Source organism: Dipteris shenzhenensis, chromosome 9, assembly GCF_047967505.1.
Source record: "Dipteris shenzhenensis isolate YYH24624 ecotype China chromosome 9, Dip_SZ_1.0, whole genome shotgun sequence".
Lineage (NCBI taxonomy): Eukaryota > Viridiplantae > Streptophyta > Polypodiopsida > Gleicheniales > Dipteridaceae > Dipteris > Dipteris shenzhenensis.
This window is the reverse complement of record NC_141604.1, coordinates 5,539,301-5,683,479: the sequence shown is the minus strand read 5'-3', so window position 1 is coordinate 5,683,479 and position 144,179 is coordinate 5,539,301. Positions and strand designations below refer to the sequence as shown.

General features: G+C 44.7%; 1 protein-coding gene across 1 annotated transcript; it reads left to right on the top strand.

Moving 5' to 3' along the window:
* Positions 1–36,336: 36,336 nt before the first annotated feature.
* On the top strand, positions 36,337–132,625 carry LOC147898118 (2-dehydro-3-deoxyphosphooctonate aldolase-like). The gene is made up of 13 exons (XM_087378937.1): positions 36,337–36,450; positions 36,948–37,045; positions 37,312–37,408; positions 96,424–96,489; positions 108,261–108,320; positions 108,671–108,745; positions 114,297–114,381; positions 114,952–115,010; positions 115,938–115,982; positions 131,499–131,597; positions 131,689–131,736; positions 131,958–132,005; positions 132,370–132,625. Exons 1-13 carry the CDS (start codon positions 36,415–36,417, stop codon positions 132,430–132,432), a joined length of 879 nt encoding a protein of 292 aa, XP_087235063.1. The 5' UTR covers positions 36,337–36,414; the 3' UTR covers positions 132,433–132,625.
* Positions 132,626–144,179: the final 11,554 nt, after the last annotated feature.

The following is a 144,179-nucleotide window of genomic DNA, read 5'->3' as shown; positions in this document are numbered from 1 at the left end:
CAAGGCTTATTGGAAAACCTGCTTAGTACACTAGTCGCAAATCTAATGTCTGGCTGCATGTTGCACAAGTAAATTAAGTGGCCCACAAGTCTTCTGTACTTCGCTTCATCCACCACTGGTGATAAATCCTCATTTGAGAGCTTCACGTCAACCTCCATAGGGGTACCAACTGTCTTGCACTCAGCCATGCCAAATGCTTTCAGTATCTCTCCAGCATACTTCAGCTGTGAAATGAAGATCTATTTCGGCTCTCGCCAAACTTCAATCCCCAAACAGAAATGCATCAGTCCGAGGTCTGTCATTTCAAACTCTCTTCCTAGCAAATGCTTTGTCTGTGATATCTTCTCTTTATGGTTCCTTGTTATGACAAGGTCATCCACATAAAGGACCATGATCATACACCTACCTCCTTCTCTGAAGATATACAAGTTTGCATCAGATGGGCTCCTCCTGAACCCGTTTTGCAAAAAGTAGGCATCAATTCACTGGTACCACACTTGTGGGGCTTGTTTCATCCCATAAAGTGCTTTCTTCAGTTTGCAGACTTTACCTTCTAAACTGGGGATCTCAAAATCTGATGGTTCTTCCATGTATACCTCCTCCTTGAGATCTCCATTCAGAAAGGCAGATTTTACATCCATCTGAAACACGGGCCAACTTCCCTAGGTAGCTAAAGCCAAAACACTGCGAATTGTGGTTAGTTGAGCTATGGGAGCAAAAGTATCCTAATAATCAAAACCATGTACCTGTGCGAATCTTTTTGCCATGAGCTGAGCCTTGTACTTATCCAACGTGCCGTCAGATTTGTACTTGGTCTTGTACACCCACTTGGTTCCGATTACCTTGCATTTTGGTGGTCGATCCACAAGGTCCCAAGTGTTGTTCTTCATTATGGAGCCATACTCTGACTGGATAGCCTCCATCCACCTATCATCACCTTGTGTCTCTTCAAGACACGGGTTCTTTAGTACGGATCACCTCTGTCATCAACTATAGTTGACCAAGTGTTCCTGTGCCCTTCTTTGCTCCTCTAATCTCTTGGACCGGTGGTGTTTGGATGGTTCCTCGTTAATGGCTGGAGGTCCTCTACCATCCAAAAGCTACAATACCCACTTTGGGAATGGCCATTGCTGTTATGGTCCTATAGGCTCTTCTTCATCTTCTTTGTCTTGAATCCTCCCAAGCACCATTGGGGGTGGTCGGTCTAATGTTGGTGGCAGTACTGGATGGATATCCTACCCCTGGTTGTTTGGGAAGGAAGAATCCTCCTCCAATTGATGTGGCTATTCTAAGAAGACCACATCACGACTTATAATTACCTTCTTGGTAACAGGGTTATAGAGATGGCAAACCCTTTGCCTCTTCACTGTAGCCCAAGAAAATACACTTCTGGCTCTTTGGTTCCCCTTTGGTCCTGTTAGCATCAGGGACATGCACAAAAAAATCACATCCAAAAACTTTGAAATGTGCAGCTGAAGGTTTCTTACTAGAAAAGGCCTGTAGTGGAGTCATCCCATTCACAACCGTCGTGTAGCTATGATTCAGAATGTAAACTGCAATGTTATATGCCTCAGCCTAGAAAGTCTTTGGCAAATCTTTCCCTTTCATCATGCTCCAGCCCATTTCACAGATGACGTGCATCTTGCATTCTGCTACTCCATTTTCCTGTGATTTATGTGGCAGGGGCTTCTGCCTCTTGATCCCGTGACTTTTGCAGTAACTCTCAAATTTAGTTGAAGTGAACTCTCCACCTCTATCTGATCTCAACTTCTTCACCTTCTTCCCCATTTCTTTCTCAACCATTACATGCCATTCCTTGAATTTACTAAAAGCCTCGTCTTTAGTCTTCAGGCAGTATATCCATATCCTTCTACTGTAGTCATCAATCAGTGTCATGAAGTAGTAAGAACCACCCAAAGCTTCCATCTCCATCTTTCCGCAGAGGTCTGTGTGAACGAGCTCTAGAGGAGCTTTTGCCCTACTGGCCTCTTTAGGAAAGGGATGTCGATGCTGCTTGCCCATCATGCAAGCTTCACATACTCGAGCAGATCTACAATTTCTGGTAGGTCTGCAATCATTCCACTCTTCTTGTCCACGCGAGAATCTCATCCACAGTTGGTACTATCTGTTGTGCTGCATTGGCCGGATTTGGACTCAAAACCGGTTTTAGGTCCATCCTAGTAGCAGTATCCCAAAGCTCGTATGCACTTAGGATGGTCTTTATCTTAAACTTCAATACTTCTATTATGTTGACACCATATTAGAAAAAGTGGGAAAAACCCAAATCCCACTTTTTTGCCACTCACAATTTTGATCCTCTTTTGATCTTAAAAAATAGAAATTTTGAAGCAAACTTTTATCAAGATACGTGGCATGAATTTGTGAATAGCACTACACTCATAAGTAGATATTGAAGTTAGTATGATGAATAGGTACAACGATCAATGGAAGGTTTGGCTTTAAATCCTTTATTAGTGCACTTAAATTTTAATCTTAATATACTAAAATTCACCTATATTTACTTTTTATTTGTGCAAATTGCATTGTAGATATTTCTTGGATGCTTAGAGAAATATCTCTTTAAATCCTTGATTCCTTTAAATGAAGGCAATGGTAAAGGATATATCTTTAAGCATTCAAATTCTTTATTCTTTATCATTGCATTCATCGGCAAGCCTTCAAATCCTTTAGCATTGCATTCATTTTTAAAATTTTAATGCTAAAATTCACTTATATTTGCTTATTTTTTGCTTTTATTTTCTATATTTGTGCGAATGCATTTAATGTTTTTTACTCGCCATAAAATGAGAATGCTCTTTGATTTCAATGTTTTTTTTAATTCTCTATGGTTAAAGACTACTATAAAAAGTAGAATGACATCATGACTGGAAAATTGCAACAAGGCAACTATGCATCCTCTAGTAGACAGGGTGATGACAGAAATGAGCATCTATTTATGGTGGAGTACATGGCCAATTCTATGACAAGTGTAGAAGAAAGCAATGATGTGTGGTATGTTGACTCAAGTGCATCAAACCACATGACAGGTCATGCAGAATGGATGCAGGATGCAAGGAAAATGGAAAGACTAGGATTTGTGGAGACTGGTGATGACACTATACATCCTATTGTGCAGATTGGTAAAATTTCTTTGTCTATGCAGGATGGAAAAAAGAAATACTTATCTAATGTATTTCATGTCCCAAATATCACCAAGAACCTGGTTTTTGTTAGTCAAATGGTTGAGTAGGGCTTGCAGGTCAGATTTAATCCTCATGGATGCTTTGTTGAGGATATGAAAAGCTTGATAGCAAAAGGGAAGAAGAAGGGCAGGATGTTTATGTTGGATGCATGCATGCCTGAATTGAGTGCAGCAATGTTTGCACATGGGACCAGGTAGTTGTAAAATTAATGCAGGCCCAGAATATTCTTGCAGGATTGCCTAAGTTCAAGGTTGCAGAAATGCATAAGTTATGTGAAGCCTGTCAATTTGGAAAACAGGCAAGGAAACCATTTCCTAGACATGTTCAAGAGAGTAAGAGGTCATTAGAATTAATCCACTTTGATGTGTGCACTACTAAAGCTACATCTATTGGAGGCTATCATTATTTTGTCACTTTTATTGATGACTACAGTAGAAAAGTTTGGGTGTTTTTTATGAAAAAGAAAAGTGAAGTGTTTGGGCATTTCAAAGCTTTTAAAGCTATGGTTGAAAAAGAAACAAGCCTACAAATAAAATGCCTAAAGCTAGATGGAGGGGGAGAGTACCTCTCAAATGAGTTTGCAAGTTTGCTATAGGAGCATGGCATAAAGCAGCAATATTCATGTAGTCATACCCCACAACAAAATGGACTTGTAGAAAGGAAAAACAAGCATATTGGAGAGGTATCTTGTGCCAAGCTCAACGAAAAAGTCCTACCAGATTATTATTGGGCTGAAGTAGTTGCTATAGTAGTCTACATAATGAACAGGACTCCCACTACAACAATACATGGCATGACCCCAGAGGAGAGGTATACTGGTAGGAAACTAGATATTTCTCATTTGAAAGTTTTTGGTTGCATTGCCTATGTTCATGTGCTAGATGAGTTGAGATCCAAGTTGGATCCAAAAGCTGAAAAGTGCATCTTTATTGGTTATTCTCTGTAGCAAAAAGGGTATAGATGCTATAACCCTTCTACTCATAAGTTTACAATGAGTAGAGATGTTTTTAATGAGATGAGCATTTGGTATAAACTAGTAAATGTGATTGATGATGTAGATGCACAAAATGGTAATGCTACACAGAATTCACAGCAGCAATCATAAAATATTAGTGGACCTGTAGTGTCCTCTAGCAGTGGTTCACATACTTCGCCATGGACAGGCAAATTGAGATCAGGAGAATCTCCTCAAAGCAATGCAGGTAGTGGTATGCAAGTATCATGAAAAGGAAAAGAGAAAGTAGATCAGCCCATGGTTGATGTGAATGCAGATCACTCCTATGGAAACATTCAGTCCGATTGCAAGGATGGCAACCGTAAGAGCAATCATTGCTATGGCTACATCAAAGGGATTGTCTTTACATCAGATGGATGTAAAGAATTCTTTCTTGCATGGTGATTTGCAAGAAGAGGTCTATATGGTGCAACCACTAGGTTATGTCCATGTTGTTCATCCTGAGTTTGTTTGCAGGTTGAAGAAAGCCTTGTATGGCTTGAATAAGCACCCAGAGCATGGTCTGACAAGATAGGATAGTATCTTGTTAGTATTAACTTTCAAATTTCCAAGGCAGATTTCTCACTTTATGTGAGAAAAACATAGAAAGGTATTATGCTGCTTGTCATCTATGTTGATGATTTGATCATCATAGGTGATAGTGATAAATATATCCTTCATGTCAAAATGATATTGAAGCAGAAGTTTGAGATGAAGGATTTGGGAGAGCTGCGTTACTTCTTGGGCATTAAGATGATTAGATCCACAAGTGGGTTATGGCTCTTACAAAGGTAGGATGGATTGGACATGCTATCCAAATATGGGATGATAAGCTGTAAGCCTATTTCAGTTCCTTTGGAGTAGAATGTGAAGTTGAGCGTAGATGCAGGTGAGCTTTTGGAAGACCCTACTATGTACAGATGCATAGTAGAAAGTTTGATTTATATGACTATTACCAGGCCAGATTTGAGCTATGCTATTGGGTTGGTAAGTCAATTTATGCAGGCTCCAAGGAAACTGCATTTGGATGCAGCTAGACACATACTGATGTATGTGAAGTCCACATTGTAGTATGGACTATTTTATGAGACTGGGGTTCAGATATAATTGCATGGATATACTGATGCTGATTGGGTTGGTAGTATTTCTGATAGACGATCTACAAGTGGATATATGTTCTCTTTTGGGAGTGCTGCAGTCACTTGGAGTAGCAAGAAATAGCCTACAATTGCCTTGTCGAGCACAGCAGAGGTTGAGTATAGGGATGTAGCAATGGCTGCATGTGAGGTAGCTTGGTTCCATAAGCTATTTTATGATATGCATCAGTCTATAGATGGGCCAGTTGTCATTTATTGTGACAATATGAGCAATATACACTTGGCAAATAACCCAATCTATCATGCTAGAACAAAGCACATTGAGGTGCATTATCACTATGTGCAGGAGAAGGTTCTAGTAGGTTTTATTGATCTATTTTATGTCAGCACAGAGGATCAAGTAGCTAACATATTCACGAAGGCATTGGGTGCAGAGAAGCTGTACAAGTTTAGAGACCTGCTTCGTGTGCCGGAGCTCGAGGGGGAGTGTTGAGATATTGAGCTCCACTCATGATATGCCAGGGTGACCATTGTGCATTTATGTCACCCACTTGTTAGATGCAAATGCAGTTGGTACACCACCCATGAATAATAGCTGGATGATACCTATCTTTATGTATTCTAGTTAGTGGCTCAGTTAGTATGCCACCTTAGTTAGCTGAGTTTGATTTGAGACCCACATATAGGGTTCACCTATTCTTGTACTTAGAGTTCTTCTGGCTTTCACAACTAAGAAGAGGAAAACTATTTTCGGCCTCCACCTTTGTGTATATTCCCCCATTGTGTATGTGAGAAAGCTGCAAGTGAGACTCCTTCCTTCTCTCCCACTCTCTTCACAAGGGGAGACTGGGAGAAGGAGGGTAGAAGTAGCGACGAGCTAGCTTGGAGGTGCATACAAATTCTTTCATAGAAAATTGGCAGTCTGGTAATTGCCCTTAACACTGAAGTTCGAACTCCTGCACTTAACTTTGAAGAATTTGTGCATTGTTACTTGAGGAGGAGATGCAGTTGAAAAGTCGTGATGGTGAGCGATGCTACTTTCACTACTTTTACTAAAGGGATGTTAGATATCAACGCTCCACTCTCGTGTAACTATGCGGGGACCACCTAACTCTACTTGTAAGCCCCCCATATGAGGAGAAGGCATTTGAGTAGCTCGGTTATCCGGTAGGTCCTGGTTTTTGGACACCAGATGGGGGCCATGTGTGGCTTGATGGCTGGACAGCTTTAGATAGAGTTGGTACACTGCCAACTAGGCTACATGCAAGTGCAGTAAGGCATCCCATGACTGACCGCACTGAGGGTAAATGGAGCATTTTCTGGGACAGCCCACCCTCGGGTTACAGGGCCCGTTTGGAGCCCCAGATGATCTCGGATGGCTGTGGGCTGAACAGCGACGTAGGTTAGTTGCTCTATTCTGTGCCACGATTCTATCATGTGGTCGGTGGCCTATTTTGGAACCGAGACCTCCAGTCGGCCGGCTTGGGCAGTCCGGTCTCTGAATTAAGTCTAACTGACTACGACTAGTGGCTATATAAGAGCAACCCCATGAAGCCCATAATCATCACTGGCTATAGCAACCTTGATTCCTTAGCATCCAGCCTCCATCCTCTACTATTTCCAGCATGCCATCGAAGCTTCTCACACAGGAGCACACAGCTCGGAGGCAGCACCATCTATTGTATCAATTTTATAGTAATCAAATTTTTGATTCTCCATACTATCTACTTTTCTCTCTTGCATATGAGATCCTGTTATCTATTGAGCACAGACGTTGTATTATTTTCTTACATGGTATCAGAGATTGGGCTCTAGCAAGAAGATGAGGTAGTGTGTTTCTGTTTTGCGAGCAGATTCTGAGAGATGGCCCAGCCCGCAAGACTGTGAATCCCACCGTTTGGCAAAAGTAGAAAGTTGGATGGCACTAACTATCCACTCTGGAAGTTCAAGATGAAGACCATCCTAAGTGCATACGAGCTTTGGGATACTGATACTGGGGTGGACCTGAAGCCGGTTTGAGACCGAATCCAACCAATGTAGCACAACAGATGGTACCAACTACGGATGAGATTCTCGTGTGGACAAGAAGAAATGCACATGCACTGTGTTCTATTGTCTGCAGTGTAAGTGATTCTATCATGGCGTTAATTCAACATGTCACCACAGAGTTCGGAGGAGGCATGGATGGTCTTGAAAAATCAGTACGAGACCACGAATCAGACACAAATTCAGAATCTAGAGACTCAACTCACAAACAAGAAACTGTCTGAGTTTGAAGCGAAAGAGAAGTTCATCACTAGAGTGAAGAATCTGCGCGATCAAATGACTGCGATTGGCATCACCATCACCAGCGAGAATCTAGCACAAAGGTGCATATGGATTCTCCCACCAAAGTACAACAGTCTTGTTACAGCGCTAAATACAGAGAACAAAAATTTGCCCCTCAACTTTAAGGATTTTAGTGCAATGCATCTAGAAGAGGAGATGCGTTAAAAGATGAGGACTGGAGAAGATTCGGCTTTCTATGCTGGATCAAAGAAAGGTAAGGGTAAGAACTCTGGTAACCCATCTTCTTTTGATGATAAAAAGAGAAAGAAGAAGTCGATCAAGTGCTTCTATTGCAACAAGGTAGGGCACAAGCAGAATGAGTGCCGGAAGAAGATTGCAGATGAGAAGAACGGAGTAAAGAAAGAGTCCAACAATAGCATGCAAGCAGTACCAGTAGAGCTGTTCATAGAATTTAAGGAGATTTGCACAGAGGCAATTCATGTACCTACAAAAGAACCTTGGATTATTGACAGTGGTGCATCATGCCACATCACCAATCTGAAGGATTGGTATACCTCTCTACATCTGGAGGGGAACATTTTGACATCCTGGCAGCAGTTGGCAATGATGCAAAATGTCCAGCAAAAGGAAAAGGTACGATTTCTCTCAAGCCAGATGGAGTTGTAAAATAGTTGTCCGATGTTCTTTATGTGCCAGATATTAAGAGGAACTTGTTGTCCGTTTCTACGATCACGGATCGGGACCTCAAAGTTCAATTCGATAAGAATGGTGCACGAATTTTAGATCTTCAAGGGAAGGTCATTGGTAAAGGTACACGGTGCAACAACATCTACAACTCTCAGCTTTCAGTGCTTGAGCTGATGTGAGCAACACTAAGCTATGGCGTGAAAGTTTTGGTCATCTAAACCTTAGTTTTTTAAAGGAGATGCATAAAAGTGGAATGATTGCAGACCTACCAGAAATTACAGATTTGCCCGATGTATGTGAAGCTTGCATGATGGGCAAGTAGCATCAGCAGTCCTTTCCTAAAGAGGCTAGCAGGGCAAAGGCTCCTCTAGAGCTCGTTCACATGGGCCTCTACGAAAAGATGGAGACAGAAGCTTTGGGTGGTTCCTACTACTTCATGATGCTGATTGATGACTACAGTAGAAGGATATGATATACTTCCTGAAGACTAAAGATGAGGCTTTTAGTAAGTTCAAAGAATGGCATGTAATGGTCAAGAAAGAAACTGGGAAGAAGGTGAAGAAGTTGAGATCAGACAAAGGTGGAGAGTTCACATCATGTGAATTCAAAAGTGATTGCAAAAGTCACGGGATCAAGAGGCAGAAACCCCCACCACATACACCATAGCAAAATCGAGTAGCAGAGCGCAAGATGCACGTCATTTGTGAAATGGGCAGGAGTATGATGAAAGGGAAAGATTTGCCAAAGACTTTCTAGGCTGAAGCATGTAACATGGTAGTTTACATTCCAAATCATAGCTACATGAAGGCTGTGAATGGAATGACTCCACTATAGGCCTTTTCTAGTAAGAAACCTTCAGCTGCACATTTCAGAGTTTTTAGATGTGACTGTTTTGTGCATGTCCCTAATGCTAACAGGACTAAATGGGAACCGAAGAGCCAGAAGTGTATTTTCTTGGGCTACAGTGAAGAGGCAAAGGGTTACCATCTCTATAATCCTGTTACCAAGAAGGTAATAGTAAGTCGCGATGTGGTCTTCTCAGAATAGCCGCATCAATTGGAGGAGGATGCTTCCTTCCTAGACAACCAGGACCAGATATCCATCCAGTACAACCACCAACAGCAGGCCGAACTCCCCCAATGTTGCTTGGGAGGATTCAAGATAAAAAAGAGGAAGAAGAGCCTATGAAACCATAATGGCAATGGCCATTCCCGAAGTGGGTAAAGTAGCCTTTGGATGGCAGAGAACCTCCAGCCATTGAGGAGTAACCATCTGAACACCACCGATCCAAGAGATTAGAGGAGCAAAGAAGGGCATAGGAACACTTGGTCAACTATGCTTTGATGACAGAGGTGATCCATGCTAAAGAACCCAAGTGTCTTGAAGAGGCATAGGGTGATGATAGGTGGATGGAGGCTATGCAGTTGGAGTATGGCTCCATAATGAAGAACAACACTTGGGACCTTATGGATCAACCACAAAATGCAAGGTCATCGACACCAAGTGGGTGTACAAGACCAAGTACAAGTCCGATAGCACGTTGTATAAGTACAAGGCTCGGCTCATGGCAAAAGGATTCGCACAGGTACATGGTTTTGATTATCAGGATACTTTTGCTCCCACAGCTCGACTAACCACAATTTGCAGTGTTTTGGCTGTAGCAGCACAAGAAAGTTGGCCCATGTTTTAGATGGATGTAAAATCTACCTTTCTGAATGGAGATCTCAAGGAGGAGGTATCTGTGGAACAACCACTAGGTTTTGTGATCCTTGGTTCAGAAGGTAAAGATTGTATACTAAGAGAGAGGCGAAATGAGGCTTATCTATTGGCAAATAATGGAAAGAGGTAGCTTGAACTGAAAATCAGGTGAAGATACATCCACAAAGCACACATAGGCAGGGTAGGGTGTGATTGGTGTATTGTGAAATGCTATATGGCAAGAATCTTCAGCATAGAATAGCTCGTAGACAATCTTAAAAGGACCAACCCTTATTGTTCAAGGCATGATATTGCATCCATCTTTACAGGTGAGGGTTAGAGACATGGTGCTACATGAGGTTCATCAAGGAAAACAAGAATGCCATGACAAATGTCAACAGTTAGAGAGCTTGCACCACACCTTCAGCTTCTTCCAATTCTTGTAGCCGTCATGCTATTTCTTAAAGGGGTGTGTGGTTTGGCATCCTTCTTTTGAGCAATGTCCTTAAGGACCTTTTTGATGATCTTCTGAAGTCAATAAACTTGTATCAAATATGCCCAACAATTAGTTTCATGATGCCCACAACTTTTGCATTCCTTACAAATGATCACCCTCATTCGTGGCTTGCGGCTTTGTTGGGGTGGTGCTTTCACTCATTTCATGCGTGATTGAGGTACAAGCTTCACATGCCAAGAAATCAGCAACTAAATTTTGAGCTCAAGGGATATGCTGAATTTTTACCTCTTCAAATTGTTTGCAAAGTTCCAATGCTTATTGATGTCATGGAACCAAGCCTTCGCTCTGCACTTTCCACCTTCCGCTAACTTGTTCACACATGAGTTGAGAATCTCCTTGCACCTCAAGTTGCTTGATGTGATGTTCTTGCGCCTTTTGTAGCCCAAAAATGAGTGCTGAGTACTTAGCTTGATTGCAAGTACTTGCAAGTGCAGACTTGCTATAACAATATACCTCACCCCCTGGTGAAGTGAGCTTCACACCCACACCAGCAGCCTTGGTCAAAGGTTTGTATGCTCCATCAAATTGAAGGATCTAAGATGTCATTACACCAAGACTAAAATTCGAACATCCTAGGTTTCTCGGTAGTCTAAGATAGGTAGGAGGAGAGGGTGGGGAGAATTCAATACTTGAGCAAGACGTTCAGCGCCAAATAGACTTACAATCCTTTGTTGATAGTTTATCTTTTGACCAAAAAGAATTACAACTTGAAGCTCAAAATGTGGCACGAAGGGTTGATTAGGTACAAAGGGATTCCTTGGTCAATACATTACCAACCATAGCCGAGCCCTAGAAACCTTTGTAGTGAGATCAAGAAGAAATCATTCAAGACAAGCTTATTCATCGGGATTAATAAAAGTAGATGCGCCAAATCTCACCCCAAGCTTGTGGAACATCCCACCCTTGAAAGAATGTCACCCTTTTAATTACCTTTGATGCAACAAGTAGCTCGATCACTGTACAATGAGTAGAATTGGAATCAAAGCCCTCTTAGTGTATCACTAGGTCTTCACCTTGAATTCTCCATGGTGTATCATCCCACCCATCGTCTCCTCAAGCAATGCATTATATAATCAGTTGTTGAAGATCGACATGAAGATCAAGGAAGAGATCTCACCAATTGGTAGCCATAATGAGTGGAGGACCAAGCACCAAATCCTTGAACCTGTCAAGAAGTGACATAAATATCCACCCTCCTCATGTGGCATGCATACTTGGAAAAAATTCAGAATCTACAATCTAGTATGAGATATGGATGGAGCACATGAAGTGAAGTACTTTTGCTTTTTACAGCAAGAGGAAACTCCCTACTGTTAGAGAGTTATAGTTCATGAGATTTCAAGATATAAGTAATATCATTACACTTTTTGAGTAGGTGATGGATCGGATTAGGTGCTCATCCAAGATGGTTTCGATGAGAAGACAGCTACCCTTGCCACCTCCTCTACTTTCAAATAGTCTTCCATCTAGGGCGACCCTCAAGTACCCATGATCCTAGAAGTGAAAAAACTAGTGCAGGCCCAAGGTCCTGGCACTGCACCCACCTATAAAAATACCTACCTTGACCTAGTCTTAGAAAAGAAATACATAAAAGATGCCCAGATCTTGGTGTGGGATTGCCAAGATACGTTCAAGCATCTACTAAAGGCCAGTAGGGGGTTAGATACTATCTATCCAACCCACTTGATAAGACACTGAGGAGCGAAAATGCTCAAGGTTCCAGAATTGGTGAAGGAAGAGGAACATCTCAGCTTGTGGTCATTAGCTTCAAATTTGGATGCAGAAGATGTTCCAAGAAGACCCAATGTTGCATAACCTCTAAGACGAAGGACACCTCTATGGCTTCGATGACGTGTTGTCCATGGAGGAAGAAGCCTCACCCAGAAACCTATGACTTTGTCGGGCTAGCTTCTTTTTTATTGTGATAGAGGTGAAAATGCCGATCGCATCTCTGCTAAGAGGAAATCCTATCCTATGGCGTGCTTTGTCCAATTGGATGAATAGGCCATTCCTACCTCCAACCCCTGCCAGCCTGAAGCCCAACAAATCAATGCTAGAAAAGGGGTAGAATCTATCCAAGATTCCCATCAACAAGCTAGGCTAGTATTTTGAGGGTGATGAAGCAAATGACTCTATCCCCATAGTCTACCAAAACCAAAAGATTGAAGTCATCTTGAATGGGGGAGTAGGAGTGAGTATCTGTACCAAGGAATGCTGGGAGAAATGGGGAAAACTCGCACTCAAGCAGACCCATCTATAGTAGTAAAGCTAGCCGATGGAGGAACCACTGAACCCCTAGGAGTGCTGACTGGCATAAACATTAAGGTGTTTGGACACATACTTTGTCAGGTTCGTGGTCATGGACTTCACTTGACAGCCAAGATATGAAGCTATCCTAAGTAGACCCTTCTTTCGAATGTCCAAACTCGTGCATGATGCACCCTTGCAATGATAATATCTACTTACAACATGAGGAGTAGACCATGAGAGTGGACTTGCACACCTACAAGGCCCACCCATTGTCAAGACACCTTTTTGCCCCGTAGAGTCCAACACCTCCGCCCAAACTATCTTTGTAAAACTATTCCAACCCTGTGATGACAAGGAAGAGGATGAGGAGTTTGATGATTTTTGGTATGCACCTCTTCCTGAGCCAAAATTCTCGCAGAACTAGATGCACATCTTAGCCAACATAGATGTCCCAAATGCAAAGAAACTGCTACTATCTTTTCTCACTGTCGCATGGGGACCGTTATAAATAGTTCTAAGCCATTTTACATCAAGAATGAAAATACTAAATTGTCTAAAATCAACTTCATAGATTTCATGTATGGTTCCACAATAATCCAACTGTGAGGAGAGAAGATTGGTATCCGAAGCACTTGCTCGGCTATCTTGTGTGAAGTTAGCCATGACTCCACAATCATACGTTGGATGGACAAAAGCAGTAGAGCCTAATCCACCTTCACAGCCACCCTCATCCACATTTAAAACACCCAAACAACACAATCACAAGGCAAAAGGCATTCATTGAAACTCCTTGTCTCTACACACCTCTAGATACAACTCATACTCTGACCACATTTCCACTGAAAGCCAGACAACCTCAGAAAGAAAACTAGTGGACTACATAGCCCAATATAATGCTCCTACTATTTGAGCTCAAGCTCACAAAGCATTCAGATTCTTACTGCATCCAATCCCACAACTCATCGGACAACCACACACAAATGACCACGGTCAGAAATCTTATCATGTCTTTCCAACATCAAGTACCAAAAATGATGCAGCCCGCCATTTTACTAAGCAATATCTCATAGTCAACCACGTACAAGCCCACACAAAAGACACCTCGAGCAAAGACTTCGGCCTCTTTAATCTCATGCAAGCCCAATCACATTCTTGTTGCAGCTCATGCTTTCTTAATCCGAGGTACTCCAGCTTCTATACGTGATTGTCCACCCCATTCTCTCATTTAGCACCCAGTGCTCTCCTCCTACAAGGTATCCCAGACTCTCAAGAGCAGCAATTGACACTCCATGAAGGTGAAGAAAATTGCAGATGCACTTGCTTCCATTGGGTCACCAGTGGAAGATGATGATCTAGTTTTTGTGACCTTGAATGGTCTAGGAAAGGATTATGCACAGTTCTGAACATCCATTGCTATCCATGAAAAATTTCCTAATTTTGAGGAGTTGTTTTCTCTTCTAATTTCTGAAGAGCAGAGAAAAGGTGGTGCATCTTCTTCAGGAGGAATGTCAAAAGAAACTATCTTCTACTCAAATGCTAGAAGAGGTAGACGCAGAGGTAGAGGAGGCTGATCTGGAGGCCATGGTAGAAATCAAAATATGCAACAAACTCAAGAAAACCAGCCCTTTGGAGGAGGACGTGGTAACTCTAGAGACAGGGGGAGCCAAAGAGGTCATGGTGGATGGCAGAGAGGCCAAAATGCAAACAGCAATGTTGAATGCTACTATTGTGGTAAAATGGGTCATATGGCTAAAGACTGCTACAAAAAGCAGAATAACATTATGAATGGAAAAATGCAGCAAGGAAATTATGCATCCTCTAGTAGACAGGGTGATGACAGAAATGAGCATTTTTTTATGGTGCAGCACATGACCAATTCTGTGACAAGTGCAGAAGTAACGATGTGTGGTATGTTGACTTAGGTGCGTCAAACCACATGACAGGTCATGCAGAATGGATGTAGGATGATGCAAGGAAAATGGAAAGACTAGGATTTGTGGAGACTGATGATGATACTGCACATCCTATTGTGCAGATTGGTAAAATTACTTTGTCTATGCAGGATGGGAAAAAGAAATACCTGTCTGATGTATTTCATGTCCCGAATATCACCAAGAACCTAGTTTTTGTTGGTCAAATGGTTGAGCAGGGCTTGCAGGTCAAATTTAATCCTCATGGATGCTTTGTTGAGGATATGAAAAATAACAGTCGCTTGATAGCAAAAGGAAAGAAGAAGGGCAGGATGTTTATGTTGGATGCGGACATGCCTGAATTGAGTGCAACAATGTTTGCACATGGGACCGATGTAGTTGTAGATATTGATATCGGGCATAAACGCATTGGTCATGTTAATGTACAATGACTTAAATCAATGCAAGCCCAAAATATTGTTGCAAGATTGCCTAAATTCAAGGTTGCAGAAATGCATAAGGTATGTGAAGCCTGTCAATTTGGAAAACAGGCAAGGAAACCATTTCCTAGACATGTCCAAGAAAGTAAGAAGCCATTGGAATTAATCCACTCTATAGTGTGGACTACTAAAGCTGCATCTATTGGACGCTGTCATTATTTTGTCACTTTTATTGATGACTACAGCAGAAAAGTTTGGGTGTATTTTATGAAAAAGAAAAGTGAAGTGTTTGGGCATTTCAAAGCTTTTAAAGTGATGGTTGAAAAAGAAATAGGCCTGCAAATAAAATGCCTAAGGTCAGATGGAGGGGGAGAGTACCTCTCAAATGAGTTTGCAAGGTTCCTATAGGAGCATGGCATAAAGCAGCAATATTCATACAGTCATACCCCACAGCAAAATGGACTTGCAAAAAGGAAAAGCAGGCATATTGGAGAGGTATCTCGGGCCATGCTAAATGAAACAGACCTACCAGATTATTATTGGGCTGAAGCAGTTGCTACAGCACTATACATAATGAATAGGACTCCCACTGCAGCAATACATGGCATGACGCCAGAGGAGATGTATACTGGTAGGAAACTAGATATTTCTCTTTGAAAATTTTTGGTTGCATTGCCTATGTTCATGTGCCAGATGAGTTGAGGTCCAAGTTGGATCCAAAAGTTGAGAAGTGTATCTTTATTGGTTATTCTCTATAGAGAAGAGGTTTCATACATACAAGAGGGAGCGGAAGCTCCAAGACTACTCATAGAGAGAGAATAAACTAGAGAGAGATGGACTCAAGAGTCTACATAAGAGAATATCTACAAGAGGGAGAGAAGGCTCATGGAAGAGGCTTGGGGAGACGAGCTATAGCAACATGAGGCCTAATGGTGGAAGAGATTGATGAACAAGGGAGAGGAGGGCTCCTTTTATAGAGATTTTGTTACCCTCCTTCACCCATTTACAATTGCTGCCTATAGATTCCTTTCCCCATCAATCACATAAGCACGTATGTCACCATCCATGTCCTTTTTGGCTACTCTTGCCATGTGTCCCATCAAAAGATGCTCGACTCTTAAAATATTGAGAAAGTCAAGAGTCTCCCCACATGGAGCCCATAGGGACCCTCTCTTTTCCACATGTCCACATCCTCCTTATTCCACATAGGAGTTCTAGAAGGATTCCTCTTGACTTTACACTCCTCCACATGCCTTCCACATGCTTGGCATGTGGCCTCTCTTATATTATTGGAAGACATGGACATGAGCCCACCTCTTTATACGACTCACTCTTCCTATTTTCTAAAAAACTCATAATATCCCATACACAAATAACTCTCACCCCATACCAAGGTACTTATAATTCATACCTATGGTATTTACAATGAGCCATTCCATTCATCCTCTCACAGCTTGCTATGGACCCAATTTATGAGAGTTAGATAAAATGCATGTAATATGTAGTAAAACAAATAGAACAATACATTAAATGAGAAGAAGTAGACTTACCATGGTTGCCTTGAATTCCAACCGTCTGCCTACACCAAAGTGTGAAGTACCTAGGGCATCTAGCCATCTCCTCACAGCCCTCCTCTCACCCTCAAACATTTCAGGATGGTCCCTATTCTACTCCTTGAAGAACTTCCAATCAGCTTTGTTTGTCTAGCTGGGTTTAGCCATCCCCTTTGTGATGGAAGTATGCAAGGTTGATCTATGAAGAGGGGCAGGCCATTTAAAAGAGTGAAAAAAGAAGAGAAGGAAAGGAGGAAGAGGGGAAAAAGAGATTGAAAGAAGGGATAAAGAAGAGAGAAAAGGAAGAGAAGGAAGAGAGGAAGAGAGGGAAAGAAGAGGGAATAGGGGAAGAGAGGGGAAAAAGAGAGGGAAAGAAGAGGAAATAGGGGAAGAGAGGGGAAGAGAGGGTTCCTATGCCCATCACTGCAACTAGCGCTTAAGGCGCTAGCTATAGGCCAATGCAAATAACAAAAATAATAAAAGGAAAAAAGAGGAAGCACTTTCTTACCTAGAATAGTCCCGCTCGATGTTTTGTGGACTGGCCCTACAAAAGAGAGGAAACATACCATTTTTCAAATAACTAGTTAGAGGAAGAAGGAGTTTAAAGAAGCAACTTCTCAAAGGGATTGGATTGAGGAGACAACCATAAGCCTACAAACAAGGAGAAAGCATAAGCCTACAAACAAGGAGAAAGAGGAGGAAGAGAAATACCAAAAAGACTAGAAGAGGTGAGTCTTCTTTCTTTTACAAAATCTCATTTTTTGTCTTTAACCCTTGAAAATCAAGCATGAAAACTAGCACATAGCCTTAGCAATACAAGGAGAAACATGCTTCAATACTCACAAAACAAAATCTCACAAAAAACAAACCTACATTGCTTAAAGAGGCTCACCTTCTTGAAAAACTTATTTTCACACAAGCAAAGAGGGTGAAGGGTGGAGAGGGAGCACAAGTGTTAGGAGAGGGGTTTAGTAGTGAGGAGTGGAGAATAGAGAGGAGGAAAGCGAGGTCATCGGATATAAGGTGGGAGGAGAGATTGCTTTTCCCACAATAGAGATGCTAAAGAAAGCACCGCACCACAGGGTTTTGGGTTTAAGCCCGCAGCGTCGCTATAAGCAACGTTGGTCAGTCGCTATATAGCGATGCTTATATTTAAAAGCATCGCTATATAGCAATGAAACAAAGCAAAATGTTGCTATATAGCGACATTTTAGGGAAAAGTTATCCTCCAAAAAGCAACATGGATCCTCTCTACGAGGGAGGAGGCAGCGGTCAAGGCAAACATTGCCTCTTTTCAAACACCCATAGGGTACATGAGTTGCTTGAAAGGAGCATTTTCAAAGGACAATAAGCTTAGTGGGCTCAAGTCCCATGATTAGCACAAGGTCTTACAGGTATTCTAAGCTGTAGGATTAGTGTACCAATAATCATGATGCGTTAGCATAATTAGGATTATGTTATATTGTTGACATGACTTCTTTGTTGCTTTGATAGTTCATCCTCCCAATCACAATAAAAGGGTGCTTACAAGAAGATGTTAGAAATGCTATATTCAAGATCAGTGGTATTGTGAGGTATGCTTACTATCAAATCACATTGATTGCATTTTCTTTAATTTAAGCTGAATAATTTGTAGACTGATTATGAAAATATCTTACATGGGATGTGAAATAGGTGGATATCTCAAAAAGAGATCTCCATATCGAGCATCAAGAAGGCTAGGGTGGAATCCATTGAAGCCGTATGCTTGGTTGAGAAGCACTTTCCCTCGAGCATTATGACAACTCAAGTACACTTACTTGTGCACATAGTTGATGAGGTGGCTATTGCAGGTACTGTTCATAGTCGGTGGATGTTTTTTCTCGAGTGGTTTATGAAAACTTTAAAGAGATTTGTAAGACAAAGACCAAGACTAGAAGCAAGCATGGTAGAGGGATGGCTTGTGCAAGAGTCATTAGTATATATCATGGAGTTTCTTGCATCCACAGATCTCGATATGCCGTAAGCTTAGCATAACAAGGATGATGATCGCATCATTGGCGAGGTTCCCCAAGGAAAAGGGATTGAAAGAAAGATGAGCGAAAAGCAAATGGAGAAATTCAATAAGTTTTGTATCCTCAATAGCAAGGAGATGTAGAAGTGGATTGAGAGATATGAAGCAGCCAAAGCAGAAATAATAAATTCAAGGATGACATTCAGAGTAATGTACAGGCGATCGCAACCATATCCATGGGATCTGGCTCTTCTCCCCACCCACATGTCACTTGATTGGCTACAACTGGCTCTATGTAAAGCCAAACGTGATGGAGAGACAATAAACGAGTGCGAGCAAGAGTTATCATTTGGATGTATGATGCATGTAAGTTTCTTACCTCTTGACATAATTAAGTAATTATTTATGGCAATATACGCTATAAAATAGATGCATCTTCATTGTTTTAATGATGCTCTTTTACAGTACAAAAAGTACAGTGCATTATGGTGGGGGAAATCTTTTGGCGAGCTTTTTAATGTGAGCTTTTTTACCATTTCCTTTGTTTTTGCGAGCTCTTTTTAGAAATCCATACATGTTTTTGTTATAAGAAAGATGGGGAGGTTAGAAAGAGGGGGAGAGAATATAGGATATGTTCATTTTCATAGCATGTGGGAGGGGTGGAAGAGTGTATACTATGCACAAGGGGGGGGCGAATATGAGTGGCAGTAGGAGGCAAAAAATTATGGAAGATATGTCCATATTCAAAGTAGAAGGGAGGAACTATGGGAGATATGTACATTTTAAAAGTGTATAATTTGAAACTTTTGACCTCATATTTGGATTCCTCGTCGAATTCCGGTCATTTTGAGTACCAACATGACCATATTCTGATAAAAATTGGAAAAATGGTGTTTTTGTCATTTTGGCCTGTTTGGGGCCTATTTTGAGTCTACGCTAGACTCAAAATAGGCCCCAAACAGGCCAAAATGACAAAAACACCATTTTTCCAATTTTTATCAGAATATGGTCATGTTGGTACTCAAAATGACCGGAATTCGACGAGGAATCCAAATATGAGGTCAAATATGTCAAATTATACACTTTGAAAATAAACAAATTTCCCACATGCTCTCCCTTCCCCTTTACATTTAGTAGATGAACATAACTTTCACATTCCTCATCCTCTCTCTCCTCCTTGCACTCCTCTTTGCATACCTTATAAGTTCCCCCTCTACGTTCTCCACTATGATAATGAATATATGTTCCAACTCCCCTTCCCTCCCTTCTCCATGCCACCTTACCCATGCGCCCGTCCCTCCCCCTTTCCTTTATCTCCCCTCCCCCCCTCTCTCCTCTTAACTGCAACCACAACCCAAACTTTCAACCCACCCCACTCCATGACCCCCCCCTCTCTCTCTCTCTCTTAGGTGAATGAAAAGCTCGCAATATTCATGAAAATTGAAAAAAAGCTCATGACAAAAAGCTCACCAAAAAATCACACCCCATTATGGTCATATGGATGACATTTTCACATGGAATCCATTGATTCAAAGAGAGTCACATTGTGTGGATAAAAATGAAAAAATGTTTTTCACTTGTTGCATGTTGCTGGGTGAGTGCATAGCTATGTACATAGCTAGTTGGTAGTGGAAATGAGCTCTAGACACCCTCATGATGGACTCCACACTGATGATATATTGTCTTGAGATGGAAGACACTTTTACAGGGACTTCTGGGAGATGATGAAGAGCAACATGGGTACATGAGGCACTCCACAACATTTGGTGTGGGAGGACATGTCTTTGATTATTGTCCGGAGCTATGTTTGTCTTACCATGATTGCTCTTGATTTGTAAGTCATATGAGCAATTATATCAGGGATTGTAAACTTCATGGACACATGGTTATATGTGGCAATCAAGTAATAAAATTGCTTGAAGGATATGTGCAAAGGTGGAAAACCTAAGGTTGGATATAGGCACTAATTGCCTTGGTATAGTTTGAAGGAAGGATTGGAGGAGGGGTAAAAAGACATGGAGGACGTGGCTAATTTGAAGGAACGAAGCCATGCATGCTACGTGAAAAAGAAAGGAGGCTTCTCGTCGACGAGCTGGTAGGAAGTCATGCACACAGAGAGGATAGCTAGCATGAGCATTCCAGAAGGGATCATGGGCTAGCAGAAGGGCCGACTTCACGTAGAGCTGAGGGGCTAGAGGGTCAGAAGGACAAAGGGGGCGGTTGCATCTCTTCCGGTAGAGCTGCAGAAAGCTGAGAAAGAGGGTGTCGCATATACAAAGGGGGTCTCTTCTTTACAGAGCAGAAGGACAGGAGGTAAGAGCAGAGTAGAAGAACTCTGTGAAGTAGGGGTATCATGATGTAAAAAAGGAGTGGCTGTGTGGAGAGAAATGGCATGAGCTACTGGATTTAGGTGAGGATCTCGATAGAGAGGGGCTCTCAATTATGGATTGCGAGAGGACCACAGGCGATGGGGGCTTCGTGAGGACCGTGGAAGCTGATCAACTTGGCTATGGTCGCTATGATCTAGCAAAAGAGGTTGAGTGTTATGTGTGTGGTGAGTTTCTGGGAGCTGGAGGGCTACAAGTGTTCGAGAGGCTATGAGCGACAGGGAGCAGATGGGGAAGGATATGTACGTGACGGAGGGGTGAATCTCCAATTGCATGCCCTGGCGTAGATGCTCTCTGGGTGCTCCATGAGGATGAATGAAGCCACGGTGCTGGCTAGCTTTGTGAGGACCACAGGAAGGAGGCTACAGCAATGCCTATTGGGTTTGGGGGTCGCTAAGAGGCCACCATCAGAGGAGAGAGGACAGGAGTTTGGAAACTTCAAGTCCTCTATGAGGTGGAGAAGCTATGGTGCAGCTATGCTCTCTAGCCAGGCAGTTTGAACTTGGAAGGAGATATATGGCTATGGTGTGTTGACTGTGCAGGCATGGAGTTCCTGAGATGATGGTAGCATGAGTTTTGAGTGTAGACATGAGCTCAGACTACGGGAGTCCATGAACCTCATGGGCTCTGTGATGATGGAAAGTTTCTCTCTTGGCTATCTTTACGTAAAGGTGAGGAGAAAGTGTGTAAGCTCTATTGTGAGTGTCGACTACTACTCTCGAGAGTCTAGGATACCTTGTAGGAGGAGAGCGCTGGGTGCTGAATGAGAGAATGGGGTGGACAATCACGTATAGAAGCTGGAGTACCTTGGATTGAGAAAGCATGAGCTGCAACAAGAATGTGGTTGGGCTTGCATGAGATTAAAGAGGCCGAAGTCTTTGCTTGAGGTGTCTTTTGTGTGGGCTTGTACGTGGTTGACTATGAGCTATTGCTTAATAAAATGGTGGGCTGCATCATTTCTCGTACTTGATGTTGATCTTGGGAAGACATGATAAGAGTTCTGACCGTGGTCATTTGTGGGTGGTTGTCCGATGAGTTGTGGGATTGGATGCAATAAGAATTTGAATGCTTTGTGAGCTTGAGCTCAGTCAGTAGGAGCATTATGTTGGGCTATGTAGTCCACTAGTTTTCTTTCTGAGGTTGTCTGGCTTTCAGTGGAAATGTGGTCAGAGTATGAGTTGTATCTAGAGGTGTGTAGAGACAAGGAGTTTCAATGAATGCCTTTTGCCTTGTGATTGTGTTGTTTGGGTGTTTTAAATGTGGATGAGGGTGGCTGTGAAGGTGGATTAGGCTCTACTGCTTTTGTCCATCCACGTTTTGGTGCCTCCATGGAGGACTGTTGTGACACCAAAAATTGATATTTTTAACTTGGCATTGATATTGTTTTTCCCTATGTTTGATAAGAGTTTGAGTATCAAGTGATAGCCTAGCGGCTCTCACTTATTTCTATTTTCTATGATATTGTATGGGATTGATGGGTCATCTTCCTATAGATGCAGAGACGCGACATGCATTTCGCATAGGAACAAGGCCGTGGTTTATTGAGCAGGAGGCAATGGGAGCGATGGTTGATTGGGGTGAGGTGGCTGCTCGCACGATATAAGTCTAATCCTACTTGTAATCTCACTTTTTATTTTGTTTTATTCTTTAAGTTCTAATCTAATTTTCAATTAATATGGTTTCACTCTTAGCGTCAAAGCTCGAGCATCCCATCACCAGAGGCAAGCGATCACGAGGACGAGGGATCAGGTGCAACTCACAAGGGTGAGGGAGTAGGCGCAGCTCACAAGGACTTAGGATCAGGCCAGCAAGACAAGGACGAGGAGGATGACGACAATTCGAATGAGTAGTAGTAGTAGTAGTAGTAGTAGTAGTAGTAGTAGTAGTAGTAGTTTGCATATACTTCGCTATGTATATCATTTTGTATATCGGCTCGTTTGAGCGATTTTATATCACCCTTTTCGAAGGGTAATTTTGCAACAAACAATGTTGTATATCTTGGACATGTATATGCTTTTGTTGCTCGATCATTTCATTTGAGCGATTTTGTATCACCCTTTTCACAAGGGAAATTTTGTAATAAAAAACTTTTTTTTGTAATTACAAAAAAAAAATTAGTGGGGCAAAACAGGGCTTGCTATGGCCCTGTTTAGCCCCACTAATGCTTCTTTTTAATTCTGTTAGTCATCGCTATATAGCGACATTTACTAGTGTCGCTATATAGCGACATTTATCACTATCGTTATATAGCGACATTTATTAGCATCGCTATATAGAGATGCTTATATAATGACCGTTATTTTTTGACACTTATAATGACGTTAATAATTAGTGTAAAAAACATCGATATTTTCGTCAAAAAAGGGCCTCTGCCTTCCAAAAGTTCAAAAATGAATCCTGGCACTAGCCTTGGAACAGTCAAAAGTAGACTCAACAATGCCCCAAAGAGTGTGGGCTTCATTCCATTATGGGGTATTTATACAAGTTGGAGAGCTTCTCTCTCTGCATGTAACACAAAGTTGTAACACAAAGTCATATTACAAAGTTGTAACACATTCTCTCTCTACATGTAGAAGTTGTAACACAAAGTTATAACACAAAGTTGTTACACAAAGTTGTTACACAAAGTTGTGTCACAAAGTCGTAACATAAAGTTGTATCACAAAGTCGTAACACAAAGTTGTATCTAGAAGTTGTAACACAAAGTTGTATCACCTTCCCTTTCTACATAAGTTCATGTTGGCACAGAGTCAACATACTCCCGGATCCATTTTATTACCCATCCTTGGGTTATGGCTTATTTTGATTTCAGAGTTGGGATGCCATGTACATAATCCAGTGGTTATTTAGCTTGTGGCATGCGAGTCATTCCTGCTATAAATGCTTTTGCACCATACAATTTGTAGTCAATATTCAAGAAGCTTATCTCCTCTTAAGGAGGGGTAGATGACTATGAATGTCAGAGGGGATCTCGTTGCTGAGGTTGTGGACTCTGCCATCGAATCTTCTTGGGAAGAGGTTTAGCAGGGGTCTCATTGTTGAGGCTGGCATTTCTTGCTATCTTGCATACATGTTGGATGCGATTCCACCTGTAGCATTGAGCTTATAGATAATTAGTATGCAAGTCTGATATTTTTGCATATAGGAGATAGCTATGATGTTTGGCGGGGGTCTCGTTGTGGAGGATTGGTATAAAAGGATGTTACTCAAGAAGCTTATCTCCTCTTAAGGAGGGGTAGTTGACTGTGAATGTCAGAGGGGATCTCGTTGCTGAGGTTGTGGACTCTGCCATCGAATCTTCTTGAGAAGAGGTTTGGCGGGGTCTCATTATTGAGGCTGGCATTTCTTGCTATCTTGCATACATGTTGGATGCGATTGCACCCGTAGCATTGAGAGCTTGTAGATAATTAGTATGCAAGTTTGATATTTTTGCATATAGGAGACAGCTGTGATGTTTGGCGGGGGTCTCGTTGCGGAGGCTACAGACTCTTTTGCCAATTCATCTTGAGTTTTGGCATAGCTTCATGTACTACTTGTGAATTCATTGCATGCTTTGAGAGTATGGAATGAAAGTGTGTGATACTATTTTTTATGCAATCTATTATGTGCCTATGCAAAATCATGTGAGTGCATGTGATGTGTCTAACTATATGCTTATTTGTGGGATTTGATAGGTGGTGCCATATAGATGATCTACTAATACATAGTAACTGATTTAGTGCTATATAGCATAGAAAGTAACTGGTTTAGTACTATATAGCTGATTTATTGACAAAGAATAATTGATTTAGTGAGACAAAAGCCCATCAGAAGAACAGGTTCTATTGCTAAAGCACCGATGGCAACTGGAGAATATGTGCCCAAAAGTAAGAACATTTTCTTCCAACAAGTATATAAAAAGGCCATCAACGTTACAACACATCTACCTCATAATACACTAGCAAGTACACAAGCACCGATTACAGAGCAATTACATCACCAAGAAATAAAATGAGTAAATTTAATACACTACAACAAGTATAGTAAAATACAGGACTCAAAAGCCCACTATAGGGAATTGTGCTTCCTTACATATCTTTCATAGTCGCCGAGCACTCGCTTGACATTGAAAACCAAACTTGGCATGACATGTACCATGCAAACAAATAGTTAATTGAAGATAATAGAAAAAAAATTTAACAAGTCCATCTTTTTCCATGCACTTGCTTGCTATATGGCTCATAAGCATGCCAAAGGTCATTGAATTTAATAATTCATAGCATCAAACTCGATAGCATGGCCTTTGGCCTATTTGTGTTTTGAAGCATTTTAGGCCACGTTGCACTTGTTTGGGATATCCAATTCTGCTAACGTGTATCATCGGAGGGGGCAAAACTGACAACTGAAATTTTGCTATTCCTACGAATTTAAAATTTTCACACCTCTCGCCTAGCAAATCTTGAAATATTTAAGTACCTACAACCTACCCTCGCCTTGCAAACACCTTGCAACCCGCACGTACCTCGACGTGACCTTGCACAAACTTTGGTTTGCCATTGTCTTCTTTCGGGTAGGTTGTCTTCTATTCTTTGCTTGCCTCACCAGCTAGCTTCTCTGGGTGTATTTTGGACTGATCATGGCCATGGCATCAATGGAAACATGTAGATTGCCATGGCTTGCAAGAGAAGCAGATAGAGGCTGCGAGACAGGAAAGCCGAAAAGCCAGGTCAAGGCACAAGGAATAGAGTGCAGGTCGGAAAGCACTGGAACGATATCAAATCGGCAATGGAAGACACTTTTGCAACATCTGCGAAGGGAGAAACAACGAGAACAAAGAAGACTCCATGTAGAGCAGCATCAAGAAGCGGTTGCAGATGCATGCATTTGATCATTGCCATCAGAGCGAAGAACATGAGCTGTGGTGTCACAATTGGTGGGACCATTCAAAGCAACAACATCAGGCTATTCAAGTGATTACCAGTCTCGAGTCTTCACAAGCTTTAGCCTGCACCCTAAAATTTGTAGAGTAACAACCCTACCAACACCTCGGGAGATGCATGCCCAAAAGGCGATGCTCTCTAACCTTAGAAATGGCCTACACAATGTGAAAGGGGTGCACAGCTTAGATTAACTAGCTATAGAGAGGGTGACATTAGCTATGTTGGTGTCCCTTGAAACAAAGGAAAAACGACTTGGGCGCACAATGTCAAAGATGTTGTCAATCAGAAGGACCAACGTGGCTCTAGCAGTCTAACGTAGAGTAGAAGCAATGCATGATCATCTCGATCTGAGAAGCCTGTGGGCTTCAACAGAATGCAAGAAAAGGAGAGACAGCCTAAGTGCGGAAGTCATTGCTACAGTGATGACGTTTTGACATGAAAATATGAGAGTTTCTCCAAATAGAAAGGACATCTGTAAGAAGCGAACGGGACAAAAGGTGTTTGAGGAGCACATCAGACAAATGCTATCAGACACATGCTAGATACAACGCAGGTGAGTGGTGCTTAAACCAGCCCGATGGTTGTTTGTGATTGAGCTTTGGGATAGTTTACTTGTTTCTTTTCTTAAACTAGGCTTGGACTAAATGTGATTGTCCTAAACCAGCTCGGTGGTTGGAACATCATGCAACCATAGGCTGGTTGAGCTCAATCGGTAGTGATGTGATTGTTCTGAACCAGCGTGGTTGAACAGACATTAGTTGTTGTTTAGCCCGATGGCATGGTTGAGAAGAAATTAATAGCAATATATTTTGCAATATATTGTTATTTTACTAAACGAGCCTGATGGTTGGAACTGCTATTCGGGTCATATACCACTGTTAAATTGTGGAATTCAAAAATGAAAAGCAATATATTGTTATTTTCTAATGGTGAAATTCAGAAATGAAAATAAATATACTTGTTGTTGTCTAATATGTGAAGTTGAGACCGTCAGGCTAAACCATCCTAGTGGTTGAAACTGTGATAATGTCCTAAACCATCCCGGTGGTTGAAATTGTGACTATCCTAAACGTGTCCTAAACCAACCCGGTGATTGAAATTGTGACTGTCCTAAGCCAGCGCGGTGGTTGAAAATTATTTTGCTTCATTATATACTTTAATTAGACTGTGGTTTGTATCCTTTTAGTAGTAGAAAAAAGGGGGCTCATTGTTCTATTGTTCCCGCATGTTGGGTCAGCAGATGGAGTTGTATCTCAAGTTTGTGGATCAGAATCCGGACATTTCAATTGGCAGAGGAGCTTTGAGCATTGTAAGCCTCGGTATGTCAGGAAACTCAAAGATAGGAATGTTTGTTGTTGCAAAACACACATAGCTGGCCCGGTAAGTTATGAATGACTTGAGATTTGGTCGTGTTGGAGCATTGCTCCATGGGGATCAATGCCCATGCCTCCCCAATGAATGCATACTCTGTAGGCCGAGATAACCACATTGGTCTAAAATAGAGGAGATTTGAAAATGTCAATGTTGAAGGATCTGATAAAAAGAGATGGCTACTGTCATATAAGAGCACCCAGCCAAGGGACTTTGCAGGTCACGTGGTTCAATCTATCCCAAAATATGTGCTTCACAATTTCATAGCTAGCTGGCAGGATAAGCAGTTTAGGACATGCCTTGCCAATTTTCCCTGTGACACTATTGTATTTATCATAGATTTTTTTAAAAAGTATACTTTTCAAGAACAACATGAGATACACAGTGCTCACTAGTACAATAAGTAGATAACAATTCTTGTGCATATCATGTATAGTCATTTGCTTGATTCTTCCACGCCTGATGCCAATTTGCTTGATGACTCACAGGAGTCCAAGTCAATGCAACGCACTTACCATTTCTACATTTCAGATGATAGGGAATATGACACCCTATTTGTGCAACATGCTTTTCTATTGCATTGGGAATGTCTAAAAAAGAAAAATCCCCATGCAAAAAATATAAAACAACATTGGGTGTGGTCAGATGGTGCTGCCTCTCAATTTAAATTAGCGTGTGGATTCTACTTCTCATCTCAAGGTTCAGATCCCTGACCAGGTCTAGACATGATGTGGAATTTCTTTGGGTCTAGCCATGGCAAGGGTGAACATGATGGATGTGGTGCTATTATTAAGCAAGCTCTATTTAAACACCAATTAGCATGTCCTCAAGAAAAACTCAATGATGCCTATGATGCTGTAACATGGCTTACAGCCAACCTCTCCACAAGAGCGCATTCAACATACAGTAAACAAAGCCTTAAGAATAGTGTAGTATGCAGAGTGTTCCATGAAGTGAAAGTGGATGAAGTACAAAGGAGAAGCCGGCATGATTGCGAGAAAATTAAAGGAGTTCGTGGTCTACACAACATATGGGGCTTTTCAAACAACCAATAGATTAAAATGAGAAAACTTTCTTGTTTCTGCATTGCGTGCATCATAGGGGATCATGACGATTGTGAGAACATTGCAACTGCGAAGACATGGGATCGTGTTCAAGTTTTTCCTTTATGTTTAGATGGAGTCATTGATGCTCATATTTTATCTCTACACATTGTGCAACTCTTGCTTGAGCTGCATTTTCCTGGCTTGCGTATTTGTGCTATACATTTTTGCCAAAGTATCCCATGCCTCCTTTGGCGTACTTGCATCGTGAATATGCACAACCATAGAATCCGAAATACTGATAGACACTTTGCCGCTTCAGGAGCTACTGTTATCAATGGAGGATCTCTAATATTCTACCTCCCTTCTGCTTGTCATTCAGCTATTGCACTACTCGGCCCCGCCATGTTCAGGACAATCTTCCTCTGTTTTCGATTGTCTTCTGCTTGTGCTGATTGTGGACAACATCTTCAAAGAACATGCTGATGATATACGTCGCCATGGAGAAAGAGATCTTACAAGATCTGTATGTATAAAAAGAATATAAAATGCTATTTATTTACAGCAGGGGAACCATCTACTTTCCGACAGCAAGATAAGAAAGGAAAAAGCAAAGCCATCAACTGAAGAATTGCTGATCGGAAGAATTGCTGATTGGAGAGGATGGTGGCATCAGGCTGAGTACTCACCCCAACTGCGAGGACTTACTTTGGTTCTTCATTGGCCTCCTTGTGTGGGAATTCTTCTCCTGTCTCTACATTAGGCACTGTATCTATTATTGTCATCTCCACATTAAGCTTATGTAATGACTTGCTCATCACCATTCTAACATACTTTTTACTAATGCTAACAATGTTCAAATAAAACTCCTTAAAATATGCTTCAATCATTAAAGCATAACTTCAAGATTAGACAAACATATATCTCCGCTCCGCATTTTCTCTCTATCTTCCTCTCCCTCTCTTTCTCTCCATTAATTCCTCCCTCCCTCCCCCCCCCCCCCCTCTCTCTCTCTCTTTCTCTACACACACACACACACACAGACATGGTAAAATGACCCAATAGGATAGCCTAAAACATTATGAATGCAACTACTACCACAATAAATTTATTTGCATAGAAAGATAGGAAAATTTTGTAACCATATATCCTATGTTTTAGATATAATGTTTTACATAATGTTCTTTAAAGGATTTTTCAGAGTTGTTTGTATCTAACATAGTGTCTCTCAGGGCTACCCTTGAAAATTTCCCCAAAAGAATTCTAGTTTGTATACTTTAATTCCAAAATGAATGATGAGTGATGGGGGTTCAAAATCCAAAAATCCTTATTTCTTCATCCCTCTATAACATAGCTCTCCGGTGAGCTATTCTGGTGAGGGTTAAAAAACAACCTATCTATTTGTTTTTCTTCCCATGCGAACATAACTCGCTGGCAAGGTATGCTAGAGGAGGTGTGAAATTTACCTCATAATATCTTTTCTTTCCTTTTCTTCTCTCTCTCTCTATCCTTGTATTTTTCATCCTAATTGTGTCCTCAAGGAGATTTTTCATCACCCCCCAACATAGCTTGCACCAACAAGCTATGCCAGAGGGGCTCAAAATACAAAAATATATTTTTTTCATCCCCCTTTGACATAGCTCATCGGCAAGTTATGCTAGAGGGGGGGTATAAAACAGGTATAAGAGGTTGATGTTGGGGGATGGTTGGCATTAGCTGCTCCCAAGGTGGTCCAGACAAAAAAATGGATGTGACTTATTTAAAGGGAGGTGCGATGAGATGTCCATGCCCATTTGTTGATGTGCAAAAGGTACATGTCCACCTTTAGAAGGGGGTTAAAAGATGATCATAAATATAGTTTCATACCCACCAAAAACATAAATAGGTTAGATAATCTTTACTCCCCTCTAGCATAGCTTGCCAGTGAGCTACGTTGGACAGTGATGAAAAGAAATTCTTTAGAAGAATCTCTCACAAGAAGAAATAAAATAGTTGTAATTTCTCTCGATGGAAGAGAACTCTCAATCACTCAAACTTTTTCATGCTCTCACAGTCTCACAATGATCGCGATGCCTCACTAGAAGGCAGAACCATGCTCTGATACCATGAACAAATATGTAGAGAGGAGAGGAGACGAGTGGAGATGAGGAGAGAGGGCACAACTAGAGAGCACACCACAAATGACTAATTGTACACTAGATTTACTTCAAAATGATGAATATATACAAACCCCTTTAGGGCTAGGGTTAGGGTTTCTAACCCTTTCATTTATAGAACTCTATGTGTTAGTGCTATGCACAATATTGAACACATGATGTTGAGATGGTTTCTCAACATTTTTTGACCTAGATCCAAGGAATGAGCATGATGACTAGGAGACGCAAAGCAATTTGAACTGCAACCATGATACCTAAGGAGGCTCAATTAAGATATGAAAAAAAATAATTATTATACATCTCATCTCACACCAATTCTTCTCCTATTGAATCTACAATATACCTATGCATAAATTGACATACGTTGAAATAAGAGATTTGTTTAAACATAGGTCCAATTTGACATTTGTAATTTTGTGTAGGTTTCTTTGTACATTGCTTCTAAAGGGTAACATGCTCCCACAGTTTAGGAAAGAGGAAAAACAAGTTCTTGTAGTATTCGGAATGGGCTATAACTCCATCCATGCTTGCCCAAATGATTGGCAAAAGTATCTTCCTATGGATCATACCTACCACATCCATGCTTCATTTGGTGAGCTTGATATGAAGGAAACACCTTCAATGATGAAGGCAAGGGATTGGTTGATGGAATGGCATGATCCTAACACACCGACATCTTCACATGGCATGCAAAGGCTTTTGGTTTTCTACACCCTTCCTTATCGGAAACATTTATAAGTCAGATATCTTTTGAATCCAATGCACATATTCAAAGATGTTTCTATAGAATATGGAAGGAGATAAAGAGAGTCGGAAGCAATGAAAGGACTTAACAAATAGGGGAAAAAAGTGGCACATGTGTCCAATAGTTGTGAATGGGAAGGTGAACTTGTCAAAGACACCATGGGTTTTACTCTATAGAAGATAGAGTATGTCAAAAGTGTGACTGTGATCATGGATACCCAAGAAGGTACATACATGGTGCTATATAACATCGATGGAAGACTAGGTGGTCTAAAGTCACATGATTGGCACAAGGTCTTGTAGGTAATCATAGTGTCTTTGGTGTGTTTCATATTTTCATGCCATAAGCACTTCTTAATAATAATAGTAGTATGTGATTCCAATAGCACTTTGGGGTAGAGGTCAAGAGTGTCATCAACAAGCTATGCTTGTGAGGTTTGCATCTCAAAATCTAGATCCACCACTAAAGCACATTCAGTTTTTTTCCATATTAATAATTGAGCTTATGAATATCTTGAGGATATTATAGGGTTGATATCATCAAAGGATATTGCAAAGTCATTAATCGAGCCAATGAGAATTCAATCCTTCAAAGTAGCATGTTTGATTGAGAAAGCATTTTCCAACAAGCATTCTAGAAATTCAAGTACATCTAGTTGTCCATCCAGTAGATCAACTGGCATATGCAAGAATTGTGCATAGTTGATGATTGTTCTTCTTAGAGCTTTTCATGAAAATGTTGAAAGGGTTTTGAGGCAAAAATCACAACTAGAAGGCTGCATGTTAGAAGGTTGGCTAGTACAAGAATCAAGGTTTTATGTCACATAGTTTCTCATGCAATGGTACCTCAACTTTGGGATGACAGGGATGATCCAAGAGTCAAAGGAAATGTGGCTCAAGGGAAAGGCAAACAAAGAAATATGAGTATTTCATTGGAGTCAAAGGTGAACATATCTTACCTTAATAACTATGAGGAAATGGAGAAATAAATTGAAAGATATGAAGAGGCAATGAAAACGAGGGGAAGATAGAAGAGCTTTTAGAAGAAGCAGTATAGGGTTTAGGTATCTAGAAGATTTATGTCTATTGCAAAGCAAATTCCAAATTGATGGCTCCAAGATGTATTTATAGAGGGCTTTCAAAGAGGAGAAATTGTGCATAGTAGGGAATGAGAAATTGCCAAGGGCTGTGGTATTCATGTCTTTGAAATACTAACTTTCATTTTCATTTTGTGTTTTGTATATTTCATTGAATAAAATGTAGTCACCTGGTGTCATCTTCGCAAAGAGAAGGCTGATGTGGAGAGTAGCACATTTGGTTGTGGAGTCATGCCAAACTTCTTCGAAGAGAGTCGACTAGAGCAAAGGATAACCAAACAATGAAAAGTGAGCTAAATCACTTTGAAGCCATACAAGCTATCGTGAAAGTGAGCTTTTGACAATACAACATGTATAAATTGATGTGAAATGGTTCAAAGTTGTGTGCAGAGGGGTTGAAGGAGCTATGAGAAAAGATTCAAATGGTTTTTTGCCATTTACTCAACCAAATTTGGTGATGACCTTATAGATACATTTGTGCTACCCATTATTGTGAACAAGTATATACATTTTCATACTAATGATCTTATTTCATAGTTTGGACCATAGATATTGTGATGTTGATGCACCTAATAAGTTATTCTCAGTTTAGTTTTCAACTAGATTACCTAGACATAAAATCATACTATGTGAGACAAGTGGCACAAAGGAAGTGACATTATTCTCAGGTTATTTTTCAACTAGATCGCCTACACGCAAAATCATAGTATGCGAGTTGGTGACGTGTCTTTGAAGATGAGGATGTTGTGGAAGAGATGCAAACATAGAAGATGACATGGAGCACAAGCACTTTGAATGCTCCTCCCTGAGCTCATGAGATGGTGGCTATAATATCCTATAGATGCTAGTCTGCAATACAGACATTCTACTACAATTAATCATCTTCCCCAAACCCACTCTAACTTCGATGCTGTTACATCTTCAGATAGAGTGCAGCCAATGATGATGTTCCGACCAACATAATGGCCTACCGCCTCTGGTTTCCAGTCCTCTTCTGCTGATGGCCAGCTCAAGTCTATTCATGCGTCATACACCTTGGTGGATAAGGCAGCTGATGATATACCAGTTGAGCAGCAACAGCTCAACTGGTGCAACTCACACAATCTTGAAGTCCAGGAATGTTTAGATGCCTACCATGCAGCTTTCTATCATCTCTTGTTGGCAGTTGGCAAACTAGACTGCAAGGTACAACATATCCTAAAAGAATTGCAAGCATCTAGTCTTGCCTCTATAGCCGAACAATCAGTGTACAGTTCTTTTCCTCTAGCATTACCTCCTCCATCTGCCAGCCCTCTTGATCCTTCTTCGCGACTTGTACATGTGCCAACCTTTATGCTTCTTCCTTTAGATATTTATGATTTTGAGAATTCTGATGATAATACTGATGAGCTTGCATAGTGGATAGATCCAGAGCAACCTATCATCAGAGCTTTCAGGTGGACCGATCAGGATGAACAAGCCCAAGATCCAACTGAGGTTATTCTGCCCATTCCCATGATTTCGTTGGGGGCGATGTTGATACCTGCTGTTGATACCTGCAGCACCAACGCAGTTTCCCAATTCTGGGAAATTGAGAACTTCCACAAGAACATCTAGAAGATCTTTTGTTGCTTTGCTGAGGGGAGCAAGTCCGGAAGAAGAAGAAGCAGGGGGGCAGAAATCGTGATGGCCAACAAATTGCTGGCAAATGGCAGGGGAAACAAGGCCAAGTTTCTTGAGTTTTTTACGGAAGGTGAATTCTGTACATTGCCTGCGTATATAGACTTGGACCATTTGGAAAAGGTTAGCAAATGTAAAATCGGCTACAATCTTTTGGACTTCGGTGGGTTTGTTATCAATATTTACAAGCTTAGTTTGAGCCTCAATTAATGCCATGATGGCCTCTCCTAATCTATGAGGAAGACTATACAGATAGTGGCGTTTAGCGGAAGTGTCAGCAAATATACCAGCTCTATAGACCAACTGTTGGACATGGGCGTTGTAGGCCTCGAGCTGCGAGTTTGTCTCCCAAAGCTTGTATCCTCTTGTTCCTTAATATACTCAAGCTTCCAAGCCTCCAAGTCTCCTGATTTCTGCTTTCTTAGTTTTGTTCTTCACGCCCTCACCTTATTTCTTGCTTCCGACTGCAAACATTCCGTTTTGCATCACCTACGAACTCTTCTACGCTTCAAGTCCTTCTTCTCACATGTATCGCACCTCTCCTGCTACCCCATATCCTGTTTTTGTGTGTTTTATTCATGCTTCTTCTCCCGATTTCCAGTTTTCTCTTCCTCTTGGTATCATCTTAGGATCCCGCACTTGGTCTGCTTAGTCCACCCCATTCATTTCCGCTTTCAGTTTCGAGTTCCACCAATTGGATCCTGAACCCCATTTGGATCGGTTTGGATCCTGAACCCCATTTGGTATCAGAGCCTTGTTTCTTTTGTTTGGAGTAAAGTCCGAAAGTCGCTAACTGAGCTCCCCAACAGAGGCCGGAGAGAGAGCCATAAGAGGTTGAGCCACTCTGCATGAGGATTTACTCTTTCAGTCTACACAAGATTTTAGCTATCAGAGCCTTGTTTCTTCTGTCTGGAGTAAAGTCCGAAAGTCGCTAACTGAGCTCCCCAACAGAGGCCGGAGAGAGAGCCGTAAGAGGTTGAGCCACTCTACATGAGGATTTACTCTTTCAGTCTACACAAGTTTTTAGCTACCATGGCCAGGGTTATCCGATCCTTGTCTGCCCGTATCTCTACCCCCCGTTCTGCATCCACAATGATTTCCACAAGATCAATCTCATCAAATATAGGGGTCTTGCACACTTATTTCTTAGGACCTTTATCGTTTTATATGACCAATCACTTAACTCATTTAATTCATTAACATCGCCTCAACATTGCATAGTAATAACATTAGCATGCAATGCAGTTCATTTTATATGCAGTGAGTTCTTGCAAACGGATACATTTGGTTGCTATGGCCATTGGAGCCAATTTGTGCAATTGATGAATAAGTTATAGTATAATGAACCATATAGTAGTAAAGTGTTCAATTAGACCTATTTTGGGTGTGCATTAGGTACTCCAATTCATTAACAATGCATATTATCCAGCATTAGATGCACTTAGTTCATTTAGTATGCATTGGGTTTTTGAATGGATACATTTAGTTTCGGTTATTGGAACCAATTTGTGTAATCAATGAATAAGTCATAGCATAATGAACCTTATAGAATTAATGCTATTAGAACTATTTGGGTGTGCATTAAGCATCATGTTATTTGATAATAATTTGCCTAATAACTAGGGTTGGAAACCTCAATGTACATAGGACAACACTAGTCACACTAAAGACCTTACCAATTAGACACATGATTAACAAGCTAACCCCACCTAACCAATCTTACCTTGAATTATGTGGGGTATACCTACCTACAAGCTTGACCAATGGAGAAGACTCATTCGAAGTTAAGGACTTCCCTCTTTTATGGGAATATACCATCAAACAAGGAGGTATGAAAAACTCTGTTTAATGGAGGAGACAAGTCTGCTAGGAGATCTAATTGTTCCAATAAACTCTCCTCTGGGCACCAAATCGGTTTAGAAACAAAACTAATAATAATCGTTTTTCCCCCCACTCACCCACCCACTACGAGGGGCACATCCGCCCGGGGCCTTCAATACCAGGTAGTAGGCGATATCCTGCATGATTTGAACGCGGGCGGCTAGTTCAGGTGGGGCAACTGCCACGCCACCGGAGTGTTGCTGTTCTTGACACGAAGTCCTGAGTGGGGGGTCACACAAAGCAAGTTGCTCTGCCATTGGAGCTGCGGCTCGGCTACGCTTGAAACGAAGCCGGGTCGAACGCGAGGGGGGGTCACACGAAGCAGTTGTCCGAGGACGTTGCTGTGCTCGACACGAAGTGGGTGTGAACCAAGGTGTGGGGTCACAGGAAGCGCCAAGGGGGGTCACACGAATCACGTGATGGTTGGCGTGACTGCTACCTCAAGACTCAGATCTACTCAATTTCCGCCCAAGTTTTAGTTCCTCAGACAGTAAGACTCAGATCTACTCACACCACCTCTCTTATCATGACTCCCAATTCCGCCTTCTTCATGGAGCTTAAGGTAGCCCTCTCTATTTGCATTGTCTTTTGCGGTCACATTGTGTAGATGCCCTTCTTATAGTGTGCACCTGACACTAGAACAGAGCTGAGACAAGATGATGGCAACTGCATTGTTAAAATCATGTATCTTGACGGTGAAAGGCCTGTTACCGTGATGAATGTCATTGCCAAGTGATGAATTCGCACACTTAAAGTCAAAACGTACAGCGGTTTAATTCTGATCACAAAGGGCTTTCGAATTGTCGATTATAAGATTGGATATATATGTCTATGTTTACAGTGTACTGCGGTGTACCAAGTGGTACTTTATGAAGAAACCGAACTTTGAATTGAAATGCTAAATTCTAACTCCATCACTTTTGCTACAAATGGACAGTCTCATTCCATGTGCCTCAGAGTTTTCACGCTGATTGAGGGACAAATATCATTTGAATAATGCTTGAGATCTCTACACACTTTTGAATGCTATCCAATTGACTTCAACTGTTCTTTGAGCAGGCGGCAGACCCCTTTTTTCTCATGGCAGGACCCAATGTTATTGAGTCAGAAGAACACATCTTCAAGATGGCAAAGCAAATCAAATCTGTCACTGAGCAGTATGTCTTGATCTTCTTGTCATTCCTTTGGACGGCAAACACAATCATTTGGACTCTGATACATTTATGACTCATTTTTTATAGCTCTTCCTTTATGCTTGACGTTTCTGGTACCATGTTTAAACAGTAGGCTTTGCTTGCTTATGTTGTCGACTGCTATTTAGCCGGGGATGGGTTTATGGATACGACGTATTGGTTACTGTCACAAGTTTTGCTTTGTGGAGCAAGTTCATGCATTGGAAATGATGAACCATCACCCCGTGTAGGCTTGGATTGAAGCTGGTTTTCAAATCGAGTTTTGACAAAGCTAATAGAACGTCTGCACAATCTTTTCGAGGGCCTGGTTTGGAGGAAGGCTTGAAGGTTTGCATTTGCAATAGCTCAACAAAAGCAGTTTTGTTAGGAGTGCCATGTTGGCCTTCTAAATATAGTTAGGACTTGGCTAAATTGTATCTTATGGTGTTTGAGTGTGCAACTTTGTTATGGTCAAAAGCGGAGACAGGAAATGTTTTTAGAAGCAGAAGATTGCACTTTGGAAATGTTACCTTCTGTCAGAAAGAGACTGATTTGCTTGTTTTGTCTCTGACTTGTCATCCTTTCTGTTCAATCTCAACTTCAAGTACTTAACCCTTGACTTTGAATACCAAATGTGTAATTTGGTAGAGAAGAAGCCAATTTGTTTCTGCTGATCTAATAAATGATCTTAAGATGAGCCGTTGCACATTAGGATCTCCTTCCCAGAAAGGTCCAAGGTGCGACTGGATGACAAGGAATGGAGCTTCTTCATGAAGACCACTCACTGGTGCCAATCAAAGAAAAAGTTTTGGAGGGTTAGTGTGCAGAAGATTTGTATATCCAACGATTGTGGCTTGTAGAAGAACATGGTGAGGGGAGTGAGATATGTTGAGAAGATCACATGATGGAGAAGTAGACACTAGAATTGAGGCAGAATAACATAGATGATTGCATGATTTGAATTTTCCACACACTAAACGCATCATTAATGATGTCAATAGAATAAAATCTGATCTTGACCCTTTCTAAAGCGAAGGGTGACTTGACCTTTCTAACTCACACAAGTCTTAAACCCATTTCACATTCATGAACAAGGACTGATCAAAGGCTTGAGAGACTGACCTACGTAGCTTGTGCCTGACTATCCTTGGACTGGGACTCGCAATGGGGTCACAATGTATGACAAAATCACCTAGATTAGTGATCTACTTGCACTTGTCCATGTAGCCAGCTATCACCAACTGCAAGGGTGCATGCGAGATTCCCTCCTTCTTAACTTGGTGGTAATTGCATGGCCTTTAAGTAGTCCGCCAATATCTATGGGAACTCTTGGAAGAAACTTTCATCTAGCCAAACCGCTTCATGGGTTCCTCGATCTCGAAACTTTGTGTAGAATTCGCGGATGCATCGTTTTGACCCATGCTCCATTTGTGGAGGAGAATTTGCTCTGGCCCTATAACTTCTACATCATTGATCACTTCGGGTCGCTGCTCATCTATGATATCACTGAGTGATGGGTCAATATAAGGCCCAACCACATGACGTGAAAGATGTTATGCATTGTCCAAGTGTTTGGTAACCGCAACTTCATAGATACATTGATCTTCTTAATGATGGGGAATGGCCCAAAACTTTTGAAGGATAGCTTGGGGCATCACTTGCCCACGTGTTTTAGCCTTGGCTTAAAATCCTTAGATAAACCCAATCACCTCTTTATAGTTGACATCATGACAAGACTTGTTGGCTTGGCGCGTGTATGCTGCTTGTGCTTTGGCGAGGCGGTCTTTAACTGACTTTGTAATCTTTGTTATGGATTTTGTAGTTTTATTGTCTTTGAGAGATGGGGATATCATCTTTGTGAGGAGTGAAGAAAACCTCTTGCCAAAGTTGCTTCATATGGTGTATGACTAATGGTCGATCAATATGTATTGTTTAGTATGGCCTGGTATGAGCGGAAGATGCTGTTGCCACTTGGACTATGCATCATGACAATAAGATATAAGTACATCAAATGCCAAGTGATTATATACTTCTGATTGCCCATCAGTTTCCGGACATCTAGAGCTTGGTGCCAAAGTTTCCTCTGAGATGCGAGGTGAATTCGAATCCCTGTCCGTGGTAATGGTCCGTGACAATCCTTCAATTGGATACCTACTCACTCTTTTTGGCATTTAGATATAACTGATTGTCGCACAAAAGTTGGAGAACTTTTCGCACATCCTTTAAGTGCTGCTCCGCTGTGGTAGAGAAAAGAGAGATATCATCTAAAAAGATGAACAGGCACACTCCTATATGTTGAGCGAACACTCGCGACATCATTATATTGAATGTTGGTGCATTTTTAAGACCGAATGGCATGACTACGAACTTGTAATGAGCTCGCTCTGTCTTGAACGTTGTCTTTGGGATGTCTATCTTAGAAAAATATTTGGCACCATTTGAGCGCTCTAAGATGTACTCTATGCAGGGCATTGGAAATTTATGCTTGTTCGAATCTTATTGAGTGCCCTGTAGTCGACGCATAATCGAGCCGAGTTATCCTTTTTTTGGACAAATAAAATTGGAGCCGCAAAAGGTGACGAGGATGGCCGAATGAACCCAGCCGTGCAATAACTAAATGAGCTGTTGTTTTAACTCTGCCTCCATAGACTTACATAACTTACTGGGAGGGGTAGAGTTTGGGACTAATTCGATTCGATGTTCCTTGGGTCTCTGAGTTGGAAGCTGTGGTGGTAGATCGTCCCGGAGCATGATATCTTGAAACTCCTGGATTAGATTGGCCATGGCCTACCCCAAAGGAGGAGCTCGTTGCATTGAATTCAGCTGGCAACGAACATACACCAATGTGCAAACTATGCCTTTGCAGACAGCTCGGGCTGCTTGGATGTGGAAAATTAGAGGAATACAAGGAGTACTTTTGTCCCCATGCCCCAGTATCATGTCAATGGTGTGAGGATGAAGATCCGCTTAAAAGAGGCCTTCTGAATTGTGAAAGAAAAATTTTCGGCCTTGTGTGCGATCTGAGTGCAAGCACATGAGGCACTAAAGTGCACCCCATTTTCTTTGGGAGCTGAGGGGATATAGCGTCTTGTGAACTCCTCCTATCTGTTGGAAGGTGTGGTCCTAACCCCCTTCATGGTGGCACCTTGGTAATATGTGAGTATTAGAGGGGTATTGAGGCCCCCTTGATGCGCAGGTGACACGTGGGTATAAGGAAAGAAATCCCATATACAATGGGATCTTGAAAGGGACTTGGTATATAATAAAGAAAAGAGTAGATCCTCCTTCAGTCCCACCGGCCTTTTAATGGGGACTGAAGGAGGTTGTGTGTGGCTAGGAAGCGAAGGAGTGGGACCCCCCCGTACTCGGCATATCCAATGGTAGGCTGCCATGTGCTAGCTACCCTACAGTGGTATCAGAGCAGGGACGGCCTACGGACTATGGTGTGAACACGTGGTATCTGTGCAATTATGATGGCGGCTGACGCTGATTGTGTAAAACTGTGATGGTGGCTCGAGGAACCGTGTGGCGGCTTGAAAGGTGTAGTGGCTTGATGGCGGCTGGCGTGGGAAGTGATGACCCGCGTCAGTGCGCGCGTGTTGTGTTGTGATCCGTCCAATGATTTGAGGGTTGACCCGGCCCCGTGTGGGTGGTCGCCATTATTAGTCTGATCCGGCCTATTCGGGGGTGATGAGAGTTTGTTGGTTGGTTAGGTTTATTCATGGGGTTAGGCCGATGGGGGGGTGTTGGAAGGTGTGTGGTCCTAAGCCCCTTCATGCTGGCACCTTGGTAATATGTGAGTATTAGAGGAGTATTGAGCCCCCTTAATGCGCAAGTGACACGTGAGTATAAGGAAAGAAATCCCATATACTATGGGATCATGAAAGGGACTTGGTATATAATAAAGAAAAGAGTAGGTCCTCCTTCAGTCCTATCGGCCTTTTGCTGGGGGCTGGAGGAGGTTGTGCGTGGCTAGGAGGCGGGGGAGGGGGACCCCCCCTTACTCGGCGCATCTAATGCCATGTGGCAAATACCCTACAGTCAAATAGGACAACAAACTGTTGTCCTTTAGCTGTGCCATAGGCTCTGATGAGGGCCTTTTTTGCTCGTGGAGCACACCCTCCTTCATACCTTCAAAGACCATTGATGGGATGGCATTAGCAGTTGAGGTAGGCGGGGCTAGGAGAGCCAAAGCAGTGGCGACGGTAGAAGTTGATGCTTTTGCATCCTTTTCAGCCAACCACTTCGGGTAGTCTTTCTTCCATGCCCTGCAATATGGTGGCAATGGAAACATTGATGCTCCGCGTGATATTATGTCTGTTTGTCGGGCTGTAAGTAATCTCTTGTGATGTCTGCTTTAGCTTTTTCATCGGGAGTCATCTTGGGCTTAGATTCCTTCTTCTGAGCAGTTGACTGCTAGTTGTCTTTCTTCTGGAAGATGTTGTCCTTTGTCCTTTTGCCGAGGGCCTTTACCCATCGGGATGGAAGACTGCTGCGGGGCTGTGGCTCCTGGTTGGACTTGCTTAGGCTTTCCCCTGTTCAAAATCATTTTTTGATTTTGAGCCAAGTTAAGAGCATGCTCGTAGGGGAGGAGTTGAAAGTTCCAGACAGGGAAGTGAATGTTGGAGTCCAACCCCCTAATGAATTGCTGCAGCTTATTGGTCTTGGACACGCCTAATTCCTGGGCCGAGGTAATAACTTTATTGCTGTAGGTTAGCATCGTCAGACTATTTTGGGCTAGACGAGAAAACTCATCTTCTAGATTCCTTAGGTACTGAGGCGGTGAAATTGAGCTTTGAGGTCGGACACAAACGTATCCCATTCAAAACTCGTGACATGCGTGGTTGGGTCAATATAACTACTAGACCAATGCTGCCACCAGGTAACCGCCTCACCAGTCAGGTGAGGGGCAGCTAGGTGGACTTTTTCTTGTTTGTCTTGAATGCGTGCTAACGGAAAGTGAGCAACAAACTGATGAACAAATTGCTACATGGCTGAGTGGTCGGACTTACCGCCATATTTCGTGAACTTCAGTGTGGACCGGGTGAGTGGAGTAGCCTTTGCTAATGTCGAACCCGTGGGGAATCTGTGCGCGTGCTAGCTTGCATAGTGGCCAACATCTGTTTGTTCCCAGTGAGTCGTGCTTGGGCCATCTCGTCATGTCTGAGTGCCTCCTATTCGTGCTCCTCGCACATCAACAAGAGCAGTTTTTTGAAATCCGAGATTCCCTTGCTTGCTTCTGGCTTTTATCCCTCTGTTGCTTTTTTTCCTTCTAGCTTCTTCTATGTCTCCTCCAGCTACTTCTATAGGCTGCCTTCTGCCCCTCCCTAGGAAGCTTGGAGGGGTGGATTTGAGGGCCAACCAGCCAGTCAACCAGCCGACTGGCTGGTTGGGCCAGCCAATCAACCCCTTCCTGCCCTCTATCTAAAGGGGGCCTTGCTGCCCCCATTCCTCACTAAGCTCCTCCACAACTACACCAGCCCCAGAGCAACCTCTAGCCCCTCCGAAAATCCCCTGCAAAACAGCAGCAAACTTAGCAATCCTTTGGTGAGGACTCACCTCAATGTCTGCAATAATGTTTCACAAGCTCTTGGCTACCAACTCATGACACATCATTGTTCGGGCCACCTCTCACCCATGTGGCCATCACTTTGGGGAGTAACAACAATATAAGAGTGGAGGCCGTTTTGTAACTGCTCATAGTCTAGAGTAGTGGCCTTGTCTAGTGAATGATGCTTAGAAATCCGACTGTTATCGGAATATGTTATAAGCACCATGTCGTCTCCTTTTTGGAGTTGAGTTGTATGCTATAAGCTAGAAATACAAACTAGTTGCAAGCCTTTGTCTCTTAAAACGTTGTTTCGTCTCTCTAAATGCACATTTTTGATTCGTCTCTTTTTTACTTTAGTCAAACGTGAATACGAATCTGGTAGCTCCATTACCAGAAGTGGATGTGTGTTGGTGTTTTTATCCCTTTTTAAGACACCAAAAACACTATTGGCAATCCTCTACTGTGTTCGAACTCCCAGCCGGTTGCTGCTACATAGCAATTGTGCAAAATAGTGACGTGCAGAAGGGCTACTTCAATACAAAACAAAGACGACACAGCAGCTCGACAAATCGGTGCATTCATAACACGAAGTCATACGAAAATCCAACTTCCAGTGGACTACGATAGGAGATAGATTACGACTTTCTGCCAACAAGAACTCACGGAAAGAAAACACTCAAGAGTCTCCAGCAACCTCTGAACAAGTCAAAAGAACTGCGATGAGGTGCAAATGACTATTAAGCCTGTTCTCGGATTGGGTCTTCAACAGAAGTAGATCGACGCCGGACTGGTTCCGACTGGACAAAGCGACAAAAGGTTGTTTTGAAGCAGTTCATGAAAAAATCAAGATCAATACGATTACATCGACAACAAAGTACTACACAAGCTTTCAAATTATCAAGCTTCATCGACATTACAAGCAACTTAGTGGGCAAGACTGCAGTACAAACAGTCCAACACAATCCAGTGACATTAGTTCTCCTTCTCTTTTCTTTCATGGCGGATATCTCGGCTCATGTCAGATAGATTTTAGGAGCCATTGTCACCAAGACGAATAGGATACGTCTACTTCACACGTAATTGAGCTCGTGTTGAAGCAGCGACTCAAACTAACCAGGATCAACATGATATATTCCATGATCCAAATTACACACCAAGTGGAACAAGCTCGTCTGACAGCTCACTCCACAGCAGCAAATTATATGAAGCTCATGCTGAACTCAATACGTTGATGATATCTACACCGACAGAGGAATTCCTCAAAAGAACTCTTGCAACCAATATAGCAGCATGTGTGGTTGTTGCAGCCCAAAGAAGATTGAACCTCGACCCACTACCTGCACAACCAAAAAGGAGAGTACCAGCCAAAGACCTAGCTCAAAATCCAGCTCCACCAAGAATGCATAACCCATTAGTAAAAGTAGCCAAGTTCACAGGCAGAAAAGGCCAAGACCCCAACAGCCATGTTGGGCAATTTGAGACAACGTGGACAGCAAGCGGCTTGCGGACTCCCAGACGACACCAAAAAGGAGCGATTTGCAAAACTGCATTTTTAAGTCGTTTTTGGAAAGAAAAAACGCAAGAAGATATCCTCAAGAAGTTTCGGAACATGAGGCAGAAATATTTCTTAGTGGAGGGGATGTTTTGAAATTTGAATAGAAGACTCACTCAAGCCCAACAACTAACTTAGGAGCAATTGGGAGATTACTTCTGCAAAGGATTAAACAAAGAATCAACAACTGCAGTAGCTGGTAGAGATCAGCTTAGTGGTGCTAATGACTTTAATAACATGGTTGAAGCAGCCCAAAGGGTGGAAAGAAGACTTGGCACTAAGTCAAAGGCCAAAAAGCAAAAGAAAAGATACATTTCGACTCTGACACAGACTCTGAAACAGAGACAGATACTGATGTAGAGGAAGAGGATAGTGAGGAAGAAGAATCTGAAACATCCGATGAAGACAATAAAGAGGAAGAACACACCAAGGAAAAGAAAAAGGACAAGCAATCCAAAAGCAAAGAAAAGGCAAAGACTAGAAGAAATTAGACAAGCTGTCAAGACAACACTCCAAGTTGGAGCAAATGATCAAAGACCAGTTGCAGAAGAGTATGAAGCCACCCCCAACCCCACCCAAAGTTCATTGTGACTTTTGTGGGAAGGACAACCATATAAAAGAGAGATGCTGGTACAATCCAAGCTATAGAGGACGAGTCCCACCACACATTCAACACATCCAAAATCAGGCCCCACCCGTGGCATCTAATCAGGTTGCAGTAGGCAAGCAAGGACAACAAAGATTCCACAATGCAGCACCAAGAAGACCCAATCAGCAAAATTGGGGAAATCAACAAAGACAAAACCAAGATCAAGATCAACTCCAATGTGCTGAGCTCCCCGTCCTGCTTCTCCTTGCTGCCCTCTGTCTTGTACCCCTCTCCCCTCCCTCCCAGCCCTTCCCTTCCCCTCCCTCCTCCTCTCCCTGCCAGCCCCTCCTCCCAGGCTGCTGCCCTCCCGCTGCTGTCCCCCCTCGCTGCCTCTCCCACTACCCTCCCTCCCTCTCTCCTCCCTACCCCCGCTACCTCCTCTCCCTACCCCCGCTACCTCTCTCCCTACCCCGCTAGCTTCCCCCTCCCTTCTCCGCTACCTCTCCCTCCCTACCCCGCTCCCTCTCTCCCTACCCTGCTAGCTCCCCCTCCCTTCCCTGCTACCTCTCCCTCCCTACCCGGCTCCTTTCCTCTCCCTTGCTGCTCACCCCGCCTCTCCATACCCCCCTGCTGCCCTTCCCTCCTTACCCCTTGCTCCCCCTACCCGCCTTACCTCCTACCCCGCTGCCCTCTCCCCTCCTCTCCCTACCCCGCGCTGCCCTTTGCCCCTCCTTCCTCTCCCCCTTCTCCCTCTACTCCCCGCTCCTCCTACCCCGCCTCCTTTCCCCTCCCCTGCCTCTGCTTCACCACCTCCCTCCCTCCCCCTCACCCCTCTTCATCCCCTGATGGAACAAGAGACATATTTTCTCTCTCTGGTAGCAGGTTGTCGGACGGACAGAGCATCCTCGTGTTCGTGTCGGCCCTTCCACCTTGATTGACGAATGGGTTCCCATTCAGCCAATCCTCGACCGCTTCCATCGGCCGCAAAAACAGTTACCTTTTCCAAAGACGAGCTTCTGTAGCTCAAGACAGATTCAGAGCAGGAGTATGCCACCTCACTCTTTGCTCGCATCCACGGTTTCCACCCCTCCAAGCTACAGGCTAGGGATTGGATGCTTTCGGCTTTACCTGGAGACCTCGCAGGGCACCTCACCGATGTTTGTTTGCTTGAATGAGGGTTTTTCCAGGTGGTATTTGATTCTCTAGAGGTAGCAGGTTCAGTACTCAGGTCTTGTCCTTTGGCATTGAGCTCCAGGAGGATCTTTTTGACACCATTCACTTAGGGTTTCGATCTAGTAGAGGAAGATAGCAGGGTTACCTCACTTTTCCTCAGGTTCCCGGGCCTTCCTCAGGTCTACCATCGACTCTTACCATCCATAGGAGCTACTTTGGGTTGGTCACAGAGATCCCCCCTTCCCTGGCATACCCTCTTCAGCGGCAGAGGCTGTCAGATTGGATGGGGTGCCACGAGTCAGGGTCATCATCTCTGACCCTAATCTTACAGATGATCACATTATGCTTCAGCGACCATATGGTTCCTTTTTTCAATAGAGAGTCGAGGTTGCTGGGAGACAAGATCATTGCAGGATTTGCAGGACCCTTGGGCACTTCGCCAGGGATTGCCTAAGGAAGGCCCAAACGATTTATTTTGCCTTCTTGTCCTACTTCTTCTACACGCGCTACCAGAGCCCCCCCTTCTTGCCCAAGACCTTCGAGACCAGCCCCTAGACCTGGACCCTCTTCTTCAGTGCGCACAATACGATCAGTACGTCGTTGGACGCCTGTCAGGGTTGTTGACACTCCGCCACCTCTACGAGGCACCTCGGACCATTCTCAGTTACAAGCAGGTGATATCACTGTAGGCGTAGATGTGGTTGCCCCAGTCCCCCCTCTTGCTCATCAAGAGGAGCAACTCATTTTATCACATTCTTTGATCTAATTCTCTCATTCGTATCACGGGAGTAGCACCATCTCTATCCTCCCAGCCATATCTCGCTGAGGCTAACAAGCAAGCAGAGATCTTCGTTCCAAATTCCACGTGAATAATTATCTTCTCTTCTCTCTCTAGCCTCAACAAGCCCCAATTCCCTAGATAGATCTAGATGCCACGTCATCCATATAGGGCCTTGCTAATGTAACATTCCACCCCTCTCTTGGGATGCATTAAATCCTTTGCCCCTAGGCACAATCTTTGCACTAGGCCCTTGGCCTTAGATCTACTTAGTCTGGTGCTATCAGCCCTCACCTAGGACCTTAACATTAAATCCCTCCCGATCATTTACATGAAGCACAAACACATATATTACACAGATAGATCCTTTAAGGGAAATGTCGACTGATTCTTCCGAGGTCATGCTACCCCAACTAGAGCGTAACAATCCTTCCCTCTTCAGACATCAGCGTCCTCGATGATAAAGTCTGGGAACACTCTCCGCAACTGATATACGGATTCCCAGGTAGCTTCGGATAGAGGTTGACCATGCCATGCAACCAACACCGTGGGTATCTTCCGATTTCGTATTTGCATTGTTCCTCGGTCCAGGATTCTTGTTGGTTTGTGCCTTGCAATATCCTCTATCTCTTGAAACAAAACCACACCTTCGATTAGTGAGTCACCAGTATATGTAAAAATTTCTTTAAGCGCGAAACATGAAAAACCGGGTGCACCTTACACCCCTGTGGCAATTCTAATTCATAGGCTACACTGCCTATTCTCTTTAGAATTAACCACGGCCCACATATCGAGGTGATAACTTAGCACACTCTCCTGAAGTCAACGACTTCGAGTGTGAAGGAACTCTGAGAAAAACTTTTTCTCCTTCCTTAAATACTCTTATAGACCGGTTTTCATCCGCATACACCTTGGCTCTATCCATAGCCTGGTGGATATTAGCTCTCGCAAGTGCTAGCATCTCCCGCATCTGAACTACAAAGTTCGCGGCACTAGGGACTTTCTGAGGTACTCCAACTATAGTTGGATTGGCCGGTCTATAACCATAGTTCAGCTCAAACGGACTGAACCGGGTAGAGGAATGTTTTCTATCATTGTAGGCAAACTCCAACAATGGCAACCACTTGTCCCACGTATGTTGCCTAAATGACACATATGCCCTCAGCATATCCTCTAAAGTCTGGTTGACTCTCTCCGTCTGACCATCCGTCTCAGAATGATCCCCACTACTCATTTCCAACTCAGTCCTCAGTGTCTCAAATACCGTTATCCAAAAATGACCGGTAAATCTGACATCTCCGTCTGACACTATGGATCTAGGCAATCCATGCAGACGAAATATATGTCTAATGAACAAATCCGCCACTTGCGGGGCACTAACAGACTCTCTAGTCGGAATGAAGTGAGCCATCTTGGTTAGACGATCAACCACCACAAGGATAGAATCATATCCTCCTTGTGTCGTAGGCAGCCCTACAATAAAGTCCATGGAAATGCTCTCCCACTTACTTAGTGGTATTTCCAAGGGCTGTAAAAGTCCGGGTGGCTTCACCCGCTCGGCCTTGCTTACCTAACACGAGAAGCACCGTGTCACATATTCATGAATATGCTTTTTCATCTTTGGCCAAAAGAAATCTTGCTTCATGAGATCATATGTCTTCTCGACTCCTGGATGTCCCGCACACGGGCTATCATGGCACTGTCGAATGATTCTCTGCCTGAGATCATTCTGACCAGGTACTGCAACCTTGCCATTTCTAACTAGCATACCATCCCTTATGGTATATCTTGCATAAGTTTGGCCTTTTCTGGATGCCAGGTCATCCTTTTCATTTTCCCCGGGTTTTAACACATGAGCCTTAGGCCATAAGCTCTGGACAAACTCGTCCACCTTTTGAGTTTCTCTAATCTCGGTCATTAGAGCACTCTCTAATACCGTGAAACTCAGGTTGTGCATAATGCGAGACAACGCATCAGCAACCTTATTGTCTTTTCCTCTTCGGTACCGAATCGTTAGATTAAACTCCTGCATGAGCTCTGCCCACCTAGCTTGGCGGCCCCTCAAGTCAGGCTGTTTACAAAAATGTTTCAGAGTATCATGATCCACATCCACATAAAACTCTGAACCATACAAATAATGCCTCCATGTTTTCAAAGCATGGATAACAGCATACAACTCCAATTCATGAGTTGGCCAATTCCTTTGAGAGGGAGAAAGCTTCTTGCTTTCAAAGGCTACTGGCCTTCCCTCTTGAAGGAGAACTGCTCCTACCGCAATGCCACTTGCATCGGTTTCTAGGAACAACGGTTTTTGGGGATCAACTATTTTTAACACCGGTCTAGTGACCACAGCTTGTTTTATGGTGTTAAAACTTTCTTGTTGATTCTGTCCCCAAATAAAAGGTACTTTATCTGAGGTCAGATCAGTCAATGGCGATACTATTCCGGAATATCCTTTGATATGCCTTCTATAAAACTGGACAAATCCCAAGAATGATCGCAATGCGGTCAGACTCTGAGGGATTGGCCAAGTTAGTATCGCAGCCACTTTCTTCGGATCCATTTCTACCCCCTGTGGAGCAATTATGAACCCTAAATATTCAAGCCTAACCATACACAGTATAGTTTTCTTTTTATTTACATAAAGACTGGCTTTCCTCAAAGTACTGAACACTACTCTTAAGTGTTCACGATGTTCAGTAATACTTTTACTGAATATCAGGATATCGTCAATAAAATGTACTACGAACTTTCCGATATACGGACGTAGTAAATCGTTCATAAGAATGACGAAGGTCGCTGGAGCAGCATTGGTAAGTCCGAAGGGCATTACCAAAAACTCATAATGACCAAACCTGCTTCTGAAAGCTGTTTTATGCACATCCTCGACTCTAATCCGGATTTGATGGTAGCCGCACTTAAGATCTATTTTACTGAAAATCACGGCTCCATGTAATGCATCTAGCAAATCATCAATCAGAGCCATCGGATACCTTTGCTTAACAGTGATATTATTCAATGCTCTGTAATCTATACAGAGGCGAAACGTATCATCCTTTTTCTTCTTTAATATCACTGGGGAAGCAAAAGGTGAGAAACTTGGTTGAATCTGCCCCAACTTGAGGTATTCTTCCAGTTGTCTACGCACCTCCGCCTCTTCGGTAAAACTCATTCTATAGGGAGGTCTATTTACAGGTTCTGCCCCCGGGATCAGTTCAATCTTATGCTGAACTTTCCGCTCTAGAGGTAACCCATAAGGTAGTTCATCCCTAAAACATTCAGAGAACTCCTCTGTTATAAGATTAGCCAGCTTGGCCATCTCACCACTTTGCGTAACATCAGTGCTAGCCGAAGAATCATCAACCGGCTCTACCGATGCTGTGCAAAGGAATAAAAACTCTTCCTGAGCTTCTCGGATTTCCATCATGGAAACCAACGGTCCCTGAGGTATATCTTTTTCACCTCGCAAGACATAAAGCACATCATTCATCTTGAATTGATATACGTTCTTTTTCCAATCAATGGCTGGATTCTTCTTAGAATGCCACGCCATACCCAGGGCTATATCTGCATGAGCAAGCTTGGTCATTTCAAAATTAAGCTTCTCAGTATAGTCCTGAATCCGAAGCTCCAACTGGGTAACCCTTTGGTCCCATACTTCAGTTGAACTTCCATTTGCCATTCTGACTGTATACGCATAGTCAGATGGGCTTGTTTTTAATTTCAGCCTCTTCACGAGCTTGGAGTTAATCACATTGTGAGTTGACGCCGAGTCAAACAACACAATGACATCATGATTGGCCACTTGCCCTTTTATTTTAATTAACTCCGTATCATTAAAGGCCGTATACCCCGTTGCTATGGGCTTAGATAGGATGTTATCAGGTGCACTCGTCACTAACTTAGCAACAGACACACATAACAAACAAGGTACTAACCCCTGAGAAGATCCCGCTAGCTGAATCTGCATCTCTTCCGCTCTGGGACTTCCTTGCATCTCCACGTCGCACTCTGAGATCACCATCTCAGCCATCCGACGATCTTTGTTACGTGGACAATCCTTCCATTGGTGAGGTTGAAGGCAACCAAAACATAAGCCTTCTCTCCTCGCTTTTTCCCTTTGTTCTGGGTTCAAGGAATACTTAGACCAAGCCCGGGCTGCCATTGGGGTTACTTTCCTTTTCACTCCAATGGTGGTACTTGGTTTAGGAGTTTCAGCCGGTCTCGCTTGCTTGGCTTGACCACTGGGCTGCGAACCACTCCCTCTACTAGCCCACTTCTTCTTAAACCCAGATTTCTTCGGATACCCATACTGGGTTCCGACCTGTGCAAACCCACTTGGCTTGCTGCCCTTGGCATCCTCATAGTTTAGGGCTATAGCTATTGCATCATCTAACGTGTTCACGTACTTAGCCCGAACTTCCATTTTTATTCGATCATTCAATCCAAATATGAAATCTTTCACTTGGATTGATTGAGGCAGGGGTTCGTCAACCTTCATTACACTCTCTCGAAACTTATCAGTGTATTCTGCCACTGATAAATTTCTCTGACGAAGATTCCTATATTGATCCCAAGCTCGAGATGCTTCGTCAGGAGGTAAGAAGTGTTTCCTGAACTCTCTTTTAAATCCCTCCCAGGTAGTGGATGCTACACCATCTTTTTGTTGTTTAATCCACCACCGATCCGCTGCCTCACTAAACATGTGGGTGGCCTCACGGATCTTCTTGATGTCATTTCTGATTTCACAAATGGCGAACGCCTCGTCCCATTTGTGTAACCAGGTCTCAATGACATCGGAGCTACGGTCGTTCATCCGACCAGAATACTTTTTCAGTCTGTAATTGGCAATATTTGGCACTTTAGCCTTTCTAGGCTCGACCGTATGGACACTAGACTCTAGTTCCATTGGAGCCTTCCCCTTCTCTTCTCGAGAAGGTCTGGCAGACATACTCTGTATCGCTCTCCTAAGTTCAGACTGCCTTGCATTGGCCTGTAATTGCGGCGCTAACAACTGTTGCAAGGCATCCTCCAGCAATGCAATCCTGCCAGCTAAAGTATGAGCTACTGGGCGCGATCCCTGCTAGGTCGGCCGGACTCCTGATTCACCAGGGTCCCTCCTGGAAGCCCCTTCTTCTGCCTCCATTCTGTTCTATGGGTGGTTTGTTTTGCTTTGATTTGGTTTTTGATTTGGGGTTTTTTTTAATTAAAAATAACCACCACTTGCAAACTGTATTTACAAGCTGATACAATTCAGTGTACTAACAGTCTGACACAATTCCCTATACTAGGGAATTCCTGCAATCCCACATTCACACTGATCAAGCATTTAATACAGGCATATATCACAGATGGCGCTTTTCCCTATACTAGGGAAATTCCTGCAAACTGACTCTGACTGAAGCACACAGGCATATGCACAGGCATAATCTGTCCCTCCTACAACATTGAAGCCTCATGCATGCTGATCATTCGCATTATCCTGTCTATGGAAGTAGCGCATCACCCTACTAAATCGAGAAGGCAAAAAAAAAAAACACGAGAATAATGGAGATCAAAGAAAGCTCCCTGGTCAAGTCCTGCGCCTCTGTGCCCAATCGGCGTCCCAGACTGTCGCTGGGTCGTAGTCTCAGTCACTGGTTACGAGCAGGGTGCTCGGATCTGGAGAACTCGGAGTACACGTGTGCCAAATCAGCTAACCACGGGTTAGCCAGCCTGCTCTGCGCCAACCTTGCGTCCCAAATCCTAGCACACGTGCCAAATGATCTTCCCGTTCACGACTACTGCTATCCATTCCAGCAGCACTCCAAGCCTGTCGTCGATCACGTGAAGGACCCAGCAATTATCAATCATGTGCTCCACGCTATCATCCGCTGCGTCGTTGCAATCTGCCACGTAACATGTTGAAGGCGAATCGCTTCCACGAAACAGTCAACAAGCCTCTGTCCACGAACTCTTGGCGGTGAAGCTGTGATGGAATGGACACGCAGGCGTCTAAGCTGGAGCGCAGGTTGACAAGGATCGGCGTGGGCGTATGATGCATGTGCGATTTTTTTTTAAAAACGGAAGTAGATCTGGCCGTGAATTAGGAGCGAGACACGCAGGTTACTAGCCGCTGCCTTACGGGACCCCCAAACTCCAGCCACGAAACAGAAGCCTCCGTCCGTCGTAGATAACGTCCGAATTCGTCGAAGGCCCATATGGGATCTCCGTCAAGGTAGTCCACGCCAAACGATACGTAGGCCAATTGTCCGTCGTCACCACGTAGCACCAACAGTCAGTCCGTCGATTTGGCGCTCAGGTTGTTCGACGATCCCACTTCCAACCCCTTTGTAGCCTCGCTCTGATACCAATTATCACATTCTTTGATCTCATTCTCTCATTCGTATCACGGGAGTAGCACCATCTCTATCCTCCCAGCCATATCTCGCTGAGGCTAACAAGCAAGTAGAGATCTTCGTTCCAAATTCCACGTGAATAATAATCTTCTCTTCTCTCTCTAGCCTCAACAAGCCCCAATTCCCTAGATAGATCTAGATGCCACATGTCATCCATATAGGGCCTTGCTAATGTAACATTCCACCCCTCTCTTGGGATGCATTAAATCCTTTGCCCCAAGGCACAATCTTTGCACTAGGCCCTTGGCCTTAGATCTACCTAGTCTGGTGCTATCAGCCCTCACCTAGGACCTTGACATTAAATCCCTCTCGATCATTTACATGAAGCGCAAACACATATATTACAGAGATAGATCCTTTAAGGGAAATGTCGACTGATTCTTCCGAGGTCATGCTACCCCAACTAGAGCGTAACACATTTCTTCAGGTCCTATCACTGATGTGCTTGATCAGCCCCCTTTCTCTATTAGTCACACTTCACCTCTTGATAGAGGTAAGGGGGTTTTTTCTCCTTCTCCCTCGGGTGCAGGGATTCTTCGCACTCCTATGCCAGTTTTCGCCTACAGGAACTCTTTTTAGTACTAGCAGATTTGGCAGAGTTTGAGATAGAGGAGGTTGTACCCTCTACCCTGGGAGAGCCAGTTATTGGGATTCCGTTGGACAGGGTTTCCACCTCTGCTGGAGTGGGTTTTCTTTCACCAGTTGATTTCCCTCCACTTGAGTAGGACCTTTCACCCGGCCTCCTCCTCCCGTTGATGAGGATTGTTAGTTGGAATTTTCAGCGCCTCGGTGGTATACCTCATCGCCGCCGTAGGCAGCTGATTCATAACCAACTCCATCCAGGTACTTGAGATGGTCCCATTGATATCCTTATGCTCCAAGAGCATAAGCTGGATGGTAGAGATTGTGCCAAGTCAGGTAAGCTTCTTTTTGGTCATACTTTTTGGTCACCTGCCTTGGGCACCAGGGGAGGTATTTGCATTTCTATCTCTTCTTCGATGCTCCCCTTGGTCATTGGACACGGAGTCATAGTCCCCTCTAGAGCATAGTGGGTTATTTTGATGATTGGCGGGCGTAAGGTTGGCTTCCTTAACTTTATGCACCCAACTTGAGAGGGGATCGTGTCCTCCTTTGGAAGGAGTTGCTCTCTTGGTCACATATTGCAGATTCTTGGATTATTGGGGGCGATTTCAACATGGGTTAAATGCCTTCAGACAAAAGAAGGGGTAGAGAAGGTGGCATTCACTCTCTGGAGAGAGCAGCATGGGATGCCTTCCTTTTTCAGTTCAGTGTCAGAGATATTTGGTATGACGATGCTTTTCACACTCAGCCACAGTCTCTTTTGTTTTCTTGGTCGAACATGAGGGTAAGGATGCCTATCCATGCACGGATTGACAGATTTTATGTGGATGATTGGGCACTGGACAGAGGTGGGACAGTATGCATCAGTGTAGGGGTGTTCACTTCAGATCATTTTCCGGTTGTTTTGGTGGTTTTAGAGCCTTGGGCGAGAGGCCGCTCTACCAGTATCAGGATTCCAGATTCCATGGCAGAAGCATTTTTGATAATATATTCTCATTTTGGGAGGCTTCTGAGTGGGCTATGCATGAGGGCCATAGACGGGCAATTCTACTCCTGGATTTTGAAAAAGCATATGACAGGGTAGATTGGGGTTTTCTAGAGTGAACCCTTCTTTGCTTTGGATTTTCAGATTTGTGGATTAGAGGGGTTTCTGCTCTTTACAAGTCAGCCCATAGCCAAGTGCTCATTGATGGAGTCAGGGGAGACAGGTTTCAGATATCCAGATCAGTCCGACAAGGATGCCCTCTAGCCCCCTTTCTATTCTTATTTGCTGAAGCTATGAGCCTCTATATTAGAGCTCAAGCTGATATTTTTGGGCTGAGACTTCCGTTGAGACAGGAAGAGGAGTTGTTGGATAGTGAGCTGGCAGATGACACAGCTATTTTTTTGGATGCCACTCCACAAACACTCTTCTCCTTCAAGACAGCCTTGGATTTATTTTGCATTGCAGCAGGGGCTCACATTAATTGGAACAAATCCAATGGTTTCTGGATTAGTGATGAGAACACTCCAGATTGGGGTGCTGATATTGGATTTACTTGGATTTAGAGGGGTGTCTCCGTCAGGTATCTTGGATGCCGGGTTGGGGTGGGCATTTCTCTAGCACAGCAGTTCGCTCCCGTGTTGGAGAGCATCAGGAGGAAACTCCTATTTTGGAGTTCAACCAGACTTGACCTTGCATCCAGAGTGGTGGTTGTAAACCAGGTACTGTTGGCTACAGCTTGGTTTGTTTGCTCTTGTTGGTGCTGATCTACAAGTAGTATCACTCAACTCAAGAGACCTATAAGGAATTTTTTGTGGAGTGGATTAGATGGCACTTCAGATGTGACAGCCAGGGTGGCTTGGGAGACTCTTATTCTACCCACTGAGGAAGGGGACCTCAATATTATTGATCCAGACTTGCAGTGTAGAGCCTTGCTCTGCAAGATGGTGGTCAAAGGTTTGATGCCTGGTCAGGAGCCTTTGAAGGATTTCTTCTTACGCAGTATATAGACATGCACACCTTCTCAGGGAGGAGATTGGATGGACAGCCCTAGATGGATCTTTACATCAGCTCATCTTAGATCTCCTACTTCCCCTCTCATGGCTGCCATTTTGAAAGCTTGGGACAGCTTCAGAAGTACTCTTCAGAGAGTTCCGCCCTCCTCTCGTGAAGAAATTGATAGGCAGCCCGTCATGTGGAATGATTGCATACTAGATGAGCATGGCAGATCACTTGGCATGTCACATTATATGCAGTGGTCTAGATGGGAGTTGGGACCTGCATCCAGGGTGGGTGCTTGGAAAGCTTTCAGGATGCTTCTAGAGGATCAAAGAGATCATTCAGTTAGTCACCTCAGAGGAAGTGCAGCCAGGATGCAGTAGATAGATGCAGCCATACCAGTGGAGTGGATGGATACAGACCATTTGCCTATTTCTAAGTCCACCTAGTTGGGGGCTTTTCGAGGACATGTATCCGTTTGCATGTTATAGCCTTGCGGGATGCACATGAGGATACCCTTGTCTTTCAGGTTCATGCAGGAGGCAGACTCCACAGATCTTCAGAGGACATTCTTTTGGAGGCTCCTTTTCAGCATGTCAGGATTACAGGATACATGGAGATGGGTAGAGACTCACAGTGGTATCTTGATCTAGACCCCGTTCTCCTAGCTATTGGATCTTGGAGGCTTTGGCTGTATGGAGGTTCCCATATTAGATCCTTGCAATGGGATCCAGGGAAATGGGAGTGGATAGTGGTAGGGCACCGAGAGAAGAGCATCTCCTTCTTTCGTTACACGGTCAGAATTGCCAGGAGATTCCAGCTCAGTTGTAGGAGCTGGAGGTCCTCTAGAGCTCCTCATTGGGATACTTCTCAGATTTCTGCGAAGATGCAGAAAAACTTTTGGAGGAGACTTTGAAAATCCCTCAAGAATAGGAAAATCACGTTATATATCTGGCTTACTATTCATGGAGGGATTGCAGTGAACCTGTGGAGATCCAGGTTCGGGGCTGACCCTACATGTCCTCGATGCCACTTAGCGGTTGAGTCAGTGCAGCACTGCCTTTGGGAGTGCACTCAGGCGAGGAAGGTTTGGAAGGGTGTTGCTAGGATACTTTGCACTTTTCATAGAGCAACTTTCTTCATGACTTGGGGATCAATTGCTTGGTTGTCACTCACTCGTCCATAGGATTTCTTTGAGGGACATGACACGGACAGAGCTTTCTTTGTTCGACGACATCTTGTGGAGTCATGCTCCCTCCGGGATGTTCTGTTTACTCCATTCAGAGCTCCCCACGCTTTTGTAGACACATCTTGGGAGATTCTGGCTAGTATCATAGCATGGCATATTTGGAGAGCCAGATGTACAGAGGCTTTGGAGGACTCCTAGGTTCACCCATCTCAGACTATGGCTTTTATCTGGGCAGATACTATACACACTTTGATGGCCGTTTGGGCGAACATACAGGGAACCTCCAGGACTGCTACTGCTAGGAGGGTTGCTTTTCTCAGAGTCTGGAAGGATTGTCCTTTCTTCTCTGACTCACCTTCAGGGATGAGGCGGCATTTTCAGCCGCCACCCGGGATTTTGGTTTTCTCATTCTGAGCTGTTTTTTTCTCAAGAAACATTGAGGCATTGGCTGTGACACGGTCTAAAGGTACAAAGCCATTGCCCGGGCTTGGAGATGCCCCAAAAGATACAACAAAGCCCATGAATTGGCCCAACCAGGCACAAATCAGAAACAAAGCCCTACAACAAGTACTTGACAACAATGCAGGGCAACATGCAAAGACAGTCCACCACAATAACAAAGGCAAGGGTAAAGTTGATCTGAGGCAAGTCGGGCGGAGCTTAGTTTGACAGCTCTCTACCAGAAACAGTCCGACGACAACATGTAGGCAATAATCTGCAACAAAACAATATTACTCAAATAAGTAGAAGTACAATGAATGCACAGGCATCAGGGCAATCTTCCTCTAGCCAGAAATATCCTCCGAAAAAGAAAACTGAGCTCACTGGCAGAACAAGCTCGGAAACAGCTAAACGGCAAGACAGTAGTAGCAAAGCACAGTTAACTGAGATTAAAGAGGAACAAATGGTTCCTATGCACAAGGACACATTGAATGATAAAATTTTTGGGGTAAGTATGATCAAGGGCTTGCTCTATGGTGCATGTGTGCATCTAGGGGAGTCACATGTGTGTTTGTGTGTGTTGTAAAGGCACATCAAGTGCTATGATGTGTCTAGTGTGTGACCTAAGTGATGATGTAAGACAAAGGCAATCCCACTGATGTGGGGATTGATTCCCACTAATGTAGGGGCTGATTGCCACTATGTAGGGAAGGTATTACCTTCTCCCCCTTTCTATAAGAGAGAGTCCTCTCTCTCACAATCATGATAGAGATCTATCATCTTTCTTTCATTGTGCTCTCACACCTCTTGCAAGATGCATCTATTCTATCCTACGGGATCCTACAAATGGTATCAGAGCTTTAGGTTCTAGATCTAGCCTAGCCTAGCATTAGATGCTATCTCTAGCATAAACTACTAGTTTCTCATCTTCTCCATTTTCCTCCTTCTTCCCCAAATCTTTGAGAGCTCTGTTCTATGCATTCAAGCAACCATTGCCCAAACCCTTTGAGCCGCAAACTCCTCACGTATGGGCGAACTTCTAGCTGCAAGCATTCAGAGAAATTTCGACTGTACGCGCAACGCCAACAATTACACTCCTTGATGAACTTTCGTGCAATGCCACCTCTATACTTACCTATCTGCAAATTCCTCTGAGCCCGTGCTGGACGACATTGAGGGCAAGCTGCTGTTGAAATCTGAGCTCGTTTGGACAAGAGATGGAGGAGAAAACGCCGAAAAACCAGTCAGTTTTCTCAAGTATCTACCGGGCGATCTGGCGCAACATTTTGCCCCTCCTTGCTGGTAGCCCTTCTTTGTATAAGGCCCTTCTTCTTGCATAAAAATCCCCTTGAATAGAGCTTTGAGTTGTGAGAATTGCACCCTCCAAGTTCTGGTCTCTGTTTTGGACAGTTTTGACAATGTTGTGAGTTTGATGCTACATTAGATGCTACTTTAGCATTTCTGATGTTTTAAAGTGTTGAATAGCATCAATACAACTGTGGCTACAGCTTTCCTTTAAGTTGCTATACCTGGATTTGCTTGGAATACTTTCATTTAGCCACCTCTATGAAGCATGCAAGTGAAAGCTTGATTTGTAGTATGGAATTTGGTTACAAGTCTTTGCTACACTAAATGCTTGTACTTTGAAGGATTATTTTTTATTGCTCATATTTTTACTTGTAAGGCACTAGACACTGCCCTTGGGTAAGACCTTGCCATGGAAGCTAAGACCTTTTTTGAGAAGTTGGATGGAACTAGTTTCCATACATGGCAAACAAAAGCCAAGTTTATGCTTATGAAAAAGAAGATATGGAATGTTGTGAATGGAAAGAAGTCTACAAAAGAAATAAAGACAAGAAGGACTACTTCAACAACAAAGCAATTATGCCTGAAGGAAGAACTCCATCAGCAAATGAAGAAAATGAAGACTATGCTTTTTAGGCACTTTGTCTTTTTTGTTTATCATCACTTGGTCAAATTTTGAGGTTCTCTGCCTGGAGTAGTACTCCAAAAAGAATATGTTATGTAAATCATCTCCAGTCACCATATGATGTAGGCCATGTGATATGTGTTTTTGACTATCCCATTTCTATGAACCTCACACCCTTGGGAACCCTTGCTAGCATGAGATCCTAGCCATAGATTAATCCTTGACCACCATGAGATGGCTTGAGAAACTATGAGACTAGATGTATCCTTGACATTGCAAGAGCAACCCCTTAAGGGGGAGTTTGTTGGGGTAAGTATGATCAAGGGCTTGCTCTATGGTGCATGTGTGCATCTAGGGGAGTCACATGTGTGTTTGTGTGTGTTGTAAAGGCACATCAAGTGCTATGATGTGTCTAGTGTGTGACCTAAGTGATGATGTAAGACAAAGGCAATCCCACTGATGTAGGGATTGATTCCCACTGATGTAGGGGCTGATTGCCACTATGTAGGGAAGGTATTACCTTCTCCCCCTTTCTATAAGAGAGAGTTCTCTCTCTCACAATCATAATAGAGATCTACCATCTTTCTTTCATTGTGCTCTCACACCTCTTGCAAGATGCATCTATTCTATTTTACGGGATCCTACAAAAATTAGATGCAACAGAATGCAAGTGATCAACAACAGCTGTCAACACCACTCTTCAAAAAGCTCCTGGACTCTAAGGTCCAAGAATCTGGTTCTAGCATTTAAGAAGCAAATATTTCAGAGTTTACACTCTGAGAAGAGTACTCACATACAGAATCATCCACAAGATGAAGATGAAGAGGAAACACCAGATATATCCACCATAGAGGATGTGGATTACCAAGTCCACTAATAGATGTGGATTATAAAAGACAAAGGATCCTAGAAGTGCTTATAGATGGAGGCTCAGGAGTGAACATTTTATATGAGGATTTGTTCAAGAAGTTTTGTTGCAATGAACTTGCACCAGCTCCATTTCAAGTCAGAATGGTTGACCAAAGAAGAATTCAATCACTTAGAATTCTTAGGAGTCAAGAGATAAGCATTTTGGGACTAACATTCACAGTGACATTTGTGGTATTGAGAATGGAAGAAAAGGATTGTGCATATTCCATGCTCTTGGGAAGACCATGGTTGAGAGTTGCCAAAGTAAAACAAGATTGGGGATTAGAAAGAATCACAATCAAGAAAGGAAAGAAGAAGTTCAAGATCAATCTCTCTTCAAAGAGAAGTTTTCCAAAACAAGCACAACCACTACAAGCAAAAGGCATAAATATGATTGCAGAGTTTGATGAAGATGAAGAGGAGGTCTTCCTTAGAAGAAATCCTATTGTGTTCCCGATCTTTAAAATTGATGTGATCAAAATTATGGATCAATATACATACTCAGGTCAACAAGAAAAGCTATCCGACTCATTGCCAACAACTGTAGAGCAGAGTAGTGTCGGACCACAGTCGGAAGCAGAAACTATCAAAACGAAATCAAATTGTGACAATCACTCAGATACAGAGGATGCTTTAACAGAGAGCAGCCACAAATCTTCTGCACAAGCCATTCTTGAATCTGAATTGACCAGTTTGAAGAGCATAAGAAAAGGAGTGCAAGGGTCAGACAAGATGACCTAGAAGAAATGAATCTTGGGGAGCCTGACAACCCTAAGACAGTATTGGTCAGTATAGGTCTTCCACCACCATTCAAAATGGCACTCAAAGACTTATTGACAGAATACAAAGATACATTGCATGGCATTACACAGACATGAAGGCAGTAGACCCAAAGTTCTGCCAACACAAGATCAACTTGAAAAAGGATGCTGTTTTATTGGTGCAAAATAGATATAGAATGAATCCAAATTATGCAAAACAAGTGAAGGAGGAAATAGACAAGTTGTTGAGAGTAAGATTTATCTATCCTCTCATACATGTTACATGGCTATCACCCATCGTAATTGTCCCCAAGAAGAATGGAAAACTCAAAATCTATGTTGACTACAGAAAGCTCAACGCTGCCACCATTATTGATCCTTTCCTCTACCATTTTGTGATTCTTTGTTAGATGCTATGCCAGGTCATGAGTACAGTTTTCTTGATGGATTCAGTGCTTACAATAAATCATGATGGCACCTGAGGATAAAGCTAAAACTACATTTGTTATAGAATGGGGAGTATTTGCTTCCAATGTGATGACCTTTGGACTCAAGAATGCTCCACCAACATTTCGAAAATACATTCAGGAAGTATTCGCTAACTATCTTACAAGTTTTATGAAGGTTTTTCTTGATGACTTTTCAGTTTTTGGCAAAAGGATGGAGCACTTTCATCATTTGGCCTTATGCTTTGCAAAATATAGGTTGGCTAGACTCAGCCTTAATCATGCCAAATGTGCATTTGCTGTTAGCAGAGGCTTTCTTCTTGGACATATCATCTCTCAACAAGGTATGGAGATAGATCCCAACAAGGGATCTGCTATCCAAAAAGCCAATCCACCCAAAAATATAAAGTAACTTTAGAGATTTATTGGTCAAATCAAGTGGCACTGCAGATTTCTCAATTATTTAGCTGATATATGTTATCCACTTACAAAACTGACAAGAGAAACGGAACCCTACATTTGGGGTGAATCACAAGAGTATGCCTTCAACATATTGAAGAAGATGCTAATGCTTGCTCGTGTCCTCCAACCTATAGATTGGACTCTCCCATTTGAAGTTTTTGTTGATGCTTCAGATACAGCTGTGGGTGCAGTCCTTATGCAACAAAAAACAGCAAAATTGTTTAGACACGTGTATTATGCCAGCATAATTCTAACAAAACATGAGAAAAACTATGCAGTCACAGAGAGAGAAGCCCTACGTATGATCTATGCATTGCATAAGTTCAGATATTATTTGTTGCGTAGTAAGGTTAACTTCCACGTGGATCATTAGGCACTTATTTACTTGGTCAACAAACCGCAATTGACAGGCCAATTGGCCAGATGGATGCTCTTGTTGTAGGAATTTGACTACAGCATTGTACATAGACCTTGAAAGCAGCATGCCATTGTTGATTATTTGAGCAGGTTGACATCAGGGAAGCTCCAACAGGTATACTTGATGAACTACCTGATGCAGACATTTTCATGGTAAGAATTGAGGAACCCCCAAACGGGTATGATAAGATGCTCTTTTTTCTTACCGATGGATTGATTCCTGAAACATTAAGTAGGGATCAAAGGAAAAAACTTGTTTTACAAAGCAGGCCATTTTTGGTTATTGCTAGTGTTTTATATAGAAGGGGAATGGACCAAATCATTAGAAGATGTGTGCAGGATCATGAACAAAAGGCTGTCCTAGAAGCTCATGGAGGAGTAGCAGGAGGACATTTCTCTAGAGACATTACAGGTAAGAAAATCTTGCAAGCTGGTTTATGGTAGCCTACTGTGTTAAAAGATGCTCACAATTATGCAAAGGCATGTTTACCATGCCAAAGGGATGATAGACCACTTGATACTGATAGAATGCCTCATCAACCCATTCTCTCTTTGGGACCATTCCAAAAGTGGGGGCTAGATTTTATTGGCCCTATCAAACCACCAGCAAAATTTACAGGTAACCAATATGTTTTGGGTGCAACTGATTATTACACAAACTGGGTTGAGGCTATAGCCCTTAAGACATGCAAAGCCAAAACTATGGCACACTTTCTTTACCACAATATTGTGACTAGATTTGAAGTACCTATTGAAATAGTATCAGCAGATAGAGGTACCCACTTCATCAACAAAAAAATTAGAAAGATGACAAGGATGCACATGATGTTGCACAAAAAATCCACAGCATATTATTTTCAAGCTAATGGATAGGCATAAAGTCCTAATAAGCTTATGAAATGTGTATAGAAGGACAGTGGATGATCATCCAGAAGATTGGGATCAGCACTTGGATTCTGTTTTATGGGCCCTCAGAACAGCTCACAAGGTTGCAACTGGTCTGACACCATTCATATTGGTGTATGGATGTGAGGCAGTGGTGCCAATGGAATTTATTGCAGGCAGCTTGAGAGTTGCAATTGATAATAAGCTATCACTAGAGGAATCCATTAATTCCAGATTGTAGCAACTTCTACAATTAGATGAAGATAGACTAAGCAGTTCCCACACCGTTGACATCATTAAAAAAAGAAGAGCTGCTTCGATCAACAGAAATATATAGTTCTCAAGTTATTCAAGAGAGGTGACTTAGTTTTGATGTTCAATACAAAGTTGGGTAAAATGCCAGGAAAGTTCAAGCTAAGGTATGATGGACCATTCAAAGTACTGGAAGTATTTGATCAAGGTACCTTCCAATTAGCTGACCTTCATGGCAATGCTTTCGAAAAGCCAGTAAATGGTTTTAGGTTAAAACCCTACATTGGACCTGACCCAACAGTGGCCAAGATCAATACAATATCTTTGCAGATGTCTACTGACTTCAATTAAGAAAAGCAGTCATTCATTTTGAAGACTTTAACAACAAGAGATTCCGATATAACTCCGACGCCACTCAAGACAACAGGCTTCAAGGCCTCAACCTAGCAGAGCTAGGGCAACATACAAATCTGGTCAAGAAAGTGTCTCCAATCACTATCTACAGCAACTCCCTCCGTGGATTGCAACTAATTTCAACATTTTCTACTATGATACTACCACAATCAAAAGGAATACATAAGGCAACGCTACATGGAGCAGCTTCACTTCAGCTCTTACCATCCAGCTCAAGGCACCAGTCGAGCCAAAAACAACCAGACACCTTAATCAAAGTCCAACAAGAGTCCGACTGTAAGTCAACAAGCACAGAAGAAAACCAAATCAATGACTTCAAAAGGTCTCAGGGAAGCTTCAATGTGTTCATCATAAAGCAATTGAATAATGCAGGTACGAGGGTGCGAGCACGCACGAGCACAGTGGCAAAAATAGGCAAGGCTCTGATCCGACCACAGTCCGACCATACGACGTCCGACTCCAATCCAACCAAGGAGCCGCTTGCGCCTAGCAAATCTGACTCCGACCAGAGTCCAACCTACTGTTCCGACTTTGATCCGACCTGGTCAACTAAGAAGACTAAGACAAGTCCAATTCGACTATGGTCCCAGAGTCCGAGCCCACTCCGACTCATAATGCCCATTCCGACTGAGATCCGAGTGTACGAAACAACAAACGATCACTTTCACAACAGCCACCCCGATTCGCGTGCCCCGAACGGCCAGACACACGCAGGACGTACGAGGAATTGTCACAAATCTCGATGACATGATAGATCACTCGCCTGAGGTGTGTCGATCAAAAGCCTTGATCATTACCGACTAGGAGCCGACGAAACTAATCATACAGTACAAACATGAAGCACCAGTAAGAGACTTCGCATGTGTCTCTCCGCCTCTCCTAGATCGATGTCAAGATCACTGAAGCTCATGCTTACATCAAGTCAGTGTTCACATCCACTTGCCACAGACTCGGTTCCCTGCCCTGAGCCATAGATGGCACCCAAACTGGCTCTCAGACTCACAACCCTCACCGCCCACTCCCAAACAATCGCTTGATCTTCTCGCCGACACCGCCCTGCGGGATGCTGACATGGGGAAGAAGACAAGTCTCACTCAACCCTGCCTGCAAGAGTCCCCGGAAGAAGGAAGCCGAATAGGAAAAGCCTATAGTTGTTCCTGATTCGGAAGACACGGAGTCTGACAGCGAGACACCCTTGCCCCCTCTCAAGAAGCAAATGGTGCAGACGAGACTCGCCAATTTCAGGATCTCACTCGGCCTTGCAAAGCACATCAAATGGTTGCGCAAGATTTTGCCATACGCGATACGCTGGATTTCTTGGAAGGACCGACCTTATGCTCTCGCCCAATATGAAGCTTTTCAGAAGTCCAGAGGTATGCTGACCCCAAATCTCATGGTTACCCCGGAAATCATTGCCAAAGTTTTTCAATTGCCGATTCTACAACAGCAAGAAGTTGAAAGACGTAGATACAGACATGTATAAAGAGTTCGGTCCGCTTGAGACGCAGAAAAATTATTTCTTCATCGCCAAAGTTGAGGATGCATGCATACAACGACAACTTGTATGGTACTTGGAACGATTGCAATTGTTAGTCAAGACCAACACCATGAGCCGTGACTCTTATGCAACACTTTGTGCAGCAAAGACAAGTACAAAAATCTCATGGGCACATGTTCTTCACTCCAGGCTGATGAGTGAGATTGCAAGGAAGGATTTAAAAACATCAAATGCTCACACCAAAATCACACCTTTTATTTGTGCTCTTTTCGGGTATGCTCATCAAGCAGGCCAGAAGCGCCCTAAGGTAATTGTGCAGTATCGGGGAGAAAGAACAAAACACATCCATGATAATCCGGATGATGATGATGCAAAAGGGAAGCAACACTACACCAAGGAAGAAGCCACAACGGCCGTGTATGGTCGGTTGCTGGCAGAGAAACTTTGGGATACGCCTCTCACCAGTGCCGAGCTTTTGGCTGGACCATCCGACACCAAGCCGGCAAAGAAAATCAAATTAAATCCAAAGGCCAAGTTGATGTTTTTGAATCAGGAGAAATGGCAACAACTCGAGGAGGATCTGCCTCATTTTTTGCTAACATCCTCTTGAAGAAGCTTGCTCGAAGCACTCTCCCCTATCCAAAAGCTGACAGAATTGCAAGAGACAACTCCACACATCAGTCCAAGCACAAGCAAAGGTGCAAAGGTATCGACCATGGAGGCAGAACATGCACTGTAGGTATTGTAGACATTCCACGAGCAGCAAAGAGAAGGGCAGCTGCAACTTCACAAACAGATCATGGAATTGAAGTAGGACAAATAGGCTGTACATGATTGCATCGTTCAGCAGCAAACTGCCCAGAAACAACTTGAAGAGACCAAAAAAGTACTTGCAGCAGTGAAGCAGGAATATGCTCAATACAAGGAAATGCAGGATAAGCAGATTTTCAAGCTTACAGGCCAAGTCAAGGTGCGAAGAGAATGTCTACCGACAGTCACAACCTAGTTAGAAGAAATGAAATCGGAGTTTTTCCTCCAGTTGGAGAGAATGTCTGCCTCACATACGGACCTGCAAATTGAGAACACCATTCTCAAAGAAAGAGTTCATGCAATCGAAGGGGTAGAGCAATCTTTGAAGGAGATGGCCGAAGAAATCGACGGTGTTTTTCTCAGTTCAATAGACCTCAGAGATATGAAGCAACAGTTAGCCGAAACCGCCGAGGGCCTGTGGTATAATTTGCAACAGAGATTATATGTGATTGCTAAACGGCCTTATGAAGCATTTGTTTTAGCGGCTTATACGTACGACATTATGGCCAGTGAGATGGAACTGCTAAAGTCAAAGGCTCATAGTTCAGGAACAAAGACGGTGCAGATTGAGGAGGCCATAGCCCCAGATGTATTCGAGGAAGAGTTGTTAAACTCTAAAGTGGCCCTCCTGCACTCTATGCCTTCCAAGGAAGACACAAAACAGAGCAGCCTAACAGATGCCACGATGCAGAATAAAGCTGCCATAGGAAAGCCCAGTTATGATGTGTAGACAGAAGCTTTGCTGAAGGTTGAACCCACTGAACAAACTGTGGAAAACAAACCAGTTGAAAGTGCAGCAGCCAATGACAAGGAATGGACAGACCCCCAGCCTGCCAAGAAAGGAAGTGTTGACATCAATTGTACACAAACCATCAATGTACAATTGATGGAATATTTCTAGTAAAGGGTCCGTGTCCCCGATTTTTGGAAAAAACCTCTCCATCGGGGAGTGCCAGGTGTTGAGGCCCACCTCTCACCCATGTGGCCATCACTTTGGGGAGTAACAGCTATATAAGAGTGGGGGCTGTTTTGTAACTGCTCACAGTCTAGAGTAGTGGCCTTGTCTAGTGAATGATGCTTAGAAATCCGACTATTATCGGAATATGTTATAAGCACCATGTCGTCTCCTTTTTTGGGGTTGAGTTGTATGCTGTAAGCTGGAAATACAAACTAGTTGCAAGCCTTTGTCTTTTAAAATGTTGTTTCGTCTCTCTGAATGCGCATTTCTGATTCGTCTCTTTTCGTTTAGCCAGACGTGAATCCGACTCTGGTAGTTCCATTACCAGAAGTGGATGTGTGTTGGTGTTTTTCTCCCTTTTTAAGACACCAGTAACAATCATGCATGACTACATGGGGCATTTGGTGCCATCAAGTTTGTCTTCAGGAGCAAGCACATCGAAGAGATCATTGCTTGCCATTGCAGCTAAGACACAAATGTAAAGAATCCAAAGAAATGAGTGACTCAAATGATAGCACTAGGCTAGTACAATGTTTAATTCTGAACACACGATAACAATGCTACAAATGTGATGACCTGCAAACAAAACCCAAGGCTCGAAGGCTAATGTTCTAGAGAAAGGGCCAACATACTCTTTAGAAATGAACTGCTTAACACGTGCAACAACTTCAAAAGTCCTGATTGAAGCAGGCAGTCCAACTTCTTAAGCCAACTTTGAGGATCTCAGGTGCTTGATCCTGAGACCTAGTCTTTAGCTAGTAGTAGCAGAGGATGCCTCCAAGGTTGGAGATGACACATGAGGAGTCTCAACATTCTATTCGGGCACCAATGTGGCTGGTGGATACACTTCGTGATTCGAGAGTGATATAGTGGAGGATGGAACTCAAACAAAATAGAGTTCATGACAAAGCCTAGCCAGAGGAGCCTTTACAAGTGAACTATGCGCTGATGTCTCGGATCATTCAAGACGTGGAGCCTACCTCAATCAAGGAACCTCTTTCCTAGGGGACTTGGAGGAGAGCCATGCCATAGAGAAGAATGGGATCTAGGAGTTGGTTCCAAGGCTGTTGTCTGGTTATTGGCGACAAGTGGAATTTGAAGACCAAGTATATGTTAGGTGAGTCCATTGACACGCACAAGGCCAGACTTTGTTGGGTGTAGGAAGCAATGGAATGAGAGTGGAGTGCAAGGGAGCAAACAACAAGCTGAAGCAAACGTAAGTACTTGCAAATAAAGCAATGTACAAGAATGGCCTATGGCCTCCAAGTCAACCAAAGTGTCGACTAGAGAAGTCAACCAAGGTGTTGACTGCGTCCTAACTAGCTATAGGGGCATACCCCGGCCTAGTGCCAACAAACCCCCTCCATGGGATGGCTAAAGTATATACAAGGAGAGAAAGTATATACACTACAAATCATGGTTGCACATGTTCATCCGATAAGGGATATGGCAACTGATGATTATGTAGAGAATCAAAGACTAAAAAGGAGACTGGTAGGACGCATCATGCTCAATTGGAGGAGAATAACAAGTCACAGCAAGTGCCCAATCTTCATGAGCAATGTAGGCTTCCTCTGGAGAATGCTTTAGAGCAGCGGAGGCATGCGGAATTGTATGACTCTTCTGTTGTTTTCTCTTTTCCAAAGCAATGTGCTTTTGACATTCAGTTATGTCGTGGCCAGGTTTTCTGCAATAATTACAATGCTTCTTCTTCTTTCCATCGTCTTCTTTCTGTTGGAATGAGAAGAAGAGGATGAGGTACCAGATGAAGGTTTGGGCTTGCTGTAATTGTTCCTCCCTTTCCCTTTGCCCCTATGGGTAAGTAGAAGCGGCCTGGTTTTGACGACTGTGTTGCTCCTACAGGTGTAGGGAAACAAGCTGATTGAAGCTATAGTGGTTGGGGTTACCCATGGCCACTAGCCTGAATGTCGTAGCAAATCCCTGGAATGAGTTAGGGAGCCTATCAAGTGTCGTAGACATCGAACTTGTGAATTTGGCACAATCTCATGAACATTGATGAGTTGCTCTCGAAAGTCCTTGATCTTTGTGAGATAGGCATCCATGCTGTCCTGTTTGTTCATCTTAACACTATCAAGCTGCTTGTGTAAATAGGCAACCCAGGCCTCATTGCAAATCTGATAGAGACTAGCCAAAGTATCCCATGCACCCTTGTCTTGCAAGAACGAATGTAAGATTCATGGAAATCACTGCATGTTCCTGTGCATCTCTTGATCCCAACTAATTTGTTTAGGTGTTGGAGGGTCTGTGTGTCAGGAACTGTGGGAGATCAAGCCTGTCTTCATGGGCAAGCGTGCCAAAAGACGGATGGTAAGCCATTGAAAAAGAAGATTCCCAAAAAAGAAAAGGAAAATGTGCAACAAAGGCAAAGCCTCAAGGCTCTCACTGCGATGAGCAGGCTGTCCAAAAACTAACACAAAATCTGCAAGTGTCAACCTAAAAATGACAGCAAAAGCTTGGAAAGTGTCAAAGCGAAATACACCTGCTCAAACACTGAGTGAAGATGCACACAATATCCCAAGTATGGTTGGCAAAGATGGATTGTGGAAAGGGCACATGTCTATCCACTGAAAGTGATCCTGCAAGCAACTGATGGTGTGATAATGACTGCAATGGCTGCAAATGTCAAAGCACCAGAAGCATAAAGCTGCCCTGCAAATTTCAAAGCCTCAAGGCTACAATGCAATGAGCTGGCTGCTCAAGAGTGGACTGCAAGTCTGCAAATGTCAACTCAAGAAAACGGATGTATTCTAGTCTTACAAAGGTATATTTTTCTATCACCTTAGTAGACAGCAAATCTTTTGAATTTTAGTCCAAGTGGTGATCAACTGCTTGAAATATCTTACGCTGGTGCCGAAGCCCGAACTGCACTTGCAGCTAAAAAAATAGTAAAAAATTTGAATTTTTACGATTGGATATATTCTAGTCTTACAAAGGTATATTGAAAGAAGATTTATACTTTTTAACAATATCAAGGGAAAATTTACTCTTTTTGCAGATGCTGAAAAAATAAAATCACCAATAAAAGTAAGTTCATAGAGATATACCTCACATGTAGAAGTCGTCTTAATTTCATTGAACAAATAAGGGGAGAGTTGGGTACATCATGTTCTCCTTGAATCTCAAAGAGTCTACCATCTTTGTAAAAAATGGAGTTATTTAAATAACTGCGTTGCAAGCTATGAGCAAGACTATATACCCATTCTTGACTAAGAACATATGTCCTGTCGAGATGCATAATTTGGAAATCCAAGGCATCGTGATAGCCTTGAATGTCCACCTCTACACCATGTATTATGGTGTCCGAAACCTTTTTATCACTTCCCTTTTCCAGAGAGACCACATATTTATGGGCACTTGGACTCTCAGGCAACTTCAATTTCTTAACTAATGAATAGTTTTAGAAATTGTGTATGGCACTATCATCGGCCATAATTCTTACTTTTTGTCCCTTAAATTTTTTATGCATCCTCATTAAGTCATGAGGACCAAAAGTGGGTTGCCACATTGCCAATGTAGGCAACACATGTGGGTGCTATTCTCATGATAAAACCTCTACCTTAGTGTCTTTTCAGTACCTTTAAGCAGTAATACTTGCATTGTGTGTACTTGTTTTGTGGAGGTTTATTTTGGGCTTGAGCTCCTGCTCGTTTGTTTCTAGGGCAGTTCCAAGCAATGTGATCTTTGCAATGATTTTCCTGCTTGGGCTTCTCATAATTCTCTTTTTTCAGAAGAGGACCTCTTTGTGTTTGAGGTTTCTTGGGTGTGCCTGAGAAACCTCCTTCTTAAATTCTTTCTTTTTTGATTGGAAAATTTATCAAACCTAGGAATAAACCTAGTTTGTTTTGAAGTTCCAACTCTAGATTTCCGCATAGTATCGTCATATATCTTAGCATACTTAATGGCTCCCTCAAAAGTTTTGGGAGAATTTCTTCTCACATCGATCTTCTAGTTGTCTTTTAGGCCCCTTACAAAACCTCTTATATTTTGGAATTCATCGATCCCTTGAAATTAAGACTGCCTCCCTATAATTTGCTATGTGTTGGACTAAAGTATTTCTACCCATACTACAATTATTCTTGTTAGAAATCACCCAACAGAGGGTACGCACAGCGGAAGCCCAGGAGCTCACACAGTGTGGTGTGGGGTAAGGAATCACAAACTTCTTAACTTAATGTGCATCAGGTAGATGTGCAGACTGATCAAAAGACAATGAACCAGCCAGATATAGAAACCACCAAAATAATATATTTCCATACAAAGCTATGGACACAATACAAAAGAGATAGATCCAGAGTCCCACCAATGGTGTGGTCCTTTGATCTTACCACAAGGTACTTCTCCTATCTGCCGGCTATCTCTAGACTCGAGCCCGTGTGCTCCACCTCGAGCGTATGTAGACTCTTTGTCCAGATCTCAGCACCCTGCTACCCTGGTAGGCAGCCTAGGGTTCAGCCTTGTGAGCTAAGTCTGCAGCAGCACCTCCAGCACTCCTTTACCTGCTGATTGTAGGCCAAAGGATGAGGGTAAGCTGCTCCTATCTGCTCGTCTGATGGCTGACCTGCTGGATGTGAGGAATGAGGCTGGATGCCTCCTTTTATAGGCCCAAAGGGCCCCTTGAAGTGACCGACTGGCCTGCCCTAATATGGCCGACCAGTCTGTCATAAAACCGACCCCACAGACCCTTTTTATTGGGCTGTGGGCACATCATGGGGGGGGCGCTCATGCTTCTGGTCCCACTCCCGCTCTTGCACTAAGACTTGCACCGAACACGGGTCAGCCAAACGAAATGGGGAAAGGTGGCAAAGATACGGATAAAGCTGCCAAGAAAGATGACAACAAAGTCAAGAAACAAACACAGCTGAAAGTCCAGGATGTGAATACATGCTACAACCGTAGTGGACTCGCGGTTGACAGCAAAGCAAAGGTGGGGTCCACCTCTGCCTCAACTTCAGTCTCAGCTTTAGTCTCAGCTTCGGTCTCAGCTACATCCTCATCCTCAGCTTCAGCCTCATCGTCAGTTCCAGTTCCAGTTTCAGCTCCACTTCCATCCACAGCCTCTACAGTTACATCTACTGGCTCTGAGATACCCCTACCCATGACATCGATTGCTCCACCCTCCCCTAAGATAGAGGGGTTGTTGCTGACACCATCTCTTCCATCTCTCCGTTCTTCTCCCGCTGCCCCACAAGAAATGGTATGATGATGAATGCAAGCAACTACGCAGTGAGCTGAAACATATTTCTGATATTAACCTCTACAGACAGAAGGAAAAGCAATACAATGCCCTCATGAGGAAGAAGAAAAGAAATTACATTTTAGAAAGGGAAAAATCTGATTTGCTTACATTCATCAAGAATTCGAGAAAGGGGTGGAAACAGGTTAAGGGCCTTTTAGAAAAAGGTCATGAGCAATATCTCTGATGAGGAAATGCTGGAGTATGTCACCAAGCTCTATAATCATGCCAATGCCATAGAAATGGGAAATGAAACATAGTCATATGCTTCAGCCAGCCCTTTCACTTTTGAGGATGTTGAGGCAGGGTTGAAAAAGATGGCAAATGGCAAGGCCTCTGACCACATGCACATGTGTGCTGAACTCTTCAAATGGACAAAAGACAGGGCACGACATATCCCACATACTGACAAACACTTTACATCATGGCTTCCCTCCAGATTGGCAAGGGAATTGGGTTCAGCCTCTATTCAAAGGAGGAGACAAAAATTATAGGATTATAATGGTGAGTTCCACACTAGCTAAACTTTTTAGCACAGTGCTTGAGGAAAAAATTAGCAATTGGGCTGAAGAGGCCAAGAAGAGGGCGATTGGCCAAGCAAGCTTCCGTAAAGAACATAGAACTGCAGATCACCTGGTCACATTAAGAGTACTCATGGATGAGAGCAGGCTCAAAGGAGAAACTCTTCTGTGTTGCTTTGTAGGTTTCAAGAAGGCATTTGATACAGTCCCGAGAGGTGGCCTATGGAAAAGAATGCAAGACCTCGGAGTCCCTCTGGCACTAAGGGTAGGCATCTCTCGCATATACGAGAAGGTATCATGTAGACTCAGGCAAGAACATGGACTGTCAACCGCCTTCCAAAGTAATATGGGGGTGAAACAAGGTTGCCCTCTTTCACCCACACTGTTTGGAATATGCATTGACAAGCTAGAAGAACTGATTAATGAATTTGCAGTAGAAGAAGGGATACAAGGGCCCAAGCTTGGGCTATGGACAATACTATTGCTCCTATATGCAGATGACGTGGTTCTTTTCGCTAATGACCCTGACTCCATGCATCAACTATTACAGGTACTACAGGTCTTTTGCACGGAAAGTGGGCTGCAAGTTAACACTCCCAAAACCAAAATGATGGCAGTATGTTACCACCCGACCTAAACATCCCCTGGTTATCAGCTGTGAGGGACAGCCCATTGAATATGTCGATACCTTTAAATATTTGGGAATTGACATACCAGCCGATCACAGATGGTGGCAATGTGCACAAAGAAGGTTGGATATAGGTTGGGTGAAGTATTATCAATTTGAAAACAACTGTAGACGCACTGACACCCAGAACTGGAAGATTCGGAATATGTTGTTTGATGCATATGTGGTCCAAACAGTGTTATATGGAGTAGAAGTATGAGGGGGCAGCATCTCTCTCTCCACATGGAATGAGATTGAAAAAATGCAGAAAGCTTTCCTACGAAGACATCTAGGAGTCAAGGCAACTACCCCTTATTCAGTCCTCTTATTGGAAACGGGCAGGTGGCTAATTGAATTCCATGCACTGATTAGAGTGATGCAGTACCTAGTGGAAGTACAACAAATGCCAAAAGAAAGATTGCCACATAGAGCATGGACTGCTAGTATGACACTTCAGAAGAATCATAAAAGCAAGATCATCTGCATAGGATGGGGGACAGATATAAGGAAATGGTTCAGCAGATGGAAAGTGGAATCATACCCTGACTATGCCCCCTGAAAAGGTCAAGATGCAAGAATTCCAGTTGTCCCTCCTATGCACTCTACAAACCCAATGGTTGACATCAGAAAAGAGGACCAAGCTAGAATATTATCAAGATCAAATAAATCCTTTATGCTAGTCATCTTTCATGACACCAGATGCCCCTGCTCAGCCATACATCAGTACTCCCATACCTCTTCTCTATCGCAAGAATATTGCGAGATTCCGCACATGGTCACATACCTTGGCAATAGAGACAGGAGCTTGGCTAAATCTGCCGCGACATGTCAGAGTTTGGAGGTTCTGTGATTCGCAGACAGTAGAGACAGAGGCACATATAGCCCTACACTGCCTCCGATATGCACACTTCAGAGACGACTATCAGCAGATACTGGCAGACACCACTCAGAGCTCATCATTTCTCTCCACTGCCTCTCCGGCAGCATTGGGGTCTTTTGTCACTCGTCTTTTTTTGTACCGTTAAGAACTTGAAAATTCTTGACCCCCCCACAGCTGAGGAGATTTTTGTATTGAGGATTAGGTCCCATGGGTCATTTTGGGCCCCCCGAGGATGATAATAAAATTCTACTTCTACTTTACTTCTCTCCAATTATGACACTTACTTTGGAGGGGTCATACACTGTTCTGCACTACTCGTCCTTTTTCTCCCCTCTGCCTCTCAATCAGCCCACGTTTCCACACCCATGCTGGGATCGGCTCCTCCAGGCCACTATCATCTCCATACCGCACCCACCTCACCCAGTCCTCACCCAGCCTCCAGTCTCATTCCCACACTTTTATGCCACAGTCCTTTCAGTTTTCGCTAGAGCACGGACGAGCTGACCCATCAGAGGCTTGGGAGAACTTGCTGATGGAGGTCCATAGCATCCACAAGCACAAGAGGGAGTTGTCACGCTTTGCACATGAGCAGACACGCTTCACCAGGAGCAGGCGCGTCTCATATAGGAGCAGTGTCAGGCTATTCAAGACCAGGCTGATTTTATTCAGGGGCTCAGACAAGAGATCTCGCAGCTCCGATAGGTCACTGCTATACGCACAGTCCCAGGGAGCACCCCAGCTGTGGAGGCACAGATTGCGACCATGCAATCTGCCATCGAGGAGACGTCCAGATGGGTCGACGTAGCCAAATGGGAAGCTGCAAGGGTAACTGTTTCGGCTATCCTCTTGGAGCAGCAACAGAGAGCCAGCAAGGCTCTCAACATCAGAGTACGTGGGATCCCACGCACTGAGGCTACACCGATGGTAGATGTGACGGCCTTCGTAGCCACTACTCTAGGGAGGACTGAGCACAGGATTGAGAGAGAATGGCGGGTAGGGAGGGACCCCAACTGAGAGCAGTCCCTTATCATACGGTTCCATGACGCTCAGGCACGACTTTCAGCTTTACGTCGTAGGTCAGCATTATGAGACTAGCCAACGATCTCCATGGATGAAGACCTCACTCCTCTACATGTTGAGGAGAGGCACTTTTTGTTGTAGCAGCAGAATTAGGCCCGCAAGGAGGGGAAGTGGACAGTAGTACAAGATGGACTACTCCTTACAGGTCCCCCGTCGGGCACCCACCTCTCCTCCCACATAGGGAGGAGTGGTCTATGAAACTCAGACATCCGAGGCCCTATCATGCACCATTTGAAACTGTAATGGTACCTTATGGTCAGAACTAGGGAACTTCTCATAATCCTATACAGGTCATGATATAGTCTTTTATACAGATACACTTCAGAGTCTAGAGCGCCCACTACCAGTAGTCAGCGGGTATATATGGGAGTCTGCCTACAGAGATGAAACGAGGGATACAGGAGGGGTTCGAGGGTCAGGAGGAGTCGCAGTCCTTTACAGATCCACACTTTTAGGGGCCATCTCAGTGGAGCAAAGAGATACACATTCTAGGATTCTCTGGATCCGGATTCGGCACATGGACATCCGGGATTTGTTTATTGCAGTTTGCTACTTCTCCCCTTAGACCTCCCGCTTTGCCAAAGATATTTGAGGGGAGGATGAGACATCCCCATTTATTGCCTTTATCTGTTCATTGTTGACTTCTCTAGCCGCGGAGAAGTCCTCCTAGTTGGGGACTTCAACGCAAGGACAAGCACTCGTCAGGCACCACTCCTCGACTTCAGGGATGATTCCACTCTACTGTCAGACATGGACCTTGAGGAGGCAGATATGCTATGAGTTTTTGCTGACAGACGAGGACCGTTCACATCTTATGGGCAGGCCCTATTAGACCTCGGTAGGATCCATGATCTCATTATTTATAATGGTCTTGACAGATGGCCCGCATCAAGTGGCTTCACGTGCTTTCCACATGGGGGAGGCTTCAGTGTTGTGGACTACATCATGGGATCCCCTGCCTTCACATCTCGCATCACTGACTTTACCGTAGCACCTCTCCCTCCAGGGGTTGATCATACCTATCTTTTCTTTAGCATTTCTACCTCCCGCCTCACGGCCCCGTTGAGTTCTTACTCCACCTACCATGATATACTCTTTAATCGCGATCACTCACCTACTTCCTCTGTCCATTTGTACATACTTCTCACATACATTGACTTTATATCCCTATTAGAGGATCATGCTGCCCTAGTCACCCTGCTCACTACACGAGGCTGCTCTTCAAGCCTTCCCATACACCACCCGCTCCACCCGCCCATCACCACCTAGGACCATACCCTGTAATAGCTGGTACGATGATGAGTGTAAGGATTTATGCCATCAATTCAAATTCGAAACCAAAAAGTCTTCCGAGCGAACCAAAGACGCTACGCGAGTACCGTCGATTGGTACGTAGGAAGAAACTTGACTTTGTTCTCCGGACTGAGGAGGAGCTACTGAACATTCTTTTTAGTAACAACTCGTAAGGACTTTTGGTGGAGATTTCTAGAGGAACAGTCCCCATCACCACTCACTGACACTCAAGTGTGGTTTGATTATGCATGCACACTCTATGATATCCCCAATCAGCTAGTCCCTAACCTATCACATATGCCACACTCCACATCCTGCACCATCTTCACTAGGGCGGAGGTAAAGGATGCCGTAATGGAACTTCATAATGGCCGAGTGAAGGATCATGAGGGACTATGCAATGAGTTCATTGCATATGGGATTAACCTCCTAGCCTCGATCTTAGCAAAGTTATTTAATGAAGCCGGTTGCTTGGGGTTTCCACGCACCTGGACCATTAACACTATCTCACCTATTCACAAGGTAGGGGATCCCATGAGCCCGGAGAACTACAGGACCATTTTGATTGGACATGTCATGTTGAAGATTTATGCATCAGTACTTGATTCTGAGGTCAGCAGATTTGCAGAGTGCCAAGGACTTAAAGTAGCAAGACATGCTAGTTTGAAGCGTGATCATGGGACCGTGGACCACATTCTCGCGCTCAGATGTATCATTGAGGAGGCGAGGGCACGGAAGCAGAGGGTTTACTGTTGCTTTGTGGATTTCCGCAAGGCATTTGACTTGGTTCCGAGAGCCCGCCTCACACGATGCCTACAAGATTTGGGTTACGACTAGGAGATCATTTGGGCTATCATGGCATTTTTTATGAGCGAGTTTCGGGCAGAGTCTGGATAGGACCTGGATGGACAGATGAGATCATTCGCACTATCGGGGTCAAACAAGGGTGTCACCTACCTTGTTTGGCCTATACATTGACGAGCTCGAGATAGTGATGCAGACACAGGGGGGTAGGTTGCTCTCTCGTGGGCACGTTGATCAGGATATTGCTTTACGCAGATGACGTGGCTCTCTTATCTTCCTCAGCAGAGGGGCTCCAGAGACACCTTGATGCACTACAGTCCTTTTGAGAGGCTCATGATTTGAAGGTCAACTTGGGTAAAATCAAGGTTATGATCTTCAATACATCTTGAGCCATCATGCGCGAGGAGCAGTTCGCATTTGATGGGTCCCCTGTTGAGGTAGTTTCATCATATTTCCAGACCCATCTTCACTATGAGACCCACGATGCATGCACGCTTGAGTAGAGGATATGCTTCATTGGTTAGACTAGAGAGGCAGTGCTTCCGCTCTCAGTTTCAGGATCCACATACCAAAGGGTTGCTTTTTGACTCCTTGGTCCGCCTAGCAGGGATGTATGGCAGTTCATGCTGGGGGTCAGACTTGTCGGATACAGAGTGGGTCAGGATGGAGCGGTTACAGGTTCTCATGTTATCATGGATGATCCGTGGTAAGCCATCTATTCTCACCAGATCATTCGGGCGGACTTTGGGTCGCCCCCCATTATAGCTAGATGTTGCATTTCAGGTCATTACGTATCTGTACTGAGTCAGGGAGTATGGGGGTTACACCTCTGGGCGTTACAGGATACCATGGTTAGCACTGTCCTCTTCTATGGCACTTGCAGCAGGGGGAGACCAGAGGTGCTGGTATGCTCGCACAGAGAGATGGTTTCAAGGGCTAGGGCTCCTAGGGCTCCACATGGACGGACTACCTCCATTCCAATACAACATGGATGCTCCGTTCTCTCCCCTCCTATCACATGAGGTCAACCAGGTTATCCATGAGGATCTACTACAGCTACACACATTCCGAACTTGGTTGGGCCCGAGTGATCTTCCAGTGAAGGTGGGCTTCTATAGAGATCTTTTCTTACATATCACAGCGGAGGGTTTCATTGATCCACCAGGATACACATAGAGTCACCTACCCTACTTGTTGAGGATCTCTCTTGGGCTGTTCTAGGTCTCTGCACACAGACTTCGTATCGAGAGTGGCAGAGCAGAGCGGTTACCCAGGGAGAGACGCATATGGGCACTGTGTGACATACAGGAGGTTGAGACAAAGGAGCATTTCATCTTCAAGCGTCCTGTTTACTATGAGATCCGAGGGCATTTCTATTGCCTCTTCAGAGATAGTTATGGGGTTTGTGCCCGTTTCCTCTCCTACCCAGACCAGGGGTGTTTTGCTGGTTTCATTCATGAGGTGCTTAGACACCGTGAGAGGATACTGCGAGCACAGAGATAGGAGAAGACCTCTTCCTTGACTAATACCTCTCAGAGCTCTATCACGGAGTTCTTTCAGCCTAATCACATAGATCCCCACGAGACGAGACCTCGACATGACCGTGACTTGGAGCCTGTGACTCGACAGCTCAGACAGAGCAGACAGAGGGTTGACACACAGATCTTACTTGGGGACATCCCCTCCTTGTTTAGAGTCGGAACCTGACCAACAGGGGTCACAGTGGCCCTGGTTAGATGCAGAGCTACAACCAGGAGACGTACCAGGACTGCGCCCTTGAGGGGCCTACAATGTTCTATTGCTGACCTCATTCTCCATTGCCGCATTCATCCTGATGTCGTGTTGCTGATGATGACGATGACGATGATTATGATGATGTTGATGATGCCGGATTGATATATAGTTGACTATCGAAGTCATGTTGTACTATGTTGTACTTAGGACTTAGTACTGCCATTTTGCATTTTTTGCATTGGTGTGGATGCTCGTTTGATAGGTCCACTACCACAGCTCATTGTATTAGGTTTTTCACAATCTCATAGACCCATCGGTCTTCCCGAGACTTTAATAAACTTTCTTTCTTTCTTTCTTTCTCAGCCTTTCCCCTCCTATTTCAGTCTGCCTCACCCCGCCCCCTTTCTCCCTCAGCCCTATTTCTCCCCCGCTCCCTCAGCCCGCCTCCTCTATCCTCCTCTCCCCCCCTCCCCTTCCCTTCCCTCCTCTCCTACCCCAACCCTTTTCCTTCTCTTCCCCGCCTCCTCCCCTCCTCTCCCCCGCCCCCTTACCCATCGGCTCCCTTATCCCTTCCTTCTATGCCCCTATCCTCACCCCTCCTCTGCCCCTCTACTTCGCTCCCCCCTCCCTCTTTCTCAGCCCCTCCCCTTCTCTTCCTCTCCTGGAGCCCCCCCCCTTCCCTCTCTCTCTCTCTCTCTCTCTCTCTCTCTCTCTCTCTCTCACCTGCAACCCTTCTCCTTCCCTATCCCTCCCTTAGCCGCTCCCCTCCCCCCCCCTCTCTCTCTCTCCCCTTCCTGCCTCCAACCGCCTCCTTGTCCTTCTTCCTGTCCCTCTCCTCGTTCCTTCTTCTCCTTCGGAAACTTTTTTAATTGTCAGATTGAGTGTTTTTGTGGTTGACTCGGCCTCTTTGCCCTGATTGATGAATGGATCCCCATTCAGTCAATCAACAGCTGGTTCCACCAGCCACGAAGATTGTTGTTTTTTCAAAAGACGAGCTGCAGTAGCTCATGAAAGACATTGAGCTTGAGTGTTCCACTTCACTCTTTGCATCTATTGGAGCCATGTTCGGGGTGGTCACAAAGATCTCCCCTCTCCCTGGTATGCCCTCGACGGCAATAGAGGCAGTCAGGTTTGATGGGGTGCCATGAGTTAGGGTCATTGTTTCTGACCCTAACATGACGAATGACCATATCATGCTTTAGCGTCCAGATGGCTCATTCTTCAATCAGAGAGTTGAGATTGCAGGGAGACATGACTGGTGTAGGATGTGTAGGATTCTTGGGCATTTCACTAGAGATTGCCTAAGGAAAACGAGAAGACCCAAAAGGTCTTCTGGTGCAGCTCTTCCTTGTACCACTCCTTCGGCACTGACTGCATGTTTGCGCCTTCTATACGTGCTACTAGACCTTCGACAGACCGTCCTGCACCTCCGGCACTAGCCACTCACCCAATACCTTTAATACAAGCACATCCTCCTTCTGTTGTCCCCCATTGGGTACGAGTGAGGGTTGTCACTCCTACTTCACCTCAGGAGGACGCCCCAGGTGCCTCGGACCATTCTTCTTTGCAAGCAGGGGACATCCCTATCATAGTTTCAGGTGCTGATGTGGTCGCCCCTGTCCCCCCAGTTGCAGAGATGGAGGGGTTACCCACTCATGATTCACTCGTGGATAGAGTCAAAGTTGACACTCATGTTGATACTCAGTCCCCTGACCTGCCACCTGAGTAGCCCCCTTCCTCTTCTCCTCATCGTGTTACTTGTTTCGATGGAGGTAAAGGAGTTGTGTCTTCCACACCACCGAGTGTAGGGATTCTTTGCACTGGAGTGCCAGACATGATTCACAAGAAGTCTTTTGTAGCTTTGGCAGAGATGTTAGAGTTTGATATGAAGGAGGACTTTGTACCCTCCACTTTAGAGGAGGATGTTATCGAGATTCCTATTGACAGAGCCCCCCCTCTGCAGGTGTGGGGGTCTTTTCCCTCGTTGATTTCCCTCCACTTGATAGGACTAGTTTTTCTTAGGAGAGGGTTGTCTTTGCCACCATGTTGGGTAGGATTTTTCACCCGACTTTCTCTCATCGATGAGGATTGTCAGCTGGAATGTTCAGGGCCTAGCTAGTGTGCCACATTGCCACCATAGGCAAATGATTCGTAACCAGCTTCATCTAGGTGTTACCGAGGGCCCCACAGACATACTCTTTTTATAGGAACACAATCTGGATCCCAAAGATTGTGCCGCTTTAGGCAAGTTTCTTTCTGGACATACGTTTTGGTCACGTGCCTTGGGCACTAGGGGAGCTACTTGCATTTCTGTTTCTTCTTCTATGCTCCCCTTGGTGGTTGTTCGCTCTAGAGCCCAATGGATTATTCTTTTGATTGGTGGATGTAAGATTGGCTTGCTAAACTTGTACGCCCCCAACATGAGAATTAATCATGTCCTTGTATGGAAGGAACCGCTCTCTTGGGCCTCCATTGCAGAGTCATGGATTATTGGAGTTGATTTCAACATGGTTGAGATGCGTTTAGATAAAAAAGGGAGTAGAGAAGATGGCATTCACTCTTTGGAGAGAGCAGATTGGGATGCCTTCTTGTTTTAGTTCAGTGGAAGAAATATTTGGTATGATGATGCTTTGCACACTTAGTCACAATCACTCCTGTTTTCATGGTCGAACAGAAGGGTGCAAATGCCTATCCATGCACGGATTGATAGATTCTATGTTCATGATTGGGCTCTGGATAGAGGTGGGTTAGTATGCATTAGCACTAGGGTGTCCACTTCAAACCACTTTCTGGTTGTTTTGATGGTTTCAGAGCCTCGGTCGAGAGGCCACTCTGCCAGTATCAGGATTCCAGATGCCTTTTATGCAGAGAGGGCCTCACGGAGGCTGTTTTGCAGATTTGGGTTTCTCACATACAGGGTGGACAGCCCCGCTATCACATGTGGCTGCAGCCCTCACTGATATTAGCGACTTTTATCACACAGTTTCTTGTACGAGGAGATGTGAGATTCTCATGCGAGAGGTTGGTATTCGCAAGCAGTTGGCAACCCTTCAGAGGGAAGAGCAGAAATGGCCTACAGATGCTTGGATTCAGGAGCGCCTTGCTGCAGCAAGGGCTCATCAGTAGACATTGTTAGATGAGAAAGCAGAGTATGTCTTTCAGGCGTTGGACTCAGATCAGAGATAAGAGTCAATAAACACTTTTTCTCTACTCTCGGCCCCAAGCATAATAGAGAAAGTGGTTCATAGCAGCAGATCCAGACACGCAGGCCAGAGATGATGCTAGGGATGCTATATGGCAGTGTATACCTATGTTCGTGAAACCTGATATGAGAGTCTCAATGATGCACCTTTCACCAACATAGAGTTTAGGACTGCTCTTACTACCCTCCACAAGGGCAAATGTCCAGGTTCAGATGGACTTAATCCCTCTTATTTCATTGCTTTTTGGAATCAGTTTGGGGATCACATTACCTCAGCCCTACAGGGCATTTGGGACTCTGGTGAGATGCCTAGCTGACTTACAGACGGTCTCATTCATTTTATTCCAAAAGGGGGTTGCAGGAATTTAGTGTCTTAGTGGAGACTTGTCACTCTATTGGGCCTTTGTATAAGATTTTGGCAAAAGCAATCAGCCTACGTTTGTAGCCCATACTTTCAATTCTCATTCATGATTCGCAGATGGGCTTTGTATATGGCACAAGCATATTTGATAACATCTTCTCATTTTGGGAAGCTTTTGAATAGGCCTTGCACAGTGGCAAAAGGCTAGTCTTTCTACTCCTGGACTTTGAGAAAGCCTATGACAAGGTAGATTGGGGCTTTCTAAAGGGATTCCTTCTTCATTTCGGAATTACAAATGCTTGGATTAGAGGGGTCTCCGCTCTTTATAGATCATCCCAGAGCTAGGTACTTATTGGAGGAGTAAGGGGAGACAAGTTTTGGATCTCTGGATCAGTCCATCAGGGATGCCCTTTAGCCCCCTTTTTTTGTTTTGTGTGGCTGAAGCTATGAGTATTTACATTAGATCCCAAGCTGATATTGTTGGGCTGAGACTTCCATTGAGGTAGGAAGATGAGCTATTGGACAATGAGCTGGCAGATGATATGGCGGTTTTTTTGGATGCCATGCCACAAACGCTCATTTCTTTCCGGACAGTCTTGGATTTGTTTTGCATGGCAACAGGGGCACATATGAGGATACCCTTGTTTTTTATGTTCAGTGTGGAGGGAGGCTACACGTATTTTCGAATGATATCCTTCAAGGAGTTCCCTTCTAGCTGGTCAGGATTGCAAGCTATATGGAGCATCTTAGAGATTCATAGTGGTACCTGGATCCCTACCTTATTTTTTGGCCCTGGGTTCATGGAGACTCTGGCTCTTTGGAGGTGTCCCCATCAGATCTTTGTAGTGGGACCCTAGGGAGTGGAAGTGGATCGATGAAGGGCACCGAGGGAAGGGCAACCCCTTCATTCATTACACAGTTATAAATGCCAAGAGATTTCAGGCTAGTTGTAGGCCCTTATTGGGACAACTTTCAGAATTCTGTAGATGTGTAGAAAAACTTTTGCAGGAGACTTTGGAAATCTCTTAGGAATAGAAAAATCACTCAGATCTTTTGCTTTCCTATTCACGGAGCAAATGTAGTGAACTTGTGGAGGTCCATGTTCGGGGCTAACCCTATATGTCCTCGTTGCCATTTTGCAATTGAGTCAGCTCAGCATTGCCTTTGGGAGTGCAGACAAGCGAGGACGATCTGGAAGGATGTTGCTAGATCACCCTTCTTCATGACTTGGGGGGCTCAGTTACTTGGCTCTCTCTTAGGGGGCCTCAGGTCTTCTTCGAGGGACATGATTCAGACTGGGCTTTTTTCGTTCGACAACACGTAGTAAGAGTCATATTCTCTCCAGGATGTCTCATTTACTACTTTCAGAGGTGCACATGCTTCTGTACTTCATGGGAGATTCTGGCTAGTATTGCAGCATGGCATATGTGGAGAGTCAGATATATAGAGGCATTGGATGGATCTCAAGTTAACCCCTCTTAGACATTGGCCAATATATGGACTGATACTATACATACCTTGATGGGGGTCATCAAGAGCAGTCTCCGCTAGGAGGAACATTTTCTCAGAGTATGGAGGGGTCCTCCTTTCTTCTCAGGGTTGATGTGGCATTTTCAGTCTCAACCCTAGTTATTTGCTAGCTCTTTTTGAGTTTTGTTTTTTCTTATGCATGGCATGATGTACTCCTGCATTGAGCTTGCTCCTAAGGGTTTCTTTCATACTTAATAGAAGTAATTTTTTGCCCAAAAAAAAAAAGAATACGGAATTTTGTAACTACAATAATCTATGTTCTCCAAATCCATGGTATCCACATGAGTTTTCTCTTCAAGAATAGCCTTCCCTTTCCTTGCTCTTTCCTCACTTTTTGTAACCATTTAGTTGCCTCTGAAGTCTACGCGCTGTTTTTGCTTCAGGAGCAATCTTTACTTTACGCACCAATCTGCTGAGTCCGAATCTCCTCAACTCGATCTCCAAAATCCTTTTCTTTAAAGTTGGCGAGACTAAAATCTGGAAAGGATGGGATCCTCGAGCCTTGGCGAAAAGGATTAAAAAAATGGATGAAGAGGCCTTGCTCTGGAAAGAAAGGAGGGGGGGTTTTAAGACCTTAGGAACTTTGCCTTGATGACATGGCTTTTTCAAAGGTTTAACCTTTAGTGACGTGGCTCTCTTCAACAAACAAGCTTTTGTTGCCTTTGATGGTCGTGGTGGCCGCTACTCTCTATGTTTCAACGTCAACGTTGCTGGTAGAGAGTCGAGACGATGCTTCCAATTGCATCATCGATACAACGGTTCCAGGTTATCACGCCAGTCTATACCTAGGATGCTATCTATAGATCAACATGAAACTGCTCTTCTTGTAGCTAGAATGCTATCTCTAGATCAACATGGAAGTGCCCTCCGATGTAGCAGTCGTTTGGAATAAAGCGAACGACTTACGCTGCTCCACTGCTAGAAACACTAATCAAGGTAAAGTTCTAGGCTTCAGCACAATAGAAGAGAGTCGAGCCTCCTTCTGACTTTCCCGTAGTACCATTGACAGTATCACGACGCAAAAGAAGAAGTAGAGAAACTCTACTCGTAAGACGTCTTGTAGGATCTGTATCCCGCCCTCCTTGTCACGATCGTCCCTCACATCAGCTTCCTATTAAGCTACGGCATTGACATCTCTCAATTGTAATCTTGTCACCAACTGTGTTTGGCGCTATAGATTGATGCTAGATTACGAAGCTTATAATTGAAGCGGGATCAAAACATTTAGCTGGTCAAATAATCGCTAGGTTCGCCGAGCAGCTTCAAGGGTGATTGCAAAAGGCAAGAAATCCTTCTCCTCAGGATCGTAAGATAGCTATGATACATATGTTACGCAGAACAAACTAAAAGGGCTTCAAAAATTCTTTCCACAGAGCCACGGGTTCCCCTGAGCTCCCTTTGTCCTGCTACTTCTTCTGTGAGATCCTCTTTTGGAAAACTTCCTTTCAAAATGGAGCTCCATTCTTTTGGAACCCTGCCCCATGCCAATACCCACCATGTGGTACCTTCTTGGTGTGGGATGTGTCCAGAATGGACCTTTGATTAAACCCCTCTCAAGAGCATTCCAATTGCACCTTCCTTTAGTGCCTAGGTCTAGGAATACCCCCTAGACCCTAGCCTTTCAGTTGTGAAGTGCAACGGAAATGAACGGGAGAGAGAGAGAGAGAGAGAGAGAGAGAGAGAACACCTCACACACACACCACACTGAGAAGGAGAGAAAGGCACAAGAGAACTACAAGTGATATGTGGAGAAAACCCTGCTACAACTAGGGAAAACCTCGAAACAAACATGCTGCTCGAGAGCTCAGATGGACAGCTCAACAACCACAATGAAAAGGAGGCACAAGGAGTGGAAGTGCCACAACCCTGCTGCTGAGATGATGCTACACTGGGCTGGCTCTATTCCACCAAACACTGGAAAGAACTGTAGAAAACACGTGGGGGGGGACCTATACATAGCCCCCCAGTCTCCTAGTCGGCCAGCAAGGGCAGGGCCGACCAGTCTGCCTACATGGGCTGACCCACAGCCCTAGGGGGCCGACCCTACAGCCTTCCATATAGGGCTGTTCAGGCCCTAAGAGAGGCCCCCCCCCCCCACCCAAAAAAAAAAAGGGGGGGGGGCTATATCCAGCCAGGGTGGCCGACCTGCAGGTCGACCCACCCACTGCACTACAGCCCACAAAAAGGGCCCCATAGGTGGTGCCTAAGGGCAGCAAGGTGAGACACACCTGCTCACACAACCCTGCACCCCAATTGGGAACCTCCGTGCCTACGTGGCACCACATGAGGCATTGGTACTCTCACGGGGGGCAGGCACACCCATAACACAGGCCCTCATTCTCTACCCTAGCCTCTCACTCACTGGGCAGACACACCCACGTGCAAGGCGCTCGCTCTCTATAGGTGACATCAGGAGATGTTGACCTCTAACACCTGTTGGGGTAAAGGCACATTGCCACCCCTTTATTAAAGATAAGACATCTATGACTGTCTTAAGACAGTCATAGGGTAAAACCTAATAAAACTAATGAGTTTGTGGTGTGGCTCATCACTTCACACCCGCACACTTGAGTCTTCTCTCTCTCACACTCTTTTCCTCTTGCTCTTCTTCCCCCTTCTGGCCCTTCAACTGGTATCAGAGCCAACTTCAAGGGTTAATGTCAAGCTTCAAGAAGGTCATACGGAGGATGTCACTAGATTGCACCACTCGTCCATGGATTACCATAACTGTAGCATAGTCACTACTCGCAATTTGCTAATGGATCTCCATCGGCCAATTCACGATAAACATCTCAGGATTCATTATTGCTTTTTTATGGGATGCATAGAAACACCAACAACCACATGCTAAAATATCACAAGATAAAGAAATTGGAAGGGGCACACAATTATGCATTATGGGCAGAACAGTGTTTGAATGTACTTCTGTTAAAGAAGATTTCTAAGCCCATAAGGGTGAAGGGTGTCAAGCCATCTGACATGACAAATGATGACTGGGAAGAGCTTGATTTGTCCGCAAGGGCAGCTATCATGCTCACTATTTCTGATACTCTTGTGTTCAATGTTCAGGCTGAAAAGACCTCTTATGGCCTATGGCAGAGGCTAGAAGAGTTATATGCCCAAAAGAGCTCAGCCAGTAAGGTTTATTGGTTGAAGAAGCTGGTTGATCTTCGCATGAAGGAAGGTACAGCTATGACCTCACACTTGAGTGAGTTCAATGCCATCTTTACACAGCTTATTGCACAGGGATTGAACCTTGATGAGGAGTTCAAGGCTACTTTCTTGTTGTGTACCCTCCCTGAGAGTTGGGACACTTTCAAGACCACCCTGTCAAATTCGAATGCCACTCTTATGTATGCTGATGTAGAGAGCTCTCTCCTTATGGAGGAGATGAGCAGGAAGAATAATGCGAGCAGCAAGTCTTCAAATGCCTTGCAGGTACAGGATAGAGGCAGGACTCAGCAGAAGGGCAGATCTGCTGGTAAGTCCAAATCCCGCAGTCAGTCCCGTGGTAAAAAGGATATTGAATGCTTTTACTGTGGCAAGAAGGGACATGCGAAGTCTAAGTGCTTCAAGTTCATACGGGATCAGAAAGCCAAGAAGGCTGAAACAAAGGATGCAGGCAATGGAAGCAAAGGCAAAGGCAAGGCCAAGGCAGATGACTTGGATGCAGTGAATGTTGCAGCAGAGGACAGTGACAGTGACATACATGATGTTTTATGCTCTTCTGCTGTAATAGCACATACTTTGGTTATTGATGGCCATGACATGCACACCTGGCTCTTGGACTCAGGTGCTTCTTTTCATGTTACTCCTCATAGGGAGTGGTTTACTTCCTACACAGGTACTTATGGAGTTGTTCATCTTGGGAACAACTATGCATGTCAGATTGCAGGGATTGGCAGTATACAGATAGTATTCCCTGATGGACGCATATTTATGCTTGATGGTGTCCGCCATGTGCCGCAAATCAAGAAAAATCTGATTAGCACTGGCTTGTTGGATGACAGTGGTTACCACACCACATTTGGGGATTCCAAATGGGTGATTACTGATGGCCAGGTTGTAGTGGCTGAGGGTTATAAGAGTGATACCTTGTACCCTCTTTATGTTTCCAGTGTGGGTAATCATGTTGTTGCCATAACCGAGCTGCCAAAGGTTTCATTGTGGCATAGCCGGTTCGGACACATGTCTGTTAAAGGAATGCAAGAACTGTCACGTTTGGGTTATCTGCCGTCTCTTTCTTTTTCAGATTTGCCTACTTGTGATCATTGCATATTTGGCAAGCATTCTGTGACTCCTCATAAGAGGAGAACTCCCCAGAATAGAGCACCGCTTGATCTAGTGCACACTGATTTGTGTGAGATGCCACAGTTATCACTAGGGGGTGCAAAATATTTTATTACTTTCATTGATGATGCCACACGCAAAGTGTGGGTCTATTTCTTGAAGCATAAGGGCGATGCCTTAGATGCTTTCAAGAAGTATGTCGCTCAGGTTGAGAATCGGACAGGTCGTAGGCTGAAATGCCTCAGATCCGATAATGGGGGTGAGTATGTGTCACATGCTTTTGTGCAGTTTTGCGAAGCTAAGGGCATCAAACAGGAACTCACAGCCCCTCATAATACATCTCAAAATGGTGCAAGTGAGCGGATGAATCGAACTATTCAGGAGAAGGTTCGATGTATGTTGTCTTATGCTGCATTACCCCATGGCTTTTGGGCAGAAGCCATGCAAACAGCAGTTCACATTATTAACAGGTCGCTAAACAAGGCTTTGGAGTTGAAAGTGCCAGAGGAGGTGTGGTCTGGCAAGCCACCTTCATATAAGCACTTACGTGTATTTGGCTGCGAGTGCTTTGCTCATGTACGCAAAGAACTGCGCACCAAACTGGATCCAAAGTCTATCAGATGCATCTTTATGGGTTATGCTGACGAAGGTGAAATGGGGTACAGGTTATGGGATCCCGCTAAACGGAAGATTATACGCAGCAATGATGTCATCTTTAAAGAGGATAGTGTACACAAGGAACCCGTGCAACCTGTGGAATACAGGAGGGTTATTTATGATGATGTTGGGCAGCAAAGAATGCCCATTTATATGCAGCAGCAGGCTGCTGCAGATAACCCTGTTCAAGAGGGTATACAGGCTGAAAATCAGCCAGATAATTTTGCCAATGATGCACCACTGGATATGCCAGCAGATGGGGCTGTAGAACAGCCAGATATGGTGGTACAGCCACCCGTCATGCATGACGAACAGGCTGGACAGCAGCCTAATCCGGAACATTTTGTTAGGAGGAGCACCCGTGTACAACGGCCTCCTGCCAGGTTTGTTCCAGGAGCCAATAATGTGGCTGATTTTATCATGCTGACAGATTGTGGTGAGCCTTCCAGCTTCAAGCAAGCTATGGGAAGAACAGAGAAAAAGAAGTGGGAGAAAGCCATGCAGTCAGAAATGGACTCCCTACTTCAAAATGATACATGGGACTTGGTGCAGCTACCTGTAGGCAGAAAGGTTTTGCCATGCAAGTGGGTTTACAAAGCCAAAGTGGATTCAAATGCTTTACCGAGGTATATGGCCAGATTGGTTGCCAAGGGATTTAAGCAGGAGAAGGGCATTGACTTTGATGAGATCTTTTCCCCTGTAGTCAAGATGACTACTTTGAGAGCAGTGTTAGCTCTTGTTGCTCATGACGACATGGATTTATGTCAGATGGATGTGAAGACAGCCTTTCTTCACGGAGATCTCCATGATGAGATCTATATGAGTCAGCCAGAGGGATATGCTGTTAAAGGGAAAGAGCAGCTTGTGTGTAAGCTCAAGAGGAGCTTGTATGGACTCAAGCAGGCGCCAAGAGAATGGTACAAGAAGTTTGATGCCTTCATGCAGTCCCAAGGGTATCATAGGTGTGAGACTGATCATTGCTTGTACACCAAATGGGCAAAGGATGGCAGTTTGATGCTACTCATTCTATATGTGGATGACATGCTTATTGCCAGTAAATCTCAGCATGAGATTAGTGCTTTGAAGAAACAACTGCATAAGTCTTTTGACATGAAAGACTTGGGTGATGCAAATCATATTCTTGGCATGCGGATTACTCGTGATAGGTCCAAGGGACTTTTGTTTCTGTCACAGAAGGAGTACATTGACAAAGTACTGCAGCGGTTTAAAATGGAGGGGGGGCAGTCTATTAGTACCCCGTTGCCTCCACATTTAAAACTCAGCAGTAAGGACAGCCCCAGATCAGATGATGATAAGGCTGAAATGGCCAAGGTTCCGTATGCATCTGCAGTTGGTTCTTTGATGTATGCCATGGTTGCCACTCGTCCGGATATTGCTTTTGCGGTGGGAGTCATCAGCAGGTATATGGCAAATCCAGGCAAGAGGCACTGGGAAGCAGTGAAAGGTGTCTTGAGGTATCTCAAGGGTACCAAAGACTTGTGCATATGCTATGGTAGGCAGGATGCATTGGTGCATGGTTTTACAGATTCAGACTATGCAGGGAATGCAGATAACCGGAAGTCTACTACCGGTTATATTTTCACTTTTGCAGGAGGTGCTATATCATGGGTATCTCGGTTGCAGAAATGCGTTGCACTGTCAACTACTGAAGCTGAATATGTTGCAGCCACTGAGGCTTGCAAGGAAGCAATATGGCTTACTCGGCTGGTGGGAGATTTGGGCATTACAGGAGATATGCCAGTTTTGCATTGTGATAGTCAGAGTGCTATCATGTTGGCAAAGAATCCGGTCTTTCATCAAAAGACCAAGCACATAGATGTGAAATATCATTTCATCAGGGAGGTACTGGAAGACAAGCGACTTGAGCTTGTGAAGGTGCATACTGATGATAATCCTGCAGATTTGCTCACTAAGAGCTTGCCTACAGAGCGGTTTGCACATTGCCGCCACATCATGGGATTAGGATAAGACCATTCTTATTTTATGGTCTTGTATACAGTAACTGTATATATTGCTGTAATTTTTATTCTTTTCTCCCCTTTAGGCACATTGGCCTTTAGGTGGGAGGTTATTGGGGTAAAGGCACATTGCCACCCCTTTATTAAAGATAAGACATCTATGACTAAGACAGTCATAGGGTAAAACCTAATCCTAATAAAACTAATGAGTTTGTGGTGTGGCTCATCACTTCACACCCGCACACTTGAGTCTTCTCTCTCTCACACTCTTTTCCTCTTGCTCTTCTTCCCCCTTCTGGCCCTTCAACACCCCCTCTCAAAACCTGGATGGAACAGAGATGCCAGGGAGCTGGGTGTGCCGCTTGAACAACTAGAGGAATCCATCGTGTGATACTCCACCGCTAAAGACCGTGACAGGTACTAATGATGTGGCATGCTACACACCGGTCCACCGATGACACTTTGAGGATCCCTGCAGATTGTCCCCTCATGGCACGAACTGCCTTAGCATGATCACTGGAAACCTGGAACTGTTGCTCCCAGGCCACAGGTGCTAGGTACACTCCTCTGGTTTGGTAATGATACATTGGGTTATCTGGTACAACAATCCAACTACTGGTATTGGTACATGACTCCAACAGAGGACTCTGGAACAATAATTCAACTGATACTACCTCTGGTGTAAGGTCTGGTTCCTTGCATGGGCACCTGTATCGCAGAGCTATATAGCCCCCTTTGAAGCCCCTCTCAAGTCCAAATTGGTACACTATCGCCATATCAATGAACTTTAGTGCTCCAATGACAACGGGCTTATAACAGCTCACAAGGATCAATCAATTGTGTCTAGGTTATTGTGTCTAGGTTCTGGCACTGGCAATCTACTGACCCATCCGGATCTCCAGCAGCATCAGACAATAGCTGCAATAGATACTAGGAGACCCCTTTAGATCTGCCACGTCATCATGTCCAAACTAAAGGCAAACTGGTAACATACTGCTACCTGAGTCAGCGGGAACAACTCCTCATGGCTTGAGGTCCTGCTTGAAAGCCTGCCTTGATAAATGACTCCCTGCTCGGTGCACTTGATCGGCAGGTCCTGTTGCCACAAGCAAGCAAGAAAGCCTCCATTTGGATCCGAAAAGTTTGCTGGCAGCGCCTGCCAAGTGCAACTAAAAGGCTGGAGTATTCGTGGTCGCTGCAGTAACACTATTGGCCAATTGGTTACTGGACCCCTCAACGTTCCTTTGGGGACACTGATGCCAATAATGACCTTTCTGGCCACATCGGTTACACGTACAGGATGCCTTGAGAGCTTCTTGTTCCTCAATTGTCAACTGCTTTCCTCCTTTCTAATCAGCTGTTAAAGCCTCAGGCTGACTATCATAGGTACGATCGACAAAGCGCTCCCCTCAACGTTCCTTTGGGGACACTGACACCAATAATGACCTTTCTGGCCACATCGGTTACATGTACAGGATGCCTTGAGAGCTTCTTGTTCCTCAATTGTCAACTGCTTTCCTCCTTTCTAATCAGCTGTCAAAGCCTCAGGCAGACTGTCATAGGTACGATCGACAAAGCGCTCCTCCTGGTTAAGCACCATGGGGACCAATTCCTCCCAGGTCAACTCACTCACCCTACCACTGGTGATCAAGGATGGATAGAAGGCCCCATACTGAGAGGATAACTGGGACATAAGAGTTATGGCCATGTCCTTTGATGAAATCTTCTTCCCTGCATGGAGGATCTCCTACTGAAGTTCTTGTAACTTGTTGATGTGGTCCCGCATCGATGAAGACTTCTTGGGATCCAACAACCTCATCTGGACCGCCAGTGAAATCCTCTTCGTGGGAGAGGTTCGATTATACATGGATGCCAAATGCTCCCATATACTCTTGGCCACTGTCATGTGCTTCACGTGATTAATCGCCTGAGGAGTACAACTAAGAAATATAAATGATCTTTACCCTGGCATTGACACTGTCCCAGAGTTGAGACAGGGTCTCGGTCTCCTTCTACTCCAGGATTCCAAGGTCCTTCGCCAGGGGATTTGGTCGGGCAACACCTATCAAGATGAAATCTGCCAGGTCGTATGACTATTAACACAGACTCCATCATCACCTGCCAGACGTTGTAATTGAGCCTATCCAATTGCTGGTCAATCGGGAATGTGGGCAACACTGGAATTCTAGTCTTGTTCTCTGCCAACTTGGACAAAGTCGCCATGTCAAAGTGAAGAGGAAGCTGAACTGAAAGAGAAGGTGGATGGGATGGAAATTGAGGGTTGAAGAAAGGAGAAGGCTGAAGGGGCTGACAGCCCAATGTACCTTCACACCTCGTTTTCCATCCCTCGGGAACACCTCCTCTCTGATCTAAAAACACCCTTCAAAGTCACCCTTCTCTGGTCACCCGAATAGTCCACTCCTTGCACACGCTCCTCCTCAAAGACAGCTCCGAAGAGCACCCTAATTCTCCTGTTTGTGTGTTGGCTCAACACTCCCTCCGCTCCTCGGGTCTCAAGCCAACCGTGGCTCTGATACCATGTGAGAAGTGCAGCAGAAATGAACAGAAGAAAGAAAGAAAGAAAGATATATTAACGTCCGTAGGAGGCCTCGCGGGCCTATGGGACAAAGAATGGAATCAAGTAACTCATACAGACCACTGTTGGCTAGGGCAAAGGGCTTACTAAGGCCCTTGTTGAGTACTAAAATGCTATACTAGTACACAATAGCAAAAAAGTAGCAAAATAGCATGAGGGTGGCATGAAAATATCAAATATCAAGTGCTGAGAGCTAGAGTCCCAAGTGCATGAACCAGCTCCAATTATACAGGCTCCATGGTGGCTCTCTGATGAGATGCAAAGAGCTCACGTATCTGCATCTGTCAGGCTGTCACCCGTGGTGGTGGAGGACATGGTCTCCTCGATCTCTGAATCCGATGGGCTATGTCAAGGGTGATGCCTCGCCTCGGTCGATCTCCCCTAAGGAGAGCTGAAATAGGTGGAACCTCGATCATGTGTGCTCTGGTCGCCTGTCGCGCTGTGTAAAGTCTCTGTGTCCCTCGCCTAGCAGTGCTGTGTCGGCTCTCTCCACCGATCCATGACGTGTCTTTGCGCTCGATCTACCTCAGTACCCTATGGTGCGATGGTCCCATCCTGCTGCTCTTTGATATGTCGTAGTAGTGTCTCCCTGTGTCGTCGCATCTCCATCAGGTAGAGCCCAATACAAACCTGGTCCTAGAAGTGGATCAGGAGAGAGAGAGAGAGAGAGAGAGAGAGAGAGAGAGAGAGAGAGAGCACGCCTCTCACACACACCACACTGAGAAGGGGAGAAAGGAGAGCAAGGCACATGAGAACTGCAAGTGATCTGTGGAGAAAACCCTGCTACAACTGTGGGAAAACAACCCTGCTTCTGAGATGCTACACTGGGCTGGCTCTGCTCCTCCACCAGACACCGGAAAGAACTGCAGAAACACGTGGGGGGGGCCTATATATAGCCCCCCAGCCTCCTAGTCTGCCAGAAAGGGCAGGGCCGACCAGCCTGCCTATATGGGCTGACCCTACAGTCCTCCATATAGGGCTGTCCAGGCCCTAAGAGAGGGCACAAACACCCCCCCCCCCCGCCCTCCCTCAACCCCCCAAAACAGGGGCTATATCCAGCCAGGGTGGCCGACCTGCAGGTCGGCCCACCCACTGCTCTTACAGCCCACAAAAAGGCTGACGTAACACCAAGTACCAAGCTTACTAAACATGATCTTTGTGAGCAACTTGATGCCTCTATATCGGAAGCTTGTCGGTTCATTGATCTTGTCGCACACCAGATTGGGGACTTGAGTTTTGGAGTGGGGCTGTTGAGCTCATATTCATGCAGACACCCTTGCAGGCTCATTGGGATGCAAGATTGCAGATATTGTGGTCTTTGCAGAGCATGGAGGATATTGGACTTTGCTATGATCTAGAGGGGGATGAAGAACAAAGTCAGGCTCCAAGGTTGGAGATGGGGAGGAGGCCCAGACATGAGCATATCTACTTCAGGATACAGCTTTACCCTTGGCTCAGGAGTGATTTCTTGGAGCAGTCAACTGTGCCTTGTCTTTTACTGAGGCAAAGTATTGGGCTGTTAGTGGTGCTACTTGCGAGGTGTGTGGCTAAGGAGGTTCCTTGGCGAGATTGGGTTTCAGCAGAGGGAACCAACGGTCATCTAGTGCAACAAGAGTTGTATAGATATTGCTCAAAATTCGCTATTCCATGCCTGAACCAAACACAACGAGAGATAGTATCAATTTGTTCGAGAGAAGATTTTGGATGGTGACATGTGTCTAGCTTTTTGATCGATGGAGGACAATGCGGTGGACCACTTCACATAGCCTCTTCCACAACAGATGCTCCGTCAACACCACCTCACTGGGGATTGGTTCCACATCCAGGAGCTGAGAGGGGGTGTTAGGATTCTGTTCAACTCCTGCTTGTACCATAGGGAGTGAGGACTATTTGCTAGGAGAATGGAGGGAGGGCTTTGCTAAGGCATGGGGGCTGGAAGGGGCCATCCAGCAGGTTGGAAGCCAACCGACCAGCCAAACAGCTGGGTCGGGCCAGGCGGGGCCAGCCATACTAGCCAACCAGGCCAGTGGGCCTGCTTGAACAGAATGACCAGGTGGCCTCCTCCCTGCGTATAAGTAGGGCTGTTTTCCCCACTGTTGTATCAGATTTCTTTCAGTGTATAAAGCAGAGTTTGTGTACCTACTCGTGCACCTTCTTGTCTTGCATTCCCTGCGCATGACTGCTCTCTCCTGACGGCTCATTTCGGCTGGGTATTCTGACAGTGCAATTTTTGGTTCATTTTTATTGTGCATTTTCTATTTATATGTTGTTTAGCACTTAGAAACCTTTCTTGCATTTGTGTCTTTCTTTTCAAAATAGAGGAGTTCCTAATTATTTTATTAACAAGCAGTCTGCATGTATTTTCTTGAGGCTTTGAACCTTCCTTGCAGTTCATTATATAATTGGATCTCTATATTTTGAAAGTTTTCAAGTCACGGTGGAACATGTTTAGCTTTCTCATGTGCCTATTGGAAAAATGTGGTTCAAGGATTGTTCAGAGATGGATTCATTTAAATGACATACTTTGTGCAATTTGCAGATTTTGGAAAGGGTGAAGGTTACCTTTGGTTTACCAATTGTGACTGATGTGCATGAGGCATGGCAGGTATACCACGGTGTTTTAGTATCAAATGCTATTTGTTATTATCATGAAGGAATGGTAAAGGGAAAAGTATGATGCACTGTCAACAATATCATGGACTATGCTGCGGGCTTAATGTATCTTCACATTGATGCAGGCAGAATAAATTGTCATCACGTGGAAATTGGCATTGGCTATCTATTTATTGCGAACAGCTTTTTGATGTACATTTTGAAAACTGGATTGGATGTCCTGATAAATATGTAAATGCCTCAGTCCTGCATTTTGCTACTTTCCCTACCTAGGTTTCCCCTTGTTTCCCTCCTTATGTTGCTTTTGCCATTACGTTGGGAGTTGTGCAACCAAGGCAACAGTTTTTTTTGTGTCTTTTTCTAAAAGAAATCTTACAGAGATTTTTAAACTTGCATCACAAACCCCGTGTGGATATTCTTGTAGTTTGAGCCTGTTTGTATGTTCACAGGTGGCAACCTTGCCATCGAGATGTTGCAAGAAGGCATTGCTTCAATTTCAATGCACAATGACCAGAAGTTCTAACTGTAGCTGTGCTGAAGAGATTCAGACATTTCTCCAATTGGATGGGGCTACTCTGATATTGGGACATTGTTGCCTCTACATTGGACCTTTATTGATGCTTGAAAGAAAAGAATAGAGGTGGAGACTCACTAGGATGTGATGCCTTCCACAGTTGTACATAAATGCACGCATGCAATGAATTATGAAAATGCTGTCTTTAATACTCTCTTAGAGATGGAGAGATGCATATGCACTGACATGCAGCAATCGAGTTGCTCTCAAGTATTGAACCCTAACAATGATGGTTGAGGATGTGTGAGGGAGAATCCACCTGAGGCTTCATGGAGAAGCTAGGGTTTCAACCCCTCCCTAAGTGGCATTGATAGTGTGCGCCCAATCAAATTACACGAATACATATGCATAGGTGAGAGCTGTCACCTGATTTGCTGCCCTAGAAAGAAATAAAGTTTATTAAATCCTTTGAAAGACCAAAGGGTCTTTGAGACTGAAAAAGCGAGATACAATCAGCTCAATGGGTGGAGCCACCAAGAGAGCATCTGCACCCCAAATACATACTGGAATACTAAATATCTAAACCTGTAGGGAGTGTTAGAAATGACCCAACAGATGGTACAGACAGCGGAAGACTTATAGTAATGCCCAGGAGCTCACATTGTGTGGTGTGGGGTGTGGAATCACAAACTTCTTAACTTATGTGCATAAAATAGATTTGCAGACCCATCAATAGACAATGAACCAGCTAGATAGAGAAACTACCAAAATAATATATTTCTGTCCAAAACTATGGACACAATACAAAAGAGAGAGATCCAGAGTCCCACCAATGGTGTGGTCCTATGATCTTACCACAAGGTCCTTCTCCTATCTGCTAGTTATCTCTAGACTCCAGCCCGCGTGCTCCACCTCGAGCATCTGTAGACTTTCCGTCTAGTGTGTTCTTCTCCACCTTACTGCCTGTGAATCAGCCTAGGTGGGCAGCCCCTGCCAAGCTTTGTCTGCAGCACACAGGTCCCTGTTCCACTGCTCCAACCTGCTTGTGAATGGCTGCTCCAGAAGGTATGATGATCTCAGCACCTTACTGCCCTAGAAGACAGCCAAGGTCCAGCCTCTCCCTAGAGCTAAGTCTGCAGTACCTGTTGCACTCTCTCACCTCCTGTAGATAGGCCCAGAGAGTAGGCTTCCTGCTGCTCCTTTCTGCCCTGGAACTGCTGGCTGCTGGATGATTTGTGAGGCATCAAGCCTCTCCTTTTATAGGCCCTAAGGCCTGCTGTAGAAAACCGACCAGCCAGCTTCATACTGGCCGACCAGACTAGTCTGCTGCTGGTCCAGCCCTTTAAGGGCTCACAAAACTAGGCCTTTATGGCCCACACTTTTAGGGCTTTTGGCCCTCCAATCTAGGCAAGGGCCCAGCCCCTAGGTCAGCCCTATATAAGGCCTGGTTGGCTGCCTCAAAGCAGCCCAACCAGCCTCTCTCCTGGCCGACCCATGTGCTGGTCTGTCCCGCCTCTGCTGCACCACTCTGATCTGCCCACTTGCAGGCCCATCTGTACCCGCCTTGCCACGTGGCACTGTGCCACTGGCCCAGGCCATATGCGCCCTATTGCGGGCCTTCCTGCAGGCTGCAGCCTGCCCTGTTTGCAGCACCATGGTTGCGCCTCTCTGCTGCAGCATCCTTGCCTCCTGCCGGGTCTATATCAGCCCTGCACAGCCACGTATGCATCCCGTACCTTCTCCATACTGAAGCGCCATCTGTCCTTGCTGGAAATCCCTGCGCAATCAGGCTGCTGCAGGTCCCTGATGTCCACGTGTCTGCCCTGTACATCAAGAGCTCCATGACTTGCCAGGTAACCTTCTTGCTTTGTGTGAGGTGCTGCCCATGTGGCAGTCCCCCTCCCTTTCTCTTCTTTGGGCATCTTCTGCCCTAGGTCTCCCTCCCCCACGCTCTCCTCGTTTGGGGGCTTACAGATGGGGAGGTGACCATTCCAACAGGAGGAGTGTGGTATCACTGTGGTGGTCGTCTGTATGCTGTCTGAGGAACCAAGTTCATTGGGTGGCTGAGAAATAGATAAGAGGGTCTTGGTAGAGAGAGGTTTTGGTGGTGATTAGTGCTGCAGTGGCATGAAATGAACATTGGCGTCGGTGGTCAATCTGTGTCCTCCGCTATGGTCTCCTAGCAGTGGATCTCCAGTGGGCAAGTTCCACTCTTACCCTTGTTGGTTGGGCCTCTGGTTTGGCAAACATGGAGGGAAGATACCCAAGCCTCATCTATGCATGAAGACATTGGCAGTTTTGTCATGTCTTTCGCTTTGGGCCCCAGCTACGCCATCTCCCTATGGACTGTTGGTCTCTGCTATCCAACTGGAAAAATCTCAGCTATCACACTCTGGGTGGAGTCAAACTAAGCCCCTTGATCCCGTCTATGTGTCCTGAGCAGCTGGTCTTTGTATCATACAGCCTTATGAATGAAGATCACTAAACGTATCTGATCCAGATGAGCGAAGAGATTGGAGAGGGATTTGAATCCGTCTTTGAAAAGACAACGGTGACAGCTGTGGATCTCATAGTGCACATGGCATCTAAAGACAAAGTGCTGCTATCATTCCAGCTCCGTTAGGTCACATAAGATGCGGATGCGGCCCTCTAGGTATGCCCTTAGTCTGTCAATTCTCAATGCGTAGTTAGTGTGAGGGAACACATAACTACCCGATCGAAATCCTCGAAGAGTGGGGGAGGTGGGTCCTTGTGTAGCTTTTCAAGCCGATGAAGTCTCCTCTGATATCTATAGGCAATGATCTCTGTAGAAGTTGAGCTTCACAGGAAGCTCACTAGTAGGTGTTGTATGTGTGTGATTGTAGGAGATCCTCTCGAATGACTTGATTAGCCTCATGATAGTGAGTGGAATAGAGGGAGCCTCACAGCTACATTGAAATTGAGGCAATCTCACAAACCATTTGCATGTACGGGCGTCGAGCATACCAACACCTCTGTAACCCTTAGCTGCTAATTTCATGGATGTGGACAAGGCTAGCCATGGTAACTTGCCTCGGTGTGAGGTCAAGGAACCAAAATCCTTGACTCAATGGAGGTATGTGATCACATAGAATGCCGCGTCAAGCTGGAGTGCAGGGACGTTGAACCTAGCCAAAATGATATGGTGTGGAATTGACGGCTTATTGTGGATCATCTGTGCCAACAAGAGAATCTAGAGCCTCTCCACTTGAGCCTAGTCCACATCTAATAGGTCAGGTCCTCAGCATGGGCTGCCATACATGCCCATTGGGTGGACCAAATAATCAAAGAGAAGAGACTTGGTTGGGTGATCTTGGAAGTGAGGGTGAAAGCAGTGTTGCTCAAGCTTGGCAATTGCAGGGTACTACGTGGTTAGTTAGGCTTGCATCACTAGTCTCATTGTGAAAATAGAGCTAGAGAAAAGTACTCCCAGATATGTGTAGGATGTGACGATCTCCACCGGTGATCAGTTTAAGGGTTAACTGCACTTTATGCATGACTACCTAGTTGTGTTGATGATCATAACCTTGGTTTTACCAAGATGGACCTTTAGATGATGTGTCTCGTGGAAGGTGTGGAGTGCATCTACGTGTCGCTATAGGCCTTTGGGTGAAGAGGAGAGTAAGACCACATCGTCTGCATATAGGAGAATTTGAATCAAGGAAGTGGCGAGAGATGAGCCTGCCCCTCTTACTGTCTGAATGAAGGTCTCAAACTCGTTGATGTAGAAGCGAAACAGAGTTGGTGATAATGGACAACCCTGCTGGACCTCGATAGTACTTCTTATATCCTCTGTCCACCCTGTAGCCATGCAAACCTTGCCTAAGACCCCCTCATAAAGTGCCATGACTGGAACAAAATGATCTCCTAATTGTACAGCCTTGTAAATGATACGTTGGGGTGTGAGGATGTGATCTAGAGTCTCATGATCAGCGTGGAATCCTACTTGTCCATCAGGTGTGAGTCCTTGGAGCTCTGCAAGTTTGCTATGTGTAACGAGCACTAAGGTAGAGATCTTGGACCAATCATAACGGTTCTATAGTTTTCCAGGCTCATGGGGTCCCCTACCTTGTGGATGGGATCGATGGTGTCACGGGCAAATGTAGGGAGAACGCAGATCGCTTCGTTGAAAGCTTTGCCAAGATCCGAGCCGTAGTATTTAGTCCATGCAATGTATTGAGGACATAGTCCTTCATGATCTTTGGCGTGGCCATTATACAGCTGTAGAGTTGCATGTCTTTTGTCACTAGTGGTGTAACATTGTAGAGGAGGTGAGGTAGGGTAGCTGTGAGAGGTCAGGTAGTGGCTGGTGGGGAATGTCGTAAAGTGTGCGTCCATTGAGTGCCAATTTTTGGTGTCATTGAGAGGAGAGGGTTGTCATTGAGAGGAGAGGGTCTCAATCACTTGAGAAACTTCTACTAGAAGGCCCAGGAGTCATTTCTAAATAGGATATTTAGTAACTCTACTTCTGGCAAATGAGGGCCCCCTTCTTCTGGCTAGCTAGATGGGATACTCGTGTACCGTCTCCATCTTGGTCGAAAGACGATGCTTATTCTCAAATTTGAGTCGACGATGTAATGCGTTACACTCATCATTAACCAGCCATTGTAGGGGATTGAGCCGAGAGGTGACAAGCAAGTGGAGCAGTGGCGTGTGAGAAATTGTGCGGGGTGGCCTCAGGAAGGGAACAAGTAATTAGAGCTGCTCGATCTTTTAAGAGCGTAATGTCCTTGAGATCTGTGAGTAGGGTAGAGAGACGTGTTAAGTACTTAAGTGATAGACTATGATCAGCGTGAAAGTCATGATATGTGGTGTGTATGAATGATGTCATGTTGTGTGTTGTGTGGTGGGGGATGGATATACTAAAAGAAGAGATAAGTGTGGTCAGCTTCGGGTGGTGGTAGGGAGACAGAGAAGTTAGTTATGTGTGGAAGGCAGGAGATCCCATGAGGTAGTCAACTAGGCTAGAACCCCCTCCCCGTCTGCCCCCCCCCCCTCCTCTTCTTCCCCTTCCCCAGCCCCGTCCCCCATCCTGTCCTGTTCCACCCCCTTCCCCATGTGGAAAGCAGGTAAGTCGCCCGAGGAGGGCCATCGGTCTAGACCATAAATGAGAGGGCAGGTATCCTACCCATATCCAAGAAAGAGTATATAGGTCTTCTCTCATTGGGATGATCTTTGTTCAAGACTTGACACACATTCAGATTTCTTTGGATTAGCATCCGGCGCCCCTGTTGACGGGACCTGTTCATTACCATTTGCTATTTCCCCCCGGTGACCATGCATTTTGCTAGAGATCTGTCTGATGAGGCTAAGGGGTCTCAACCTCCGCAGTCCTACAATCGGACATCATGGATTTCTAGAGCCGTGGGGAACTACTTGTTGGGGACTTCAATGAAGGACGGCTACGCGACATGTACTGCTTCTTGATTTAGAAATGATTCTATTTTACTGTTTACAGCCTGATGTTGACATAGATGAGGTAGGGAAATCCTGAATATCTGCAGACTAGCGAGCCTTAGTCACCTCTTTATGGGCAACATTTCCACTACTTGTCTCCCGCTTCTTGTCTCATATGCTGTCTCCCATGTGTACCCACAAACTACAGACAAAAGGCGCTCTTGACTCTAATGAGTGTGTGTAGGAAACTATATCGTCATGTGTATAACTTTGAGAATTTCCTTGGATCTTACTATAAGGTACTATTATAGTTCCATCAGTGCAGGTCAAGGTCTCGATGCTTTGAGTCTCATAGACAAGTTCCCCTATGATGCAATTGGAACCCCAGATGCTCGTCGAAGGCCTATCAAAAGCCACCCATCTCAAACCACTTTCCAGTTCCCCCTTGCAGGTGATGTCCGGCTGCTGAAAGACGGTATGCCTCTCCTCTTCCTGAAAGGGTGTGAGGTCCTCATCCATATGGATCTGCTGGAAGACAGGCTTGAGTGTCTGTGAAGCATATGAGGTGAGGCTGATCCAGAGTGGGGTGGCTGATCCAGAGTGGGGTCACTTCTTATGCACCTGGCGCTCTCATTCCCATGCTCTTGGACTGTCAGGGTGCAAGCCACGAAGCTGGCCGCATCATGGATGGTAGAGGTATGAGGAAACCCTTGATTTTGATGTTGAGAGCCTTACTGGTTTTCTGTGTCTGCTCAAGAATGGTGGCTGCACAATGGTATGAGGAAACCCTTGGGCCTTGATTTTGATGTTGAGAGCCTTACTGGTTTTCTGTTTCTGCTCAAGAATGGTGGCTGCACAACGGTGGCCTTCCAAGTCGAAACTTCCACCCATATGGAAGTCTTCTCGATGGTTGATTGTGGTGGCTATCTGCGCCTCCTTTGCTAGCCCATCACTCGGGGTTGTCACCACCTGATGGCATATGTCTCCTTATGGAGCTGTGAACCGCTCCCAGGCCTCTGTGGGTAGTGGAACCCACTATGGCTGATATATGGATATAATAGGGACGCTGATTGCTGGATGTGTAGGGATGGGAACCCGGTGGTGGGTAGGGAGGTGAAAGGTGGCTGAGGGGGATAGGGGGTATGGGCAGGGGGGAATTGCAGAGGTCTCGGAGGGTGGGGAGACATTTGAGAGATGGCTGAGTTAAGCCTGGCAGTAGATGGAAAGGGTGGGTAGAGGCAACAAGAATGTAGCATACTGTAAGGGGGCAAAAGGGGTTATGGGGGAGCTCAGACTAGAAGGGCAAGTCAAGGCTGACACTGACATTGATGTGGATGCCGATGCTGATGTTGATGCTGATACTGATGCAAACGCTGATGCAGATGATACAGATGCTGCTGCTGCTGCTGAGGCTAAGGCTGATGCTGGCTGCCATGATGGTGGGGTTTTGCACGGCGGTACTATCCGTCTGTAGTCCGTGGCTGCACGTTCACCAACCGGTTGTTGATGTTATCAATTATCTCCTGCTATCCTTTTTGCTGTTATTTAGGCTGCTGGTTTTGTGGCCTCTCCTCTTTTTTCCCTGTCTCCTCTTGCTATGCTGTTTCGTTCACATGCTTTCTATGTTTGCTGTTTCTTTGCTGCATTTTCTTCTAGAGTCTTGCAGTGGGGACAAGGGCACAATGCCCATCACACCCTTTCATACCTGCAGACAAAGAAAAGGGCAGCAATGTAGGGGTGCAGCAGGGGAGAGGCTGTAGGGAGTGGGAGGAAACAGAGGGAGGGGGAGGGGATGCTGGAGAGTGATCTGCAAAGGTGGGCAGAGAAATGCAAGGGGAAGGAAGGGATGAGAGGCAGATTGCAGGGAGGGGGGGCAGGCTGGAGTGGGGAATGGCGTAGGGTTAGGATTGGGGAATCCTCAGGAGGGGGGAGCGGAGATTGCGCAGGGGGCGGGACTGGAGTAAAGAGTGTCCCGGGGCAGCCGAGAATGCGCAGGGAGAGGGAGTGGAGCAGGACAGCGGGGGGAGAGAGCTGAGGCGATGGGCACGTGGAGCAGGACAGCAGAGGGGAGGGAGTATGGCGAGGGGGAGGCGGAGCAGGGCAGTGGTGGGTGAGAGGGCTGAGATGAGAGGGAGGCAGACCAGGGTAGCAGGGAAGGAGAGTTTCGAAACGGGTTTCGGGGTTTTGGAAACATTTCAAGGCCATGCCAAAACATCTATAAAAACGTTTCGTGCAAAATAGGGTATTTAGGTTTATGTTTTTTCCAACAAAAAACATTTTAGATTAATACCACCAGAATGCCAATACTTGAAAAAAAATCATGAAACATAGTGCACAGACATTTGATATGTCACGTAGAGCTTGAAATTGGAAATATAAGATTGAAATATTTCTAAATCAGATAAGTAACAACACATCATTGAAGATTCAATAGTCAATGGTCATATTTGAGAATTGAAAAGGATACATGAATCATTACAGGAGTTTCAATTTTCAAAGATGAAATGATGCAAATAGGTAATCTGATGTTGGTGGAAAATATTGAAAGTATGAAAGTACTAAAGTAGTAAACTACTTATGATGAATTTGAAAAGCGAAATAGTATCAAGATTCAAGACTGAAGACAAAGATATGTGCTCATGGGTCATGAGTCCTCCACAGCCTCAACATCCTTCTTATCCTCATCCTCAACATCCTTGCTCTTACTAGCAGTGGATGACTTGTCAAATGTGTCATCATCTGCTGGAGGTGATGCAGCTTTGGTACTAGCCCTGTTGTACAATTTGGGGGTTTTTTAAATCAAACCAGGGCCCCCTAGCGTTTGAGATCCGAAATGTTTCAGAAACATTTTGTATGTTTCTAAACACGTTGCAATCACTCTATTCGGCACTCTGTACAAGAGTTTGGGCGAAAGCAATCAGCCTATGTTTGCAGCCCATACTTCAAGATCTCATTCATGATTCGCAGACGGGCTTTGTACATGGCAGAAGAATATTCGATAACATCTTCTCATTTTGGGAGGCCAAAGGCTGGCCATTCTACTCCTGGACTTTGAGAAAGCCTATGAACCTCCCTTCGTTTCGGATTCATAGATGCTTGGATTAGAGGGATCTCCGCTCTCTATAGATCAGCCCACAGCCAGGTACTTATTGGAGGAGTCAGGGGAGACAGGTTCAAGATCTCTAGATCAGTCCGTTAGGGAAGCCCTTTAGCCCCTTTTCTCTTTTTGTTTGTGGTTGAGGCTATGAGTATCTATATTAGATCTCAAGCTGATATTGTTGGGTTGAGACTTCATTGAGGCAAGAAGATGAGGTTTTAGATAGTGAGCTGGCAGATGACACGGCTGTTTTCTTGAATGCCACACCATAGACGCTCACTTCTGTTAGGACAGCCTTCGATTTGTTTTGCATGGTGGCAGAGACACATATAAACTGGCACAAATCCAATGGCTTTTGGATCAGCAATGAGGACACTCCAGACTGGGGGGCTGATATTGGGTTCACTTGGATTCATAGGGGTGTCTTCGTCATGTATTTGGGATGCCAGGTAGGTGTGGGCATCTCCTCTGCACATCAATTTTCTTCTGTGTTAGAGGGCAAAAGGAGGAAACTCCTCTTTTGGAGTTCGGCCAAACTAGACTTGGCATCTAGGGTTGTGGTGGTCAACTAGGTGTAACTGGCCATTGAATGGTTTGTTTGTTCTCGCTGGTGCCGATCCAAGGATAGTTCAGTCAGCTCAAGAGACTTGTAAGAGACTTCTTGTGGTGTGGGCTAGATGGGACGGCGGATGCCATAGCCAGGGTGGCTTGGGAGACCCTGATCCTCCCCATTGGGGAAGGGGGTCTCAATATCATTGACCCAGACTTGCAGTGCGGGGTCTTTGCTTTGTAAGATGGTGGCGAGAGGATTGATACCTGGACAGGAGCCTTGGAAGGATTTTTTCATACGCAGCATATAGTCTTGTACTCCCACCTCGGGAGGAGACTAGATGGACAGCACTAGATGGATTTTTACTTCAGCCCTGCTCAGATCTCCCTACTCACCTCTTATGGCTGCCATTCTGAAAGCTTAGGACTAGCTTCTATAAGATTTTTCTCATTTTCTAGCTCACACATGTGATTTCCTGCATTTGTTTTGAAAGCTGTATAATGCTTTCAGCCCTCCATCAACTCTCCGTTCCATGCAATCATTCAACTTGTAGCTATCCACAAATTCAAGCCCTAGGTATTTGTATGAAGTAACAACTGCTAGGTTGCCCTTCTGTAGAAGCTTAGGACAGCTTCTATAAGATTTTTCCCATTTCCTAGCTCCACACATGTGATTTCCTGCATTTGTTTTGAAAGCTGTATAATGCTTTCAGCCCTCCATCTACTCTCCGTTCCTTGCAGTCATTCAACTTGTAGCTATCCACGAATTCAAGCCCTAGGATGAAGTAACTACTGCTAGGTTGCCCTTCGAGTCCAAAGGACAACTACTTGCTTTATTTCCTGATTGCTATGACTTTGTCTTGGCAATGCTGACTTGCATGCCAAGTGATCACTATCAATTTATAGTGATCCCTTACATTCTAGCTGGCTGCTCCAGTAGGTTTTTGGATCTCTGCTGTCCCCATATCCTTCTCTGATGTGTCCGTAGGCTCTACATCGTACGAGTACATTCTCTACCTCCCCTGTGGGACAGAGTTTGTAGGTTCTTTCCTCTCTCTACCCCTCTCTACTTCCTGATCATGTGAGCTAGTTCTGATTTTGCAGATGAGATGTCTTTTAAATGTTGATATGTCTTCCCCGAGGTATTTCTGCATTCCATGGCTGTCCATTGAGTTAATTCCTGTTTATAAAAACTGCATTTTTGCCCTTTGGTTTTGCCAGAGTTTTTGTAGCATTTTCTGCATCACAATCTCCCTTATTTCACATGCATCTTCTGGTAAATCAGTGGCTGTCATACCCCATGTTTCCATCCATCTCATTCCCTCCCTGTGCCAGCCCATGCTTTGTGTAGCTTCCATCGCCTTGTGTGGTATCCTACTGGCGTCCATCTTCTCCACTGTGTTGAGGTAAGCCATGAATTGACACAATGCTTCCCTCTCAGCCAGTAGGATTGGATAGGATGTCTGTGTCTTAACCCCCAATTCCCCTATCAGGAAACACTTATGTATAGTTTCTATTCTTTCCCAGTATGTTTTAGACAGCCCAGGTGCCCAATCGGGGCATCCGGAGGATTACTGTCTGCACAAGCATTGTGTACATAAACTTTCTCATTTCCCAATTCCACAGGTGCGCCTTCCTGCATTTGTTTTGGAAGCTATGAGACAAAGTACAGACAGAAAAGTGTGACAGCTACATTTGAGTACGAGTGCACAAGGCATCTCCTGGGAGTGCATAGAGCATCTTTGAGATTATATAAACCAGCCACAATCTAATGTGAAGATAGATGGCCTTCAATTACATCAGTTTAAGACTGAGAGTGTTTGGGTCTAGGCTTGAAGTCTCTAATTCACGCCTTCCCGTCTCTCTAAACAGCCCAATTTCCTTCCTTCTGACCATCCTTTACTTTAGCCAATTCTGTAGTTTTTCCTTGGTGTAAGTTTGGGTAAGGTCCTCCGAGATCTATATCCCGGTACCTTTCAGCTTGCTAGTTTGCTTGAGAACCTTGTCCTTCGCCATCTTGTCATTGAAAGAGAGAGATTTTACTTCTGTTTTCAATAGGAGCTATTTCAGGAATATAATCTTCTTCATGGTAGCACGTTTACAAGCATAAATATAAATGGTCGACTTTGAGCATAACAGGTTTATGAATCCTGATTTGTTCTGACATTGGAGGTATCTGATATTTCAGTGCGAACCAGTGGGAAGGGTAGCTGATATAATTCAGATTCCTGCTTTTTTATGTCGTCAGGTTTGTATGATCTTCACATGCTCCATAAAAGGAATCAATGTCTACTGTCCCATGTTGGAATGGAATCAGAATGTCTTTTGAGAATGAATTCAGTCAGAAATCTATATTCTAAATAAAATGTGAGTGGGAGAAAACTATGCTTAAAAAGTAGTCTTGGTGTCAAGGAAGTGACTAAAAAATAATGTATCTTTTTGGGCTGGTTGGCCGTTTACGGTTAGATAAATGACACATATTTGTTAGGCTTAAAAACAAGATTCTGTTCAGGATGTAACTATTCTTGCTCCTAATTTGTAAATTGCTATGTAAGTGCCCTCATTTGCTCTTGGTATGGGTTCTCAATATTTCTTCAGACAGATCTACTGATAGCAGCTGCAAAAACTGGGAAAGTGGTGAACATCAAGAAAGGACAATTTTGTGGATCCTCGGTAAGAAGCTAGGAGGATACTCACCCAATGATTTCAAGTGCATGTATTTACAATGTTTTTCTTTTAAATTAAATCCCATTTGACTTTTCAACTAAATTGACATTGAGGCTAATGTATTCCTAGGGTTCCTAGCTCACTGGTACCTTGGAAACAGGTGCCAACATCTTAGCATGGGGAGAATAAAAGCAATGGATTCCTTGATCCGTGAATATGTAGAAAATGCCGACAGCCCAAGCCAAAAACACTCTCACCCTTCCTAGATCCCTCTGTACTTGCTCTGCCAATTGTGTTCACAATGCATAGATTATACCAGACCAAATATTGACGATGGTGGCTGCCAGACGGATTTGCTTCCCCCGAGCACCAGGCTGCAATGTGCAATCCAAATGTTCTAGGCAGTGATGCTATCTACTATCTCCCAACTGCTGTCCTGCAGCGAGAACTGGGGATGCTGTTGAGAGGAGGTGCTGAGTTTTGGAGGTGCTGACACGTGATGCATTCTCCATCCACCTAGTAGCTAGGGGAGTTTGTCTCTACAGAAAAGGCATGCCGTCCCTTTATCAAACCACCCCACATGAATACCTAGTGAATCTTTTGGATCCTAATGACAATCTTGAGGGTGTAGTGCTAGCTCATGTGAGCTGCACCTCCATAGGCAGTACATGATTGTTTTCAGGTCTCCTGCCACTTTACAATGGTATGCAACATCTTTTTTCATTTGCTCCTGCAAGAGACCTATGGAAAGGCCTCCACAAGCCACCAGCCAAAAATATGAAATCTTACTTAACAGGTAGATGGTTTGAGAGTCTGGGGCTCCACAAAGACAGATTACCAGTCTTCCAGTACAACGTTGAGGCCCCTTTGTCCTACTCACATATCACAAGATGAATCAGGTTATCTAAGAGGATCTCTTATAGCTACACACATTTAGGAACTAGTTTTCTAAATTTGTATGATTGGACTTATTCTAGTCGGCACATCTTGTGCTTCCTACGAAGTTCAGCTTCTATGAAGACAAGTGCTTGCATATTTCAGTAGAGGGTCTTCATTGATCCACCAAGATGCACACGGATCCATCTCCCTCGTTCCAGGAGGATATCGACGGGATAGTTCCGCATTTTCATCACATTGACTTTGCATTGAGAGTAGACGAGATGAGGGCATACCCAGAGAGGTCTGCATATGCACTTTATGTGATCAATAAGAGATAGAGTCGGAGGAGAACTTTAGGTACCTTGTATACGATACTATGAGATCCAATGTCGCTATCACGACCCATATCTAGTTTCTTGTCCTACCCAGATTAGATATGCTTGACGACTTTCATCCATGAGGCCGTTCGACACAGGAAGCATTTGCTCAGGGCACATATGTGAGATTAGGTTGTACAACTAGACTCCACTCAGAACATGATCATTGAGTTTTCCCCACCAACAGCACTGACCAGTAGGGCTCAGGGAGATGGCAGACCCAAGGTCCAGAGTGAGACACACGGTAGACTCACCAGAGGGTTGAGGCGCAGATTAGACCAGGGAACCTTCCCTCCATGTTTACTAGATCAAGGGCACAGCCTATAGGATTGATAGCGCCACGTGTTTGTATAAGGCCATAGGTAGGAGAACATAGTGGACCATACATTCCGATTGCCGTATGCACTCTTTCACAAGTTTTATGCGATCACCTCCTCATACATCGACGGCCCCCTCATAGACTTGACCTCTTGCCAACTTCCAGATGATCATAACAGTGCTACTAGGCCCCCTCCATGAGCTCAAAGATTTCTCTTTGTGTATTGGTATCATTATGGTTATGGCTTTTTTGTATTGATCATGCTTTCCCATCCTTTCAGCTCATTGTATTAGGTTCTTTTGGGCTCATAGACCCTTTGAGCTTTTGAAAACTTCTAACAAACTTTCTTTCTTTCCAACTTCCAAGACTATGCTGATATTTTGACAATTTTTCACCTGGATTCATTGGTGTATCGATTGGCTTACAATCCTCCATTCTGAGGTTACATTGGCATACTTGATTTGGGATATGAACGTTTTATCTTGGTCTCTCTAGACCTCAATTCCCAAGCAGTAATACATGTAGCCAAGGTCCTTTATATCAAAGACTGTTGAGGTCCTGTTTGGCGTGTTTCAGTAGTTCCTCATTATTACTACTGATGACACGTCATCGACATTTAAGACAATGAGAACTGTAGTACCTTTGTTATCATGCTTTGTAGATAGATTATAATTTGATGATCTTTTATTGAAGCCCTTTTCATGAAAATGTTCGTCAATTTTTGAATACCAAGCACAATATGCTTGTTTCAAACCATACAAGGCTTTTCGTAGTCTGCATACCCTTCTTTCTTGCCTTGAACCAGAGACCGACGTGGCTGGTCCATATAGACTTCCTCTTTCTGATCACCATTTAGAAAAGCGGTTTTAACATTCATCTGGTAAAGAGGCCAGCCATCAAAAGCTACTATCAATCTTTTAGTATTGTGTTTGGCTACTAGTGCAAAGATCTCATTAGATCAATGCCTTCTTTCTTGGCATAACCCTTCGCAACCAGCCTGGCTTGATACTTTTCCACACTTCCATTTAATCCGGTAGACCCTTTTGTTACCGATCGAAGTCTTTCCTTGTGGTAAATTTATTAACTCCCAAGCTTTATTTTGTATGATACTTTCATAGCTTCCTGCCAATTTGGATTATCCTTGGCATCCTCATATCTCTTAGGCTCAGCTATATCTTTCATAGTGGTCATTAATGCTTGACTCACATTAAGCCTATCAAGGGCCCCTTTCGGATCCTTGTATGTTTTTTGAGTCCCTCCTCACTAGCTAAGGGCTCATCAATAACTTGGCGTTCTTTGATGGTTTCATAAAATCATCTTGGTATAGTCCTTGACTCATGTTCGACCTCACTAGTATTTGATGAAGGTTCTTCAACAACAGATCGTTCATTCTCTCTTTCTACCACTCGAACGTATGCTTTTGTGAAGAATAACCAGTTCCTCCATCAAAGATTACATCCCTGCTCGTGATGATATTGTGTGCTTTAGGATTCCAAATATTTAGGCCTTGTGATCATCACTATATCCAACAAATATACTTAAATCTATTATCTAGTTTTCTTCTATTGGCATCAGGGGCATGAGCATAAGCCATGCAACCAAATATTCTTAGGTTATCTATTATAGGATTTACTCTTGTAAAGGCCTTTTCAGGAGTTTTATTTAATACGGCATTCGTAGCACTTTGATTATGAAGGTACATAGCTGTATTTACTGCTTCAGCCCACACATAGTTTGGTATATTATAGGCTTTCAGCATACTACTAGTTTTCTCACATAGAGTATGGTTCATGTGCTCAGCAACACCATTTTGTTGGGGAGTATGAGAAATAAAGTGCTGTCTTTCAGTGCCCTTCTCTTTACAAAATTGAATAAATTCTGTTGACTTAAATACCCCCCTTTATCTGATATGAGAGCCTTAACATGTTTGTCAGTTTGGTTTTCAACCATGTTAAGTGCTTAAGGGTCTCAGACTTCTCCTTTAGGAATACACCCATGTCTTCCTGGAGTAATCGCCTATGAACATCAGGAAGTAAACCTTACTTCCTACTGCTTTGACATTCAAAAGACCACATAGATCAGAATGTGTCAGTTCAAGGATATGTTCCTTTCTTGAATCCTTCTTCAGGAATTGTTCACTTTTGTGCTTTCCCATGATACATCCTTTGCAAATCATCTGATGAGGCAAGCCATTCACAAAACCTTTTCGTGTTCATGAGGACTAGGCTTTGTATGTTCAAATGGCCAAACCTTTCATGCCATAGGATATCTTTCCTGCTTAATTGAGAGATGTAGGCCTTAAAGTCAGGTATAGATGATGTTCATCTATTAAGACCCTCCCTCTCAATTTCCCTAGCTTGATTTTGGAATCATTAGCCTCGCCTTGAATGAGACATTCCACTTCATCAAACTCCACCTTCTTGGTCTATCTAATTGAATATTCCTATTGGCATATTAGCAGCACCCTTGATTGGATGAAGTCAGGAGTCTCCTAGTTCTGCATAGTCACTGTCACTTTTCTCTGAAGGTTCTCAATGTCAAAGCCCGTGGGATTACACGCACCAGCTCAGCTATTTCAGACGCTATCACCTTTGTGACCTCCCCCTTGGGAGTGCCAGAGCATGGTATTGAGGAAGCATGGCGGATCAGACAATAACTCACTAGAGATCAGCCTCTCTTGATACATTTTAGAGACACCCAGGCTCGTCTAGCAGCACTTTGCAAGCATGCAGCTCTCCGAGACACCTACAGGTTCACATGGATGAGGACCTTACTATTCTATAGGTAGAGGAGAGGCAAGCCCTGTTAGAGAAGTGGGATGCAGTGCGTAAGAGGGGAAGTGGGCTGTGGTATGCGAGGGTTGACTCTTCTCCCATCTAGGTTGAGGGTTCTACAATCAGAGAAGGATTACCACTTTAATCCCCCCAAGCCCAATGATCAAATTCATGGTTTTACACCACACGTAAGAACTTGTGCTAGTATCTTAGACAGTCCATAAGAGGGTGCCCACTCTCCATTAACATGAGGACATGATAGTCTATCAGTATACACTTCGTATTGTAAATCTGCATTTTGGCCCCTATTCTTCTGAACAATGTACCATTAAAGTATTTCACAACTTTACAATTCTGCTTGTAGAGATCTTCTTCCAAGCACTAAGTAGGTGATGCTTCTTGAACTCTAATTCTGATCTTGAAGCTGCCCTGTGCCAGCTGGTCATCAATACAGACTTTCCACAAATACCTTAATCAAGCTTGGTTTTTGAGCTCAACTTTCAAGATTGGATAGTGGTTCATCTTCTTGTCATGCTGTCTTGTAGTGGCTCTGAAACATAGGGACTTGGAGAGAGAAAGAAAAGTTGACTACTTCCGTTGTTTTCTCGTGTGCCAGTCTTATGAAGCCATTTTTGTGACAGCAACATAAAATGCACCTCCTCTCTTTACCTCTAAAGTTCCCAGTAAAGAATTGTAGATTGGGTGTAGAATTTCTGGGCATTCTGTGATATGTCTATTAGGCATATGTGTCTTTTTTCCTTAAGTCACTTGGTTCAACTTTTGGAAGAGACGAAGCTTATTTGCAGACTCTATGATGTATTTGGAAGGGTGACATGTAATTCATATGGTACCTGCCAGACCTTGAGATATTTCACCCTGCAGGCAACCATTTGGGCATGGATAGATAAATCCTAATAGCTGCATTGAATGCCATACTGTGGTGCATTGCAAAAAATTAATAGTTAGACATGAAAACTGTTTCTGGAAAAGCTGTTAATTTATCTGAGCACATGCTTTCCAATTTATGGATCTCCATTTGTTTCTCATATAGGATGGTCGCTGTTTAACTGGAAATAGCATTAATTGTATCTCATATGATATATTGCATAATTTATATAAGATGACTCACAAATTTTTAAACGAAGCTCCTGCAAGATAATCTGAGTGAATTTCTAAGGCATTTGATAGACATGTCTGCTTTTTTTAAGGTGATGACCAATTCTGCTGAGAAGGTTAAGCTGGCAGGGAATCCTAATGTTCTGGTATGTGAGCGTGGGACCATGTTTGGCTACAGTAAGTTTTCCCCATGCTCATCTCTGTGAAGACCTAGGTAGTTCAGTGTCGGCAAAATTTCAGTGGTTGTGGTTTCCTGCTTTGGGTTCCTTTGCTTCTTGGTGGTTCCAGCCTGTACTTTGTCAATAGATTTTCATGCCTCAGGCAGAGCTCAATGGTCACACTAAAAATACTTCAACATTTCCAGAGGATTTTGAATCTAGAAAAAAATAAACATTTTAGTGTGACTCTTAACAGTCACACTCAACATTCCAGAGGGTTTCAAGTGGTTTTTAAAATTAGAAGTTGAGGTGGTTTTCATTGCGCACAATATGGTCTGACAGAAGTGTTCATTCGTGCTGGATCAGACTTGAATATTTTATACCAGGCTGCATGTTCTTACATTGCAATTAACTAGATGAGATTGAAATACACAATTTTGCTGTTCTGAAACCTATGTGGAAAATAAATATGCTGAATTAAAGCTACTTGAGTTGCAAAACCAGTCTTTTTTTGGATTTCAGTTTGGATTCTAAATTGAAAGCAATAATTTAATTTTGCCCATCCCTCCTATCATTTTGTCAAATGCAGATGATCTAATTGTGGATCCTCGCAATTTGGAATGGTTGAGGGAATCCGACTGCCCTGTTGTAAGTGGAAGTGGCCAATCTAATTTCTCTCTTTTCCAGTAGTGAAGCACTCTAGCTATCTGTAATGGCACATTTGGAGTCCCAACTATTATTCAATAATGCTCTCTAGTTACACTACTATGGCTGCTTCCTAATGAGCAAACCTGAAGTTTCATATATGCTTCCTCTACTATCAAGTTTCATAGTCTTGCTGGTCATAAGGCCTCTTCAATTCATGCAGTGCCCCTCCAGATTGAGAGTCTTGTGATAACATTAAGCTATGTCTTTAGAGAATGAAGATGAAAAAAAGGTTCTCGATATTGCTCTGCAATACATGATGTTCTGCATTGCAAAAGATAACTTAGATCAGGTTTAAGCTCCATGCTTCAGTCTCTACATGAAATGATGTATTTCAATTCAAGCTCAGTGTTCAAATTTGGTTATGGCAGCTTTGTTAGCACATGTTATGCTTTTTAGTTTTGAAAACCTTGGCTGAATTAGATGTTCGAATATGGATATGGTAAACAGATTTGTTTGCACATGTTAGATTTTATGTATTTAGCTAGATGAAATATTCATTAGGTGTGAAAACTTCTAAGGCCAGTAGTCTGATGTCCTCAGTAAAAGATGCATACTTTTTAAAGCATCGAGGAGCTGATCAAATGAATGCATATTTCATCTAGTGCTCTTAAGCATCAAGGATCATAGTCCCCAATCATGAATTCATATTCCATCTAGTGCTTTTGCTTTGGAAATTAAACAGGAGAAAGAATTTCATATAGGTGCTTTAGCAACGTTCTATGACTTGTGCAAGGGTCGTATGAAAGTTTGCTCATCTTTGGTTGTGCAACAGTTGGTTCAATTTGGCTTTCTTTCTTATTCATTTTTTTCATAAATGAGCTACAAGAGGTATTTTCTTCCTTGTTTTCATATGTTCTGCTTTAACAGGTAGCAGACATCACCCACTCATTGCAGCAACCTGCTGGAAGAAAGGTACGAACATAGTTTGTCACCTTTTAGTTTCCCTTTTTGTAATGGAGAGAACGTAATTCAAATAGTTGAAGCACTGAAAAGGCCTTTCCAGTTGCACATTGTTGTTATCCACCAATTTACAAATGCATTTTACTGTAACATCAAGTCCTCTGTGACAATGGATCTCCATAGGTCTTGAACTTGGAACGATGGCTCACTGCAGCTGTCGTGGCCTGAAGATTCTAAACGTCGAATCCTGTGAGAAAAGTGAGGAACATCCTTGTAGACAGTAATCGGAAATTTCATCACATCATTAAGGTGATCTGATGCAGAAGATGCATAATAGAATGGCACTAGGGATGCATGATTCTGCAGTTTTTTAAAAGGGCACAAATGCAATGATCACATGGATAAATTTGCTGCTTATTCTAGCTTGATCCACTCTTTCCAACTTTCAAATAAAGGGCTTGATAAAGAAAAACAAATAGATTTTTTCAAATCTTATTCTAGAGACTCTACTGTCTACCAAGGATAGATTTTATTGCAACCTTCCCAGCTGAATCTTTGAGTTTCTCTCTGCTAGTCTCATGTCCTAGATCTGGGAATGGTAGGCACCTGATTAGATACTGGTACATTCAAGGATGAAGGACAACCTGATATTTTTCTCCAGACTGTAGGTCCAGGAGACATATTATGATTATGTGGTCATTATGAGGCTCATGGATCCCTCCAGCCATCGCCGAATGACCATCTGGTTGTTACGCAAGAACTATTGCAAGAAATGAAGCTCATGAATGACCACGAGCACCAATATGGCCATGTGGTTGTAATGAAGCTGGTTGTAATGAACCTGCTTGGAGGGATTTGTGTGCCTCATGATGCCCGCATGATTGTTACCCTATGTTATGAGGATCATGGACTATTTTAGCCATGTCCATCCTTTCAGGGAAGGGTGATAAAGGTTATACACAAGAAAGGATGTAATAGATCAGTGAGTAAAACCCGCCCACTGCCCTTTTCTGCAGAATAAAAGGATTTGTATGAGTGACATTCCCACCCCCAAACCTCTCCGCCCAGCACTCCCAATTCAAAATGGGGAAACAAAAGGATCACCTCCTCTTGTAAGGTATCAAAATGGTCTATAGACGAAGATATGCCACTTTGTATAAAGACACCCCCTCCCCCACACACGGCGGTGCATAACAGGACCACTTATATTATACTCCTAGAAAATCATACAATTGTTGGCTATTTTGAGAGGTGCTTAAATAAACCACATCTTAGGGTTCCAGATAATTGCCTACCATAACCTAGAGAGCAGATGCTAACAGCCAGTGTGGGGACTATACCGTAACCTAGAGAGCAGATGCTAATAGCCAATGTGGGGACTACACAACCATTGGGTTCTTCCATTGGTAAGAGTCTAGAAAGTGCCTAAGTCCAACCTTGCAAAAGGGCGAATGAGGCTATGAAAGCCTGCCAAGAACCGCCTTGGTCTTCCTCTCTCTCTCCGCAGGAGAAGTAGAAAATGAGCAGCATGTACTCCTAACATGTCGAGCATATGTGCAAATCAGAGAATGTTATGGGGGCAATAGAAGCAACCTGAAATCCCTACTGGAGTGGCCAGCCAAAGAGCTAGGCAACTACATAAAGGAAATTTTAGAATATCGCAACAAAGTACTTGGTCTAGCACACAGGCTAGCACAACAAGTACTCACTGCATAGCACACTTATGCTCTTATTTATGCTATTTTCTTTCAATGGATGTAAATAATCACTACTTGTTGATAGTGATCACTGTCCCATAGATCCTGAAGGGTTTCACGAGGACGTTAATACAATCATACCATATCATCTCTCTCTCTCTCTCTCTCTCTCTCTCTCTCTCTCTCTCTCTCCCCCCCCCCCCCCCCCCCTCCACTCCCCCGGCACTGCTCTCCTCCCTGCAGCTCCTCCGCCTGCTGCTCTCCGTTCCAGCTCGCCCGCTCACTGCTCCAACTCCCCTCCTGCTCGCTGCCCGCCGCCCTGCAGTGCTGGCTCCCCTTCTGCTCGTTGCCCACCTCCCCTCCTTGCTGCTCTACCCTGCAGCCTGCTGCCCACGTCCCTGCAGCTCCGCCTTCACAGCTCCCCCCCCGCCTTGCAGCTCCACTGCCAGCCACCCTCGCCACTCCGCCCTTCACCCTCACCCATTCTCTTCCACCCTCCGCTTGCAGCCCTGCCTTCATCCCCCTTCATCCCCCTCCTTCGAGCTCTCCCGCTCCCCGACATTTTCAGCCCCTAGGACTGAGTGTGCCTCTTGCCGGGGGGGGGGGGGGGGTCATGCGCGCTCCCGCTCCCACTCTCGTTCCCGCTCCTGCACTAAGACGTGCACCGACAGCCAAAAGAAATGGGGAAAGGTGGCAAAGATACGGATAAAGCTGCCAAGAAAGACGACAACAAAAACAAGAAACAAACACAACTAAAACTCGAGGATGTGAACACACACTACAACCGCAGTGGACTCGGAGTTTGACAGCAAAGCAGAGGCGGGGTCCACCTCAGCCTGAGCTTCAGCTTCAGCTTCAGTCCCAGCTTCCGTCGTAGCTACATCCTTATCCTCAGCTACATCCATGACATCGTTTGCTCCACCCTCCCCTAGGATAGAGGGGTTGTCATTGACACCATCTCTTCCATCTCTTCCATCTCTCCCTTCTTCTCCTGCTACAGTTCTCTCTCCGATTATGACACCTACTTTGGAGGGGTCATACACTGCTCCGCACTACTAGACCTTTTTCTCCCCTCTGCCTCTCAGTCAGCCCATGTTCCCACACCCTGTTGGGATCACCTCCTCCAGGCCACTATCGTCTCCATATCGCACCCATCTCACCCAATCATCACCCAGCCTCCAGTCTCATCCCCACACGTTTATGCCACAATCCTTTCAGTTTCCACTAGGGCATGGATGAGTTGAACCATCAAAGGCTTCGAAGAACTTGCTAATGGAGGTACATAGCATCTGAGAGTGCGAGATGGATCAGGCTTCACACAGGAGCAGACATGCTTCACCCAGGAGCAGGTGCATCTCATACAGGAACAGGCTCAGGCTATCCGAGATCAAGCCGATCTTATTCAGGGACTCAGACAGGAGATCTCACAGCTTTGACAGGAGGTCACTGCTAGACGCACAATCCAAGCGAGCACCCCACTTGTGGAGGCATAGATTGTGACCATGCAATCTGCCATCGAGGAGACATCCAGATGGGTCGACGTAGCCAAACGGGAACCTGCAAGGGTAACTGTTTCGGCTACCCTCCTGGAGCGGCAGAAGAGAGCCAGTAAGTCTCTCAACATCAGAGTACGTGGGATCCCACGCACTAAGGCTACACCGATGGTAGATGCGACGGCCTTCGTGGCCACTACTCTAGGGACGACTGAGCACAGGATTGAGAGAGCATGGTGGGTAGGGAGGGACCCCAATTGAGAGCATCCCCTTATCATACGGTTCCATGATGCTCAGGCATGACTTTCGGCTTTACGTCGTAGGTCAGCCTTATGAGACCAACCAACGATCTCCATGGATGAGGGCCTCACTCCACTACAGGTTGACGAGACACACTTCCTGTTGCAGCAGCGGGATCTGGCCCGCAAGGAGGGGAAGTGGGTAGTAGTACGAGATGGACAACTCCTTATAGGTCCTCGTCGGGCACTCACCTCCCCTCCCACGTAGGGGGGCAGGGTCTATGAGACTAGGATATCCGAGACCCTATCCTACACCATCTGGAACTGTAATGGTACCTTATGGTTAGAACCAGGAAATTTCTCGGAATCCTATACAGGTCACGACAATCTTTTATATAGAGACACATCAGATTCCAGAGTGCCCACTACCAGTAGTTAGTGGGTATACATGGGAGTTTGCCTAAAGAGATGAGACGAGGGATACAGGAGGGGTTCGAGGGTCAGGAGGAGTCACAGTCCTTTATAAATCCACACTTTTGGGGACCATTTCAGTGGAGAAGAGAGATGCACAGTCCAGGTTTCTTTGGATCCAGATTCGACACATGGATAGCCGAGATGTGGTTATTGCAGTTTGCTACTTCCCCCCTGAGACCTCCCACTTCGCCAGAGATATTCGAGGTGAGGATGAGACATCTCCATTTGCTGCTCTTTATCAGTTCATTGTTGACTTCTCTAGCCGCGGAGAAGTCCTCCTAGTTGGGGACTTCAATGCGACATCACCCCTGTTGATGTTGTGCTCCTCTCTAATGCTCTGTCTTTCTCTTGCCCCTCCTGCTCGGAGATGGTCTTGTGACGAATGCTACCTACGTAGATGAAAACCGGTCATTTTAACTACCAATAAGAGTGTCAAATTTAAATCTGGAAGATAGGCAATCTAGTCGTGACTCTAAATGCTAAGAATTGAACTACCGCTAGGACATGTGTAGTAGTCCTAGACATCTCTAAAATATCAAGGTGTACGAAGAAGTTGGACAAACCGTAGGATAAGTGCTGCTAAGTTTAGCTTCATGGAACTCACACCTTGCATATGGCTTGCGATCACTGCACCTACAAGCGCTGGTCAGGCACCACTCGACTTCAGGGATGATTCCACTCTACTGCGAAACATTGACCTTGAGGAGGCAGGTATGCTATGGGTTTCAGTTGACAGACGAGGACCGTTTACATCTTATGGGCAGGCCCTATTAGACCTCGGTAGGATGCATGATCTCATCATTTATAATGGTCTTGACAGATGGCCCGCCTCAGGTGGTTTCATGTGCTTTCCACATGAGGGAGGCTCCAGTGTTGTTGACTACATCATGGGATCCCCTGCCTTCACATCTCGCATCACTGAGTTTACCGTAGCACCTCTCCCTCTAGGGGCTGATCATACCTATCTTTTCTTTAGCATTTCTACTCCCCGTCGCGTAGCACTTACCCCGTTGAGTTCTTACTCTACCTACCATGATATATGCTTTGATCGTGATCACTCACCTACTTACTCTGGCCGTCTGTATATATACCCCTATTAGAGGATCGTGTTGCCCTAGTCACTTGCTCACTACACGAGGCTGCTCTTCATGCTTTCCCCCACACCACCCGCTACACCCGCCCACTACCCCCTTACCCTGTAATAGCTGGTACAATGATGAGTGTAAGGCTTTCAGCCGTCAGTTCAGATTCGAAACTAGAAACAATCTTCCGAGTGAACGAGAGATGCTACACGAGTAGCGTCGATCGGTATGTAGAAAGAAACTAGACTTTGTTCGACAGAACGAGGAGGAGCTACTAAACATTCTGTTCAGTAACAACCCTAAGGACTTTTGGCGGAGATTTCTAGAGGGACGGACCCCCTCACCACTCACTGACACTCAGGTGTGGTTTGATTATGCACGCACACTCTATGATATCCCAAATCAGCTAGCCCCTAATCTCTCACATATGCCACATCCCACATCCTGGACCCTCTTCACTAGGGGGGGGGTAAAGGATGTTGCAATGAAACTTCATAATGGCCGAGTGAAGGATCATGAGGGACTATGCATTGAGTTCATTGCATATGGGATTCATCTCCTAGCCCCGGTCTTAGCAAGGCTATTTAATGAAGCTGTTTGTTTGGGGTTTCCACGCACCTGGACCATTAACACTATCTCACCATTCACAAGGCACGTGATACCATGAGTCCGGAGAACTACAGGACCATTATGATTGGACATGTCATGTCAAAGATTTATGCATCGGTACCTGATTCCGAGATCAGCAGATTTGCGGAGGATCGAGGACTTAGAGCAGCAGGACAGGCCGGATTCCAACGTAATCATGGGACCATGGACCACATTCTCATGCTCAGATGTATCATCGAGGAGACGAGGACAGGGAAGTAGAGGGTTTATTGTTGCTTTGTGGATTTTCAAGGCATTTGACACGGTTCCGAGAGCCCACCTCATACGACGCCTACAGGATTTGGGTTACGACCAGGAGATCATTTGGGCTGTCATGGCACTTTATGAGAGAGTTTCAGGCAGAGTCCGGACAGGATCTGGGTGGACAGACGAGATCATGAGCACTATTGGGGTCAAACAAGGGTGTCCATTATCACCTACCTTGTTTGGCCTATACATTGATGAGCTTGAGACAGTGATGCAGACGCAAGGGAGGGTAGGTTGCTCTCTTGCGGGCACGCTGATCCGGATATTGCTTTACGCAAATGACGTGGCTCTCTTGTCTTCCTTAGCAGAGGGGCTTCAGAGACACCTTGACGCACCGCGGTCCTTTTGTGAGTCTCATGATTTGAAGGTCAACCTGGGTAAAAACCAAGGTTATGATCTTCAATACATCTCGAGCTGTCATGCGCCAGGAGTAGTTCATATTTGATGGGTCACCTGTTGAGGTAGTTTCATCATACACTTATCTTGGGGTCGTCTTTTTCGGACCTATCTTCACTATGAGACTTGCGATGCAGGCACACTTAAGCAGAGGATATGCTTCATTGGTTAGACTAGAGAGGCAGTGCTTCTGCTCTCACTTTCAGGATCCACGGACCAAAGGGTTGCTTTTTGACTCCTTGGTCCGTCTAGCGGGGATGTATGGCAGTCCATGCTGGGGGCCAGAGTTGTCGGATACAGAGTGGGCTAGGGTTAAGCGGCTACAGGTTCTCATGTTATCACGGATGATCCGTGGTAAGCCATCTGTTCCTCACCAGATCATTCCGGCGGAGCTTGGGTCACCCCCATTATAACTAGATGCTACTTTTCAGGTCATCACGTACTTGTACCGAGTTAGGGAGTGTGGGGATTACACCTCTGGGGTACCAGTTACCATGGCTAGCACTGTCCTCTTCTATGGCACTTGCAGCAGGAGGAGACCAGAGGTGCTAGTTTGCCCATACAGAGAGATGGTTCGAGGGATTGGGGCTCCACATTGACAGAATACCCCCATTCCAGTACAGCATGGATGCTCCATTTTCTCCCCTCCTATTACACGGAGTCAACCAGGCTATGCAAGGATCTATTACAGCTACACACATTCTGGACTTGGCTGGGCTCGAGTGATCTTCCAGTGAAGCTGGGCTTCTATAGAGATCACTTACATATCATAGCAGAGGGTTTCATTGACCCACCAGGGAACACTCAGATTTACTTACCCGACTCACTGAGGATCTCTCTTGGGCAGTTCTGGGTCTCTTCACATAGACTTCGTATCGAGAGCGGCAGAGCAGAGTGACCACCTAGGGAGAGGTGCATATGCACTTTGCGTGACATGCAGGAGGTTGAGACAGAGGAGCACTTCATCTTCAGGTGTCCTGTTTAAGTTAAGATCTGCGGGCGTTCCTACTGCCTCTTCAGAGGTAGCTATGGGGTTTTGGCTTGATTCATCTCCTACCCAGACCAACGATGCTTGGCAGGTTTTGTTCTAGGCACTCAGACATCGCGAGAGGATACTTCGAGCACAGAGACATGAGCAGAATTTTTCCTTGATTGATCCCTCTTAGAGCTCTATCACGGAGTTATTCTAGCCAGATCACATGGACACCCACGGGACGAGGCCTCGACATGACCGTGACCCGGAGCCTGTGACCCGACAGCTCAGACAGAGGGTTGACACACAGATCACACTTGGGGACATCCCATCCATGTTTAGAGTTGGGTCTCGCCCGACGGGGGTCACAGTAGCCCTAGTTAGACGCAGATCTATGACTAGAAAACATGCCAGGGCTGCAGCTTTGAGTGGCCAATAGCACTCTATCGCCGATTTCATGCCCCCATTCCCCCATCCACCCTAATGTCTTGATGGTGATGATGATGATTAGATAGTCGATTACTGACATGACATGACTTTGTTGCACTTAGAATTTAGTATTGACATTTTGCATATTTTTCATTTCCATTGGTGTGGATACTCGTTTAGTAGCTCCACCACCACAACTCGTTTGTATCAGGTTTTTCACAGTCTCATAGACCCATCGGTCTTCCGAAGACTTTAATAAACTTTTTTTCTTTCTTTCCTTATCCAAAGGTGGACATTGCAACTTGTACGCAATGTCCAGCCGAACATTCCTTAAGGTGGAGAACCTAAGCGGGCTTTGGTGCAGCCTAAAGCGAAATCCTAGCTCAACCCTGAGCCCCCAACTGTGTAGGCAATGGAGCCTGCCTCAGACTATAGGTGGAATGCCAAGGTCTCCATTTGTGAGCCAATCAACCGTGCTTGGAGTGGACATATGGCATGTTGGAAATTAGGGTCCATTGTCCCACCTGTAACCCTCCACATGAGGAGAGCACAAGGACAATGGTACTTGTCCTCCTCCTCAGCATGCATACTGGTGTCCATCAATGCTTCCTTGCATGTGTATGTAATGGAGAGGAGAGAGAGATTCCACATGGGCAGATCTAGGTGGAGGAAAACACTCACAGGACAAGCATGTGAGCAGCATTGTAGGCTGCCATGTGGGCTTTCACACAGTAAAGGACTTACGGCTGACAATGGAGCTCTGGAATGGCGAACTTGTTCTGATGGAGCAGCAGGTACAATATGACTGGTACTGCATAGTTGGAACAGCAATGGCAGATCCTCCTAGGGAATACACAAAGCTCATGGATCTGTTGTGTGGCTCTTGTGCAGGGCTCGCAGGAGCTTTCAGAGATAAACATGTTGGTAGGCTGTTGCAAGGCAAGAAGAGCCACAGTAGTATTTTGGGTCTGGTCGGGCACATACTACAGCAGAGATGCCAGCAGTTACAGGAGATGGCCTGGTATCGGATGCAGCAAATAGTCTGCAGACAAGGGCTTTAGAAAGGCATGATCCGGTGGGATGATGCTCGTTTGGGAGAGACTAAAATGAAGTTGTATAGTCTTCACAAGCAGTTGTAGCTTGAATGAAGAGAACGTGGGACATTTTTTGATTAGCCTTCTCCTTAAGTGCTAGCCTTTGTCACAGCTGAGTCTTCCCTTCACCTCCGGAGTGCCGACAGAAACTCAGTACAAAGACCTTTGTATAAATGGATGCTCAAGTATGTGCGGGTGTGTGGATTTGTATATGTGAGAGCATTATACTATGGTCTACACCCACTGTTGGGTGCTGATGACGTCAGTGGAGATTGAAACTGTACTATGTGTTGTGTTTTTAGAGGATGAGTTTGGGCATGTTCCTGGATTCATCTAGATACATGCTTCTGCGTATTAGCATACACACAAATTTCACTTTGTAAAGTTTTCATCCATATTGCGGCCTGCGGATATTGTGATAAATTCTTTCTATCTTAAGTGGTGCGTTACCCTGTCAGCTAGATGTCAGATGCTCGTTTGGGAGAGACTAATATGAAATTGTATAGTTTTCACAAGAAGTCGTAGCTTGAATGAAGAGAATGTGGACTTATTTTTTATTCGCCTTCTCCTCTAGTGCTACCCTTTGTCACGGCTGAGTCTACTCTTTACCTCCCGAGTGCCGATAGAAACTTAGTAAGAAGATCTTTGTATAAATGGATGCTCAAGTATGTGTGGGTGTGTGGATTTGTATATGTGAGAGCATATGTTTATACTAGGGTCTACACCCACTGTTCGGTGCTGATGACGTCAGTGGGGATGCCATAGTAGCTAGTCTGTGCTATACATGATGGAGTTTATGGTTTCAACCTTATGAATGGCTATCATGAGATTGAAACTGCACACTGTGTTGTGTTTTTAAAGGATTGAGTTTGGGCATGTTCCTGGATTCATCTAGATATATGATCAGGTAGGCAGAATTAGCACAGACTAGGTTGGCCAAGTTTGTGGTTGGTCGGTCTGTTTTACAGACAGGTTGGCCAATCTGGAGGCCCTCAAGCCCTCTCTAAAAAGGTCCAACTGTGGTGATTTTAGCAGTTCAGATTGGAAGCAGCCTTCACCGTCTGGAGGATGACTGGAGCAGATCTTGGTGCATACTACAGCCAGTAGGAGAGCACATGTCTGCAGGAGGATGCGGTCCAAGCAGCTCGCACTATGGATGGTCATTTAAGCTCACTGAGGAGCAAGCAACCTGAGGAGTGCAAGGACAGAAAAAGGAGCAGTGTTTATGCTCACCATAGAGCATGCAAGGTGTCGACTTTTGGGACCTATGGTGAAGCTTTCTGTAAGAGTGTTTGGCTCAGATTTGTGCAATATAATATGAGACATTTTGGACTGTACTACTGTTTGTCTATCTCCTAAATTTGCTGCTTATGAGTTCTCTCGTGTGGACATAGAAAGTTTGAAGCTTTGAAGTAAAACATTCTATTATTCTCTTATAAAATTCTTCCATTGCATACACCTTATCCATTTACTATTTCCGCTGTGTGGAGAAACTAGTCAAGAGTCTAGGTTTTTCTAAGATGGTATCAGAGCCGCGGCTGCCTATCTGGAGAGCTATGTGATGGTGGTGTGCTTTGAAGTGAGTTTTGAGAGACTAGGGTTTCATTGGAAGCTGAGATTTGAAGCTAGGAAGCGTATGCCTTGTTGATCAAGCCATCCAGTAAGAGATCGACTTCGACACCTGAAAGAGGAAGCCAACTTGTGATCAATACAGATGTGACCAACAGGTCATTGTGTGTCAAAGTTTTCTTGAAGCAAAATCTTGCAGGTGCGATTGTGCACCACATGCCAATGCCAATTCCAAACTTTGGTTTGACGGGAATGCTAGATGGGAAAAATTGCCTGACCTGAAAGATCAAGATTCAAAGTGCACATGGATTGTGGGATATATGTGAAGGATGAGATCCATAACTAGAAAGAAAAGAAAGAAAGAAAGTCTATTAACGTCCACGGGAGACCAAGAGGTCTATGGGACAACATGAAAGCCATGTAGTACATCAGCTTAGGGAGGGCGCAGGGCAGCTCCCAAGGAGTGCAAAAGCAGCTCCATTTATTTAGAGAGTACCTATATTGTAGCCTAGATAAAACATACACACATATATATAGTTGGCCTTACATCAGTTTAAGACTGAGAGTCTTTTGGTTTTGATTTAAACTCTCTAATGAGTGCTATCCCGTCCCGGTAGACTGCCCATTTACCATACTTCCTGGCAGCCCGAACCTTTGCTAATTCCTTTGCCTTATCCTTCAGTTGAGCCTTGGTGAGTTCCTCGGCTATCCATATCTTCGTCCCTTTCAGCTTGTGAGATTGTCGCAGAACTTTTATATGTATGTCTCGTGAGTTGAATGTAATGATAGCATGGCCATTACGCTGACCAATGTGAACTACTCGAGCTTCACCGTCATCATTTGGGTTGTCAAGATTGTCATCGGCATCTGCTGTCCAGTCAACAGTAGGCATTTCTGTTTGGACATGTGCTAAGGTATCACTAAAAGATTCATCTTCTTCCATCTGGAACCAATTTCGATTTTTAAAACATTATCCTTTCTAGCTGCATGTTCTTTAATCAGCTTTGTTGACCTTTGCATCAAACTCCACAGTCACTTCTTGCTTGGCTGTTTGCATTTCAGTATGAACTAGATTCTTGACTGCAGAGACTAGTTGGGGGGTAGGGGGGGAAGCATTGCATGACTTGATAACCTCGTCAATGACTTCCTTCTTACCAGGTCCTTCCAAGACTTGAATTCTAGCTATGGCATCCGTTAGCTGCATCCTCAGCTCTCTCATCCAGGGAAGGTAATCCAGGCAGTAGATCCAGATGACGTCAAAGAATGGATGTAGAAAGATGCTGATGCATAAGCAACCAGACTTTCAACTGGTGAAGACCTCACCTGAGGCATGGACAATGTTGAAAGAGATGGCGAATATCAGTCACATCGCAATGCTCCAAAATCATTTGTTCATGCTCAACACGGATGGTGACCAGGTTAGTGATCATCTAGTCAAGGTCTTAAAGGATCAACTGGTTGCTTGGTTAGATGGATAGCAATGAGTTAAAGACTCTCATGCTGAGTAAACTGCCTAGAAATTTCAATGTGTTAGTGACAACCCTGATTTCGGAGAGAGATTAAAGTGGTTGACCTTTGAGGATCTTGATCCCTTGTTGATCCAAGAGGAAGCAATGCAGAGGCTGTGTGAGGATGATGGCACCGAGAAAATGTTAATGTCGCTACCAAAGGTAAAGTGAAGGGAAAGCTAGAGTAAGGCAAGCCTAGTAAGTAAGAGGACACGTCCAAGGATGGAGACTCTTCTGATGGAGACAGTAAAAAGAAGACAAATTGCTACTATTGTGATATGCCTGGACATGTGGCAAGGGATTGCCGGAAGAAAAAGGCTGATCAAAGGAGGAAGTGGGAAGAAAAGTCTAAGGGAGAAGAGCCTGAAAAAGAGTCAGCTCATGTGATACAAGGTGAGTTGTTCTTGGTGACTACACGCTGTAGTACCTTAACAGGATGCATAAATCCAGGTGTGACAGTGCTCATGTTGTATAGAGCAATGGTCAGAAAATCCAGACTCCCCAATAAATAAAACTAAAGACTATGGGTATGTAATTTCCTTGTATTTACATGATGATTGTAGTAGTATGCTTGGCGCTCAATGCTTGCCAGGTTGGAGGTAGAGGAGCTTTCTTAACAGAGGCACTTGGAGCTTCTTGTTTGTTGGTGGACCTAGTTGTTATGGATAGCTCTACTGAGTTGGTACTTAGAGGTCATACTGACGGTGAAGACTTTTCAAGGATAGGGGTACTATTGTATCTTAATGGGCTCAGGATTTAAACCTAAGAGGAGCTCATATAGAGCTTGTGTTTGGCGGCAAACTGGAGTAATTTTAGGGTTTCTGGATGTATGTTGTGGAGCATGCAGGTTGCGTAATGTGGTGAAACAGATCTAGTAGACTTCGTGCTTTCAGGGTCTAGATGGCTCTCAAATTCAAAGGGGGACAACTGGAAGTACCTGTAGATTGCACCTGAGTTGTATGGCATGTTCGTGATGACATTTGATAGTGCCATTGGAGGATGCTACCGTGGTTGTACCTGTGTACTGGCTTGGTTCTTGAGTTGCAAGGATGAAACTGAGCTGGACATGGAAGTAAACGTTACGTTGTTATTGGGACTTGATCTCAATACTTTCCTCACGGTGTTCCTGAGAGCTTTTGAAAGAGAGCAGCGGGATTATATGTCTTTTGGTCATTAAGGGCCCACCATGTGACAATGAGAGGGGGTGTTGGAGATTAGGTCCATCTTCCCACCTGTAAGCCCCCACATGAGGAGAGCACAAGGACAAGGTATCAATGTAGGATTGCGGGTTTTTGAGTCTGCTGTGGCTGCATCAGGGATGGATGCTACATGGGCAGATCTAGGTGGAGTGAAACATCCACAGAACAGACACGTGGGCAGCACTGTAGGCTTCTATACGGTAAAGGACTTAGGGCTGACAACAGAGCTTTGGAAGAGGGCAAACTGTGCGGAGGGTGCAGCAGCAGGTACAGGACAGTACGACTGGTAATGCAGGGATGGAACAGCAATGGCATGTCGTCATGGAGCATCCACAAGGCTCGTGGATCTGTTCTGTGGCTGCTGTGCAAAGATAGACATGTTGGTATGCTATTGTAGGCAAGAACTAAGAAGAGGCCAGCAGAGGCAGCACACAAGGGTGATCGGCAGCAGCTGTATTTTGGGTCTGGTTGTGTATAGAAGGGATGCCAGCAGGAGCTGGTGGCTGCATCTGCAGACAAAGGCCTTATAACGGCATGAACAGGTTGGCAGAATCAGCACAGATTGGGTCAGCCCAGTCTTTGGCTGGTTGATCTGTTTTACAGACTGGTCGTCTGTTTTTGGAGGGCATGAAGCCCTCTACAAAAAGGCCCCATTGTTGGGGAATTTGAGCAGTTCAGACTGGAAGCAGCCCTCAGCATCTGGAGCAGATATTGATGCATACCTACAGCCATTAGGAGAGCACGTGTCTGCAGGAGGGTGCTGTGCAAGGAGCTCGCACTACAGATGGTGAAGAGCACGCAACCGTAAGGAGTGCAAGGAATGGAGGAGGAGCAGTATTTATGCTCACCGTAGAGCATCTAGGGCAGCAAAGTGCTGCGTACCTCTGGTGCAGCTTTATGTAGAGTGTGTGGCTCAGATTTGTACAATATACTCTGAGATGTTATGATTGTTCTACTGTTGTCTATCTTCTGAATTTGGTGCTTGTGAGTTCTCTCTTGTGGACGAAGAAAGTTTGGAGTTTTGAATGAAAGCATCCCCTTCCCTCTAAATATTTTTCCGTTACACACACGTTGTCCTTGTGCTATTTCCACTGTATGGAGAAACTGGCCAAGTCTAGGTTTTTCTAACATGGCAAAAAGGTCAGCAATGATTTGGAGTGTTATATGTTCACCTGCCTGACCTTGCCACATACAATGTTGGATAGACTCTTGAAAGAATCCGAGTAGCAATGGCATGCACCATCCCTCCCATCAGCTCTATAATATAATTCGGAGAGTTAACGTTACTAATGCGCAAGGGGATCATTGGTAGATGGACCTAGTCCTCTCCAAATCTAGGGAGCTAGCTAGTTCAAGGTCTCACTGCCCACATGCCCTTAATATCTCCCTCTCCTTGTCCCAAGAGCTACGTGTCACACCAAGTGCCACTCAAACATGGCCCTGTCGCATGGGTCAGCTTGCGATTATCCTGTATCTCCATGCTCATCATGATAAATGCACCAACATGAGTTTCTGCGGCAAACAAAACTCGGTTCACCACCAAGATTCTCCCTGCATGCTTGGGAACAGCTCTAACAAAATTTCTTTCAGTCTCATAGACTCATCGGTCTTCCGAAGACTCTAATAAAATTTTTCTTTCTTTCTTTCTTTCTAATACGCAAGGTTATGGCTAATACTGTCCCCAAGTGATGCGATTTGCTGCTATGCTGCGATGTGAATCCCCACTTGACAATTCAAAAATCTTGCAATCCTGCCTGGCCGGGAGTTTCCTGCCATGAAAGAGAGTCCTCTGCATCTGCGAGAAAGCCAAGCCATTTTTTATTTTAGCACTTGATGCTAGGCAATAATGCAGGCCCTCTCTAGGCAGGTTCTATATCATGAATGAGGTCATGGTGTAGCAAGCGGAGGTGAAGATTGAAGACCTTCGCTAACATTTGGTGGCAAATTCAAGCATGGGATAGAAAACATGGCATCATTGTTGCATTGAAATATCAATTGGAAAGTAAGGTAGAGACGTTGGAGACTCGAGAGTCGAAATTGCCAAAAGAAGGTGGGGGTAGAGTCCATGCTCTCTCTGGCACTTCTGTCTTGACAAGAACCTCCGGCCCTCTAATAACTCTTCATCCATAAAATGTGCCTCAAAGCACTGGCTTCAGGAAAGGGGCCCACAGGATAGAGTGATCAAGGAAGGGTGAGGGGAAGGAAAGGGGGGAGGGGAGGGACTATTGCCATTGTAAGGTTTAAATCCTGAGTTGTTAGCAGAAGCTCATTGCTCTATTAGAGACTCTGGATGCCTGTTTGTATCTACTATTTTTCAGAATGACTTTTTAGAGAAGCTCCCCCTTCTCTCCCCTCTAGCCTTCTTGGTTTTCAAAAAACTTATCTTACCTCTCTTCTCTAATACCGAGAAAAAGCATTCAGGTTCTCTTGTTTTATTTTCTAAGCTTGGTTTGATTGCAGCTAGATGGTGTTGGTGTGGCAAGTGGTGGCTTAAGAGAGCTTATTCCTTGCATTGCGAGGACATGTGTTGCCGTTGGTGTGGATGGGATCTTCATGGAGGTACATGCTCAACTGTCACCAATTGACTCTGCAGTCCATTCTTCTTTGTAACACCAGGTGTGCCTTTTGCTGGCCAATCGTTATGTAGCAGGTACATGACAATCCCCTTAAAGCCCCAGTCGATGGTCCAACACAATGGGTAAAATCCTATTCTTTGGACTTCTCATTGCTCAGAAAGGGACATAAGAGTATCCGAATACTTGCTATTCATGACAAAACTTTTGTAGTGGTTCAGTATGTCTAGTGAAGAACTCTAAAAGGGCATGGCCTAAGGAAAATGAAAGTTTTCACATTTTCTGTTTCATATATTATCTTGATATGAAGGTAATATCTGTTTGTTGTGTGGCCTTCTGCCTGCAGCCGTTGAGGAGCCTGAAGGTCCTATTGGAAGAGCTTATGGCTATTGCGGTAAGTTTTTCATGACATAAGGCCCTCTTTGTCATTTCCAAGGAGTCGTCTTAAGTTATTCGTAGCATATTGTGGATGGCAAGCTTCAATTTGTAGTTAATACATCTGCCTACTGCCCACTTATATCTATAGTTCTATTCAAAATCCTTAATGTTCCTACTGCCATAAACCCTTTAAAAATCTCTCTTTGATACGAAAGTTGAAATTTATACCTAGGAAAGGGGTGACAAAATCTTCACATATTGCATATAAATGGAATAGAGCATCAGATGTACTTTGTACAGCTTTCCTTCTTGGAACTTGAACATTGTTTGTATGCCTGTATCTGAGTAGGTCTCAATGTTTGGAAATTTCGTGGTTGCAGAGAGTTACAAAAGGCAAGGACAAATTTACAATTGACTTAACGCCTGTGGGGGAGGATTTCTGAAGAGCTACATGAACATACTTAATCCTAGCTTCAAACAAACATTTTTTATATAATTTACTGATTCATCCACTTGGAAATTGGGATCTGGCTTCTAGGTTGAAAATTGGACGGATTACAGTGTATATAATAAAATGTTAAAGAGTTCATAGCGGTGATGTAACAATTCATATTGGCTATGAAAATTTGACCTGCTCCTGTGGATCACCACTTTGTTCAGAAAAACTGATGCCGTTTCATGTTAAGTGGTAGCAACTTTGTATGTAGGTATGTAAATAATAGTCTTGTTTGGATACGCCTAGCATTCATCACGTGTCGAGTCTCCACCTAACGAAGCTGCATTAATTGGGAAATAGCACAAAACTCCTCTGAGACACTGCTGCGTAGAAGCAGCTACTCTGCTGGCGTGGACCTGCTCCTCCCGATCGAGTTGTTTGTTTGTCCAGTCTTGAAATGTGCTGTTTCCTGTTGTATTGAAGTGTTTCCTTTCCTGATAGGTTTTTTTCTATGTTTCACCAAGTTGGGTTCCAGCCTGCTTTGCTTTATCCACTTCAATCGGTGTGTTGTTGAGTGATCTTCTAGGTAGTCTGTCGACAACTCTTATTTTCTGCACATCCTTTGCATAGTGTTCCTTGGCTCTTCTTGCATGGAAAAAACAGCCTACATAGTGAGAGAGAGATATGGGGTTTAATCCTCTTCTTGCATGTTTCCTGTTGTATTGAAGTGTTTCCTTTCCTGATAGGTTTTTTTCTATGTTTCACAAAGTTGGGTTCCAGCCTGCTTTGCTTTATCCACTTCAATCGGTGTGTTGTTGAGTGATCTTCTAGGTAGTCTGTCGACAACTCTTATTTTCTGCACATCCTTTGCATAGTGTTCCTTGGCTCTTCTTGCATGGAAAAAACAGCCTACATAGTGAGAGAGAGATATGGGGTTTAATCCTCTTCTCTTCAACTTCCCGGCAGAGGGGCAGGGGGTTGTGGTGGTTGATCCTCTTTCTCTTCGATAGGGTTATCCTTTTTCTCTTTGATGTCTTCGAGCAACTCCTTTCTCATCCTTCCCCATCGAGTTTTGTAAAACCCGCGTGGGTCTTGGTGGTCGAGGCTCTGGTTCGTGTCATTGTGTGTGTGTGTTCGATCCTTGTGGTCAACTTCGGATACGCCTACTGTGTGCGTCTTGGGATTGTTCCTACGAAGTAAAAAACTCTCTGTCTCTCTCTCTCTTTGATAGGTTTCTTGTGCCCCTAGCTTGTGACTTTGGAGTCTTAGTTTCTATACTCATTTGGGGCTGTCCGTTCCTCATCTGTATGCACAAACTCTTCAAGTAGACGGATGGACCCTCAATATTATTTATCCTCTGTGTGGGACGGAAGCTCCTCCATCTGGCATTTGCACGGAAGCTCCTCCATCTGACCTCCATCTGGCATTTGCACGACCTCTGCAAGTGTGCGCGTGGGCATTCGACTTGCACCTTCCCCTTCCCCCTCTCCCCCGCGCTTCCTCTCACCTTCGTTGTCTGAACAATGGGGTTCTGCCTGTCCCAGCCCTCAAGTCCATCCCCGATTAATGGTGTGCACTGCCACGCTTGGTATTTTCATAGCGTGCACTCGCTATGAGTGCATTCTTGCAATGCCCAGCTCAAGGTCTGAGATTTTTCAGCCTGCATAATCGGAAGCTGCGTGTGCTAAAAAAATTCTGACAATAGTACCTACATTTGAGGTGAAACCTGATGTGCTGCAATGGAGAGGAGAAGCGATTTTCACGCTTATTCAATTCATTTTTGAGATGTAACGGGACCTTCGAGGATGAGGCTGGAGGGTTATTCAATTCTTTTGAGATGTAACGTCTAGAATGAGGCTGGAAAGTTCAATTTAGAGGTATCACGGGAATGCAAGAATCATTGATAATGCAAGAATCAACATCTAACAGCCTTACCAATATGGCTATAGTAGAGAGTTGGATTCTCACGTTGTGAATTTCCACCTGGAATCTTTTTTGGAAAATAAGGTTAATCGAGCTACAATATTATGTTTCATACTAGGTTTTACGGAGACCTAATGTGAAGCTTTTCCTCAACCCCTCGAAAAAATCTTTTGTTTTTCCAAATGCGCCCACTTAGCAATATAGTAGAAGCAGTGCCCACACACGCCCTTGTTTTGAACCTAGGGACTATACTTTGTAGACATATGGGGTATTGAAAATTACTAAACTATATATGTGAACATACGAAGGGCACTTCTAACCTCTCTCTCTCTCTCTCTCTCTCTCTCTCTCTCACACACACACACACACACACACACACACTTTTTGTGGTGAAAATCTCTCTCTCTCTCTCACACAGCCCCCTCGACAGCCCCCTCGCTCTCCACAGTCCCCTCGCCACCGCCCTCAATAGCCCTCGATAGCCCCTCGCCGTTAGCCCGCCATCGCCCTCGACGCCACCTGCGCCATACCTCTCGCCACCTGCGCCATACCTCTCTCGCCACCTGCGCCATACCTCGCTCGCCGGCCATCGACCTCGACGCCACCTCGCCCTCGACCTCTCTAGCCCGCCATCGACCTCGATGCCACCTGCGTCATCTGCTCGTCGTCAGCCTGCTCGCCATCAGTCCCGCCATCGACCTGCTCCACCAGTCCGCCCTCGCCCTGCTCCAACCCGCCACTCACCCTGCTCGTTATCAGCCTTCCATCGCCCCACCCGCCATCAGCCCGTCACCGACCTATCTCGCCACTTGCGCCACCTGCGTCGCCATCTTCTCGACCTCTTCCACTCTAATCTGATTGTAGGCCATAGCGAGCTGTACGCTTTGGCTTGCCACTGGGCCTGCGCAGGCCTGCGCACCCTACAACAATGAAAAACGTGCCCTGCCTCTGCAGGAACCTATCATGCACCTAAACAGGCCCCCACCATGGCCCACAAACCCAAAGTCTCCGAAGCCAATTATGGGAGACCTCGCAAAGCGTATTTCCAGGAGTGGACTAGCAATTGATACCCAGCCAGTCCTGAAAACATCAGGTGCCATGGGCACCAATGCAGTTCTTTCTACCGCAGCTATAAGCTCGACTCCGATCACTGCCTCCCCTACCAGTGTACCCACTACCCCCGTTACCACCGCCCTCAGCCTGCCTCCCATAGGAGAGGGTCACAGTTCCTCACTCCCCACACAGCTCCCTTTTTTCTCCACCACTCTTATGCCCCCTCTACCTCTCACTCAGCAGCCTTTCTCGACTCCCCTGCCCTATATAGCCAGCATATCCCCCATGCCCCCCCAGCCATACGCCATGTCCCAGTTTGCATCCACCCGGATCCCACCTGAGACGCTTGATTACATCTTTATGGAGCTGCATCGGCTACGAGATCATACCGTAGCATAGGACCAACTTATCCAGAGCATGAGCCAAGAGATCACTCACCTCTGTCAGGAGGTGGTCTCCCTCACCGCTAGAGTCACAGCGGTCCCGCGCACCACACCAGAGGTGGAGGAGTGGATCGCCACCATCCAGACCGCTATTGAGGAGACTACCAGATGGGTAGATGTTGCGAGACGGGCACCCAAAGCAGCAGTTTCAGCCACTATCGCCGAGCAGGAACAGAGGGCCAGTAAGGCTCTCAACATCTGAGTTTGAGGTATCCCCCGAGCAGATTCACTTACTCCCCTCGTGGACGCGACTGCTTTCGTGACCTCTACCCTTGGCCTCGTCGAGCATGGGATTGAGCATGCATGGCGCACGGGACGGGATCCCACACGTCCACAGCCACTCATCATCCGATTCAAGATCCGATTCAAGGACACTCAAGCTCGACTTGCAGCACTCAAGCAGCGCGCTACACTGCGGGACCACCCTACCATTTTCATGGATGAGGATCTCACACCTATGCAGGTAGAGGAGCGGTGCATCCTACTTCAGCAGCGAGATGCAGCCCGTCCGAGATGGCCGCCTGCTAGTTGGCCCCCGCCGTCGAGCCCCACTAGGTACTCAAGACACGGTAGCAGGCTCCCCCCCCAAATAGGGAGACATGGTCTATGAGATTCAGACTCAGCACACAGTACCCTTGGCATGCACCATATGGAACTGTAATGGTACCCTATGGTCTAACCCTGGGAATTTCTCAGAGTCATACACTGGACGTGACATAGTTTTTTACAGAGACACACCAGAGCCTCGAGCGCCCTGTCCCCCCGCTTAGTGGCTATACCTGGGAGTCAATATTCCGTGAGGAGACCAGAGATACTGGGGGGGTCCGAGGCTCAGGCGGAGTTGTAGTACTCTTCCGTTCAGCACTCATTAGTCTGATATCCGTGGTTAGACGGGATGTTCACGCCCGTTACCTATGGCTCTGCTTACGACGCCCCTCCATACGCGACCTTTTTATTGCAGTCTGCTACTTCCCCCTTGAGATGTCACACTTCGCACGGGTTCTACGCGAGGATACGGGGGTATCCCCCTATTTAGATCTCCACCCAAACATTGTGGAGTTTTCCAGACGCGGAGAGGTCCTCCTAGTTGGGGATTTCAACGCACGGACAGGCACACATCAGACATCCCTCTTGGATTTCCACTCAGATCCGGTCCTATTACCTGAGATGGACATAGAGGACTCGGGCTTCCCCTGCTCCTCGGCCGACAGTCGAGCCCCCGTTACTGCATATGGGCAGGCTCTTTTGGATCTTGGACGTATACATGATCTGGTCATCTACAATGGACTAGATCGGTGGCCCGCCTCCTTTGGTTTCACATGTTTCCCACATGGCGGAGGAGCTAGTGTCGTCGACTACATTTTGGGATCTCCTGCTTTAGCCTCACAGATCACTGACTTTCGTACCGCACCCTTATCCCCAGGAGCCGACCACACTTACCTTTTCTTTCATCTCCTCATGCCTCGAGCCCCTTCTAGCCACACTCCGCACTACACCACTTATCATGATATACACTTTGATCATAACCTCTCACCTGACTACTCAGGCCACCTAGCCTCTCTCCTCGGACACATAGACACCATACCCTCTCTAGATCACCGAGCCGCCCTCATCACCCACTCTCTCCACAATGCAGCCCGCTACATCTTTCCTTACACTGCTCGGTCTACCCGCCCCCCACCTGTTGGCTCCACCCCTTGCAATAGCTGGTATGATGATGAATGTAAAGCCTTATGCCGCACACTTCGACTCACGACCCAGTGAAATGCTAGGGTTGACCCACACCTCACCCAGGAATATCACCGCCTAGTCCATCGCAAGAAGCTAGCCTTCCTGCGCCAGAATGAGGATACGCTACTAAACATCCTGTTCAGTAGCAACTCCAAGGATTTCTGGAGGAAATTTCTAGAATGCCGGTCCCCTACCCCCCTCAGACACTTCCTTCTAGCACTCCTACGCACGCACACTCTGTGATATCCTTGCCCCCTCCTGACCTCTCCGCCACCCCACGCCCCACGTCTTGCATCCTTTTCACAACCGAGGGAGTCACCCACGCAGTGCACAAGCTTCACAATGGCCGAGCCAAGGATCATGAGGGCCTATGCATAGAGTTTGTCACCTATGGTATCAAAACTCTAGCCCCCATCCTGGTAACGTTGTTCAATGAAGCTGTCTGCCACGGATTCCCTAGAGCTTGGACCCTGAACACTATCACACCCATCCACAAAGCAGGAGATCCCATGGATCCAGGGAATTACAAGACCATCATGCATCAGTATTAGATGGTGAGGTCAGCACTCGCGTAGAGATACGAGGCCTCAGGGCATCTAGATAGGTCGGTTTTAGGACGTAGAGATACGAGGCCTCAGGGCATCTAGACAGGTCGGTTTTAGGACGGATTACTCGACTTACGGTCACATTTTTACACTTCGAGAGATCATTGAGGAGGCTAGACACAGGAGACAGAGGGTATACTGTTGCTTTGTGGATTTCTGCAAGGCATTCGACACTGTTCCTCGGGCCCGCCTTGTCAGACGCTTGCAGGAGTTAGGTTACGACTCGGAGGTTATATGGGCGGTAGAAACTCTCTATAAGAGGGTGACGGGCCAGGTCAGGATTGGTACCAGTTGGACCACAGAGATCACGAGCACTATAGGGGTCAAACAAGAATGTCCCTTGTCACCGACTCTATTTGGCCTCTACATCGACGAGCTCGAGACCACCATCAGGACACTCGGAGGTGCAGGCTGCTCTCTTGCGGAGGCTGTCATCCAGATTCTCTTATAGACAGACGATGTAGTACTACTATCCTCCTCTACTTGTGGTCTTCAGCGGCACCTGGATGGACTTCAGATCTTCTGTGATACCCATGACTTGAAGGTCAACCTTGGGAAAACCAAGGTCATGATCTTCAACACCTCTCGACCCGCTATGCACCGAGAGCAGTTCCTCTTCACCGACGACCCTGTTGAGATAGTTGACTCTTATACATACCTGGGCGTTTTATTCTCAGGCCCGATCTTCACGACGATGCACCCGGCCATGCAGGCCAAGACTGGAGCGACAGTGCTACCACTCACTTTCAGGTCCCGTGGACCAAGTCTCTTCTTTTTGATTCCTTGGTCCGCCCAGCAGGTATGTACGGCAGCCCATGGTGGGGGGTCGAACTTTCAGACACAGAGTGGGCACGCGTCGAGTGCCTACAGATATTGATGTTTGCTCGGATGATCCGCAGCAAACCATCGGTACCTCATCAGATCATCTTAGCAGAATTCGGCGCCTCACCAGTACAGCTTGATGCGGCCTTCCAGGCTATCACTTATCTACACAGGGTCAGGGGCTTCAGCTCCTCTTCCGACGATCGCTTCCGCCTATCTTGGCTAGCCCTATATTCGCTGATGGGGACCAGTGATGTTGGTATAGATGCCATTCCAGTTGGTTCACCCGACTGGGCCTCGACATGGACCGGTTGCCTCCTTTTCAGTATAGCCTCGATGCTCCACCATCCCCTTTCTCCCCCACTGACCAGGAGGTCAATCAGATCATCCGAGAGGACCTGCTCCAGCTTCACACCTGGAGGACTTGGTTTGTTCATCCTGAGCTTCCTGTGAAGCTCGATTGCTATCGCCGACACTGCCTCTAGATCTCACAGGAGGGTTTCATCACGTCCCCGGGCTATACACAGATTCATCTACCGCATGTGCTTCGGATTTCACTCGGCCAGTTTAGGGTTTCATCACAAGGATTACGGATCGAGAGTGGACGCGTAGAGGGTATCCCATGAGAGGACCACATCTGCCCACTTTGCGACTTGTAGGAGATCGAGTTGGAGCACTTTGCTTTCAGATGTCCTATCTATTATGCCATCCGAGGCCGGTACCACTACCTATTCCGCGACAGAATCGGCCCCCTCACACGCATGCTGCAGTTCTTGGACCAGCGGTGCCTAGCCGCTTTCTTACATGAGATGACCCGCTACCGAGATGCATCCCTCCGGGCACGACAGCATGCGCAGCCCACACAGCGTGAGGATACTTAGCGACCCATCACTGATTTCTTCCAGTCATAGGATACCTCTCCTCAGTCTAGCCGACGACGCGGACGTGAGCGAGAGCCAGAGCCACGACAGCTACGCCAGTGGACAGACTCACTCATCTGGGTCCATGACATCCCTTTTATGCTCTCAGCACGCCCTACCGGGGTCATCGTCGCTCTCGTTCTTCAACATAGGGCCTCCCACCGCCCCCGATGATCGAGCTCGACTAGGCAGCGTGACGTCAGAGGCCAATCATCCATTGCAGGGTTTTTTCGACCTCCCATTTGACGGGCCCTCTATGATTGGCCTTTGACGATCACCATGGGCATATATATATATTTGTATCTCCCCCCTTCTACATTTTTTTTTTGTGCCTTTTTTTGTATCATCTGGAGATAGATACACATTTTTTGCACCAGGACTAGACACACCGTCCTTCATAACTTTTTTGAAGAAACGGTTGGCCGGACCGTTTTGAGACCGCCACCGTTATGCTCATTGTACTAGTTATCTTTAGTCTCATAGACCTTCATGGTCTCCCGAAGACTTTAATAAAATTTCTTTCTTTCTTTCTTTCTCTCTCTCTCTCTCTCTCTCTCTCACACACACACACACACACACACACACACACACTTTTTTTAAAGTGAAAGCCCTGATTGTTTATATTACAAGAGAAACCACCTCAAAGCGAGGAGCTGTATATGCTAAATATACATCATGATCAATGTAGCGAGTCTGCAAGTAGTAAAAAAAATATTGCTGCAGAGAACGCTTGAAGAAAGCAAATTAAAAAAAAAAAACACACACACACACGTGTTCATATACACCCACACATTCTTTTTTTCAGGCTAGTGAAGTCTGTAGTTTTATATTACAATGAGTAGTGCCCAGATAGGAAACATGCAATTACAACAACAAAAGATGGCATTACATGGCAAATATGCAGGATAATCCAACAAATGAGCATAGAGACAAGAAAAGAATGATTGTTGTAGAGACACCTCGAAGAAATGATACTTGGCTAGAGTCGAATCGCCAAATGCTCCATGGTTTCCCCGTGGAGCCAGAGTCCCCAATAGCGAGCTCAAGTGGAAAAAAAATGTAATCCTTGCCTGTGAGTGTGGATCCCAAATAGCTAGATCTGCTTGCCGATCTGCTTGCCAAAGCAAGCATTAGGAAATTGTGCCCATAGAAGTTGTAGAAAATGTGAGTCACGTGTCTCAAGGCAATGCCGAAAGAGGTGAGCCATGCATTTCCTGGGAGCCAGACATTTGTGACAACTAGCAATATGTCAACGTGCTAAGAGTTGGCCAATTGGAATAACTCCAAGCATAACCCACTACAAGAAAACCTGTTGACGAAGAAGGTTTAGAGTTTCAAAGTTGATGCAATCTTTTATGCCACTACTTTGCATTACGATTCATAGATCAAATATGATTTGCACGATCTAAAATCCAAGGGGGATGTAGCAATACCTTATATAACTTGGCAACCCTAGGCATCAATGACCAATAATGGATGACTGCTTGGACCTTAATAACGAAGAGCTTTGAGCTCAAGCTTTAGCACCTCTAGAAAGCGTTGAATCATCCAAGAAGGAGTATGCCAAAGAGATTGCTAATGTAGTCCCAATCCAAACTGTCTAACAGTTGTACAAAAAGATGTCAAAGTACCAACATCATCAGGCACATTTCCCACGACATGGATCCCTTTGAACCAAATAAAATATGAGTGTCTAGACTTCTTATAGGCTAGCAAATGAGCGAACACCTTAGACCAATGTAGAAGCTCAGCATGCAAAGAATTTCCTCAAGAGAGTCCAAACCATACCATTTAAGATGAGAGTATTTCTTTCTCGTCCAAAAACATTCAGGACACAAAAGGGCATTCCTTAACTGTGCCATCAATATATCCCCAAAGAAAATCCCATTGAGTTGGCAGCCAATGATCAAAGGCATTAGTGGTCAAATGTGAAAGAAAGCACATGTACATCTTATAGTAGATAGAATTGGCTGATGTTGTTGCATAGCAGGATTTTATTTTGCATGAATTTGCAAGGCTCATGGATTATGGATGAGTAGTCATACCATCTAAATGTTATACTTTTCTCGAAACCCCAACAATTACAAGGTCAGAGAGATGAAATCCCATTGTACAGGATCAAAGACCACTTGTACCAAAATTACATCTTGTTGAGTATACTTTGGACATTCTATCCCAACATAGGTGTGATATGTCTATGAGGAATGAACCCATTGTAGGTAGGATGTAGACCATCGTGCATGAAGCTGTGAATTTGATTGACCACACTTTTAGCAACCATCTCATAAATGACAGACATATCAATGGCAATATTATCTATGATATGTGTATGAGGAATGAACCCATATTGGGTAGGATATAGACCATCATGCGGGGAACCTTTAATTCGATTGACCACCATTTTAGTAACCATCTTATAAATGACATGCATAAGTGTAATGGGTCTCCAATCAACAAATGATTGGCACAAGTTCTTCTTTGGGAATAGTTTGACCATCCAAGAATCTGGGCTTTGCTAAGTTGCCAAGCATGATTGATCATATGTAACAATGTAGGTGAAAGTGTGCAAGTAAGAACTGTATAGTGAATCCATCCTAACTAGACATACCTCTGCCACATGCTTTTATTGCATCAGTCAATTCCCTTTCTTTTCTTTGAAAGGTTCCTCAAGCTGCATAGCCTGAGCAGGGAACATAGTTGGTTGGACATTTTGTAGAAGCTCTTGTCATGGTGACAATGCCTCATGTGAGTGGAAATCAAAATGTCCAAGCTATTCAAAAAAGTTACACAATCAATCTTGGGCCAACTGCACCCATAAGAAAGTCCAAAAACCATTAGTTGCTTCAACTCTGGAAATGTTTTTAAATTGTCTCTTGCAGTTTAGACATTTGGAAAAGTCTTTATACGAAAAACCCTTATCAAGGAAGGCCCTTTTCCTGGCCTTAGTTTCCCATTTGGAAATTTTTATGTGGTCATTACATTGTAACAATGCCGAGCCTGACATAAACAAGCACTTTCAACCGGAGATAAATCCAGCATGTGACTAAATTATGTCGAATTCTAACAAGTTTTTTGGGCCTCCCTTCACACATGTAATTCTTTCCATACCCTTGAATTAGGGATTTCATTTGAGCGGCAAAGTAACTCCATGCATATAATCAATATCAATCAAGTGCTATACTCAAATAGATGCAATGGCATCATGTACCATTTTGTTATATACATCATGCTCCAAATAACTATTGTGTACTATAAGGAGCCTTTTATCTAGTAACTTGTCATTTGGCATCGCACAAAAAGATAGCCTTAGCCAAAGAGAGGCATGATTGAGATGTAAAAAGGCATAATCTAACCACAATTGGCAAGTGAGAGCATTGCACTAATGCACATTAAACATATACCAATGACCAACTAAGAAGATTGTGCATTGTGCTGAAAAGTATAGCTGGAAGCATAGGCCTTGAATTCCTTCCAAAGGGCAGTAAGACTCAGTTGGAGTATTAGTTGAGACCAATGTTGATGTTCAAAGGCCAATAGATGGGTGTGACTAGGTGTATTATTCCTTGCTATGTTGAGACCAATGTTGATGTTCAAAGGCCAACAGATGGGTGCAACTAGTTGAGACCAATGTTGATGTTCAAAGGCCAACAGATGGCTGCGACTAGGTGTATTATTCAAGTCCCCACAAACAAAAACATGTTGTCTCCAACGATACCTTTGCATTTCCTCCCAAACCAATGCACTATGGTGAGAGGATTCAAGTGCATAAACTGAGACAAACTCTTAGTATCTCCCCTTGAGCAAGATGTTGCATTATTATCCATATGCTTTCCTATAATTAAAAGCCACAATAGGTTGGAAGGCATGTTTGACTAGAATAACCACACCAAAAAATGAATGATCTCCCACATAAAAAATATCATAGCCAACAAAGTTCCCTTTTCAGCCTGCATACACATGCTGATTGTACTCTTGTAGAGCCACTATATCAGGCTGCAATTTATTGACATATGCCCATAGAAGTTTTTATTTCCATATGGAACACAAACCTTGTAGATTGAAAGTCAAGCATTTTTTTGTTCTAGCATATTTACAAGTATGTACAATGTCTATCTCACAAAAGAAAACAATTAAGATTGCATGTCAACCTCACGATCCAAGGCATGATCTTGAGGAGAGAACACATCATAGTGACCAAGTAGTAATAATGGTATTTCAACTTCTAGAATAAGAACATGACATTCTATCATTGCATCT

What these genes read in the sequence shown, in the direction of transcription:
- LOC147898118 (XM_087378937.1), top strand. Translation starts at nt 36,415, where the DNA reads ATGACTCCCAATTCCGCCTTCTTCATGGAGCTTAAG. An exon ending in TGGATGGGATCTTCATGGAG is followed by an intron (nt 131,598 to 131,688) that starts GTACATGCTCAA and finishes GTTATGTAGCAG; the next exon opens with GTACATGACAATCCCCTTAA. An exon ending in TCGATGGTCCAACACAATGG is followed by an intron (nt 131,737 to 131,957) that starts GTAAAATCCTAT and finishes TTCTGCCTGCAG; the next exon opens with CCGTTGAGGAGCCTGAAGGT.